The following is a 144,179-nucleotide window of genomic DNA, read 5'->3' on the forward strand; positions in this document are numbered from 1 at the left end:
TAGCCATTGTTTTAGTTGGCTCTGAATTACATGCCTTTTATAGCAATGATACATATAATTTCACGACATACAATGTCACGTACGTGCTGTTTAGAAATTAACCAACTTTTCAATCTGCGATTTAACCGTGCAATAGCTAATTAGATTCAAAAATTCGGAACTTGAAATGTTTTGTGTTTAAGTGAGATTGGAGTAGACAACGACGGAGCACACGCTTTGTTTATTTTGCCTTAATAACGCCGCTAGAGAGAGAGAGAGGGGGGGGGTAACGTCCACTCGACACAAACTAGGTCATTTCGGGACTAAATTATAGTTCAATTTTATTTCAGTAATTCGCTTGTGCGTAGGGATCTTTAGCAGTGGGAGGAAGCCGGAGGACCCGGAGAAAACCCACGAGGTTGGACAGGCGACCCTACTCATTGTCACGTACAACAGGGGAATCGAAACTAATAACGCCTATAACATCCACACTCCGACCATAGGCACCGGTGATTTGTCTGGTAAAAGTATAAGTACAGTCGGCGCAGAATCGTAGGACGGTAAACCCCATTTCATTTCATTTCATTTCTAGTAAAAATCTTCATTTAACCGGCCCTACATCATAAAAATCACCGACAGGAACGAAAAACAGCCCTTTTATTATGAATATTTTATTGTGTATTTTTAATTTTAGAAGAAAAATATCTAGATTATGTTGAATAGTTTGAAATTTATTACATCCTAATCATATGTCAGATATCCTTAACTTAATATCCAACCTGGAATTCCCAAACTTTTAATGAAGAAATGAAATATAAAATAAGTTATGCTAAATCTCTTTTCTTCTGATGTTAATTCAATTAATTAGTCGTAAGCAGTTTAAGAACCTTATAATATATTTGAAATAATAATTCGTGCATTTTATTCCTAATTTTCCCCTTCATCCGAATTTGGTGAAACTTCTCATATTGTTGAAGTATTATCTATGTCATTAACTAATTATTTGCATAGTTACTTGTAACAGTCTTGTATGATAACAGACATGCGCAAAAAGTAGGAAAGTATATATTAGTTGAGAGTTGTTGCATCTATTTTTAAAACAAGATATTATCGGTCGTCAGTGTCTACAAGTAATGGCTGACACGTTGGTGTTAATCTCTTTCCATATTTATAAACCACAAGAAAGACTGGGAAGAGATGGCTGTCTTGTACCTTCCCGTCAGGTGTTAAAGTGACGTTTCTGCTCTCAACAGCTAAATGACAACATCTTTGCGTGTGTTTGACAAGCGTATGACGGCCGCTGGACATTTCTTCAATGAGAACCAGAAATTCAATCTTCTTGTAGTTTTGACTTTAACTATTAGTCAAACGCTTATCACACCTTTCATACGCCATGCAGGTAACCCGATACCAAAAATATTTAATTTTTGCCACAGTGGGTAATTTCGGACGGTGAGTTCACGCAGTTTGTAGCAAGGTTTGTCATGAGAAACTTGTAGAAGGTGAACCATCCCTTGACATACCTTGTAATTACCTACATGGCTATAAACCATTTTACCTACAATACATATACTGAAACAAGAATAGCACAAATCACCTGTGACTTATTCATTTATCAGTAAATAATTCAAAAGAAATTAATTAGGTTTGAGCCTCTTATTCTGGAAAACCCAAATCTTCTAGATCTTAATATTCTACATATTTATTGAAGTCTTATAATTTTGAAATAGAAATATATTTGGGATTTTTAACAATATTTTATTTCGAGTAAGACATAAATATATACAATGCTGATATAATGGATTAGAAAACAAGTCGGGGTTTATATAAATTCATCTCCATGTAAATTATGCATTTCAATACAATTGCTGATATGCACAACTATATTGATTTCAGTGTTAAATTGGAGTTATCGATATATCTAGATGAATAGGATTGATATGAAAGTACAACAACTGTGTTATCGTTTAAACCTCTCAGATATATTCTATATATTGATGCCAATAGTTCAAGAATGATTACGCGTAGCTTGCCTCGTGCCCGATACCCCTACTTGAATCGACAATTCTTAAGTTACAAGTATCTTCTATATTTATTGTACTCGAGTAAGTAATTGGATTTTAGTCGATTAACTTTTATTTTAATCAAACAATCAAATTCCCTATTAGGACTGAGATACAAAAAAAAACTCCCAAAAAACAAACTTTTTAGAAATGTAAATCAGTCATTTGTATACTATTTTATCAATGATTGATTGGGTTCAAAATATTTTCCTTGATCAGAAGGTTGCTTCATTTAATCTTCACTACACATCTCTATTGTATGAAAACTAAGGGAACAATAATTATAGTGCTCTTTCTAAAGAGCGTGATTTGGGTATTTTTCTTGTCCAAGTAAAACGGTTTATTGAATTTTGCTTGTGTTATTTTCTGAGCTTTGTAATTTATTTAAAGTGTAAAATTTCACGGTAAATATTGATATTATATGTAATATAATCCCTACCTGTTTTGGGGATAAATTGTTTCAAATAACCCCCCTTGTCAAACATCATTTGACATATTCAGATAGCATCTTTAAGATTGGTGATTGCCCGTGCCATTACCAACACGAGCTCAACTGCTGTGGCTTTAGAGGTGAAGTTGTAACAGAATTCGGTTCAGATTTGATCTGAAAGAGTTAGGTCTACTCTCATACAGTAATATACTTCTTTTACTTACCATTTTATTACGTCATTTTATTTCTTTGGGATTGGCCCAATATACTATTACCGTAGGTCTGTGTGTAATTTTTATCTTTTTAATTTGAAAATCTTATTAACACGATAATCGGACTTGAGACACCTTAAAACAACAATATTCATGGTTGGGTGCACAGCATTTTGAGATGCTGTTACATTTGCTAAATAATAGAACAGTTCACCAGAAATACAAGATAAATCATAATTATTGTTGATAAATATAAATATATTTGTACTCTTCATGACACAGCCACGTGTGATATATATACATGGACATATCAACTATTCACACTTTATCATATACTTGTACATTCTTTTTAACTTATCATGACACAATTTATGCTTACTGCATCAAGGAACTGGGGTGGTGTCTTGTGGCCCTGGGCTCGCTGGTCGTTCAGTAGCATTATAGATCTATAGTGTTATAGGTAATTCTAATCTGCAGGCATCTTAACTTGTGAATGCAAAGATCAATATATTATTGGTTAATTGATGTCATGATGTATAGTAATATTCGATCTTAGTTTTATTTTATTGATGTATTTTTCTATTAGGGACCAAGTCCTTTAGTTTCACATTTTATTTTTAGAAATTTAATGTGCAGAAATTAAATTATGCCGAACAATTGAGAGAGTGTATTTAATGCTCCTCACAAAAATTGACGATATATATTTCAGCATCAAGTTTCGTTGAATATCGAATTAAGAGACAATACACAGCCATCAAACACTCGATACTCTTGCACAACGCATTGCATCACATTAATAATTACGTCATTGTATAAGATTGTATCACACAATCACCCTATAAACAATGCCAGATGTCACTTTTACCGCTAGATTATTTATTATTTCGGTGGAGATCATTAATTTTTGCTTTTAATTTTTTATAATATTAATCTTTCTAGAAATTTTAAGATTATTAATCTTGGGAGAGCATTATCGGTTTTGAATGAATTGAAAGGCCTTGAAAGTGCTTTATCAATTATTGATTTTAAACGTTTAATTTCTAAAACGAAAGTAACATTTAAAACTGGGTTATTTATCATGCGTAAGTCTATGAAATATATCGTTAAATTTTACTCTCAAAGAATCCAACATATCAACTATGTGTAATCTCTTTAAAAACTGAAATAATTAATTATTTATTATAAATAGAAATAAAATATAACTCCGTAAATCGCCATAGTATACAGATTACATATTTATATTCAGGACTGTAAATTTAAATTATAACCAGGTGGCCCATAAGGAATTGCTGTGATATGGGTAATTTTGTTTGAGCAGATATATTGACGGCTGTTGTTCTCCATAAGTCCAAGGAAATTCAAGACTGAAATTCAAGACTGAAATTATGACTACCCAACAGAAATTAAAAAAAAAAAACGCGACTGTAGAATTCCATTTGGTATTTTGTTGTTTCATGCATGTAGCTACGATTTTTATTTTTTGTTACAAGTTTATGACGTCAATGCCATAGGCCTATTATAGTCCATTTACCAATATATGAATAATAATGGCATTGAATTTGTGATCAGCGTTCTGTGAATTTTCATAATGATAACGTGTTTCAAATGTAGTCGTTACAATAATATCATACACTTAACAATAATATCTGCTCAACCAAGTTCGACTATTCTAGCACGTGAGTTGATCAGTTTTAATCTTTAGAGCCAAATTGTAACATTTGCCACTAGCGAACGCGTGCAGTGTAATTGTTTATTGATAAATATCATTACGATTAAAATCTGTCAATTTTAACTTGACATTTTAGTTTATTTTCTGTTTCGTCTTCCAAAGCTATATCATTGACGACAGATATTAGTTACGTAAATTGTAATTTGTCTGGATAATCTAGAATGATTTGCTGGTGGATTGCGGATTATCTGCCCTTCAGGAGATGGCTCGATTAGGGCGATAAGGGAAATGAAGTAATTAGTTGGGAGAACAATGTGAAACATGGCGACGTAATACCACCATTAACTCGGGAGGCAGAGAGAGTTGTCTTGATGAAGATTTGAGCAAAAAGATGAACCAGATAGGACCAACTATAGCCATGATCTGCCATCTGTCAAATTTGCCTGCTCTTTTATCGATTCGTCTACTTTGGTCATGCCAAGACATGTCATACTAATCCTTATATTATACCATTCCTAGTCCCTGTACCTCGTCTTAAATCGTTTTTATTATTCGATGTCTTACCGTGTCTGATTTCTTCATCTCCAACACTATGATACCATGTCAGGTTCGTGGATTGCTTATAACCTATTGATGTCGTCTTTACATCTGGTACTGGACATAGCTAAACACTGTTTTATACTCACTCATTAATATTCATAATTATATATGCTTAATGTTCTACTGGGACAATAAAACTAGCCTCTATATAGACAAAAGAAACGTGAAATATTTCCAAAGTCGTCTGTGATTTAATTGTTGTCTCTAAGAATCCCATTCCTCTCATTTTTCATCACTTTGTTTTCGTGCAACCACGCATTTTGCAGTTTATTGGAAACGGCGAAATATGAGTGTAAAGGGGTTCTGGTATTTTAAATTATTAGATTATTGAAATGGCAATTGCTTGGTAAAATCGATCTGACAAGTCAATGGAATGTATTAGGGTGTTTTATTTTGTTGTTTTATTTCTAACAGTGGATTTTCCTATATGTCTAGCATTTTATTTACCAATGTGTAAACTTTAATAATGCATCCGTAGCAAAGTTAATTCTCAAAATCGATCAGAATAGTCCCCGCAGTTGTTGAAACATTCAGTTAAGACAATGTCGGTGTCTCCTCTTGTTATGTGAAAACCCCAGAGGTATTGAGGATCAATAAAAAGAACCGTTTGATAATTACCCCTAACAATTTAATGATGAAGACTAACAAGAGAAGCCCAGGGCTTCATTATCCTACGGACACTGACCTTCTGTCTTTAACTTGTCCCAATATAGACACATAGTTGGGTGTACCTAATTTTCCCCCTAGGACTCTTGATTATACCTATAACGTTATCATACCGCTACCATTTGATTGGATTCCAAAACGTTTGTGGAGGTGGTAAACTTGGGTTATAGATTTACACATTTTTCTTTTTTTTAATCTATATTATTATGTCCACGCAGGTCTATTGAGTAATTAACAGAACACAGTTTTTATGGGATACAATCACTAGTTTATTCTAAAAGCACGACGTTTCGACAAGTATCCTCTTATCGTTATCAAGCACAAATTACTATTGAGTAATACTGTATTGTATGTTATGTATGTGTAGCAATTTATATGGAACAATGCCAATGCTATGGTCACTTTTCTGTAACTGTAAAAAGAAAAAACAAACTCGTACAAAATCACAATTTTAAAAAGTATAGATTAATAGCATTGGTTTTTTGTTTTACAAATTGTTGATATTGATGAATGAATTACTTGTTAAGCCCAAGGGAAGAGATAATCGGGGGAATATAGATGGATGAGCTATTACGCCATCTGTGTATATTAGTAGTGTTTGGTGTAGCTTTATTAAGTGTACATTATTACAGTTTACTAACAAGGTCATTAACAGATTAGTTGATGATTTCAATCCAAACCGTGCTAATAATTAACCTCTGATCGACTTTATCGCCATCTTTACACCCCAGAAGTGTATATGTAGTAAATTCAGTGATTAAGTGTGACGCGCGCCCGTAATTTCCTCGGGCGTTTCGAAGCATCTAGTTAAAATTACATAACAACTAGTACTGAAACAATGGTAATTAATGTTTTGAAGCGCAAAAATGGAAAAAAGACAAAAAGAAATGGGGTTTAACGTCCATTCGAAACAAACAAGTTCATTTCGGAAAAAATATATCGTCTATTTCAATAATTCGTTTTCTCATAGGTGTCTTTAGCAATAGGTAGAATTTTACGACCATGAGAAAACCCAAGATGCTTGACAAGCGTCCCTACTCCTTGCCAGTACAAGCGTGAGATCGAAACAACGCAACTTGAGTCAGTGACATACCTTGTGGTCTAAAGCGTATACGTTAGACCATTCGGCCACCGATGTAAAGAAAAACAAAAATTGTTAGCTTTTATTCAGTTCCATTTTAGGTTTTCTGCTCCTATAAAAGATACTGCGTTTATCTGTATACAAGTCTTATGTTAAAAGAAGCCGTCCATTATTGAACACGATTACACGTGAATTGTTGTATGTAATTGACTCTGTATCATTTCCTCCAGTCTGCTCCAGACTAAACACCTTTTGCTTACACATCATGGGCAATTCCCATGGAACTTTAACAAATCCAAACGCGTTAAATTCATTCGGATCGACATTTTCACGGGAAATGAAAGCGTCAGAAATTACGGAGTAACGTTTCCACCTTGATCGACTAAATCACATGGAATTAAAGTTAGCTGGGTTAGAAAGTTGACAATGTTCATGGTAGAACGGGGATATTGTCGTAACTAACCTAGCCATGTTGACAGAATAATTAAAAGTCGGATATTAGCCGCCCGGTGTTGGTTGAATTTACCCGAAGTCGACGATAATAAAGATAGAACAGTATTTCCCCTATGATGATTGAATGTCTAATTAAGCGAATTGCCCAGTGCGTTTGTTTTCTTCTATTATGAAGAAATTAGAAGGCTGGGTGCCAGTTTAATTATTGTCCAGTTCATCAGAGTCTTTCACTGATCTCTTTACTCCACCGACACCAATCTGTTCCTCTATTTTATTATAATACAGAAAACAAGTTTATTATATAAATTAGTATTCTATCACATTTATGTTTCAATATAGACTGCAATTTGAACGTATAGGCTGATGTTTTGCAATCGCGTAACATTTTTGCTTTTATGTGTTAAAAAAATATGGTGCTTCGTTTCATTGATTTATCATGGACTGGCTATTTATAATATAGACTGGTGTTTAATCATACATGCTGTTGTATTAACATACCTGCTATTTTTTTTATCATGTATGCTGTTTTCTTATCATACATGCTTTTTTCTATTCATACATACCAGATGGTATCATAAATGCTGATTTAGTTATACATGCTGGTGTTTTATAATGCATGCTTGAGTGTTATCATACATGCTTGAGTGTTATCATACATGCTTGAGTGTTATCATACATGCTGGTGTTTTATCACACATGTTTGTGTGTTATCACACATGTTTGTGTGTTATCATATATGTTGACATTTTATCAAACATGCTGCTTTATTTATCATGCATACAGGTGTTTTATCATACATGCTGATTAGTTATCATACATGCTAGTATGTTATCATGCATGCTGGTGTTTTATAATACATACTGGTGTTTTATCATACATGCTGGTGAGTTATCACACATGCTGGTGTGTCATTATATACATCCCGGTGTGTCATCATATACATCCCGGTGTTTTATCATACAGGCTGATGAGTAATCATACATGCTGGTGTTTTATCATAAATACTGGTGTTGTATCATAAATACTGGTGTTGTATCATAAATACTGGTATTTTATAATATATACTAGTGTGTTATCATGCATACTGGTGTTTTATCATAGATGCTAGTGTTTTATCAAACATGCTTATGTGTTATCATAGATACTAGTGTTTTATAATATTTACTGGTGTGTTTATAATCCTTGAGTGGCATTTAGCGATTGAACACATTAAAAACACAACACAGTTTATATGGAAATACAATCACTGGTTTATAAGTATAGCACGACGTTTCGACAAGTATTCTCTTATCGTTATCAAGCACAAATGATGACGTTTCGACAAGTATTCTCTTATCGTTATCAAGCACAAATGATGACGTTTCGACAAGTATTCTCTTATCGTTATCAAGCACAAATAACTGGTGTGTTATCATACATGCTAGTGTTTTATCAAACATCCTGGTGGTTTAAAATACATTTTGGTGTTTTATCATACACGCGGATGTTTTATCAAATAGGCTTGTATTCTATCAAGTAAACTGGCGTTTTATCAGATAGACTGATATTGTATTTAAAACACATATTTTATCAGTTTGACTCGTGTTTTATCACATAGACTGGAGTCTTATTTTTATGACATAGATGCTTGCTTTATGGGTGTTTTATCATGGATTGACAAAATACAGACTACAAAATTATAGACTGGTGTTTTATTAGAATGCAAACGTATGTAATCAAGCCTTGAATAAACTTACACAATTAACTGTTGTTTTGTGCGATTTACTGTAATGTTTTATCTTCTTCAATAGTATATGTTAGAATTCTAACAGCGATTTTAGAACCTGTGTACTGGTGACATTTTTATATATTGATATCTTGTCAATATTTTATTCGATCGAAAATATAACTTTACTACTACACTAATGGGAGCCTACTGAATGCTATCATTGATAAATTTGTATTAAGCATTTCCTTTTTATTGTTTAGTCTATTGTCATATACATTCTGAGATCTGTGAAAATGCACGCCTTACGCTTAAAATACTCTTCGACATTGCGTGATCCAGACATCTATTTGTGTTATTTTAAATAGATTTTTCTGGGGGTATTATGGCTGGTTTTGTGTCGTCCCCATGACAAAAAATAAGCCCTTGCAAATATGTGGTTTACATATATCTGGTGATTCTACTTTAGAAAGGGTCGCCAGTGCGGTACTTGGATTCAAGCGCTCTTGGGTCGATGATGGTGGCCGCCAAAACTATCACATACTTTACTACCCCTTTAATTGTTGCCTCCATTTAATGACACGGTGGTCGGGTTTTAATTCGACTATAAATGAAAAACTGTTTATATCACAGGCGATGATTTTGACTATTGATTATGAGAAAGATCATTGTGTATTATAGTGATATCAGCTAACATAAGATATCAGAGGTTATTTATCTCTTCCTCGTTTATGCATAACAGATTTTATTTTCTGGTGATAAAAAAATTAAAAACTGGACAAAGCTGAAACTCGGCCCTCTTTGGAACATTTAAAGTAATTGTTTTTTATTTGGGATACCAAATGAAATGAAATGGGGTTTAACCGGGGTAATATGAAGACGGACATACACCAGGCAGTGTGCTGTGAGGGCAGCGTTTCGGTCTACTCTTATTTCAAATTCAAAACGTTAAAGGTTATTTTAAATGACACCAACGTGTACACCTGACTTTGGAGTTTTCGTTCCATCCGAACGACTTTACACTGTTCTTTGACAGGCCCTTCGTCATACAAAACTAACAGAGAGAGAGAGAGAGAGAGAGAGAGGGGTAACATCTATTCGACATAAACTAGGTCATTTCGGGACTAACATATGGTTCGATTGTATTTCAATAATTCGCTTGCGCCTAGGGGTAGTGGAAGGAAACCGGAGAACCTGGGGAACACCCATTAGGTTGGACATGCAACCACACGTACAATCGGGGAATCGAAACCACGCCAGTTGACTCAATGACAGACCTTATGATACAGCACGCCATTCGGTCATCCCCCCACCCCCGCTCCTTTTGGAGGTAACCACTATTCGCTGACTCTTGTGAAATGAAAATTGATTCATATTCAGACCCACAAAATATAAAACTTTATTTCGCTCTGATTTATTACATTACATTTATAAATTTACTGCTGTGCTACGTTGCATTATATATGATATATTTTACTTATTCACCCCCTAAACTTTTTATAAAAAGATGAAATATGATGTCTTAAATACATGGTTTTTAACATTTTATTCTTTTAATATTCATGTTTCTTTTTTGGGGAATTGCTTTATTAACTTGCATTACGTATAAAATTAGTTCATTTAATATACATTTTCTGCTAAAAATTCTAAGAAATCTTCAAAAAAGCGACCATTATGAATTTGTAGAATAGCCTGAAATCAATCATGGTTTATTTTAATTAAATTTGCAATAAGAAGAGCATTTAAACGGTATTTAATGGCGAATTAATTGTTTTATAATTAGTGAAGTTTAGATAGAATGATAAACTTGGTGCTATAATGAGCGATGACTTGCCTGATTTAATTTGATGGGTTTGAATATCAATAAGTGAGATATGATTTATCTCGTCTCGGAGGACCATTTTCACTATCGATAACACATCTTTATGGCGGAATCCACACGAAAGGGCATGTGATGACCCGTTTAGAAGTGTTCTGAGGAAGGGGTTGTGCAGGGGGAACGTTTGCGACCCTTTTTAATCATTATATGATCTGCTGGTTTACAGGTTGCAGTCATGTGTCTTATTCAACACCCAGTTCATATTTAATGTGTTTCTTGTAATATTAACAAGAGTTATGATGGTGGTTTAGTGCGAAACCATATCAGTCAAAAGATAACGCTATACAATGTATCTTGATGGTATTTCGCTATACACAGAGAGACGGGCGGTTCTTTTGTTATCTGGTTGCTTGTTATAAAAACTTTGGGTACACATGTAGGAGCTTACCCCAAACCCAATGCAACCTTTAACAATCATCAAGATATTATAATTCATATTCCATAGTTTTCTTGGAAAGTCTATTAAACTTCTATTGAAATCTGAAAGCCTTTTTATTTTTCAAATTGATACTGAATCATCCGATCAGCATTTTCTTTAGTCATGATTATTTTTCACAAAAAATTATGCAATTATTATTTTCAATAGCTAATACCTTATCGCACAAAAGATAGCTTGTTTACCCTTTTCCCAATTGTTTTAATATTTTGTTTTGACTCTTCTATTTAGCACAATAAAATATACATGTGTCTTATCCTATGATAATAATTTTTTGTTATAAAATATTCAATAATGAAATACGCAAGCCTCACATATTAACTCCACTTTGTCCAATCGCCATTGTGTATAATATTTCAATAGGCCAGGTGTCAAACTTGTGTCAAATAATGACAAGTATCATATTCTAGCTGACCTAACATCAGGAATCATACCGTACGAAATATACATCACCTGCTACCCGTGTCAAATGGCAACATCTGTATACACTGATATATAGTTTATTACGAATTAATAAATAAAAAAAATGGAATTAAATATATGAAATTAATAACCATTTTGTTACTTTCATTTTGTTTCTTTCGTTTTATTCCATTATGCGTTAAAACGTGTGATTTATATATCATTACACAGTGTTGATGTTAGAAATGTGTATAAATGACACGGTATTAAATCCGCAATACACATTCAATACCCCAGACAATTGGTAAACAATAGCAACTTAATTTATAATCTTATTAATTATTAATATTAATTTACACTTTATATATGTACACCACGGGTAATAATATATCCACATGTTTTTGTAACTTTACAAGAACATCACTGTGTCCTTAAGACGTTCGTAGATAGTCAGCTCTAAAATATAAAATGCTTTGCACAGAATTTCGAAAATAATGACTAGGCACTTTGGTGTTTTGAAGTTACAGATATGGCTACAACGTGCCAGTTTCTGAAACAAATCATATATAACAATTACAACCACAGTCAGACAGTTTATTTCATTTTCCGAATAGAGGATTTAGATTATAGAACTACGGTGTATTAACCTTGTTTATTTAAAACCTGGTGTGATTGGTCAGATATTACACACTTTCTGGTTGTATATCCAACAAGTTAGACGCCAATGAACCCTTGGCAGTTTGAATTCGATGAAGCTTAGTGTTTCGCCCATACGCTGCATGGCTTAGGCCAGTCTGCGCTTGCCGGTAAGTGCATAACAATAGGACATTAAACCCCATTTGATGTCATTTCCATCTGCAAACAAAGCGAGTACAATCATTATATATACAACTATAGTTTCCATAAAAAATGTCTTGACAAGAAGTAGAAATATTATTTTTATTTCATTGGCAAGTTTAAGAAGAATGACTTATCGTTGCAAAATGGGGAAGAAGGATATAAAGTGGGCTAGATAATAATAATAATCAAACAGGAAATTAATCAAATACAGACAAATGGGTGGTGGCGGATATACAAGGTTCCGTTCACAATCTGGATCTGGAACGTTCCACCGATTCTGTTAACCGTTAAAGCAAAAATGAAATGAAATGAGGGTTAACGTCCTACTTTTCTGCACCGACTGGGATAATAAAGACGGGCTTGCGCCATACAGTGTGATGTGAGGGAAAATTTGCCCGGACAGCGCCGCTACGGTCTACTCTTATATAGAATTCAATCTGTCAATGGATCATTTACGTGTACGCCAATATGTATACACAGGACTTCAGTTTCTCGCCCCATCCGAACGACTAGGCAACTGTCCTTGTCAGGCCCTGGCTATTAAAACCGCTGATCGTCATTTGCGTAATTCACGCTAAAATGCATTCAATGTGATTATTTGATATTACATTAAGAACACAAAATGTAGATAACCTACCGTCCTAATTTCGATCAGATTACAAAGAGGCCTATCTAAAGATTTAAATAAAGATCACATGTGGTGCTGGCTTGTTTTGACCACATCCAGTTTATATTGTCTGCTGAGGATGTCGAATGTTGACAAAATTTCAAGTAACATATTTTTTTTTATAAATATTCTTCATCATTATTACTCCATCAAAATCACAAAAAGTCGCAGAGGTTACAATTACTTCACATGTTTATTTTTCAATAAAATCTACAATAAAATCACCAGTACATGTTATCATATAATTTAGGATTGATTTAATATCTGCTGTAGTAAAGTTGTTAGAATTTCCTTTGTGACAAGTATGTTTAATGTTATGTAATGTGCAGTATGTAAGTACAGCTTTAAGAGGCAACATCCGTGCGTGTTGGAATATATATATAGAGACTCCTATCACCTCATCATTTCAACACTTGTAGAAAACAATAGTCTCTACTCCACTGTGTTCATAATCCCTATCAGATGACTGTAAAACACAAGAAACTTGCATGAACTATGGGGTTTTATGCCCTTATTGAAACGCTCGTCAAATCTGGTCAATATATTTGACCAGCTTTGACCATGGACCTTATAATCTATTATAATAGTGTGAATATAACTATATATGCCTAAAATCGAAAAGAAGCTCATTCCAACCACATGATTATCTTGGTCATACTGTCGCCATTCTTTCCTGTAACCATGTAAACAATATTCGATTATTAACCAACCTTAAACATTACTGACCTACTGGCTCTCGTCTATTCATAATTTCTTGTAACCGGACCCTGTTTTACCGTCTTTTGGTAACTTTACAAAACATGGCTATATTTTACTTACTTTTATAAGCTCACAGCTTCGCCTCGCCATGGTTGAGTATTTGTGTTGTGGATAATGTCATATTGTTCGCACATATTTTGTTTTCTAGTGTGATATTTATACACAATGCCAGTTTGTCATATTTTCACTTTGATGTAGCCAATACCGAATTTCATGAAATTTGATTTTTAATGTTCCTTTCTCACTGTCCACTGAATAAAGAGGGTTAAGATAAAGTCGGCAATAAGGGGCCAGTGTCTGGAAATCTAATACAGAAAGAAAGACAAGGAATCTAGCAGATTTTTACATTTGTTATCCAAGTAGACTTTTATTTATTTTAAGGTATGGTGGTACTGGGGTGCGTCGACAGAAAAGAACTTAAAAATTATGCATCTTTCAAAAGATTTGATAAATAAGAGTTACTGTCCCATCAACAGGTTATATATGAGAGAAGTAGGCAAATTTTATAGATGCACTGCATATGCGCCCATAATACACTTGATGTATAGGCCCTATGCGTTCAAAATGAGGTAACAGGAGTTACTGTCCCATCAACAGGTTATATATGAGAGAAGTAGGCAAATTTTATAGATGCACTGCATATGCGCCCATAATACACTTGATGTATAGGCCCTATGCGTTCAAAATGAGGTAACAAAACATTTTTCATTTTGCAAAGATTGTTCTACCTTTATACTGTCCTATCAACGGGTGTATATATACCAGAAAATGGCAAATTTAACTTTATAGATGCACTGTATCTGTATTTTGCAAAGGTTGTCCTATCTTGATACTGTTCTATCGACAGGTGTATATATACCAGAAAAGGGCAAATTTAACTTTATAGATGCACTGTATATGCACTCAAAATACACACATTCTATATGCGTTCAAGATGACGTAACAAAACATTTTCATTTTGCAAAGATTAATTTCCCATTAGGTATGAGTTAAAGTTACGCTGACTTTTACTATTTAAACGCCTTTTATCTGTTATTTCCTCGAACTGGATTTACCACGAAGCAATATTTCTATTCTCCACAAGTAACAAGATAAAGTAGTTCGCATGTTTACAGGTTGAACTATTCATATAAACAGTAATATAAAACTGTATAAATATACATATTTAACACAAAGGTCGACATTATTGCATAAAATAACATCGATCTCACAAACTAATACTCGACCATTGTAAAACTCATTCATAAATAGAATACAAATAAAGCAAAATATACATACACATACATAAATAGAAAAAATTGTCGATTTTCATTCATATATAAAATAATATATACTATACATTATTTTCTTGTATATATGAATACTATAATCAGTATATAGTAAAAGATAACTTTACAACTGTGTATGCCTGGATATGATTTTCGCTTATAGTCTAGAGCATCCAGCATATCGGCAAAAGGACGCAGTTTTCACACATTGTAAACAAACACAGTGTTACCCCACCCTGGCGACCTGTTTTCCTAACTCAATTTCTACACATAATAAGGCCACTTTCTCACCCGCTGACAACCTTTAATACACAAACTTGTGGTCTTTTCAAATATCTCATAGGATAAAAAGAGTAACGTTCCTTGCATTGTACGTCAGTGATGTGTTAATAAATAAATATATAAAATGAAAATCGTTGAATCTCAGTGTAATGCTATTTGACAATTTAAAGGACTGTTATTGTTTTAAAATAATTTTGTAGTATTTCTGCCGTTTGAGTCAAAACCCCAACAAACATACGATCAATATCCTGCCGTAGATAATTAATCATGTCCGGAAGTCACCGCCCCCATAACAAAAGATCACGCCTCGATGACTCTGTAAACAACGCCCCTAGTCACTCAGGCTTATCTACAACGCGAGAAAGAATATCTATAAAAATTTGCCTTATGTAGCTTTATAGAGCTTTGTCTATTTGAAGACGTACTAGAGTAAACAAAGGCATGTTTGCTACAGAATAAATTAATTCAGCCACATTGCAGAATCATTCCATCAGCTAAAGTTCTTCCAAGGCAAAAAAACCCTGGTTAAAATCAACCAATGGGATTAAAGTCAACATTAACATCGTAATTTAATCTGCCATAATGATTTGTCAATCAAGACCGCGGCCGACCAATGAACGTGCAGCTGTCATTCCGTGTCGATGATAATACTTGTCGTTGTGTACACGGCTTCACTATACATGAATAACACAGGCGGAATCGGATAGGATTTTATAAGTGATCAGTGAAAGCAGCTGTGGTTTTTTAAGACCATGGCCGCCTCTAGTGCTAGTTTATACCTATCTACCAGTGTTCCATCATCTTTAACTATGAACCAAGGTGGACTCATGAATCATGGAATGCAAGTTCACGGAACGCAAGGACAATATTCTCCTCGAGACGTACAGGAGTTGAAATATATACCACAACAACACCAGAATGGACACCATTTGAGTCACCACAACCCGTGGGTAGGGCTGTCACATGAAGCCCAACATTGGGGTGCAAGTATGGGCCAAGGAATGCATGGACAGGACATGAAACCGCATGGTAACGTATTGGACGGCACGGGAGGTACGTTACATCATCGGCCTATTCAGCAAATACATCCAAGTCACTCATGGCATAACGCCGTATCGTCACCTCACTTACCTATATCTAATGGTAATCACCAGCTTCAACAATATGGCTATATGAATATGAATGGAATGATGTCACCCCATGGCATGCATCCCTTGGATCAACCTGAACCAGATTTGGAACCGCAGCCACAGTCCGACGAAGACACCCCAACATCCGACGATTTAGAAGCCTTCGCTAAACAGTTCAAACAGAGGAGAATAAAATTGGGTTTCACCCAAGCAGATGTGGGCCTGGCCCTAGGGACATTATACGGTAACGTTTTTAGTCAAACTACTATCTGTCGTTTTGAAGCCCTACAATTAAGTTTTAAAAATATGTGTAAGTTGAAGCCGTTGTTACAAAAGTGGTTAGAAGAAGCTGACAGTACGACCGGGTCGCCTACTAGTATAGATAAAATAGCAGCGCAGGGTAGAAAACGTAAGAAGAGGACAAGTATTGAAGTGACAGTGAAAGGGGCTTTAGAAACTCACTTTTTACAACAGCCGAAACCGGCCGCACCGGAAATTACACATCTCGCCGATTCACTGCAGTTAGAGAAAGAAGTTGTGCGGGTATGGTTTTGTAATCGTCGTCAAAAAGAAAAGCGAATGACCCCTCCAATGCAAGTGGGGCCGAATGGAGAGATGATTTTAATGAATGAAGACGGCTGCCCCGACTCGGTTAATAGTAACAGTAAGAGTCCCCTGCTTCATTCTGCTAGCAGTCCCGGCGATTCCAATTCAAACAGCTCACCAAATCACTGTATGGCCAATTCTATTTCTCATAGCATGGCAAATTCAGTGTCCATTCCTCAGGGGTATTTTTCTCAAGCCTATAACCTCCACCACCATCATCATCAGTCTCAACACTCACCACCCCCACAGACTCATTCCATGAATCTATCTCCGCATCATCACTGATGGTGGTAAGGTACCTCTTTTTAATTTAAAAAACTGTTTAAAGGGGACCGTAAAGAATGAAGTAAACTAAACATTTTTATGTCAAGTATTACCGTGAACTGTGTATTTTGTGCTCGGGACACCAATATAATAATGTGCATGGAGCTGTGTTAATATATAAATATATATATAAATATACAGAAACTTCTATATACAGCTAATTATTAAAGACATTTAAACCCCCGTGGGAGTTTTATGCTGGTCAAGAAGGGCATTCCCTGCGTAACAAACAGTTAAGAAAAATTGTAAACAATTTTTACCGCCAAAGACAAAACGAAAGATCCAACAACAGTAAGTTTAATATTGATTTCACTTTTTGTTGTTGAACATTTTTATTATTTAATTACAAACAATGGTACTCTTTGGCAGTATAAATTTAGAGATTGTGAATGTGAGCGAAACGAAACTGTTTATTATTATTATTTAACACCAATCAGTGCTTTTTTTTTTGGAAACTATTTGAAGTGACATCTAATATTATTGTAATAGGGTTTAATACCCGTGTGTTAATATTATTGTGAAATTGAAGAGGTTTGAGTTATGAGAGTGTATTTCGTGTGGATAACTTTGGTAGGTATTCGTGCTTTTAATCTTGCCGAACAATTTATTTAAAATCACACCAAAAACAGTATAGTATACCCGATAGACGTTATTATTATTCAACCGCGATCAGTCAAATGTGATTTTATTATATATGTGGTTGATTTTGGACAATAACCTCTAATATTTAACTATATTCTGTTACTGTATGTACATACATGTATATGACCACACAGAGTTTGTCGGTTGTATCTAAAAATAGAATCCGATTAAAGCAACAAGACGAATATTGCTAAAAGAAAGAATTTGCATTTTTTGTGGGTGTAATATAGTAAAAAGACTATATTAATTATTATTAATTATTATTATTGTTCTTTATGTGATTAATGTTAAAACAATGAGCGATTAAATCGCTTCCTTCGGTCTTTTATTGTAATTTATGTAAAATGGTAGCATAATTTAATTCTTGTAAATTGTTCGATTTTTTCCATTATTTTTTCTCGATTTCTTTATTCGTTGTTTCACATTCCAGATTTTGGATAATATACAATTCTGCATAATTATTTATTTACCTTCAAATTTTATTTTCTAAATGCAGCTTAAATGTTTTACTTTCATTTTTATATCTAAAAATACTCATTAGAAGAAAAATCATTCCTTACTGGCATAATATAAAGATGTATAATCATAAATAATAATTATGGATTTACACGCGCTTTAATTACTGTCTTTGATATAATTTAATGAACAAAACGTTATAAAAAGAAAGATTCATAATTTTTATTGATCATATTTACATGAAATCATTTTAAAGAAAAGTCTTTTTACTGTTATAAAAAATAAATTGTTCATAAATACTATATACACTTGGTATTTTGTACTGTATTGGTGCGGTATTTTATTTATCCCCGTCTTGCGGTAGTGATAAAAGCTATTCAGTCTTTCATTTAATATAATAAAAACCAATAGAGTAATGTGCACTTAATTAACAAATAATTCAATAATCGCCTAGTTTGGTATTTTAATTAAAATCTAGTTTACGCTCAGGTGATATATAATTTGATATATTTATTTGTTAGCTTTCAGTTCTTTGGGTATGATTTTACAGAACAATAATATTATGTTTGTATTTGTTTCTAAAAGAGTTATGAATTATAAAAAAAATTCTGTGAAAAAATTAATCAATTGGTTTGTTATATTTATCAACAAAGGTCATTAATTACAAAAATAAACACCTCAACAATTAATTGTAATCGATAATTTTTAATTTCGGCCAAAACTGATGGAAAATTCTCTGTTGTCTTCTTAGCATACTGGTTCTTACATACTGTGTCCCATTTTTAATTAAAATTTTAATATGATTTGTAATTTTGTTCCAATTTAAAAATAAAGAAGAAAAAAGACCGGTTTCTTGATAAACATGTAGAATTATCCAAATTACATATAGTGCAGTTTATTACAAAAATACATATATTATATTTCATGGTACATACTGAATAGCTTATATCATTACTTATATCTACTGTTTTAAAAGAGATTATAATTTATCGGTGATATTAAGAAAACGCAGCTTTGCCTACGCATATCCCCTTTCCTTAAAGGAGTGTTTCAATATTAGACATATTTTAAACTTCTCATATAAAATCAGTGAGTGAATTTGTATTATTTTAATACATACATTGTTTTAGAATCCACCGAGGCTTCTATTTATAGCTTGTTACAATTGTTATTATTCTTAATAACACGAAATTTATCATTTTACTGACCTAATGAGAAGCACTAGATATTGTTCTAAACGAAGTTTGCCTTTAATCCGCCCTTGTCAAGTATGATGTATCCTAATTATCCACGGGTTGTTCCTGAATAACAAACTACTTTCGTCAGAAAAAATCTAAAACATGTTTTGATATAATTATCAAATTGTGTAAAAGTGATATCCCCATTCACCCAACGCCCCAGTCATCTCCCCATCAAATCTTATAAAGCCATTTAAACCGCGGTTTCACACCTGTGTAACAAAATGGAAAGCAAAAGACCTTTCAAAAAATCTGTTACATTTGTTTTGATATAATTATCAAATGGTCTACCTGCATAAGCTGTTGCTGAAGGGATGAAAAATGATTTGGTGTATAGAGCGGCAGATTGTTCAAAAATCAAAGGGGGATTTGATATACACGTATATAATGCTGTGGTAATAGGGCGACTATAACATCCATAGCATTATATATTTCATTGATTCTATAACAGATGCCGTCAACTATTACCTTTAAAAAGACTACTAGACGACAGTATACATAGGAATTTAAAGAGACTTTTTCATGAAGAAAGTATCGAAGGTCTGCAGAGGGGCATTGAAAGCAATAATAGCTACAGATACAGATGTTATTGAACTGACTTAGGTATATTCAGTATTTTCTCTCCACAAAATTCCTGTTTGAGAGATCTAATATATTCCTAGCTTACAACAAGTTTCTTAACATTCTCACCGTTTTCCTGTGTATTTCAAATAAATTTAACAAATTTTAAAAAAAATGATTCAAGAGGTGTATCTTAACACCGACATGACAAGTTAAATATTTAAGTGCGGTATGCATGACCGAGGTAGTCTTCCTATGTTCGTCATAGAAACAGCGTTATGGTTTTCATATCAAGCATATTAATATATGCATATATTTCGCCATTAAAAATATAAATAATATTAATAAACTGAAGAAAATTTTAAAACATTATTTCAGCAGAAAAGACAAAAAATCTATAGACTTTGACATTTCATATATACAGCAATATGCTTGGCCTGTTTTAGTTTTTTATACCTATATATAGCCTACATGTATATGTTATTATAAATATACTACAGTATTCATTCAATTTAAGTTTAGTGTCGATTACGAAACAGTATACAAAAGCATTTACTTATATAAAATGTAAACTTATAGCTTAGTATCAACTATACGGGGGTTGGGTGGGATTGTTTATATGTTTATACATCAACAAGCATGCCAGATATATATATACTATATATATAGTATATGTTTAAAACAAAACAAGATAAAAATCATCAACATGACAAATTTATAAGAGAATAATAGCCTTTGGAAAACACACATCATTTTTTGAAGTGTCGCCGTTGCTGCGATTGACAAGCAAATAAAACTATTTACCCTCAGGTGAAATAAAAACTCGACTGATTCGACCGAACTCAACCTTGACGGCTCTCATTTTTTTCACACTTTTCTCATTAGAATTATATGGTATTGATTCTGTTTCTACTCTGTGTGTTCTATATCTTCTTACAGTTAATATATGCAAATATATACATATACATGTACATTAATTTACTGAGATCGAATCCACAACAACGGAATTCCAACCCAATCAAAGAAATATATTTTTAAACCCTAGAACGAATTATTCACCTGATATATATATATTATTCATATACTAGGTATATATTTACTATATATTTCAATGACCTTTCATTTTCTAAACACACTCAACATACATTCTTATTTACTACCTTTATCGGTTTATTCAAATTTTTATTATTTTTAGAATAACATAGCCAGAATGTAGCACAGTATCAAATATGTTGATAACATTACTATTCAAATTCTAATTGAATTTTTGTTATTCTGAAAATAAATAAACATCGTTTTGTGTTATCTCAATAACGTTATATTAGTTATGCCAACTTAAGGTATTATTATTAAACGTCATTTTACATGTAATTGTACAACATCATGGATGTGGCCGAGTATTACCTATATAGACTAATAGATATATATCATACATAGACCACATCGTATAATGTTACAAATAGCACATTTTATAGGGAAATATGATACCATTATTTTATATCTTTCCGCAACGTTAACTTTGATGTTATACCTTTTTATATAAAGTTATATTATAAATAGGTTAGTCTCCATAGGCCTTTATGCACATGTAGACTTATTCAAAAACCCTTGGTGTAAACCTTTAAATTGATGCCCTGTAAGTGAACGTTTAGCGAATGATCTGTCGTAACCCTTTCCATGCGTCTTATATGAGTTGTAAACGATACGTGAGATAATAATGTTTGTTAGTTTTTAGTTAATCAGTATCATACCTTAGAGAAATACTATAATCATTCAACCATGTGGGTTATGATTGAACCTCTATATGTCTAACCAAGCGTGAAGACACATCACGGGGCATATGGCTACCACACGACCCTTCCTGATTCCGCCAATTTCTTGATCTAATTGATTGATCGGAACCAGTGGAAGTCTATCCAACGCTACTTTGATACCAGAAGACTATAAATGACAGCGCCTTTATTCATTTTACCGACCTCGTAAAAACCGTGGATGTGGATATTTGAAACAATGCCTTCACCATCTCTCTTTTTCCGCCATTATTCATTCTTGTTAACTTCATTCAGACGATTTGAGGTGACCATTTTTCATCCACTTCGCGACATGTCAAGTTCCAATGTGGTCTTAAGTAGCGGCTTCAATTTATCCCGACCTCATGCGTCAGGGCAGTTGAGAAAGACGTCTAATCTTCATTGTGTCGTTTACCACACTACTGAGATAAATGGATGAACTTTTGTTAATACACAGTTTAGGTATTGGTCATATTATGAAAAACATTTTACCAAAGCAGCTGCAATACTTAGACCTCATTTCGTTTGTTTTTCCCGAAAGGCCAAACAAGGTGCAAATACTGATCCCGGAATGAAATCTTACCAAGACTATGTTGAAAAGATACACATTGAAATTTCAGAATAAGTTTTCAGAAAACGGGTAGATTCGTTATCCAAACAGTGTTAATCACCGTGTCAGTCACTTATCCAAATAATAGTTTCTTGGAATAGTTTCTATTTGGCGTCATTATAAACACTGGCCTCTTTTTGAATAAAGGTATTTTTTTCATATTGATATTTTATGTAGATTTATTGCAATCAATTTTAAATAAACTACAGCTTATAATTGCCCCAACCCCCTAGCTCACAACTTTATTTTCTAAGGAACATCAAAGGTTTTGTGATTGGTCTGATTGTAGACAGGGTTACACAGTGCAGCGATAATCTTCGCCGCGGTGGACAAGAATGAAAGACAAATGATACCATTAAATGATTAACTGGATGCTATAATATGGCACCCCCATAGTGTAATAATTTCTCTCGTCTATACGATTCTGTTTAGTTTGAGCCCACTATATTGCACATTGGGTAATGGTGAAAATTAAGGCATTCAGTTTCAATTAGATGTATAATTTTTCCATTATTAGTTAGCGAGTCTCTCGAGAGTCCACCAATTCTACTCATTACTTGAAATGACTGGAATAAAAAAAGAGCAAATGCGTCGCCATTTAATGTGGTTTCCTCTAATTCACTTACAGGAATTAACAAATATTGTTTTGGGGAAATATTTATTAATAATAGCACCCTCAAATATAAAAGCGTTCATAAACTACTATTTACTATACCTTAATAGATCAAACCAAACCGGTATGGATATGAAATGTTTATTTAAAGATGTATTAGATAAAGAGTTGTTAAAAACTAATGAATACATCTTAATCTGCATATCATTATACAAAAAAAACCATGTATAGATCGCTATACACAATTAATTTTACACATAAATCTTATATATTTCCTTTCTCATCTAAGTACATACACATGAAAATAAAATTTTCTTTTTTCTTATTAATAAAAGTAGTTAAAACCCTGTGATTTGAATGTATGATTGATCTAATAATCATCATAACCCGTATAAAATACAGTGAAATTCTGCCCGTATCGTTTCTAAGGGGAGAAAACAACTTGCTATGGAACATTATACAATTTTATGATCACACGTGTAAAGAACAGTAAATCAATTCATGATACTGGCACAAAACATACGAACATGGATAATATTCAAAAATATTCGAGTAACTCATAATTCAGAATATCTGTTTATAATGGCTAGATAGTTTTGAAATAAAGTTATGTTCAACCACTTTTTATCTAAGCAAGAATCTATGTTTGAATTGAACAAAACAAACCACAAGACAAATATTATATTTTATCCCATTTAGGAACTCAAATAATAAAACCAAAAATGATGTATAATGAAACAAGAAGAATGGCTGATAACCAATCAATATCAGTAGTTGGAAAGCGACCGTAGATTAAGGAGACACGCCCTATAATCATTTAAAATCAAATCAAACTTTGATGATGTTCAATTGTTTTCGTGCTGGGCTGAATGTTGAAATTCGACATGCGTGTCGATATGTATTTAAGAGTAATATGAAGAGCATACAAGCGGAACACACGAATGGACGCCATTACAAACGTTCCACAAAAAACTGCTTATCTTGTACAATGGTTAATTATTGATCTAGATTTAGATGTGATTACCTGTGATATAATTTGATTAAACTTGTTTATTATTGGCTATATGCACCACAATAAAACCTTCTAATAGGATATTACATGTCACGTGATCAAAGATAACTCTATTATTGACCAATGACGTCATTGATTAATGTTTAATTTAGGAATAATTTGCTAAATTAAAGCAAATCGTGATTACAAAGTACGTGTAATAGGATAGAAGAACTAGTTCAACGAGTACAAAACATATATTCACAGATTCCTTATTATCAGCAGCAAGAGAGGGCAGTTGATCAGAAGACAAAAGATCAGAACAGCACCTACAGCCAGAGATATGTTAATAATGATAGTTTGTACGACAATCCAACAGATCACGAAACTTCCATAACAATACTTATCACATAAACAGCAACAAAACTTATGAAAAATAAAGAAATGACAACTTTATATCAAAGCAAAACACAATCTGATTAAAATACAGATCTATATTTCGCTCGTTTTTTTTATACTTTCGATGGCCTACACTATATGAAGATCTGACAAGTTATAGCGATAGGTCACGTCAGGGGTCAAAAGACCGACTTATGACCCGATGACGTCAGACATTTGATTAACCAATCAACATTGATGTTACTAGTGGATTACCCACAGTTCCGAGAAAAACACGCCTAAAGCTCGCCGTAACAGACCGTTTCATTGGCTTATCCCTGACACCATTCAAAACACGAGTTAAATAACAACTCGTTCAGATCCAAGTGTAGTAAAGACAAGTAAAACGAAATTTTGAACTATAAAAACGAAACGAAATAGGATCCGTGTTTTAACTAGATTGAGCAAAACAGGTAGAACTAAGTTTATAATTTGTTATGGCAAAACCACCAGAATCCTATAACAATGCTTATCACGAAAACAGTACCAACGACCAACAGCAGCACCACTTAATACAAACAATAACAAACTTATATCAAAACAAAACAGGAAATAATAACATTAACTGCTGCAGTCTTCACCAATATATCACTCATTATGACAAAAACATCACAACATGCAATAAATCCTTTAATTACCCGCAACTCTGTATAATTACATAAGGATTGAATAGCCTATATATTATATAGATATAATTAGTTGAATTAATTCTACTCGACTTTGGTGATTTGCAATTAGCATTATTTTCTTGGTTGGTTTCAAACAGTTAATTGTTTTAATCATAGAACAAGTTGGATATTAATAGATCATTATAATTTGCACTAATAACCTTTGATCCTAACTTTTGTAAATCAAGCCAGATCAATTTGACCTTTGCACATTTTAGTAATATTAATACTGAAATTTTGTTAAATGTTGCAAAGAATGATTCATTGAAATGAAAAGCGTAATTTAAAGCCCATTCAAGCAACCATGTCAACTTAGTATAACCAAATATATAATTTAAATATATTTGTCGATGTGATTTTGTAAATCGAACGTTTAGAGATATCCAAATGTTTCAAAGAAAAATTCGCTGAAATGAAAAAGGTAACTTGAAGTCAAATGATGCAAGGATGACAATTTAGCATTGCCAAATTTATGATTGAAATATATTTGTCGATCAGATTTTGCAAATCGAGATATCCAGAACGAAGCTGACCTTCAACACTGACTGACCTCTGAAGGAGGGTTACTATAATGATACAGTGTGTGTTGTATGATAATGGATAACAATTCATTAGAACAGACCCGGGTGAAAATTCCGGTCCCCTGACGAATAGCAATAATAATACCATTTGGTTAGATTATAGAGTAGGACAGCTTGTTTTATGAAGGAGTGTATAGATGAAAGCATCGTCAGAGCGATGATGACCTTTCTAAAATTTCTGAAGTAAGAGACAAATAGACTGATGAGGGTGATAACTAAATGTGAAATAATGTAACACAAATTTGCATTGATGAATAAGGCTTTTCATCCATGCATATGAAAATTCACGCATACAACAATATGCTACATTTATATTTCATAAACAACAAACCAGAAAACTATTAAAAATGAAGAATTTAAAATTCATGTTTATATCCTATATTTTATAAAATGAAAACTTTTCAAATCTTGTTAGAATCTTTTCATGTAATATTGATGTTGTCACACATGTCAGATTCTATTACAAGCACCCACGAGCCCTCAAGAACGTTTGTTTAATATCATTATATTCTATTAAAGACATCAAACATGGCTTCGTTTAATCCTAACTAAGAAGAAAGACAAAATTTGAACAAGCGTTTAATATGAAGTATTGTGACACATGTCGTGAAAATGCGATTTTTCCTTCGGGCTGCTTCAGGGCCAGGGTTGAATAAAAACCTTTCGCTGGAGACCAACTCTCAATTACAAGCTTGGGGACTTAACAAACATGTATCAACGAGCAATTGTGTGTCGGCACACTTAGTTCTCGGTTATATTATGTTCAGGCTAGATATAGAAGAGTGAAACTAAGTAAATATTATATCGAGTATCGAGCCTGGCGAATGGTACTATAAAATTCTCAACGAATAGTTTGGTTGGTTGTCTATACTTGACATGGTATTGAAACATCGCCTCATAAAATACAAGTAACGAGAAGACACCGGTGAAAATTATTTGTTTTCATCAGGTCGTCAGAATGAAGGAAAATCAAATAGACAGAATGAAATGAAGAGAGCAAGCGATGAAGTAGTCGTTGAAGTAGGCCTAATTAACAGACCCTCGTATTAGACGCACGCATTTATTTACATATCCCTACTCGTAGAATTATCAACTGGTCTCTCTTATGGAATCTTTTGTGCGAAAAATGATATTAAAACATGCCCGAAAAAATTAGCAACTGACAACCAATCACGAGTCAAATATTTCTATTTGTTAATGTGTTTTATGGGCTCTCTTTATATCATGAAACAACCATTTAACCCTTCAAGTTCCACAGTATAAGACACAGTACTGGAGTACAGATGATGTTTGATGACACACATTAACATCTGATATCAAATATAGAAACTAACTTCTAGTTGGAACATAATAAACCTAGTAATTATATACATGTGCAGATTCAAATTCTGATATTTATCATCGTCATTCTTCTGTACTAAATTCTTGATGGAATAGGAATATATTTGTCTCTTCTCTACATAGTTTTAATAGTACTCTGAAAACATTCCCTGAAAATCCCAAACTTCGACTAAGAATATGTCCAGGCCTAGTTTTCTTTGACACCATAAACAAGAAATAAACCTCAGTAGCATCTGAAGATGCAGACGCAGCAAAGCCTTTAGCAACTTCCGGTCAAGCATTCAGCTAAAAACTGTTGGGGTGTTGACGAATATATTTCTGCTGATTTTAGAAAGGTCAGATGAATATATTTATCGAAAGTTCCTACCATAAACTGTGTTAAATATAGGATAATTTATCAATTGAAACAATTGTATTTTATTTACATTCAATATTTATACAGTAATCGTATCAAATATGATGATTATAGTACATGATTATACTCTACTTATTTGTCTTGTCCACTTATTGTCATTATTTAAGAATTCTTTATAGGGTTTTTGGTAGTCACGATGCCGATAACCTTGAATAACCACGAACATTACTAATAATGAAGAACTTGAATTTGTGGAAATATCACACTGAAAAGCCATTAAAGGGTCATCTAAAGGAGGTAAGTGATGTTTACATCATAATTATTCATTTCACAACGATCTGATTTTTTTTTTAAATTGCTATCTCCGCATTTAATCTAAAAATTTCCCATCGCCACGTTTTGGTATAAATGAAGTGTTTAGTGGTCAGCATTTTTACATCTGTTAGTACCTTATTGTGAATTACTCCAACTAAAGCTTTACACGTTGATTGACCCCCATTGTCCTCTGGTTGTTCCTTTCAGACAAGCGTCTTACTGTAATTCTTGATATTAAACACGTTTCAGGTAGTATTTATGTCTTCAAAATTGAATAATATGTTGAAAGGAAATCAGGAAAATGGATCGTTTATTGTGCAGGCAAATTTATAAATATATGATCGTACCGATAAACATAGATATTGCCAATTTCGTATAGCTGAGTCTGCCGATCATCCTTTCCAGTATGAATAAACTTTTTATGTAGTTCAAGTACTGACGCGGCATTAAATAGCCTTTTATTTCATGATCTATCCTACTTAGTACACATTAGGCTTTATTTCAATTCACATCTACTTAATAGTCATTCATCTCTTTCTCTCTATATATACGTATATACCACCTCCATAACCCTACCATCCAATTATCGACTTAGTTTAAATGTTAATGTCAATAGTTTAATGTTTATTGCACTTATTTTATTTTATCTATAAAAGTTTACGATGAAATATAATGATAATAAACTCAAATTATAGCAAGATAAAATCTTATCCGATTTATATAAACAGATTTTTACTCACATTTGGTAGTTTGTACGTGTAGTTTCGGCCTTAAGAAAAAGGGAATTGGAATGTTGAAAATGTTAATTCCATATGTTTATGTTTAATATTTTTCTTTGTTGAATAAATTTCATTTCCCCTTATTGAACTTTATGCATTGTATTAAATGCATATTATCTATTCTATATATATATATATATATATATATATATATATATATATATATATATATGTATCCGGGACTAGGTATGCCCTAATAATGCATTGTATATAGATCAGACTACTTACTCAGTTCATTATGCATGCAGACCTATATAAATTGAAATGAATGTATGAATATGTAATTACCCATGATGTATTAGAAATTTACACCTTCATTCACAAATTTTATGCTAATTAGAAAAGTCTTTGTGAACGCACTTTAATATGTATATATGTACAACGTATTTGTGTGTATATTTTACTATTTCTTGTTAAAGTTCATTGATTCTGTATACATATATATATATTATATTTATTGTATATTTCATTGTATATTTGACGTATTGACAGTCAGAATATGTCGATCACACATGTAGCTCGATCGAGTCGTAGACACGTAATAGTCGATTTTAGGTTATGATGTATGAAAGGATAATAATCATATATCATTTGTTTTATGGATTGTTTTGTGTGTGGAATTGATATTTACTGGCTAGAGAAAGTAATATTGACCGACAGACTGAGCACCTTTTATGAGAAAAATTACACAATCATATTAATACGTTATTACATTCTTCACATTAACTGGTTAAAATATGTTTTATTTTTTAAGGGTGGATCTGTTACTTTTATACAATATCAATTATTCTCACGAATGTGTCTAAAAATATAGTAAATAAATTGCTAGACGTATTGATGCAGAGCAACAGTTTTTTTTTTTAAATAAAAAATACACAGTCCAGCAATTAAAGGCAATTTTTATGCGTAAAATCTGATAAGCAATGAAACGCTTTTAGCTCCGGAATTGATTTGCTGATAAATACAATTTTTACGTATGCGTATACGTATTCGGATTATATATAAAGTTATAGCACGTATCTCGATAAAAGCAATTCATTCACAAATTAAAACTAAATTTGAATCCCGTTACTTGTCGACTATTCTTAGATCCAATTTCAACTTGTCCATTTAATGTCGAGTTTAGGTGCGGCCGTTTTTGTGTGAAAAGATATAAATTAACAATGTAAGAGTTTGAGCCGGGCCTTGTTTACTTGCGCTCAATTCACTATGTAAAGGTTGAGTTAGTTGACATCTAAGAATCTTGGGTACAACCTGAATACTTGGACTGCATTGATCGAGATGGGAATAAAATATTAATACAATTGCATGTCAAATCCTGACGGCCCAGCTTCATTTCAATTGCTAATAATGTCTCTAGATTGCCCAGCAAACTTTGCATAACTACTCTGTATTCGTGTGTATTACGAGATCACTTGATAACGAAAGCTTCTACTGTTAGGGTTACTTTTCCTCGTCTGTATTGCTTTCTTACATATATTTACAAGAATACAGTAGAACTACATTGAATATAACAATACCAGTGACTTTCTTAAGGAAAAAAGCTAAAAATGGTGGCAACTGTGACAAGAGTGGTGATTTTCGATCTTTATATAGATTGAATCTGTCACAGAAGCAATAGAAGATTTGAAGACAAAAGAAGATTTGAGAAAATGGTTTTAAGCCGGACCTGGCACAAAGCTTATGACAGGAACTTTCAGGTAAGCTTGGCCATTCTTTTAAAATGTTTTTCCCACAAATGTCGAAAATGTGGAGTTTCCTCTTTCTTTTTACATCAATGACACGAAGCCGGAAATACAGTATTTTCATATTTTCTGCTTGTCAACTAAATGAAATAATTGTAAAACGCATAGTGTTTTTGTTCAATGATACCACTGAAGAATAAAGCTATATCGATTGGTATTTTGATAAACAGTCTTTTGTTCCCCTCTTTTAGGTCCCCAGACGAATTAATACGCATGTGCGAGAATATTAGCAGACGGACATTTTAGACCGTCGTTAAAGCCCCACACTGGAGACGAAAAAGGAGATAGAAATTTTGTTTATTTTATTAGTTGCAATTCATCTATTTTCCTCAAGGCTCTTTAATTATTGTTTGACATTTTTTTACCAACGCTTCTATTTTCAGAGTTTATGTAATATAAATTTACCTTCGTTGTGCCTCATATGCTTTACACATAATAAGTTATATAAGTAGATTTAAAATGCTTTATGATTAGACAGAACTATTTGATCTTTAAACATTTATGGTGATTTATATACCTGTAAATGTATATCCGTCAGTTTAAAATTAATTCTATTACATAATTTTCTACGCGACAGCTTTTATTTCATATAAACTTTTTATTTTTTAAAAAAATTCCCAACCGTAGTGGCGCTTTCAGTAACCTACAGGTACAATATATTGTTACGGTTTTGCATTTAATAATAAGCAGTGTACCTACTTATCTAATGTTTCACCGTAGAAGACCTTGCCAAGATTTTCTCGCATGTTTGTCTAGGTTTTTTTTACTATATATGAAAAGAGAAATTATGAAAATGTATCCGTTCACATATAGTATATATTTAAACACTTAACCCCGATGTAGATAATGTTCAATGGTTGAGTCAACTATTTGTGTAATGTGACGAAGGCTTAGTTTAAAACAAGCAGCTGTAGTTTTTTTTTAAAGCGATACTATCAAGGGGGCTACGTTGCTTAGGGCCAGTACGGTTTCTTGCTCTAGTTCGGGACAATGGATTCTTACGACTTCTTTTCGGGCTATTTCGCTGCTTGAACAAGAATAGGCGCTTGATCCTCGAAAACAAACTTGTTTCTTGAAGGCATAGAAAGAGTGAGTTTAGGCCTGTATGTAACATCACAATAGATCTCACAAAGTGTGACGGATAGACGAGGTGGGTTATGTGCCTCCCATAAAATGAACATCTTGCAATAAAACACCACCTAATCTCTACTTTTGATCAGGGAGGCATTTACTACGTTGATTTTTTTTATTTATCTAAGAAGAAATTTTTTAGTACATTTACAGGCTAAAATGTATCAATTTTATTTTTATTATATTCATGTTGATCATTATAATTGAAACTAAAAGGTGTTGCTGTGTCGTTAACTAGCTTGCTAAAAATTCAATCAACACTCTTGACATTGAAGAAAATCTGGAAGACGACAGAATTTAGCCAAGTTAGTTGATAAAATTGAAACCTGCTTGAAGGTGTAACTTAATAAGTTTGTGTAATATAATAGTCGGCGGTGTTACTGATCACAGGCAAATGTGTGACAGAGGTTAGTGTGTGATAATTACACACTAGTAAATTACCGCCTTTACCCTGCTGTGGATTTTTTCAGCATGTACGGCAACAACTGCCATGTAGTTCTTTGTAGCCATCGTGTAATACCGACTCCTCTATAAATCTGCAACAAATTGCGGCATTCAGTAACCCCTAATTTAGTTTTACTCTAAAAGACCGGTATACACGCTCAACCACATGTCTGTGTTTGGATGGAGATGCTGTAAATTGTTGTAGCAACTAATATGTAGGCACATGTCTTCCATGTAATTATCTTCCCTCCTATTTTTTTTTATTATATCTGCCAAGACAATTTGACATAAAGTTCCAACATAAATACCATCTTTGGGGTGCGAACTGTCGTATTCAAGTAGAGACAGAATACGATATTCATTCGCATTATATATGACATCCAACAATAGTCCAGGCTGATAGTGCTAGGTTTTTTTTTTAACATGGTGGGTGTTTTAAAGATAGATGTAATCCAATGTTGATCTATTTTAATTTATCAAGGATGCATGTCTTCTATTAACCTACAACAAGTTGTAACATATTTTATTGTAAATACTATATAAGTAATATTAGATTGATGTATGTGGTATATATTATCAATGACACTGAACAAGATAGAACTAGTGTATTGAAATGAAACCCTTTTCCCTTGACATGTTTAGATCTGTTGTTAACTATGTCCAAGGGCAAATATAAAACCTAACGGCCATAGATTAGGGAAGATTTAGTAATGACGTGTTTTTATTAGCTTTAAAGGGATATTAGAAAAGCGATCGAGTCTCGCTTTAATTGGGGAGTCGACCTATGATTATAGATATAACATATCGTTACAATTCCAAGATTTTGCTTTGACGTAACTAAAGCATGTTCTGCCCCCCCGTAATTTAAGATATGTATTATAATAACCTGAAGAGGTACTATGATATTACATGTACAGTTAAGATGATTTGAGATTTGAAATCTAATAAGTAATCACACACCGTTGTTTCATAAAGGAAGTTTGTCCTTCAGATTGCGAATTCAGTGGTTCGTTGGTACTCTTAATCTCTTCTTTCATGCTGGCAGTTTGGTCTTGTATTGATGGGTGTTTAACAGGTTTGTTAAATAGTTTTTGCTAGCAGTTTGATCTTGTATTTATGAGTGTTTACCAGGAGTGTTAAATAGTTTTTTCTGGGGTTGTTTCTCAGTATTGTTAGTTGTCTATCACTGATTCTGTTATGGCCCAAAGAGTATACATATACCTTATTGCACTCTTGCAAAATTGACGACACATGATGCGTAAAGTATATTTTATATGTAAGTCCAACTGTTCAGCTCGTATTCAAGGTAATATGTTACTACATGAACTTTCAAGAGAGTGCTTTTCAATTCTGTATGACCCCTGACTACATGATACCATCTCGACTATTGACAATTACTAACCAAATACCAGACTATATACATATATATTGCAGGTGTTGAATGGAGTGTGAAGTATGTAAAATGTCAAAGCACTGTCTTTCAGCAGCGGTCCAGAATTTATCTGCTTTTAAAAGCATTTGTCTTTAAAATATGGTAGAACAGTGCTTTAAGTTAATCATAGTGTCAATCGAATCAATAAAATCTATCCAAAGCCATTACAGAATACATATTTATCCAATTTTCATAATAATACAATTTAATAGAAAAACAAATAAATATTTTTTATGCCCGAGAATTTCTACATACAATGATAACTACGTCAGTGGAACAACTTTATGCTATGTTTTAAAGAATCTAAACCAAGGAGTTTTCCCATTGCATTAGAATCACCACATTGTTTTGGATAAAACTACAAATGGAAGACACTCTATGAGGAATTGCCGCTAAATCTAGATCATGAAAGATATAAATTTACACCAGTCCAATTGTCCTCACGGTATTGATAAATGATATCACTCCGATTAAGACCAAGAGGAAGACAGTTCCCTGGGAAAAAAATGAATGGAAAGTAACACTTTTTATCTGAAAGAGGAAAATTTGATCTGAACAAAGACCTTTGCATTTACTATTTATATAATTTTACCCTTAAGTATAGTATATGATAGTAGATTGGACCAGGCATATATATCATGTTAACATGATTCGAAGATTATATTTGTAGCTTAATCACGGCTTGAACACGCTCCTCCGAATCTTTATAAATAGATGTACGAGTCTGGAACTGGAATGAAACTGATGAGATCCAGTTTAAAACAAGGAGGAAATTGATCTATCAGATACACATCCTCGATAGTTATCCACTAATCCTTAATCAATATAGATGCCGTAATAATAGTACCCACTTAAATTATATAACACACAATAAGCAGCATAATACCCTCTTAAATATATTGTCTTAGCTATGGACATGCACAAACGTAATTGATCTGGAAATAATAACCCCGAACCTACTTGAAATTTATTTACCTAATTTACTATATTTACTAAACAGATCGCGTTTCGTGTCTTCTTCATGAAATCTGAGGAAGAAGGTCGACTTTATCTTGAAGATATTATTTTCGTTTATAATGAGGTTAACTCATCATGATATGGTAACATATTATCCCTTGTAATAATATGCATACTATTAAAAACCGATATACACCCTTGTGGACATTAAAGAGTCCGTAGCAGTTATAATTCGATTAACATTAGGCTGAAATGTCTGTGTCCGGGCAAAACTGAGCCATAGACCCGAATCCGTAGTTATAAAAGCATTTTGAAAGAAAAAGAGATGTCACTTATAATTTGAAACGAAACGGAATGCCCCCCCCCCCCGCCCCACCACACACAAACAAATAAAAAATAAATACCCGCCCCCAAGAAAAAAACAAAAACGATTTATTGTCTTGTTTGAATTCTGCGGACTGTATTTCTGACACAAAATTTTAAAGTCTCTATGACCACAATGCGTGACAGTGACAGTTTCAATGTCAGCCAGTATTACAACCGCTTGCATTCGAATCCCCGGTTGTACATGACAAGGAGTAGGGTCGCCTGTCCAACCTCCCCCTGCTAGAGACCCCTACGCGCAAGCGAATTATAGAAATAAAATTGAACCATGTGTTAGTCCCGAAATGACCTAGTTTGTGTCGAGTAGTGGAGGTTAAACCCCATCTCCCTCTCTCTCTCTCAATCGCTTGCAATATATATGTGTATGGTTTAACGTCCACTTTCATAATAATTGATACCACATAACATTAATAAAATCAGCACTAGTATTTCTTTCTTGACTATGGACGACCAGATTTGGGTTGCAATCGGAGTGCTTGGTGTAAATCCGAAATTTCGGGGAAGGAATGATAACTGACTTTAAGGCACAGAAAAAAGATGCGTTAATTCATTACCATTTCATATTTTGTTTTTATAATAAACTATAAAGTTTACCAAATATACATATATGTAGTGTCTTCAACACGAATATCATCGTGTATTTTTTTTATATAAGTTTATATTTTCAACTCTCCTACGTATTTTACCTGCAAGGAAAATGTGGCATTGCAAAAAGTACTACTCTGGTTTTTTTCTCGGAAAGTTAATAAAATACATTTATTATATTACCTGATAATTTAATTAAAAGGGATGTATCAGCATCATCTATTTTAAGACTTTATATGTATTTTTGAAATATTGGAAAGTTTACTAGATCATGACCCGTAATTAAATGTATAATGAATAAATGTTATGAATAGGAATGTGCCTATAAATAACTTTTATACACTATCTGACTCGATTCCCAAGATTCATTCAAAAATAGCAAATTAATTGATTAATTGAACATACCTGAAATTAACTGATGATTCGTTTCCGATGTTCTAATTATTTTTATCAGTATAGATGATGTTAAAATAAAAACTAACTTATGTTTAAAAGAACATCAGACCAATAAATCAATGATTGTTGATGGCTCTATGACTAACCGGCTCTATTTCAACTGTCAAAAGCTAGCATTTATTGTTTCGTATAAACCATTTTGTGTGAATCTTGGGTTGTTACGGAGATCAATGCTTCTACAAGATTATACTATATCTTTCTACTCAAGTATTCCTGTTACACATTAATTCACATAGGCCATTTACAAATCAAATTTACCCTCGCTTTCCCGTCTTCCAAGATGTGACTAACAGAAATGGTCCATTATATTTGCAAATCGCTTGGGATTGAGAATTCCGAGAAGGCCATTATTGTATCTGTGTGGAGTAATTTGGATATTATATTAGTTATTTTCTTTCTGTAAACAGTCGACCGACATGAGACAATTTCAATGGTGATCACGTTCCCCCTATTTGTTATACATGCATGCAAATACATTCCCTGTCGCATGATTATAATTCAGATGCAAGGGGTATAAGTGATGTTTCAAATGCCGTCTTCTTCAGAGTATTAGTTTATTTTGTAAGGTTAACATCAAGCTGCTTTGTATCCAGTCTTTATTATTTCCAACCAAAAATTAACCTATTGTGTGTATGGATACCTTTTATTATCATTGCGGGGTCAAGTAAGTTTTCTTTTTCTTTGTTTTTAGAACATAAGTCAAATCTCGCATACATTACAAGGTGATTTAAATAATGTTAACGAATAACCAAGGCACTATGGGGAATGGGTAACACTAAGTTATTATGGATACCTTTTATTATCATTACGAGGTCAGGCAATCCGTAAGTTTTCTTTTTCTTTGTTTTGAGAACAAATCTCACATACATTTCAGGGCGATTTAAATAATGTTCACTTTATAATTAAAACACCATGGAGATTCGGTAACTCTTCGTAGATTATAAGGAAAAAACTTTAAAGGGAATTCCTTTAATTTCATGAGTTACCCACCTTTTATCTTCTAACACGACCCGGATGTGAAAAATCATACATACGTAAATTTTAAACGGACATGTCAGTAATTTTGATGCTTTTTAAAGGTTTTTTTTAGGTTCGTGTTATCATTATTTTAGTTTGGAATGTCTATAGTTGACATTTATTTACGTAAACATATTTTTATTGTTGCTTTCGCCCCCACAAATGCCGATTCTAAGTTTCACATATTTTTGAAAACAGGATATTTATATGTTAGACAAAATACCTGGTAATCGGGAATGGTGTTTTCAATTTATGTTAGTTTCATTGGGTGCCATATAACACTAATAACGCACTGATTAGTTTCTAAAACCCAGAATGTTTCATTGTTACAGCGTAGCTAAGCACTCATTGAGATAGAATGTGTTTACAACCGATGGCGTCCCAAAATATATAAACGAATGAAGTTAACCTTTAAATCACAATCGTAAAACGCTAGAACACTTGATGTCAACTTCTGCTTCTACCCTTTTTGTTATTTGCAGCAAGAAAATGGTCACGCTCATTTGAAATAAATAATACTCTTTCTTCTATATTGCAATAAAGCGACCATAACAGTTGACATACGTGTAATTTGTATTGTATTTACGTCATAAAGATACCCGGTAGGCGTGGTCGACAAATGATGATGTTATACGCGGGAATTTTAACACTGTAATCGTATATTTTATACACACCACAATAAACCATGAGCTGATGTGGATATGTTTATAGGCGTTCTTTCCTGTTATCGATTTATATTTGTTGAAATTACTCATTTATTGGTATGCGGTGGCTGTTTTACCATCGCACAATTGTTCACGGATCTTGTCATTTTATCCACCAAGATCTCAACAACTTTAGTCATGGAGGAAACTCAGACAAGCCTTCAGCTATTTTGCTTTTTAGTTGTCATAAGGTCATTTTGATTATTTTAAATGATAGCTGTAAAAGTCATCACCTGTTTATTTATCAAAGGAGCATCTTTGTAGACAATTTTCTAGTGTAGGCAATTTGTATTTATCTTGTTGACATTGACAACTTAAGAGCAATTTGTTGATATGAAAATTGCCTGAAAATAACAAATATTAGCATGTTAAAGGTGTATAATTATGTGTTTAATAGGAAGTGATCTACAGGTATATCAGTGGTATTGATCAGACATGTCGAAATGTTGACATTTAAAAGTTGTCAATTTCTCCGGTACTAGTAGGGGCAAAAAATGATCACCCATTAATTCATATCATTACCATTTGAAAACAAGTCAATTTGCAAATCAACCACAAGTCATTGGGTGTATCGTGTTCATCTGACACTACGTTACCTGGCTTAACCTTTGACCCGAAACTGTCAGGTGCGCGTTGAAGTGTGATGATGGAAAAATAACCACAGGGCTGGTCAGATCTCTTATCACCGGTCCACCTATAGCTTGTCCAGAGTTCCTTGTCCTTATTTCACCGATTATACTTAATCTAGGCATAAAATCAGTCGTCAGTAGATCTGTATACACTCGATTATGTAGGTGTTAAGGGGCGTGGTTGGGAGTATACAGGTGTCAGGTATATATATAAAGATGAGGATGAGAGATGAAGGGTTTCGTTTATTACCGGCTTATTGTAAATTCTACAGTGTAAATAATATGATGATTTAACCATCAGGTTATGCAATGTTGACAGATATAGAATCAAGCATCCGCTGTTTAATTGAGTAGGAATTGTGCCGTACTCGAATATTTACTTACCTGTTCATTTGGCCATAAGACACGTCACACCGCGAGCCTTTAAATTAATAAGAAACAGCTAATCTTTCACATGACATACACATATCCGTCATCAAATATTACAATAACACACTCATTTCCTTCAAAACGGAAGCACCAAAAGAAATTAGATATAGAATTGAAGTTGGACAGGGTCATAATTAATATAATGCACGTCACAGCTATTAAAAGTGCGCTTCGTCAGTACTTATTGGACGGACAATTTTTATATATATTGCATTAGGGATTGGTCATAGTGCGCGTGTCATTTGTATGGTTTACTTTCTGTGGGAAGAACAATAGATAGCTGAACGTAAAGGCAGGAATTTTAAGCCCAAAATGAAAGTCCTATTATAGCGATAGATATTTTACAAAAACACATTACCGACCATCATAAAAGACAGCCCATGAAGACAGCCATCATAGTGGTGCTTGGCGTTTTGCTACCATCAACTTGTCAAAAAGAGAATATGACGAAATACGTTGTCAAGCCATTAACTGACATTTTAGACGAATCAAACGAGAATAACCCCTATACATCACCCTCTGGAACATTAATTCTTTTTCCTGTCCTGCTCACTCGCTAGTCTAAAAGCTGAGTGGCGAGACAACGGCAAGGGGTATTCTTTTACGAGATTGAACACCTTTAAAAATGCTTACTGTAATCGTTTTATGTCTGTCTACTTTGGCTGAGGTGTTTGTGTTGTATGATTGCCCACCACTGAGATAGATACAAACATCGACGCCTTGATTTTGACAGGTAAATCTCTGATCTTGACCTATGATATGACAATATAAAAAAGTGAACAGTGATTAACTGTTTTAGAGAGTTATAGAGTACAAGTTCGTCCACTGAGTTACCTTCTCTGTGGGCATTTAAAACATAATTGTTTTCACGGATGATTCGAGAATAGACAATAACGATGCGGTATAATATGGAATACCTGAAATTGTAACTTGACGACCACTCCTTTGTTTTTCAGAAAATGTTTGAGAATAAAAAGCTGAGTTAGCTACTATTTTATGGCGGCAGGAGGTTGTGAATTGGGATGAGGATTCCAACGGTCGTGTAATTTTTATACAGCTAATATTTGAATGATTGTACTTCCTGTATGGTCGTCACCCCGTTGATCTGTCAGTAGTCCTTCATTTCATCGTTTTGAATATTGGCTTTATGAACATGCGAGATTCATTTGTCTAGTCGTGTGAAACACCCAACACATGCACGAATTAATGGTCAGGTAGTGATGCACAGGGGATCTTTGAATATAATTTTAGTTGTTTAAATCAAATCGCGAAAGCCTTTATTCCCGGACGACTAATCTACAGGTGGGCGCATGTTTGGTTGGCTGATATCTTTTAATTTGCATAATGTTAGTAAGCTGGAATGGATAATACATATGAGAAGTGGTTACAGTAAGCGTACCCTGCCTCATGCAAGACATTCGCCACCTCTTGTTTCTAAATGGAGCGGAAGTTTGAACATGGACCCTAGAAGCAGACGTTTCAGAGTTATGTCTTGAAATGTATACGCAACATCTTCCAGTGTTAAAAGAACTATGAATAAATATAGTGAACGTCCTCTTTATATTCAGTACAAGCGAACCACTCTGAGCTAACATAATTCACATTTTCCAATCCTCTGTATATAAATATGAATAAAAGACAAAATGATACAATTCAACAAAGTACACTTAATGATTATCTGAAATTGTTCCCACTTTTACCGTCAGACTGTTTGAATAATGGCTATTCATCAAATACGATATATGATTCAGTTAGAAGGTAAACGTATTGAATCAACAGTTTGTGTAATACCCTATAATTATGACGTGTGTGATAAATGGTGCACAATTATTATCCTTTTCAACATACAGCTGCAATGCATCGAAATAGAAAATGTCTTATTAAATAATTGCACATTTAGATTTGTATAATGTCGATTGAACCACTCCCAAAATATTAACCCAGATAGTCGATACAGGAGGTCTCTTTGTCCACACCACTCGAAACCCTTTTACCGTTTATAAAAGTTAGCAAAATCCCCGCTATTATAGCTCTAATTTACAAATCACGCCTTATAAATTGTGTGTAAAGCATATGGATACTTGGGGTAAAGAACATATCATTTCATACCCATGAATTATGAAGGACCGATCGCTTGAATAAACTACTCCGTCATTCTGTACGACAACAAGAAGAGTAACTGGAGACGTTAAAACTCTATTATTGTAGGTGATATATAAACTCATTGAGTGGAACCTCGATACCTCCTATATATCCAAGCTTTTTTATATTTATCTATGTATTTTTGTTCTACGCCCCTTTGTGTATCATTGTCACTGAAAGGCGGAGATCACAATAATCAAATGGGGTATAACGTTAAAATGCGATAGAGCTTTGGTGTGCTCTCTGGTATCAACGCGTGTCCTTATGTGTATTTTAGGTGATTAATGGAGGGTTTAGAATTCGTCATGATACCGTGTAAGATAGCTAAAGATCGCTGGTCATCAAATATTGACATGGCTTGAAGATATGATAAATCCCATGTCTATAGCATTATGTTATCGTTTAATGGTATTCCGATCAACATTATAATTTAAACTCAAATTCCTCATCAGAGTCACTAGAACGTTTTATTATACATTAAGCTACGTCAAGTTAATTAAAATGAAATTATAAATGGAAAATCAAAACTGGAATGTTTCCTTTGCAAATACGAGTACATAAAAAAATACATGAAAGGTGATATCCATAAGAAGTATTACAATTATCATAATCCACCTATCACAGTGAATAGTGTCAATATGTTTCTAAATTTGGAATCTTAAAAAACAACCATCAAACATAAAGATGAATAACCAATATGCTATTTTCGGGCAAACAGCCCCACCCCACCCCACCACCACCCCGACTGAGATTGGTACCATACGCCTATGCAAGTGAATATAATTTAGTATCTAGTGTGCTCACGGAAAATCTGGAAGCTGCAATATTTGTAGTTCGTATATATTTTATTGCACAATATTTTGTAGTGATATTGACACATAAAGTCATAAATCGAACAAGTTCTACAACATGCACTGAATAACCATATCGTCGTCAGCTAAATGTTGAGAAATATGATATATTATCAAGGGTCTTTCCCCTTTGAAATGTGTCAAAAGTATACTTATACTTTTTGGAATTTCTGAATACGTGGCTCCAGGGACAAAATAAAAACGTAATGTCACTGATATAACTTTGCAATTTTATATCCATGAAATTTTATAGCTTATAATAGTCCTTGTAATAAAAATGTAATACTTTTCGGCTTTTCGACTTTGCCTGTGTTATAAGTATCATGTAGGTCTGATTCTAATTCAATCAACAGGATTCAGCGAAGCGACAGGTACAAGGTGCCCTCTTACCTTTCTTTATTATTCGCGACTAACGTTCCTTGGACAAGTAAACTCCAAGTAAATAAAACAGAGAACAGTTAACGCCCTTGTGGCATCCCTGGATCATGAGTAGCTTAGCTTAACTTGTATACAAGCATTTGATAAAATGACTGATTCATTTTGATTATTAAACATAAGGCTGCAATGGTATAAAGTAAAATGTTATGGGTTTAATGGACTACGATATCGTTCATGATCATTTACGATTTCTTCCGCTTGACATGTTGTAGTCATGCATATATTTCTTGGGTACAATGTAGCTCCAGCTCTGTGGCCTAACTTTACATTATTGATATAAGAATTACGTGCCATATTGGAAAGTTAATCCTACACAATCGATGGCCATAATTTTTTCGAACGGCTCTTTGTACTTATTTGAAAGGTGTATTTTTTTAAAAGTTATTGGCTGATTGTTTAATCTTTGTTTGGGTCTATTAGAAATGATTGTATGCTAATAGAAGATTTAGGACAACAAAGAAGAAAAAATACTGGAAGACTTCAGATAACACCTCCCCATCTCTGACACCTGACAGAAGTTCATCTGAGGGATTATGATTATCTTCAGCAGATGGTTCTGACAAACAGACTAAAAATCCACTCACTTACTACACAATATTCAAGCACTATTTATTTGGTTTAAAGGAGACTTTCAATTTTTACTTTTTCTAATTCAAAAATGATATTCAAGAACATTAAAGTGTTTAACAATTTTATTTTACAATATTTAATTTTAGCATAGCCAAGTATACGGTTAACAAGCAAAGCGTAAGTAAGACGAATAATATTAGCACAGGGAGCAGTGTATCACCAATTACTGTTTTGGATGAAAGTTGATTACGAACACGATACTGAATAACATTAGCATAGGACGCTATGTATCACCAATTACTGTTTTGGATGAAAGCTGATTACGAACACGATACTGAATAACATTAGCACAGGAAGCTATGTATCGTTAATTACTGTTTTCGATGAAAGCTGATTACGAAAACTGAATATTAGCACACTATCATTAATTACTGTTTTGGGACACGAAGAAAACTGAATAATATCAGCACAGGAAGCTATGTATCACTAATTACTATTTTGGATGAAAGTTGATGAGGACACAAAGAAGACTATTTTTATTTTAAAAAAAAATCGAAAGAAGCGAAGGATGAACGTAGTTATCATATATCCTTGTCTAGGTTTTACGATGTATCATTTTACCAGGTATTGTATAAAGATTCACTGTCAAGTAGTTGATGAATAGAGACTGAATAGTGTGGTCAAACGTTTAACTTTATTGAAATGTTAACGCGTAGTAGGCTAATAACAAAGACGCGTTACGTCTGGGTTTCTATTACACCAATGGAGTAGATATGACGACCGATCATCTAGATTCTCCAAATGACACCAAACCGCTTATTGAAGACTAAAAGTGGCCTGTAAATGATAGGTTTGAATAGTGAGGAAACAACGACCGTGCTCGGACACGCGACGGCGCCCTGGTATTTAACTTGGGTCTTGCTAATAGCAGAGAGAAGAATAGGGTAATTGGGAGAGGAAAAGCCCTAAGATTGAGACGTTTTAACGTACTTTATTTTGTAATAATGAATTTGTTTCACAGCCACAAGGTATCCCTTATCCCACTTATTGTTCCTATGATATTCAATAGCTAGTTTATTATCCCCTCGTCTAGTAACATCGCCCAGCTACACCTTTTCAATGACAGCTTGTTTTATACTATTCCAGGGAGAAATGTTTCATAGAAATCAAAATATGTTTGATAATTACAAAGGTCTGCCTACTGCATTGTCCCGTAATTAGTTTGTTATTTAAACGAATTTCAGCAAGTATTCAGCTAAACGAACTCCACAAATATCTCTCAAACTGAAATATATAAATATTCTTGAAAGGTTAACCTCATCCCGAACCATGACCGTACATCAATTTGAATTTCTGTTCGGGAACATCTACTACAATACTGCCTTTAATAAACTATTTTTTTTTAAAAAAAGTACTTGATTACACTTCTCAAACAGTTTAGTTCCAAATATTTGAGTTTTGATATTTTAACAAAACTTCGCACACAATAATTGAGTGAGTTATTTATTCATCAGGGCGGGGGAGGGGGGGGGGGGTCGAGTGGTTAGCACGTGCGTGCTATATCATAAGGTCTGTCATTCAGTCAACTGGCGTGTTGTCGATTCCCGGTTGTACGTGACGAGTAGAGTAGGTCGCCTGTCCAACCTCGTGGGTTTTCTCCGGGTCCTCTGGTTTCCTCCCACTGCTAAGGACCCCTACGCGCAAGCGAATTATCGAATTAAAATTGAACCATATGTTAGTCACGAAATGACCTAGTTTGTGTCGAATGGACGTTAAACCCCATTCTCTCTATATATCAAGACCCTGAAGAACTAAATATTAAATTGTTTTGACCTAAGTAACATCATCTATCAGGCAAATCCGGTTAGAATTGAATCCCTGCCCCTGTCCTAGGAAGCCAGAATTTTGTATCTTGATTATCAGATTTACTCACACATGTATATAATTATAAATCAACGAATATTATGATATCAGTCATTGAATGGTATAGTTTACTAGTGATCGATGGATATTACTTGATGGACATTACTAGGCTTTCTTTTATATTTCCTGGTATATTATCCACCTCAGCCACTTAGCGATCACTTACCAAGATGGCGCCACCCCCGTTAAATGGGTGAAGTTTGTTCATCTGCTTAACAGCAATCTAATAGCATATCATACTTGAAGATCAGTCTGTGTTGACAGTTTGAATTATATACGAAAACCAAAAGACTTGGCCTTAAATGGTGTTCAGACTTAAAGGTCAAGGCTTGAGACATATTCTACATCAAACAAATAACTACATAACGAATATCACGAAACATTATTAATATATATCTACTGCCTTTTGAGGTACAAAAGACAAGAACATACGGGGAAAACTGGGAAACAATTCCAAAAACGGCAGTATTATGGGTTTCAGAAAGCCATAATTGAAACACGGGGTAATGTGAGGCCGAAAGCTGTAGATATTCAGCATTCTGCGACCTTCCGTTCTCGGGTTACATCCCCTTTCAAAAAACCTTGTCAACGCCATACAGGCTACGGTTTTAAATGATGTTTTTTTTTGTTTCAAATTTGGTGCGATGTATTTTGGACCTGGCAAGACGAAATCTATGAATATTCCACCTTCCGCAACCTCCCCTTCTGGCGTTATCCACCCCGCCCTACGCCATTTTCAGAAACTTTGCGAACGCCACAGAGGCTAGTTATTTTTTTTTTCAAATTTGTTGTGAAGTATTGTGGCGATGGGAATTTGAAGTCTATCGATTTTCAGCTTACCACGACCTTCCGTTACAGGGTTATGTGCTCTTAGCCCAAAACCTTGTTACGCGACAGAGGCTGCAGTTTTCTTTCTTCAAATCTAGTGTGAAGCAGTGGGGTCATAAGTAGACGAACCCTGTTGATTTTCAGCATTATTCGACCCCCTGTTTCTCAGTTATGCCCCCTTTTCTCAAAACATTGTTGAACAATTGTTACGTACTTTTTTTTATCAAGATATGTCTGAGCAGCTTAATCTTTAATAAGCATGTATGCCATGCATACTATTTTCAATATCAGGGGATGGAAGTGTAATAAATAAACAAGTGAACATGTTAAAATTTAAATTGATTGTTACCGTTTCCGAGAGTAATTTAATCACGACCAACTGACAAGTCTATAATGATGCTCAATATGAAAAATCGACATTCTGAACTCCATAATATAATATTTCAAACAAAATATATAGTATCAATATTATCAGAGAACAAATCATTAAAGACACATTATGGGAGATAAGATAAAGAGATGGCAGTTCTCGCTATAATAGTTAAAAACTAGATAGTGTAAAGGTAATTTGCTGAAAATTTCAATCAAATTGATCCACTATGAGCCGAGAACGAAGCGGGTGAAATTTTCGCATAGTCTCGGTCATCATTACTAAAGTCATTAATATAAACAGCATAGTCTCGATTATCCACGGTTTTGATTTAATTATCAATGGCCGTTAAGCGGCATATAGGAATCTAATCCAGCCAACGTCGAGGGCTAGCCTTGACATCGAGAGTTTATTATGGTCTGGATAAGTTAATTAATGTCTAATTGATAATTTAGATAACATTTCAGGCCTAAAGAAAGACTTGTAATAAGCAGATTTTGCTCTTGCATAATGCATGTTTAAGAGTGTGTTGTTTTAAAAAAAACAACAACAACAAAACAAAACCAAGGCAAGCTGTTACAATACCATACAAAATTATCTTTTCATTGTATATGTTTAAATCAACGATAATGAATCAATATTTAGCACTCTGATAATAAATGAATACAATTAAAAGCCGTGACATTTATCTTATCAATTTTGTCTTTGTCTATAAACCCATTCATCTCACTATATTCAATTAGCATATTATTTGCATACAAGAATAGTGATATTATTATAATATGCAAATGATGTATAATATTAAACTAAAACTGCGACATGAATTTGTATTTTATAAAAAGAAAACAAAATAAGACAACCTCCCGGCCCAAAACAAATTGTTCAGCTACAACCAATAGTTAGAAATTTTGTCAGGACAGCATTTTTACTCGAAAACAATTGGAAAATGTTAAAATCTCCAAGAATGTGCATATTTAACGATATGTAATAGATACGCATACACTAATCATAGAAACATCCGTGAACCCAATTGACATTGTTACCGGTTTTGTGTTTAATTGCTTTCCTGCTGCCGGATCATTTATGCCAGCTGATAGCATCCCAAACCCTAACCCTTGAATTTATTTGGTCCACAGCCCCGAAACAGGCATTTGACAGAAATTTCATTTACAGCAACCAGATACAATTTCGTCTGGGTAAAATGATGACCAAACCTTTATATAATTATCGCTAAGAAAACGCCAGAAAGGGTAAATGATGTACAATGGTGACCACCAGATGTTACAGACCAGGTGCTACCTCCTTTCCATCCTCTTTTGCTAACTATATAAACTTAATCGCGACACACTCTTGCCTCTATAAAACGTTATCGTTTCCGATGGATGACAAAAAGCTGAAAAGAAAAAAAAAGTTTTTAAAAATGTCTTTCTATATAGGCGCGTAGTGTGTATTGTGTTGGACTGTCTGTTAACAGACTATAAACAGACATGAGCTTCTACCTTCAACTGTTTTGTCTCGGCTTTATATCTGATATAGAGATGCATCACTGCGTGAATAAAAGTGGTTATTATTCGATTAGTTACCTGCGAAAAGTTGCCTATTTAATACATGCTTTAGTTTGACTACCTTTAACTGCTCGAGTATTATATTGCAGTTGTGCTTGACTAACTATCAATTAATGTTCTTTGGAGTCTTCTCTTTTTAACGCGTTTTAACAAAATGGCAAGCCGCTACGGTGATCACAGGGAATAGCCCAGTGCTGTATTTAAAGTCATTATGTTTAGTTTTAGTATATGTTATATGAAGTATAAGTTACTTTATTAATGACACAAAGGGGTGCTTCGCTTGAAGGCTGTTAGGATTAAATAACGATAACTCCATATTGTTACGCTTAATAGACACATTATCCAGTCCTATTGAAATATCTGTTCAACATTTGAAGTTTGATAGTTATAACAACATGTAATTGAGTCAGGTGAATGGATATGTTTAAGTTGTTTATTGGTTACTGCCATCTCTTGATATACTACTTGTATTATAAAACATACTATATTATTGACTTACTAGTATTTATTATATACGACTTACTATAAACAACCAACTAACTGTGATCTATATCAATGATTTTAGACATGGGTGGTTATCACGTTGCGGTATAAATCATCTTATCTTTGGGATAAAAGTTCCTCCAGCATATGCCAAGCTGTTGTTTTCTGAGTTATTTAAGATGAATAATCGGGGATAGTATAAGCGACATAGTGGGCTTACTCCTAGAATGTCTGAGATATCCAATTTTAAATAATTTATGTATCTAGCAATGTGCTTGAATTTTCGTTTTATGATACAAGAATCAATTTCTGATAATCTCAATGAAATGTGTTTTATTACTATAATAACACTTTAACAATAAAGTTACAATTCGTATTTGATTTATATTAACAACGATGATTTGATACCAGTATTCACAGCTTAATATACGGTAAATAAATGTGTCGTTCTAACATTTTCTTCCTGTATTATTATGGATGTGTCGTCAATTCATTTCCCACAGAATGGTGAAAAGGCATTTACGTTTATCTTTATGAATTCTAACTTCTTTTCCCGGAGTCGAATAATGCTATGTATAGCATGAAAACAATGGGATGCAACAGAAAACAAAGATCATTCTTGGGATATAAAGAATATCAGTAAGACCTAAGATAAGTGCATAAAGGTGACAACTTCCTTTGCATAGTGGTCAGAGGATGTGCAACTTTATGACACGCGAACAAAGCTTAACAATAACACATTGAGATATCTACATATCTATTGAACAGAATTTATGTGGTGACCTTTGAACCTACAACTATTAACAATTGACACCTCTGGGATAAATATGAGAAAATATGCAAACTATACGGCTGTTTTGTTTTTATTGATTCATAAACAAAACTCTAAAAGAAAAACATGAAGGAGTTGATCATACATTTACCTGATGGCATGGGTGCATTCGGATTAAAGGTACTCCAAATCATGGTATTGCCATTGATGCTTCAGTTGGCGTTATAGACTGGCTTAAGCCGTATTATATACTATAGACCAATTTGTCGGTACATACATCTTAATATTAATAATAATACTAACAATATCAAAAAACAAACCACACATATGAGGCATGTTGTGAACAAAAAGAACTTATATATTGAAGGCAGGTAGCTTTAGAATTGTACCAGATGTCTAGTGAGAAGCAATAGAAAGCAGATTAGTCTGCTCGTCCACTGAATAGAAAAATCCATGGATATGGTACACACCGCATTGTCATCACCACCAAATAAACACAATTACTCGAGCTACGATTCACTAGATATGGCAAACATTAAAACTCATTGACAAACGGCTTTTATAGGTGTGCTTGCCGCTTGTATTGTGCTTCTTTCAAACACGTGGTTGATCCGTAGTCTGTGTCTCTTAAGGTCAGGCGCTGCCACAAAACACTCTCTTTTTCTCAGCGGCCCTGTCTAGGCAGATGTGCCCGCTAAGACGATTTCCCCAGCTTTACAATGTGACTTTCTTCGCACCTCAATATTGTTGGCCATATAAAGCTCTCACATCCCTTATTCTATAACACAATGCCTCATTGTAGGCCCGAAAGGATGTGAAATTGAGCCCATTCTATCTGTCAATAATAAATTGGACAGAAATAACGAATATATAACATTGCTAGATTCCATTGAACATTGCACAAGCTGAATATGAACACGGCCATCTCTATTCCAAGGTGTGAGGTCTTTATAATCTTAGTCAATATATCCAATTTAAGAAATTTAACCCCTTCTTAGCGAAAACCCAAAGACATCATTTCTAATAGTCACTGCTATCAGTACTCAATCCCATTTTGTAAATGACTCAATATGATTTGGGTTCGCTTTTATATTGCATTTTATACCGCTTATAAACTACTTTGCAAGTCATGTAGATTGGGAGAATTATCATTTGTAAACCAAAGCCTTTTATCAAATAATAATTCACAAATAATAATAATTCAACTCATTGCATAAAACATGGGATTTAATAATACTCATTTATGATGGAAATTTGCTAATTTTTTCTCTGTGTATGGTCTATCAATACGGGTTGAACACCATATTGAAAGAGGAGTGTTATGCTACGAGTAAATTAGCAAAGCAAATGATTTATTTATACCGTGGAGTACACGGTGTAATGTAATACAGTTAATTTAATATCGTTGTAGTGTAAATTATCGTCTTAGCGATGTATATATTAAAGCCGATTATTAAACAATCTACGGTTTCTTTTTTCCCGGGTTTATACTCTATATTGTATTTTATTTATTAATATTTTATATACATCTGTACGTCATTGTGTAAAGTTTGTATGTCTACTATTTTAATAAAATGAAATACATGGGTTTTTTATGGCCATCGATTTGTATTTATTAAAATTAGATAGATACAATACAACGGTGATCAAAATCTATATACATGTACTTTTAAAGTTAAGTGTCGATTTTATTGGTATGGCAAAACATATTAATTATAATTATTACAATAGGGGTTGAGAGGGATTTTATTACAATAGGGGTTAAACCGTGTAACCCTTATGGTAATATCAACCCCTAAAGTAATAAATGTGTCTAAGAGTAGTGAAGCTATCTGGAGGATTATTTTATCTAATATACACACGGAAAAGATGATAAAAAATCCTCCAAACTCGTTAACGGCATTTAATTATGTTTCCGGTGCTTGTGTTTCATAATATTCTATGCAGTACTCTTATCTTCATACGGAAATGGTGATTAAATATTCTATGCAGTATAGCCGCATACCAGTACTCCTGTATCATACGGAAATGGTGATCAAAATCTATAGATTTTTAAAATCACATGTAGATGTCGATTTTATTTTATGGCAAAAAACATTTACTACATTAGTGCTTAAGAGAAATTTTATTACAATAGGGGATATACCGTGTAACCCCTATTGTAATATCAACCCTACTGTAATAATTGTGTTAAAATGATATGAGAAGGGTTATTTAATCTGATATGCAAACGGAAAAGATGTTCAAAATCATCAAAAGATAGATTTTTACAGAGAACATACTTCACGTTTATTTAAATATCATTGATTAAAATAGGAGCTGACATTTCATTTTAATCAGTCTCCAAACGGCTTTTAAACGTGTTTTTGTTGGTGGTGTTTCTTAATATGCTATACAGTATAACGGCATGCCAGTACTCTTATATTCCTACGAAAATGGTGATCAAAATCTATAGACTTTTAAAGTTAGGTGTCGACTTTAATGGTATGGCAAAACGCATTTAATACAATTATTACAATAGGGGTTGAGAGAAATTTAATTTCAATAGGGATTATACCGACTAGGTACAGACCACTTTCTTGCAATACTTTGGTCGCTGTTGACAAAAAAATGGTCCTATACTAAGCACCGACAAGAGCGTTTCTTTTGACATATAGCACCCAAATTATTGAAAAATGCGAACAACAAGAAAATATATTATAGATATGCACATTCTACAAATCATATCCAAAATTTAAATGATTTCCTAAAAATTAATAATTGAAATTTTGACAAAAACGGCCCGGCCCTACTAATCACCGACAAGAACGTATTGCAAGAAGTGAAGACAAAGAGAGAGAGAGAGAGAGAGAGAAATGGGGTTTAACGTCCACTCGACACAAACTAGGTCATTTCGGGACTAACATATGGTTTAATTTTATTTACATAATTCGCTTGCGCGTAGGGGTCTTTAGCAGTGGGAGGAAACCGGAGGACCCGGAGAAAACCCACGAGGTTGGACAGGCGACCCTACTCCTTGCCACGTACAACTGGGGATTCGAAACCACGCCAGTCGACTCAATGACAGACTTTATGATACAGCCATCCAACCCCCCGAAGACAAAGATAGACGTGGTATCAATATGCATATTCTACACATCATATCTTTTAATTTAAAGGATTTCATTAAAAAAAATTGAAAATTTAAAAAATTGAAAAAAAAAGGAGAAATCTTGACAAAAACGGTAGTACTAATCACCGATAAGAGCGTGTTTTTTTTCTCAATTTCACTTATCCATTATTTATTGATTTTTTTTTATGAAATAAGTAAAACTTTTGGATGTGATGTGTAGAATAAGAGCGTGGGTTTTTTTTTCTCAATTTCACTTATCCATTATTTATTGTTTTTTTTTATGAAATAAGTAAAACTTTTGGATGTGATGTGTAGAATAAGAGCGTGGGTTTTTTTTTCTCAATTTCACTTATCCATTATTTATTTTTTTTATGAAATAAGTAAAACTTTTGGATGTGATGCGTAGAATATGCATTGGATATCTTTCCTTTTCGTCACAGTTTTCAGTACTTTAGGGTGATACTGACAAAAAGCTCTTTCCGATGATTAATAGGACCCCTTTAATTTTGTTCTGATTTGGTTCTTTCTTTAACGGACTATTAGTTTGTTTTAGAATTTCATAAACTGGATCTACTAATTGGTAGAAAGCAATCCCATGACAACCGCATGCAGCAGTTTCGAATCAGACTGCTTCTATATAAACAAAATATTAAAATAACAAAAATTTCTTTGTAACTTACCAACTCAATGAGGAGTGGTGTTATAGAAAGAGTGTCCTGCCACTTGTATGACTTGCTTGGATTTCAGAAAGAAGGCAACACCCAGCAATCTACTGTGGACAAACACTGATGCAATTATTGTCAAAGAACAACATTATACTTGATGTAAAATATAGTACCAATAAGTACTAACAACTAAAAGTCACTATAATGTTGTACTAAATAACTAAAGGGACATTAAACGACTAAGGTGAATCCGTGCATAATCAAAAGCCATCATACGTCCTGTAAAGGTATAAATCTTGTAGTGCGGTGCCATGCAGACGTGGCAATGTCAAATTTCTGCGCACGATTTTGGGCAGAAACTAATTATTCATTTAAAGGGCTGACAGCTCTATACTTTGGAACATTAAAATAAACGAAAATTGGTCTAAAAGCACATATTAATGTAATATAAATGTATATAAAGTGATTTATATTCATTTTTTAAAAAAATATTATTGCAATTTCTTATCAATTATGTTCGGTGAAATCCGCGAACAGTCCAAATATTTAGTTAGAGGTTTAGCTCCTTTAAACTTGCATTTTACATGGAAAGTCCTGTCAACGTTTGACATGTATATGTCTAAACTATGAACATTTATCGTAATCGCAACGTTGCCAATGCGAACAAAACAATACTGACACAGCGTTTGGGAAGTGGTAATCTAGTGAATAACATTATAAATGAATTAATTCCGATGATTTAGAACTCATTTCGGGTTTGTAAAATATAATGCTTGGGATTCTGGACATATTTATGTATATTTTATTGAATTTTATTTTTTCTGATAAATCATACATTAAACCAAACATTGAATTGTACCCATATATAGTTGAAACTCGACACAACCGCCTGTACAGCTGTTGTATATAGCACATTAGTTATACAAGATGTAGAATATGATATAATATATCTTAACTCATTAATTCCACCATTAATGGTTTTGTATTAACCTGAACTCTTATCTTTAGTTATGGATGTCAGAACGCGACGAATCAGTCGTGACCAATTGTATTCATCGCAGTTATGAACAAGAATTGTCAACTTAATATTTTTCCATATTTTCCGTATACAATGCAGTTAGATCAACTGTTTGGTAAGGTTTGGAGTCGCTAACTTTGATGATTAAACGGGTGGTTGCATTGACCAGATCGGCAATCTCACTGCCAGTGATGAGGCATTAGTTATTTTCAGTTCCACTGTCGACGCAGTGTCAAAAATAAAATTATTAAATCAGTCTACATCCTTTTAATCTTTCGAAAATTATTGTTATTAATAAAGTGATTGCCTCATCATTAATCGAAATAACGGACAATTCTGTACTGTATGTTTGGCCTGAATCAAAAAAGTTTTAGTTCCTTCAAGCTTATTTTTTATGATAAATATTTGGGGAAAAGCAGAAAGCATATTACTTGTACAGCCATCAGTATCCAATCTTATAAAATATATTCGTATGCTAGTCTAAAATGACTCCGTGGTCCACAACATTCACGCAATTATTTTATTTTTGAAAATTAATATGTAGAACACGTGCCAAAATTTGTGTCTATTTTTCGCTAAGACTAGTGCAAGAGAAGTAGGAACAAAAGATTTATCAAGAATAATAACGGATAAAAACAACAAAAAATTTAACTTAAAGGAACCAAAAAGCGAGAACAATAGAGAGATTAATAGAACGATATTTACGACAAACTTCGTAGTTGTTAATTATTATAACAATTGTATCAAAACTTGATATTGATAATTGTTGTTTTATCGGGTATTTAGTTGGAGCTGATAGGTGGCTTATCTTTAAAACTAGAAGAATAGGAATAACACGCCCGGGTGCTCGAAACAACAATCGCATTATTAACGCTTTTCAAAATGTCACAGAAGTTAGCAATATTATCCTTTATTGCTTTGCTGTTTCAGAGGTTGTTCGGTAAGCTTTCAAATCACGTTTATTTGTATTTTCATAACATATATAATTAATTTAAATTTACGTTAATGTGTTTAATGAGCCAATTTATAATATATTTTTCGATTAATGCAAATTTTGAAAAGTTACACAAATTAATGCAAATATATTAATGTTTATTAAACAAGATTAAGAGTTACAATGAAGTCCTGCACTATTCTTCGAAATATTTCGCTTAAATATGAACATAGATTTTCATTCTTATTTGACAAAATATGAGATAAAGAAAATTGTGTCTGCAATAAAAATAAAGAAGGCCTATTTATTAAATTACAACTCCATTGTTCTAAATTCTTCTATTGACAGCTGACTATTTCCAAACAGTCTGCAGGATATTTCCATCTCAGTTTATCTATCGACGTCTCAGTGTAAATCTCTCTATTTTCAACCCAGTTTATAGTCTCACGTTCTCGTCATCTCCCAGTAGCTTCTACCAAGTTCAACAACAGTCACTGGGTCTTGATGGGAAAACTGAATCGCTGAAGGAAATTTAATTTCCATGCAATTCCCGCGCTGGTCGGATCGTGACTGGAATACGACCTGTCTGTTGGCGATAGAAGCTTTTTCACAAGCAATGATTTTGTCCTTGGTTAGTCATAGTACGGCGTCCGATAATTTTCTATATTATATATCGTAGGCGAAAAGGATTAAAAATATTTCTGGTAGATTATTTATTCTTAAATGAATAAGATAGTAAGGATAAATGATGTATTACTGAAGACAATTTGGACTTTGTTCATTTTTAATAAATGAAAATTCTTTGTTCAGTACTTAAATGGAAACAAGTTTCTGTTGTTTTTAGGCCTGTGTTAATTTGGGTATTTTCCGTAGTAAATGTATATATTGCCGTTCTTACTATATTAGTTTAAAAATAGATAAATATAATTAAATATAATGAAAATTCCCGTCAAATACCTTTATTCTGATCAAAATTACGAATGATTACTTTTATCAGGTTTCAGACAGCGAATGCAAACGAATTTGTAATACTTTTAGTCCAAATAAGACATTTAATATTTATATATAGCAAGGTGTGTATAACCTTATTGTCAGGGCTTTTATCATTATCCCCGTGAGTGACCATATAAACGTTTATGTTAACGCAGATATGACCCACTTTGTCTAATCCACTCAATATCTAAGCCATCCTATAAACTAGATATTTATGTCAAAATAATAGTCAGAAACACCATAAGTCTTTAGCAAATTTGACTTTCTTTAAAAATTGAATAGGTCTTCTTTAAAACGAATAATGCAGTAATTTTTAATTATGTTTTACTGTAAAAAGGGAAAATAAATCTCTTAAAAGGGGAAATTGTTGCTAATTACAACAAATTAGAGAAAAATATTTTATAACATAACAATATTATAACAAACAAATTTCTAGTGTAACTTAATTTACTGTTTAATTAAACGGATTTAATGACAATTACCAAGGCCATCACGTGATCTGTGTTTTGATGACACCTTATCTCCAATCTGAGAACAAATTTGAAATCTAGTGACGTTCTATTTAATTAGGGAAGATTTTCTAAACGTCACTAATGGACACATAGTGTTTGTTCATTTTATTTCCCATCCTTTAGATATGATTTTCTCGTGTTTATTACCCCGTACAGAGTGGAGTGCACTTCACTGGTGAGAGATTATTTTCTTCAAATACCCACATCTGTACAAACTAAATTCTATTGAACAAGCCAACTCTAGTAATATAGTTCGGAAGCGTTTTTATTCGTTTTCAGTGTTAGATCCATTTCAAATAATCGGACTTGGATTTTCAAGGATGGAGCGACAGGGAATCAATTTCTACGTTTGATTACCCACACAACAGGCCTAATTGGTAAAATATCCGCTCATCCCAACTCTTCAGATTTAGAAATAAATTTTGCGTGCCTAATGAGGAGTTTTCTGTGATGAAGATACAGAAAGTATCCTGCTCTATTTGTCAACCATTTAACTGTCACATTTTATTGTAAAAAAAGGATTTTCAAGAGTGCGAAAATATACATGGATCGCACAATACGCACTTCTAACCATTTGTGACGAATGGTTAAAACAGCGCGCATGCGTATCGTATATTTGCAGGCTAATTGGTAGGTTAAATGGGAATGATCTGTAAGAAAAGAGAGTAAATTATGGCGAGTAAACTTTGCCGCAACTTAGTTAGCTTGTTTTATATTCTACTCAGCTTCGGGCATTAGGATTGAACGTTGACGAGTACTTTATCAGAAAGCCCGGTACTAATCGCATATTTATATTATTCATGAGCTTCGACTCTCTCATTGTCTGGCTGGAAAATTAAGAGAGGAGATGCTCTGTAAAAACTAGTTAATCTAAGGCTGCTGAATTTTAACCACCATTGCCCCGTAATCTGATATGCTCGCTGCCTTGTGAATAAATTCACGTTTCCTTTCCTTTATTCATTTCCCTTAGGTTGTTGGTGAATGTTGGACATGATCTAACTTTTCTCTTGGATTTTATATCTCTATATGACATTTTATTCTCTGTATATGGAATAATGTAGAATTTACGGTTAATGGCGGTGGGCACAGGTAGGAATAACTTTTTAATTCTTTTGTCATGTCGAGCTGACATTAACGGTCAAATAAGGAATCCAGAAAATCCCTGGTGAAGTTTTGGGTACATTTGTATATGGTATGCCATTTTCTAAAACGTGGAGTAGATAACAGATCTTTGAACTGATTGGTACCAAAGTGGATCTAATCGGTGCCACATAAATTCTACCTTTAAGATAAAATATTTATATTCAAAGGAAACTTGTCTGTTGTTTTACTGTAAATAATGAATTACTGTTTGGGTTTTCTATGATAAGCTCCTAGTTTTGGTGATACCCAGTTGACAAACAATATGTAATCTGCTGGATTGGTAGATCTAATGTGGGCGGCTAACGTGCTCTAGGTTAATTGGGTGATGGAGGTTATGACTTGCCGGAAATAGAACAGATTAACAAATATATTCCAAAAGATTAAGAATAAACGACAAAATACCAACACGTAGAGTGATATATATTTTGCCCACGCGTAATTTTCGATTAACAAAGTATAAGTAAATATCGACTTCATCAACGATTGAGTTCAGACTTATGATTGGGTACCATCAGAACACCATCAACAACGGATTGCCCAATTTTCAATAATTCTATTTCTTGGTACTTTGAGATTTATTTTGGATCGTTAATTTTAATTGCTTGGTAATAGACCAATTTCCAGTTGTTTATGCGCCAAAAAGGCGACGTTCGATGTACTTAAGAGATGGAAGCTTTATTGCCTGCGACAAACTATATGGCTAAAACAGACATTTGATAAACCCTATTTAAGAGTTAATTTTACAAATTAGATCGCTCTAATTTAGTTTTTACAAAGTTCATGTAATGTCTAATTTAAGAGTTCATTAGTCAAGTTTTGGTAATTAGTCCAATCCTATGCATTTTTTAAAAATGTCATCTCTTGTCAACACCGGTTAGTTAAATATAAAAGTAAGAACTACTTTCACGATCTAGTGATTTGTAAACATTATGTGTTGTAGATTGTTACTAATTTTTCATGCATTTAAAAAAGTACGCCGTCAAATAAAACTGGTTATCACCAAATATTACACGTTTTTCTATATTTTACTGTCTTTATTATATTTTTTCTTACTGGTTTGGTTGTTTGAAATCTATCAGAAAATTAAAAACGTGTAAAAGGACACTTTTTAGCTTCTTTAACGTTCCATATAATCATTATTCTTTCTGTATATTTTCGACCACCCACATCCATATTGGCATTCATAGACCTTCGAATTAACCGCAAATTATCGTGTCAAAACGGTGTATCATCATCGATAAGACAACTATGTCGATAGTTTCAGAACAAAGTCTTCCTTGTTCTCAGATTTGCTTGAAGGGGTGTTAATCTTGATGATAATGTTGCGATATTTCCTCGTAACTTATCAGTTAGAAATATCAAGTCTACCGTAAAATCATTTAATTCAACCGTTTATACATTTCTGCTGATATAATATTTCTATATTGGCTATGACAACATGGTTTAGTCTCATTAAGAATTTGGATACGGTGGCTAAGTAGGTAAGACACTGGCTTGCTAGTCTAGAGGTCGCGTCTTCGATCTCTGCATTGGCCGAAAAGTTCATCGGGATTTTCCGGCATGATTTCCCATTGTCAGTGGTGCAGAACGGATGGCCTGACAAGGACAGCGGTCTAGTCGTTCGGATGGGACGAAAAACCGAGGACCCGTGTATACATTGGCGGGTACGTAAAAGATCACTTGGTAGTTGGAATTCAATATAAGAGTAGGTCATAGTGCCCTCACAGCACACTGTATGGCGTATGCCCGTCTTTATGAGCCCAGTAGGAGCAGAACAGTAGAACGTTAAACCCCATTTCATTTCCTTCATTAAGAATGTTGAGGGTCGAATATCTGATCCCTGTAGAACCATCACTATGTATACAGATTAGCATAAAACCAGAAGAATATTAGAGTAACACCATGTACATATCACTATGTTATTGCAACCATATTAAATTTGTTTTGTCATGGTAATAATCTTTGTGGTATAAACCAACATGGCTGACCCTTCGTGTGTAATTGTTGATCCAAATACGAAACCAATGAAGACCACTGATTAATATTTCCACCATTTTAACATCTGGCAACAACTCAGGCATGGCGTGCTTCGTTTTATTACCAATTTTCTAAGTTATGACGGATTGTTCAAATGTTTAACCTCTGAACCCTGCGCTAACCCGGAACTAAATGTCTATAATAGCTCCAATTTTATCAATCATGATTTGTGTAGTACTTTTGGTGACTGGTCTATTAAAGGTTTTTGTTGTATGTTAATGGCTAGTAAAGTGTGGTAATTGCCAGTAAATCGTTGTTAAGCTTTGAAGTTGCACCATATAAAAAGTTGAAAGCTGGACTTTGTATCTTGCTATCCCGAATTGTTGAAGTTATTTATTTGTTTTATTCAATCGGAAGTGTAAAGGTTTGGGTATGTTGGTGACGAATGGTGGACATTAAATAGTTAAATAGTTGTTTAAATGTGACATTCTATACAGTATAAAAGAAGTATAAAAACTGTAATAAAACAAAGTGTCACAATTATTGATTACATTTTATCACTGACTGTTCAAACTGACAAATTTAATTATTGTTTGTTATCTACGATTATTTACTATCAAAAATGAACACTAGAAAAATATAGCAATATGATGATCCTTTAAAAGTGGCTTAAAGATTGCAAGTAGACATGAGTACAGATAGGGTGAGAGAATTAGGTACTTTTTTCTATTAAAACTATAATGTCAACTCAGAACTTATTTTTACATTCGTATGCACAAAAAGTTCCTATTTACGTTCAGCTGACCTTGAAAATTAGTTTAACTTGAGTGTGGTGGAGGCTGTGGCCGTCATATGTTGAAGCATTCGTTAAAATTATATATTAATTGATAAGTAAATCAAAATAATTGTCACAGACCAGACCCCAACCACACATGATTTTGTCAGAAGATGTACCCCCCCCCCCCCTTAAAATGAATAGATCTCTTTGATTTGGGTAAACAATAAATGTGTCGATTTAGTAAAGTTTGGTGTGTTGAATTGCTTTGAAAAGTGGGTATTTGTGTTTACATTTGAAATTTTGAGATACCATGTTGAGATATCACTTCTTTGGTGCTCCACTGTCGACATTTTAGGTCAAAAAGGTAACAAAAATTAGTAAACAACCTGACTTTCGCTAACTATTCCAACCATATGTACTTCGTCCCGTCAATAATTGAAATAACACGCTAGAACAACCAAATTCCAGACTTCATGTTGACCTAAATCAAAGAGGTCTAGCCCCTTTAACGAATATATCTTTTACGATTTATTCCTTTTATTAAAGAGACACATCAACTCCCGTGTGATTTTCTTTAGTACAAATACCCCCCAATTGTTGACCTGTCTTTATCCTTTCAATTCATATTATTGAAGCACAGTAGAAATTATGACACACGCGGATAAGAAAGGCGCACTGCATATGACGAACTTGTTTTGTAGACAAAATAATGTCAACATTGACTGAATTATCCAGACTATTTAGGTATGATGATTGACATGTCAACCAGGTATTCAGATAAACAGCAACGAACACTGGAAGAATTTTTATGGTATTATCTGTACAATGTTGGTTGTATCTTGAAATTATGTTATTACCATACTGTTTAATGGCCACCGTTATCATATAATATAGACATCTTTGCTATATTAATATTGCATAGCCAAAATATCAATCAATGATGCTTTTCTGTTGTGTTGGTGGTATACTGATCTCTATCCCAGACCATGTGCAATTCCTATTACTGAGTTCATACAGGCTACTCTCAACTCTCGTCGAAAGGAAATGGGATTTAAAAACCCAACAAAACAAATTTGTTGATGATGGGGATTGGGCGTGGGCGTGGCGTACACTCAACACAAACTATGCTTTTGAGACTAACATAAGGTATATCTTGAACGCAAAAATTCTGTCGCGTGCAATTGGTGAAAACAGGTTATGTAAGGGAAAAACAACTTAGACAGGCAACCCTACATGTAAGCGTGGGATCAAAACTACAAGTCATGCATCGATGACAGACCTTTAAAACATCGCTCTTGAATGACTGTGCCTTTAAACCCAATTGTGTATTATAACAGAAAGTCGTGTATTTACTGTTTTAAGTAACCAGCAATTATCATTCGGCGTAAGAATGATGTCAGTCATCACCAACAGCTTCAAAATTTGCTGTGTTATATACGGTAAAATAAAATTTTAAAGTTTTCATTTAACAGTAACTTTAAATGAATTGCATTATCCGGCACCTCCCCTTAGAAAGGCAGTGGTACGACCGCACGTAAAACAGCATTATGTCAAATCACCTTGATACAGGTGTAAGGTCAAAAGACTGACTTCTCGAGAACTTTTGTAAAATATTTATCCTGGTGAAAAGTGTTTACAAAACAGTTGTATAACTTCCGTTTTTCTATAGTATTTGTTATTTTTGTCATATTTTATTGGACTATTTTTCTGGGGAGTCTTGCTTACCAAACTGACATATTATTGACCTATGAATATTTGGATATTTTTATCGTTCTAATGCCAATAGTTTCCTTATTCGTCTTACAATAAGCGTTTAATACTTTTATTGTTGTCACGTGTCCACCTGTAGTAAAGCTCCATACACCGCCTGCACAATCTACGAGACTAACGAGTGGTTATTAAATTTCATTTAGCTTTCACTTCTTTCATCAAACTCACTTCGATCTCATCCAAAGGAAATGCTATTTTTTTCCCACTATGAATGGCTATAGAAACAGTTGCTTGTGATTTATATGGTCTTATTTTGTTCGTCAAAACACCGAGCTGTGTTTCAATGAAAATGTAACTGTAAATAATCAAAAAGCCATCAATTATAGCCCCTATTAACACTACTACCATATAGATCTATACCACTCATAGAATATCGTTTATATATTGTATTAACAATGCCACAGATTTATCAAATCTTACAGTTATTTGTACGAAACAATGACTAGCTTTACGACCACGGTTGAATGAAATATCGAAATGTTATCGATCAGGGCATTGACTGCGCTCGAGTCAAATAAACGGAACTTCTTTATGATATTATATATAGTTTCTTTGTCTGAGAGGCACTTGACAGTAACCATGAGAAAATATGACTCTTGTCCCCAGATTGCACGTATACGACAAACATATTTAGTAATGTATTCGTTTAACAGATCATCTGTTGGCCATATTTAAATGTCTGAACTGTACTTATAATAGTGCCATGCGTGCTTATTCGATTTTATAATTGTTTTGACAATCGTAATTGGTATTAAAGTCACTTTCTATGGAATACCTTTCTTGACATAAATATATTAACGATAATTTTATTCAAACGTTTCCCCCGTCAGGACTTTTAATATAACGTTAATGCATTTTAACTTAACAGTGATGTAACAGAAGTATAATATTTTGTCAACACAGTAATCGTACATTTTGTTACTAACATATTGGTTTCTGTTTCCCTTGCGGGGAGGCGGTATTCTACCCACGAATCCAATGGCCTAACTGCTCGACCACCCAGAGAGGGTGGAATGGTATTTAGTTCAACATATGACTAACTAAAGATTTATTGGAAAATACAAATGCGTTATTACGATCCGTTTTAGTGCTTAAAGTCAGCCAAAACACCGTGTGGGGAATACGTATAGTACAAACGAGGGTCACTTTTTAATCATGTCTATAGCAATTTCAGGCCAGATTAACAAAAACACAAATACATATCATTAAAAGTTCGAGAATACAGATGGCGCCTTCAAGATTATGATTACCTTTCTTCTTCCTAAAATCTCGATTATGGCACACTCACTAAACTCCCCAAATATTAGGATAGCGGCGTGATTTCCTATGCAGTGGCGATGCTCAAATGGGAGCTTTACTATCCATAAACTTTTTTTTTAAAAGATTGAAGAGAGTTAAATTACCTAGGAAACCCAATATAATCATAAACGACCAAGCGAATTATTTCAGCAAAAATGGTGAAATTTCCAGCAGTAAAGGAATTAAAAATAATAACTTTTGAATGTGCAAGATAATGTTCTGTGTGTATGGAGGCATTATTTTCACTAAATAAGTCAATTTAAAAATTGACTGTGTGACTTAAATTGCAAATGCATTACAGAGTTGAAGGTATTTCTAAAATACACATTTGAATGCTTTTATTGAGACACTAACTGAGATCAAGCACGACCTACAAGTATGCCTCATTCTCAATGCTTTTAATTTCATAACCTTTTATTTAATAAAAATTTCTGTCAATCACGATTTCAAACACTTGAAAACTCTCTCCGTTTCACATTCAAGTTATCAGAGCAGTATAAATTGAGATAAAAAAAAAACTGCAAGTGGCGTCCTTGTCGTTTTATTTTTGTTCAATACAAATCTTTAGATATTAATCTAAGTCGATTCACCAATCAATCATTTGATAATCTTTTCACAAAGACGCCTGTCATAGTTGCCCATCTCAATACCCGTCTCGATCACATTAAAGCTCGCCTTCGCTGTTCAAAGACCGATCCGTGTTTTAGTCACCAACCAGCAGATTTGGTGCTTGTCAATCGAGTCGAGTTTGATCCGATATTTGGTCAGTGTATCACGTTAACACCAAGACAATCACATTGATATTTTGATCCAGTATCAAAACTTGAGCCGCCGTTTATAGATAAAGTCGGAACTCTTTATTTTTGAAAAAGGAGATAGAAAAGTTGACGAGAAATCGCGAGAACGGGCTAAATATGGCAGCTTTGGGTATTATTTGGTATGCTCTATTCTATTGTAGACTTGGCTTTGATCAAGATTTCTATCATTTTGAACAGAAGCAAAATGAAATGAATATGTATTCATTCCGACACACATAAGTATGTTTTAATCTGAGAGACACAGCTATAAAGTTGTTTACTTTTCTTTGTTTTAACTACAAAATAATTGAATTAATTTCGTAAAACATAATTACTTTGGATCTTTATTACAAAATGTTTATTTTTACATTTTCAAGACAAAAGTTAGATACTTTCAGGGTAAATCTGTTTTAATATTTCAAACTACACAATTAGTTCTGTAAGTCGTAACATTTAATCACCGCAGTTACCAATATTTCAACCAAGTATAACCGCTGCAAAAGAAAGACAAAAGTTAGATACTTTCAAGACAAAAGTTAGATACTTTCAGGGCAAATCTGTTTTAATATTTCAAACTACACAATTAGTTCTGTAAGTCGTAACATTTAATCACCGCAGTTACCAATATTTCAACCAAGTATAACCGCTGCATTATTTTTCACAAGAAACAAAGCTAAAGTCATATTTAGCAATCTTAAGTCGCCCTCTGTGAAATACACCCACTGTCATCTATACAGACTGAAATATCACATTTTAACTTTAGTACCTCACTGGTTTCAAGTTTCTAATTATTGACCCAATCAAATAATAATGAAAAAAGATAATATGTAAGATAGAAAACCATAGATACTTAAGATGTCATCGGAGAATAAAGTACTGGGATAGCATGCAAATATAATTATGTGGACGTTGTTTTTTTTTTAAGAAATTAAACCTGGGCAGGTTGGACAATGTTCAGGGCAACTTACTACAATTGATGAAGAGCACGAGTAGTAATTGGTATATTAAATAATCCTAATATATTATCATATAAGTTATTCTAATATATAATGTTTGGTAATTGGTTGTAGATGGTGAACACGTGTTGTTGACATTTCACGTACAGTTGCCACCTCACACTTTCTATCGAGCTGTATTCTTGGATTGATAAGGAAGTTCTCGCAATCCTTCGCAATACCTCGTACCGTGCTGCAGTCGCTCACTACGTATTTATATTGGATGATTGAGACGATTTTCTTACCTGTGTTAAATAGACCCTAAGTAAACTTAATCTCACCTTTATCTATGTTCACTAATCCTGTAATCCCTTCCTCAAGGGTAGAACATACTATACACTTTTTGCTACACGATACCAAAACGACGGACAGGGTGTCAGAAGAAAATAAAACAAATTACCAGCAAATAAAATCAGTCTAAAGAAAGGCAATCGGTATCAGATTAGACATACATTTCACAATCTACATTCTTCAAGTCAAAATAGAAAATAGAACCGCGTATTTTGGTCCATTTTCTGTAGATCTAATACATGTACATGCGTGGGTTTTTAAAAGATATTATATTTATGAATGGTACTTAATTTGAATATGACTGTCTAGAACTATCAAAACATGTATGTCAATAATCCATCCACATTAAAATAGGTTTCAGCCCATTTGACTATGTTAAAGTGTTGTTTTCAAAATAGTGAATTGAAATATTGAATTGTTGTCAAATCATTTGTAAGCTGTAGTTTAAAATATTATAAACCTCACAGATTGTATACGCTGTGACACCACTGTCATCAATATAATAAAATCAAAGTTTAAAATATCATTAAAAAAATGAGAGCGATTTGTAGTCGGTTGAGTATATGTATTATTAGAGAGTCTGGCGTCAGTGTAAATTTATAGTAAAGCTAGACATAAGGGATAAATGAGTTATTAGTGACAGATCAGTTAGTTTTGTGACAGAATCTATGATTTATTATACATTATTAACGGTAAACAGCACATGGTACACAATAAATCACAATATTTACCTTTCACTATATTATTGATATTACTTGTCTAAGAAAGTTGGACAGATCGTTGGAGTAATCTGTTTGAACGCTAGTATCCATTTGAATCTATGCTTACGGGAAAGGAATGGGGTTAAACATATTGCTAACACGTTTCGTCCAATTTTCGGGTCGTCTAACGTGCTCATCAACGTTAACACGGCAGGGCCTAGTGTTTTGTTTGTCCCACCCGGTCGACTAAGCACACTTTTCGCCACTCGCCTGAGTCGTCGGTTTGAATAATGCTGAACTTTCGGGCAAAAATGTCGAGTCGTGTAAGTAACATTGTCATTTTGTGTGCTATGAGTGAAATAATGATGCAAAGACAGTCACGTCTTATGCAGGCATCAGGCATAGTATTGGACAATAAAGGTCAATCAGATACAACTTCCGGTTTATCTCAGTAATTTACCTTTGTTTGTTCATATCCCACGCTCGCAAGAAAAAAACGAATTTATATTGTTTCAGAATCGATTTTTAAAACCCGTCGAATGCCCTTTCTTTTTATAGTACTAGAAAAACGAGACGTGATATTTGGCGTTCTAAACAGTAAGCATACCCTGTGAGATACAGTCAAGCTCTAGTTTACGTTGTTAATAAGCGAGTGGTTAGTTCGTTGTGGTGACGTTAAGGGTTCCAAACCCTACGTCAAAAAATGCAATTATAGCTTTAAAACTTACATAAATAGCAGATTGGCAAACTGCATGTAATGCATGGTTCTTATGATGATCAGTTTAAAACGTACAATCAAATATAAATATATATCTATGATCACAGATCGTCTTAAAGTGAAATTGATAGGTCTCGGTCGATACATACACAATATAAGATTGATCCATAAAATTGTGGCGTGTTTTGTTTCTCGTTATCTCTAGCAGGATTGTCATCTATATTTACAACACGGTAGTTGGTTATGTAAATCATAATTTCTGGTACAACTTTTCAAACCTAAATCGTAAAGCATACTATGTATAAACTTGAATCACTGACCAATACATGGTGCTACTTGACCATAGGCTAACTCGTTTACGTTCTGGTCCCTGTTTCTCGAAATCTTAACTAAAGATAAAATCCAAATTGTAGTAGATACTTCAATATTGATTGGCTAAGCACTAAATTCAATCTAATATTATCCAATCAAATTACTGAAATTTGGATTTTATCTTAGTTAAAATTTCGTTAAACAGGTCCCAGAATTATAAGGCGTGTTTTAGTTTGTTGTTTAAATATACGAAATATTGCATAATCAAGCTCGATCTGTTACACGTGTTTACCGTCCAATGCCATAAAAATTATTTCATTTGAGTTTAGAATTGTTTTTAAAAGGTCTGTAAAACTAAACGCTATATATATATGAACAACATATTAGCCGTTTGTATGTTCAGCATTAGAAACGTGTCCTTTACCGTTAAATAATTTATCTTAATCGAAGAACTAGATACTTAGGTCGACCTACTGAGCGGCTACCATAGTAGCCAATGCGTAACCTGTTGCGGAATTTAAAAAAAAACCCAAAGAAACATCAAGACATTTGTCACAATAAAGGTAAATTTAATTACCCAAAGAGCAGACCAGTACATAATCACCAGGAGCAAAAATGGCACAGGGAGGTGTTTTGTCATTAACGAAATAAAATGAAATGAAATGGGGTTTAACGTCCTACTGTTCTGCTCCTATACTGGGCTAATGAAGACGGGCATACGCCATACAGTGTGCTATGAGGGAAATTGTGCCCGGGAAGCGGCACTATGACCTACTCTTATATCGAATTCCAACTGCTAAGGGATCTTTTACGTGCACGCCAATGTATACACATGACTTCGGTTTTTTCGTTTCATCCGAACGACTAGACAGCTTTCGATTTCAGGCCCCCCCGTCCTGCACCACTGACAGGGGGAAAATACGTCGGAAAATTCCAATGAACTTTCTCGACCAATGCAGGGATCGAACACGCGACCTGCAGGCTAGCGAGCCAGCGTCTTGCCACCGTGGCTCATTTTGTCATTAACACAGAGCCCAACTGGACTGTGGCATTATGTCATGCATTGAGGATATAGAAATAAGAGCGATGGGGGCAAACAATTACATATGTAATGCAACCCCATCTGAATCCCCGTAGCCCCCCCTCCCCACGACAGACATTATTTAAAAAAAAACAAACCAAAACCCCCCAAAAAAAACAATTGCTACATCTGGCCCTAGATGACAATTGGGATGACTTTCTTTGTAAATATCCACAAAAACAAATTACAAAGAAAGATAATTTCAAATACGAAAATATGTCTATATTTTCATTAAAAGTGTTATTTCAAACATTCTATATAATTGTGTGAAATATAAAATGTCTGAAAATAATAAGCTGATAACAAGTGGTGTTATTCAGTGTCTATAGTAATCGTTTTTCTATTCAATATTCCATGTTTTACAAGACAAAAATCCCGACCAGTTAAAAGAAACCACCGTCTTTATTTATACAGTAATTTGAAATGTTATGATAGCAAACATATCGATAGCTTCAAACCGTCAAATAAGATCATATGAAATTTTCCTTTAAAATTTCTCTATTCAAACTGATTGTGTCAAACATGGCAAAGCTGCACCAAATACTAAAAAGCGATTAAAATATTTATCAAACACACATAAAAAGATTTTTTTATGGCCGAGTGAAAAATTGCATATTAATGATGAGAGGTCAGCCCCCATTTTTCTGTATTATCCGTTTTTCATGAAGCGAAAGTTACGTTCTGATTTCTTTCCCAGTCCGATGAAAAACGGTTAACACTGGCAGCTTCAATGTCAGCTTGCCTCATCCAAACTAACTACTCTTGTTATGGGATCAAAAGCTCCATGGGCAATAGAAATCCGATAATGCAATTTATTGGTAAATTGGTGTCTGCAATTGGCAAAATTATTAATTAGTAGAAGTTTGAATTTGGAGAGCGTGTACTAATCTAATTGCAGTTTCGTTTCTGATCACAGCAGGACTTATAAATTGACTAGTCCGAAACAAACGGCCATTTTTATCCGTTCTTCTTCTGGCAGGCTTTAGCAAACGAATGATGCACGACTGAACGAAGGCGAGCAGTTTTATACCCGACCTCAGGTCTGGAGTAATAACTTTAAAAGGGTTTCTTTTAAGAAAACAAACTGGAGAATGTATTCGGGGAGTCAGGTGGTTACTAAAAGGCATTTAATGGTGACAAAAAGTATGAAAACTAGTATAAATCTAGTGGTAATGCGTGGAACTCATTTTCTTTTTCGTGAAATAGCAGCGATCGGCCAACGGATGATTGATCCCCCGGGAAACAACGACCCATTCCGACTAATGATGGTAATAGAATCCTGCAAGTATTCACCATGGTACAGAGACATGTTCCTTTAACTTTTATTATCCCCTGAACAACGAAACGCCAATCGGGAGGAAAATTAATACGAGCACAATATAGTGAAACAATTACCAAATATATAGAGAGTTGCTGGTCCACGTGGAATTCTCGGCCAGAAAGAATAAATTAGCGCCAATGATCGCGTGCGTGACCACGAGACGTTCTAGACATAACCTGAGGTAATATTGTTATAAGACTACCCAATGTCATTACTGGACAGAATAGACTCATACAATTGGACATCTACTACTTTCTATTGTTATGGAAGATATAATTTCAAGTTGAACTATCTCTAAGACTTTGACACTTTTCTTCCATTTGAAAAGGTCCTCGAACTGTTACTATGGCCACACAAGGCGCGTTATTGCACGTGCGGGGTAAAGGACACGGAGAATTGATTTTCGTTGTATTCAAGCCGTTAGAATTGAACGGGGTTTGAGGGGTGATTATCTAGCTGTGAATTGGCTAACACTAACATTGTTTAGCGAGCTTCACGGTTATCATTGAACAAAACTAAAGCTTATTGAAATCCAAGTACAGCACAATGACTGTAATGCCCGTTGCCCCATTTTGCTACATATTGCCCGAGCTTTATGGCTTAACGTTCTTTGAGCCGAACACGGTTTGCCGGAAATAAATAGCCATTGACGCTCGCACGTTGTTCGGCAAGCACCCTGGATAATTATTTCCCTTGTGAAAGGAGTTAGAAAGTCGAAACAGTTGTTGAAAAAGATCCCGTCAAATTCGTCGAGCAATAGAAAAGATGATAACAATGGACCACCGCTTGAGAAGAAACGAGTGTGTTTGTTTGGGTCGTGTTGAGAAACCAATACCGAGACAGTGTGTATGGAGCTATACATGCCGAGTATTGCCGTATTGCCTTTAGTAGTATGATTAGTTTGTTATTTGTTGATTATATCAGACACAGCAACATATTTGGGCAAAACTTGAAACGCACAAGTTATATATAGGTGACACTTGTCGACTTCTGCCTAGAAAAACACTTGTTACTATCGGTGACAAAATCACTGACATAACTGAAAACATATTAGGGATGCGACTGGGCAACTCTTCTCCGACAAAAGTCTTAGTTAGCGAAATTTATTTTCTGGTTGGACAATTTCACTAGCCCAATGGTCTATTGTTTGTTTAATCTTACAAATAAATATATGATAAACCGGTCAAAATAGTCCTTGAATTTGCCATTCGCTGTTATTGCTGTTGAATCTTTAACATTAATGTGGTATTAACATTTTCCCAACCCAAAATATTTAAAATGGCATTATCATTTTCCCCAACCCAAAATATTTACCAAGTTAAAACATTTGACATAGTATGATCATTTTACCAACCTAAAACATTTGACACAATTTTGTAAACCCACAACACTGAAAGCTTTTCAATCGATCGGTTTCTGGTATATTTCATTAATATTTGGTGTCTTTATTGTTCTCATCTATACAATATGTATAGGTGAAACTTTCTGAAAGGAGTAACGTAATATGTAGTTAAAATCACTGACACCCAGCCACACCGATGAAACCCCAAGTCGTTTATAAAGGAAAGTAATCATTGCTGTGCGAAATTCTTAGTACTATGAATAATAATATAGAAGTGTTTATTTAGCTAATATTTAAAGTATATATACATCACCTAATGGTTTTACTTATGTACTTATGAACGAATTAATATTCTTCAAATAGAATTTTATTCAATAGACACCAGTGTTGTTTAGTGCTGTGTGGCAATTTAAGTCAACTTGAAAATAAGTTCATATTAAATTCTTATTAAATCTAGAATACGAAATATTTTACAATGGTTAAATGGCATGATTTTAAATACTGCGAAACAATCAAATTTTCTTATCGTATTTTTATTACTCAAACTAGCTGAAGAAGTTGGACAGCTGGTGCAAATTTAATTGATTTGTTTATGAAAACAAACAATATAGGAAATCAGCTTAAAAGTTGATTGTTTACAATTGTAGCAAATTCATTAATCGTAAGTTTGAAATAAACAATAATTGACGTCATATCCAAAACGAGTGATATTGAACTGCACATGTTTAAAAGTATGTGTAATAAAATGACTTTTAAATTGAGGAAAACTAAACGTTTGAAATGCAAGGTGGGGAAGGCCACACGTGCTTCTTTTGTTTTCTCGCAGTAGGATCGAAATAAAGGCGTGGTCCTGTCGTCAATTGAAAGAAACTGACACAAACGTACAAATATCAATAGACGCGCTGTGAATTATGACCATATAATCGATTCTCCATTATCGATTCATTCCGCCGTTATAAATAGCTGAAAAGAACCATATTTTTTCCCTTTTCCAGAGATTGCTATAACCATAAAACTATATTATATCAAGCTCAATATTGCAATTTAATATATTCCCAAAATGATATAAATTTCACATGCAATATACTCCATTGATTTTTACTTACTAGAGTATATTTCAAGCATAAAGGAAGTTATTATAAAAACAAATAAATAGATATATAAATCTTTTAGTACATATATCTTTGGTTTATATTTATTATGAATATATATATATATATATATATATATATATATATATATATATATATATATATATATATATAGCTGTAGTGATTTGTTGTTCTAATGTACAGTATCATATATCATAGTATAAAATATAAAAATAACACCGATTTGCTTCTACATGTTTCAATATATTTTCATCAGGAAGCCATTGATACTAATAACGTTGCTAATACTAATATATATATATATATATATGACGATAGGACTAACAAAGACTTCGCTTATTAATTGCAATGCGTTTACCTTTAAATACCTTTAGTATATGAAATAACAATAAATAGGTCGTATATATAAGTATACATTTACTTACAATAATATACAAACGTAAAAGCTGCATAATTTTAAAACGATTCATTGTGTTTAACATTACGCCACCCGCTTGTGTGACCCCAACTTGTTAGCCATTATACAAAAATGTAAATTAATAGAGGATTATATACATTAACAAGTCTAATATTTTACATATTAGCATATGTTATTCACCTTTAAAGAACATACAAGTGTTTTAAACAATAATAGAAACAAATGCAATAAATGTATAGTTTACAAAATGTAAGTATACATGTAAACCTATTAACTGTCTTTTAGTATCTATATGTTTTATTTACCTGGGATAATTTGAAGGATTTATGGTCACATATTTTGATTTGGATATGTTTTATGGATTTGGACTAAGATTTTTGTGGAATTTGAGATAAGAATTCTAAAAAGTTAGTATATGGACTTTGATTAATGTGTTTATGGGGGTAAATGTAAATATTAATTTACCAGATTTATCAAATGCATTTATTATATATAAATTATATATTTAGATATAATGGTAACAATTTTAATACATTATGATCAATTTTTGGTTATTTATTCTCTTTTTGTTTTGTATAATATATTGTTATAAATATTCATACGTTGACCTATACCCAATATGTATACCGAATGGTAGTTCTAAGGGACTATGTACTATATGCTGACATGTATTGTTATTCAACTTCCAATATTCAATTAATTAAAACTATTTGGTTATTCATTAAATATTTGTATATTATTTTTTACAAAATTTATTAATAAGTATTAAATAATTAATCATGGCTTGTAAGAAATCATTTAATTATTATATCCTATCAACCATGGCTGATTGCATGTTGACTATGCTGGGGTCTAGACATAGTGAAATTATTCTGTTTTTGAATATATTTGTAAGATTTTATTTTATTTAAAACATATTTATTTGAGGTTTTCAAGATTATTTTATTATTATTAATGTTTTATTTCTCCGTCAAAATCTATTTATAAAATATTCCTGCTTTCAAGAGAAGTCTGTCTTATTTCAAATCGCCATAATATAATTTGAAATAATATTAAATATATAATTATAATGATAAATGTTGTCCCCGATACAACCTACAAGGCAGAATTCACCGAAATTATATTTTCTGCGGCATATGGAAATCATCTAATGCGGGACAGTTCTGACGTTTAGCATTATTATCATCTCGTTGTCAACTAACGGAATTTCACGTTTGAATTAGCGTGAACGAGATGCCTATTAATTTCAATAACACGATGTCGTCTTGTTGGGAGCATTCAGTAATTTGATGTACTGTTCGACTAGACAACACGATTTCTATTGAATGATTGAATCAGGTTAAATGATTACTCCTAATAGTATATTAAACCGTATTCTTTCTGCCAACAAACTGTTGATTTTGATTAATTAATTTTAGAGAGGAAACTAATGAATAAATAAAAGAAACCGGAGATTTGATGTAACTCCCATTACATTTTATGATCTACGCCTAATTTGAAATTATCTATAATTTTATGCATAACCATTTTAATGTCATCTCACAATAAAAGAAAAAAGGCTTATCGCAATGTGATAAAGTTGATCTTTTTATGGTCGAATAAATTTCCATTTTCACCCGAAAATAGATAACAGTGGCATCCATCATAGATCTGGTACTCATCTTAATTAATCGCAATCTACAAATGCAAGCCTCGTCTTATTCCATGTATAATTTATTCCCGATAAAATTTTGATAACGCTTGAGAATTTAAATAATAATAGACATGCGATATCCACTAACAATATTATATTATCTCAATTAAAGTTCTTTAATATACGGATGATATCTTTTAATTTAATTAATTACACTAAATTACAAATTAAGATCAAAAGTAAACAGATCATTAATTTTTTTATTTTTTATTTAAAAAAAACAACCTTTTATACTAAACACGTGTAGCAAATAATAATAATAATAATAATAATAAATTTGAATAATAGCAATTCCAAATGATTAGTAGTTTCTATCAAAAGATAAATAAAACCATAAATTACGTTTAAGCTTGACCGATATAAACAACTCAATAAATATATTTCAACGAAGAAAAAAATCTTTAAGAAGCGAAGTTCCTCATTTTAATTAAAAAGTAGAGTTCGTTAGTCAGCGACAGAAAATTACTCGAGTCCCCAGCGAGTAAATTTGGCCTTGATTGTGTGTGTCAATTCATGTAAAGCAATTATAAACTCCTTGGAGAACTGGAATTGAAAAATTTCCTTTGTTTGATATTTCCATCAGAAGTGCACGTGTATGCTTTCTTTTCCCACACAGTGATATTGGCCAATTTTCTTACGCGACGTGGACAATAATTGTCTTCGATATTTTAACTTTTATCAGACCGTTTATATATGATAACTTTTATATTGTCTGCATATTTTGTTTTGATTGATAGTTTGTAGGGTGAATGTTTTATATCCACATGTTTCTTAGTAACGAATTTTGTTTTTGAGAAAGGTTGTCTTAGGGCAGTTACCTTTGGCAACTGACTGACAATGGAAGATGGCTGTTGGTGTCATTTTATATCCATCTGAAGACAAATAAAGATCACATCTAGCCTTCTGAGGTTTTGGTACATAATTAGACGGCAATGACATTATTATGTAGATAAATATAAAGCAAGAGAACACATGCGCCGAAACAATATAAAAGTAATTTATTGTAAACGTTGTAGGCAAATTCCATTTGTAACGAACTAAGATACGTTTGGATAATTGTTGACCTAAGCTACTCTATGAAAAAAATCCGGACTGTCGGAAGTGGATACACGTTTCAATATTAAAAAAAACTCGTGTGACTAATGAGAATACTTTTCGCCACATTAGACTCTAATGTACGACTTCTTACCGACAATGGCTTTCAGAAATATATAGCTTTCTTGTAATAACGAACGGTTCACAGCAATTCTACTTAAGACAAATTTTTATGAATTAATTTGGTATTAAACAACAATTAAATATTGACTTTATATTTCCTGATTCTGAAAATTTCACTACTCATATTATGCGTGTATATTAGAAATGTTGAGCTCTGGGAGAACTCTAATCAACGTTACTACATGTGCCGATAGAATAAATATTCTAAGACAGATTATTATTAGAAGACTGTGGCATTGTACATAAAATAATTTTTTTGCTAGACCTAGCTGTGGTATTGTTGTGTTTTTACATTGTTTGACTTAAGACTAGAATTTAATAATATTCTCTAAATCTGAACAATAGACGATGTATTCATACCTCTCCTCTATTGTTCCTTTGTTCTCAGATTGAGATGGGGTATATTATGCAAATAATACGTGTATGTTATACTCGCATACATATGAACAAAAATACACTGTGATATACATGAACAAATCTTGAACAAAAGAATATTCCTTAACAAGTAGAAGGACCAATCTTTATTCGTTTCCTCATTAGAAAAGTATATGCGAGAATGTCATTTGTAAGATGACCATAATCCCTTATCAGAATCTTAGTAACTTCACTACACAAAAAATCATATGTATTAAAATCTATTCGATGAAATTCTATAGATTTATTGTCTCAACTCTATTTTACCTCCACCCCCACCCTTAGAATAAAAAACAGAAATTTTATGGTCACTAACTCATTATTCAAATAGATATTTAAAAGATATTTGAATTAATTAAAGATACATTATGTAAGATTTAGAAAAAGAACTAGCCATTCTTGCTATAATAGTTCGTAAGTAGATGGTGTAAAATGAATAATTTGAAAATTTCATTCAAATTACTCTATTGCAAGCGAAGATATTAGCCTTTGAAGGTTTGACAGACGTGTGCAATAATTTCAACCACCGTACTGGTTGATCGAAGCTAAGTCTCGGTCCTCCATATTTGATTAAATCAAAGTATCGCTGAACCATTCTAATCTATTTAATATCGGAGAAATCTGATGCCATCGAGAGTTGATTAAGGCCTGGATCAGCTAATTAGAAAACATTTCAGGCCTAAAGAAATACCTGCAATAGGCAGATTTAGCTCTTGCATAATGCATGTTTAATTGGCCGAGTTCATTTCCTTTTTAAGGCATAACGGTATTAATTTTCTACAAGTCCCATAATCAACAAGAGGTAAGAACAGCAACTCAATATGATTCATGGTTATAATATAAAAAACCCCGAACTATTAAAAAAGTGATCCTGGTGTTATTGATAACTTGCCATTTTTGCTGCTTTATAGTTCACATGATTCATATGTAATTATTATTAGAATCTTTATTTGTACAGCTAACTCCTAAGTGGAACAAGCATATGTTTCTTTATGTAGATTTATTTAAATGCCGATAGCCTCGCCACCAAGCAGCCATAAATAATAAAATATGGGCTAATGATACAATTACAGTGAATATATTACATTTGTCAAGCTATAGAGATCAAACATCCAAACCTTTTCTCTTCAATGTTGAACTATTTCAGCGCTTAAATTGTATTACATAATGCATATTTCGCCATTTTTGACTTGTTCTATTTATGAAGTTATTAAATTTGTAAATTTCAATTGATCAATTGATCAATTGCATACATGCTTTCATTCTATCAAGAACGGTGATTTCTGGTGATATGAACACCTGGAGAACAATTTTTTGTGTTCATTTTTAAATTCTAAGCTCTAAGTATCTCTACCCTTATATACCATGTTCCGTCTTCATTAGTCCAGGTTAGGAGCAGAACAGTAAGACGTTAAACCCCATTTCATTTCATTTATATACCATGTCTCTTGATTTTCACATACTATCTGTTAATACATCATCCCCAGATTTGCCCAAAACAATTGCTATGTACATACGCTATGCCTTCAAAAATAAAGAAAACAAGTAACCTGTTTGTGGATATATTATTGTGTTTAATTTTTCTGTATTAAAGCATTCGTTTGCTGTCATAAATGGGTGTTTCTATACAATATATACAATTAGCTTATTCTTATGTTTGTATTTACACTATTGCGATAGTGACATACAATTGATGCCCTTTAGGTCATTGGGATTTTATAAAACAAGCTTATCGTATCGTTTAATTTAGTTAAACGTTGTTACGAGTGTCGTGTACGAGACAGGGATGTTTACTTTCTCCTGATGTCACTTCTAAGTTTTTATTTTCATTTTGTGTGAAGCGTGTATTGTTACAGGCTCAGTACTGTACAGCGCGGTAGACGCTTACGGTTGGCCTCCAGATTCATTCTCATGATTTGAAATTGCAATATTATATGTAGTTTGTCTTCTCCGCGGGTTTGTCTTATCGGTTTTGTTTTGCGTGTAGTGCACTTACCATTAGGTTGTATATGTGACCAACAACATTTGTATTATCTGTGTTCTACATTCTGATCATGATGTCGATAACCATCTGAAATTACAATGTCCTTGCATTTGGTAGAATACACTTGAGCGCCTCGAACTGTGCAAATATAACGAACCCCGGTGCACTTAAAAACAGATTGAAGCCGGCTATATAACATTGATTGTTTAACATCAACGCTTACATGAATAACTATCCAGGCGACTAATATAAACAATTGTAAGACTGAAAATGGCATCTTTGTATTCTTATAACTGTGTATTAAATATATAATATTATAGACTATGTCCTTTGTTTTTCTCCATCTCTTTAGGCAACCTGTTACCTGTAATTGTGCAGTCGTGGGTAAATAATTAATACGATAAACACGTTGAGCACCTCATAACTTCTAGATACAATCAGCAACTATAACGATTAACAGAACGGCTAGTAACAATGAAGTTAATGGTCGAACTCATTTTATTTTGCTATGGTCATTAATTTTCAATTTTAATTGACCTTTGGTATACAGAAGTCGGCCAGTTTCGTGCATGTGATATAATCTGGACGTTTGACATGATTATTATTTTTATCGATTCGTTTAAAAGTGACATTCTCCTTGTCACTGGCCATATTGAAGACAATAGGGTGAATGGAATAAATTCAATTAAAAATATTAAAATTAATTTTAGGGGCAATATTCGGCAATGGGTATTTAGTTATGTACTCTGTAAGTAAGGCATAGTGGACTTAGCACTTTTCAAACACCTGATGTTTGTTCAACATTCTCCATAGTGGTTGGGACAGACTGGACATATTTGTATATGACAGTAATATTAATAGTTTATTAAAGTGAACACCATATACATTTCAGATATAAATTCTTATTTGTTTCTTGGTGCATTTATTAATAAAACTTTATAGAATCTAAACCGGGATGCTTTGTTTTATTCCACTCGCTTGTTTTTTGAAACTGATGGAGTTTTTCAAAGTGTCGTTGGTAACAGCTTGATGTGTAATTAGATTCGCTCTAATGAAGTTTTATACAGTTGATGACTGAAGAACTTAACTACCTGTGCAGACTGTTCGATACACCCATTCAATTTAATCTTATCATTTTATTTATGATTTTCCATAAAATCTATGTTGATAACCAAAAATGACATCTTTTGTATCGACTCTGTATAGCTTGATAAATATTTATTATTAAAACTAACCAAAACAAATCGATAATATTATCTATAATTCACAGTGACACATTATTTCAGATTCGGTTATTTTAAAAATAATGATTTTAATAACTTTTTATGTTTATTAAATAGTGGAAAGTAATACTCGTGCTATTTAAATTTAGCATCAAAATATATATATATAGAGAGAGAAATGGGGTTTAACGTCCACTCGACACAAACTAGGTCATTTCGGGACTAACACATGGTTCAATTTTATTTCAATAATTCGCTTGCGCGTATGGGTCTTTAACAGAAGGAGGAAACCGGAGGACCCTCAGAAAACCCACGGGGTTGGACAGGCGACCCCACTCACGTACAACCGGGGAATCGAAACCCCGTCAGTTGACTCAATGACAGACCGTATGATACAGCGCAGCGCGTACGTGCTAACCATTCGGCCATCCACCCCCCCCCCCCCCCCGCATGAAAATATACTTTAAGTGTGGTAGGTTAGTGACATTCACAAGGAAATGTGTATAGGATAGATCACATATGGTGTTGTAGTTATATAAAGTGTGAGCTTATAGTGTTTTGTGTACGACACCCACCGCTACTTATTTTTGCTAGTTGCAGGGGGGATGGGTGTGGTGGGGATAGAACTGCAACAAACAGTCACAAGTAGTCCTGAATGCTTTTGCTTCCTATTTGAGAATATAATTATGTCATTACAGAACATTGATCCTGTATTTATGATTATAATGTTAGATCACGTATCAAAATATAATCCATCCACCAATTCTGCCCACACATTACCAGAAACCATTTGCGTTTGCTAACTGATAACAGGGTTACGCAATTACGTAAGCCAAGTCTTACTCCTATTAGTGTATATAATGCAGATGTGGTATGCAAATGACCATTGGTTTTCCTTACTACATGTGCATGTGTAGGCCAATAATACACGAATAGGCAATGTTAACGTACAACATGACAACACGTGGGAGTCGACGCATAACATATTAGCGCCTATTTAGAACATTGAATAAAATGAATCTAACCTAAGATATTATTTATATTGAGGTGGAACTTTATCATGCTTTTATCCAGTAAGCTAATGAGACAATCCCTTTGTTTCATAAATCCTGAAGGCCGTAGAGGTGTATGCGATCATTAAGAGTCGTCTAACACGTGAACGTAGCGCCCTCTAGCGGAGTATAAACTAGACGAGATGTATATTATACGACTAGTATTAATCTTAGTTAATATTTTCACATCGTGTGATTTATGCCAACTCACAACTGCCACAGACTACTTTTTTTAATTGACCATAATTCAGCCAAGATCAAAGCAAATTGTGACATGGGGTAATCTCCAGGCTCGGCCTGCGAAAAAAATGACAAATTTAGACAAATACCATAGTGTACATTATTATATATTATAGACAAAAACCTTGTATAAAACAACACGCGTATCTGTTACACCTGGAATTATTAGTTAATCTTCACGTGATCCCGGTCTGACTTGTCCACACCACTGCCACAAAAGTGAAGCAAGTGCACTAGAGAAGGGAGAGCGGTCAACCATTAAATTTCACAAAGTGTCTCTAGATATTCCTTGATACAACATAAATTAGACTTTCATTTATCAGAATGTGATGAAATTACGTATATTTTGGAACACAAAACTTTGTACATTATGTTTGTCAATTTCTGTTTTTGAAATTTGTAAAATTTACATATTTCATGTCCCTTGGAACGAAATTCATAATGCAGATGGGTGGGGTGGGGGTGTCAGCGGAGCGACACAAAGTGATGTTTTCGGGGCTTGGCGCTGGGGCATTTTTTTTTAAAATTAAGAGACACATATTTTTGCGAATTATTGGGGAGTTAGGTGGGTGGGGTGGGGCTGTTCCGACGAGCCTTTTTTTAAAAAAAACTGCATTCGGCCTTTTATTGAATGGTTGCAGACTTGTGATATCGTCTTTCTATTCAATTCACTCTGTATAGTATTGCTGTATCACTGACCTGGCGTATTTTGTTTTTCTCAGTTCATGTGACCCTTTATGTTAATCAGCAGCTTTGTCTAAATAATAGATACATCTTGGTTATAGATGTTTGATAGATAAACATAGCTTTTGCTACATTTTATGGTCAAGTGATGCATGTTCTGTCAAGTTCAGATATAGGTAACGTTGTCTTCCAGTAACCTAATCGTTGGTTCTCTTCCTTGGTTGACGTCAAGTCAAAATGGTAATGCATCATACAACGGTAAAAGTCGTTTGTTTACTTTGTAACTTGCACAACAACAAATTACACAGAAAGATAAACAATTAACCATAATAATTATTGTCACATAATATGTCGCCGAGAGAGCGGGATTAATAATTTGCTTTGTCATACGATTGAAATTATATAAAAACATGGTGGCAGTACAAACCATGTCAGAAGCGTTTTCATTCTTGCAGCTTGGGGCCGTTTTGTCGGCCATGATGCTACATCATATTTCCTATCATAGCAGTATGAAACTTTCTCGGAAAGGTATTTTTTTTATCAGCGAAGATGATTAAGATTGTGGTTTTTACGGGATAAAGTGTTGTGTATGTAGAATGAGACAGGTAAGATTTACTATGTTACAAACATCAAACAGATTGGGTATATAGCGACAAGATAAACCATCAGTGACTAATCTCCAGGTTTCCCTTCTCGTTAAATCTGTGAGAAAGATGGAGTGTAAACCGTGTAATAATCTCTCTATATCGTCTACCTGTCATTCTATAACAATAAACAAAACATCTAAAACAGACCCGTGATATTTTATTAGTTTATTTGTATGATTATAAACACCGGTGTCCAGTAAAACATTTAATACTGCTGGGAATATGTGCCCCTTTTTTATTTATCTGTTGTCAATTTTATTTAAAACTTCCTTAAATCAAAAGTATACATTATACATATGTAAAACACATTGTATGCATTTCTGTGCCATAACGAATATCATCAAACAATATACCTGTGATTATCCAGGAAAATGGAAGCTTGTTTTATCTATCTGCATCTATCTCTTTTGCCGTGATATGAAAGAATTATTCAAACTGTAAACGGTCGAAATACAACAGATCATATTGAACTAATTGTGACGCCGATTGCTTAGTATGAAGTCAATAAAAGTTCCGAGCAAGTTTACTTTGAAAACTCTTGAAATTGTCATACCATAATGTATGTTCAACAAAGCGTTCCAATGCAAATTATCCATAATACTATAGCCTACAATTTGGAAAACATACCTAACCTCCGAAGAATGGAAACTCATGCTCAGTATGTATCCATAATCTGGCATTCTAGTCCTGACACCATAACGTGTAATGTATTTTCCCGCCAATTCTGTCACAGAAGCAGATTGTTGTAGCAGTAATAAAGGATTCTAGTAATGGTTTTGAAGAAAGCTAGTGGAAATTCCTACTTAATATCATTTGTTACCCGCAGACAAGTAGATGACTCAATGAATCGGTTCTAATTGATTTATCTAAGTTCACAGTGTCACATCATAATCCTGGGACAATATCAGAAACTGTTTCACAAGTAAAACATACCGTATAGAGAAAACGGCTAACATTTTCTTTTATTTTATTTTAGCGAATCTTGCTTAAGAATTAACGTTTGTGTTGAAAGTTTGTTTATTTATATACAGATTTGAATAATTGATATCTATTGTTAGAGTATATCATTAGGGTAAATAGGATTTTTTTCTCCCTCGGGTTTATGCTCAAATATTGTATTTTTAATTAACACGATTTTTAGTATCTTTATATTGCATCTATTGTTACAGAATATATTATTATGTCATTGTAACGAGGAATTATAAATACATATTATTAGTGTAAGTCTATTTTAAATTTCCATTGGATATATTTTGAGAAGATATAACTCAATATGGGCATAGGCCTTATTGTAAAAAATAGCTATAAATCTTATCTTAATGAGGAAGAATTGACTGACATATGAAGAATTCGTGAGCTTGAATCGAATATTACTTAATGCTTCATCACGATCGTGTGTCTAGAGTTTTATTTTACACGGTGATTTATAGAGTTCCAGGTACAACTAGTAATCACTAATTAATTCATCTAGAGAATGTGCTTGACCACGACAATGTAATTCAAACACAGATACAATAACCTACAACAAATATCGATAGCATACCTCTTATAATAAATGGATTAGTCGATTGTTCTTCTGAAGGACATTATTCATAGTTTCGGCACATTTATGTGTTTACCGTATGCTGAGATCCATGACTTATTGCTGTCCATGGCGTTTAAATAATCCCCACAAGAAGATCATTGCCGTTACTGGTTAGAAACATATTATTTTTGAGAATGCTACCTTCAAATGATTTTAAAGAAAATGACAAAAAAGGGATCAAAATAAAATTTATGCATTATATCAATGTTGTGTTTTTACAAAATAATTTGAAATGTTTTATTTGGATCAGTATAGCTCTACACACGGCGAATTGTCAACTATAACATTCAGATGACAGTTAAAGCAGCGCCGACCTTTTCTTGTAGCTCTCTGGAAATTGTTAAATAAAGTTGATGAGTTGCCGACAAGCTGGTTAGCAGAACTGATTGAGTTACGACTCCCCATCCTTCAGGAAACTCACTTCCGACTTTCAAATCGATCTTGTGCACGTGACTGATCGAGAATCTCGCGATGTTTGTTGGGCAACATGGCTGACGTTTGAGTGACATCCCAAGCTGTTAACAATCCATCAGTTAATCGGCAAATCAATACAGTTTAACTGCTTGGCACCAACTTCATGATGGCCTCTTCACTCTACCAGAATAGTAAGCTTGGATTCAGACCAATTGGCACTCGACCGGTCTCCATGTCTTTCCAATATTAGCCCAGTTTCCTTTGCAATAAACCCTCGACGTCCTGATAACAAGTTTGTTGCTGTTTCGTTAAGCCATTAGACTCAATCGACTCTTTAAAGTTTTCAACAAAACGGTTTTTTTGTTAAATGTTTGAAACCATGTACGGATATCCGAAACCTTAGCGTAAGAGTTTGGGTGAGGTCTAAAACTGAAACCAGAACAGCCGTGTTGCCAATCCGGGCAATATAAAAAAACGCTTACCCTCCATATGTATAAATCACATTGCACAGTGGTTCTTGCATCATCACCAAGACACGTCCATTTTCAGATGATGTTTGCTTTTTGGTACAGATTAGTTGCTAATTATCACTGTCAATGCACACGATGAGTATCAGTATCTTTGTTTCAAATTATTGAAATGGTTTGGTATTTAGGTTGTGAACGAACGACATTTTAAATGTCGCTCGTGTTACCATTGATAAATTATAAATGATATTCAATTAATAAAAAGTGTTCGGTGATTATCTTAACGCGATGTGTTCGACACACAAATTGTCAAAAGCAATTAGATTCAATAGTTTAACTTAGCAACGCACCAGTGAATTAAGCGCCATTTAACCTAGTTAGCCAATTTTCTACACGCGCCATTTAACAGAAACGTCTTCGTAAATATCTCGAATTTAAATGAACATAAATTAGAAACTGTAATAAATTATTTGTCTTGTCAAATTAAAGTGATTGGTTTATTGGTTATTGTTTGTGATTTGGTAGTTATTAGGTTTAGAATTGAGTAATAGTCAGGTCTATCTCTTCAAAGTGGCTTCTGCTTCACGCAATCTTAGTAAATTATTTAATACCAATTGAAATTGAATAGTTCAGTAAAACGTTCCATTCGATTGATTTCTAAAACTGATTTAAAGGGTGTGGTGTGGTTGAATGGTCTGAGAATGGCCATATAATGACCATTTACTTTATTTGATCTTCCCTATTTTCGGCTAAAGTACAAGAGAAATGTGGGAAAATACAGTTTTTGTGAATCAGCGTGCTCGAAGTCTCTTTGGTCTCAATTATAAATAGTTGCTTTTTTGAAAGTTTATCCTAATTAAATTTTATCTTTAACAAAAGTGCTATATTAGGAATCGGTAACAACAGTGATTGTTTTTGGTTCGTAGTTGATATTTTGTAAGGTTTTTCAATCATAAAGATTGAGAAAATTAACGTTGGATGTCATATCTTCAAATAGATTTAGTCGGTGGTATAGCTCTTATTACAACACTCTAAAGTCTACTTCGGTAAAGTTTAAATAACCACTTTCTACTTTCTCTCGGTCATATTTTAGTATCGAAAGTTTGACTTGTAAAATAAACGTATAGTTTTAAACATAGATTATAGTAGAAAAAGTACAAGTACTTTTATATATTATGCGATCAAATTCTGCACTATTTTATAAAGTACATGCATCATGGAGGGAATATACATTTATTGACCGCTTTAAGAAGTTTAAAGAATGTTCAATATGACGTAGATGTCGAACTATTTGTAGAATATCAGATGTTCCTGATTTCTTCAAAATATTCTGATTGGTGATCGATTAGAGAAAAAATGCCTTTCAACATAACCCATGGCCATTGAAGACGGATTGTTTTCAGATGTTCAGATGTTGATTCTTCTCGCTTGAGTGACAAAAAGTCAACCTTCACTGATGAACACGTTGACGTGGATTGTTTTTTGTGTAGCCTGGGGGTTGTATAGTGAGAGATGTCCACCCTCCGCCGTGTACCAAATTACATACACCTGATGTCCCTAGATATACAGTTAACTGACGATAACATCATGATAATGTCAAAATATAAAAAGAATGTTTGACTAATACATCATTTGATAAGCTTGTCAATGTTTTGCTGAGACCAGATTAATAATAACACCCCGTGTCCGTCTAAAAAGCTACATTCATAGTAAAGTATGCATGATTTTAACCTCTCTCTATTGTGGCATTTCTTTTCCTTAGATTGTTCTGTCGTCGATTTATTATAGTATTGATTTCGTGTTTGATGTATGTGTCGATATGCCAATAAATATAGTATTTCTCCTAATATAAGAGTCTCACTATTGTTGCCCTACTTATTTTAAAGCGATAAATAATTAAAGCCCCTGATCGTCATTTGGATTTTTCAGACAATATCCATTTCTTCACTGCTTAATCTGAAATATACTCAAAATTGATTTTACTAAAAACAAGCAAATTAAAAATAACAACAGCAGAAAACATCCCAGCTTGAATTCAACAGGATTTAAAATAGGATGATTATAGTTGGTGTTGGATTATTTGACCACATCTCGTTTATATCGTCTGTAGAGGATACAGAAAGTTGACAAATTTTTAATGGATCATATTTTTGAAAATACTGAACAGAATTTAACCTTTTTTTAAGACTAATTTACCTTTTAGAGATTAAACTTTCAAAATATTGTAGTTTGCAAGAGATTAATAATCCCCTAAATGACTACTATTTCGCCCTTCTCTAATCCTATTATCTATCATGTTTCTATAATGTTGACATACCGTTTATTATACTGATTCAAATCGTATACCGTTTTGGTGGCGTTATGTCGGTATTACAGTACACACAAATGCCAACCAATTGATAAATAGTTGTGCATACCAACATGAAGTGTTTGGGTATTTGAATTATAGCTGATAATTCGTCAGAATTGTATCGCCAAAATTATATTTATATCGCATGGGGGTAGCACTACACATAAACTAAAAAATGTTGTAAGAAAAAGAAAACTTTCAATCCAAGCGAATATATCTGCATAGGTCATTTCGATATTAACATGGTATATTTATCATTTCAGTAATACTCTTGCAAGTGTGGGATCGAACTAATAAATGACCTTAAGATCTACAGCACACGCTGTAGATCACTCGGCCAGACATCTACAGCACACGCTGTAGATCACTCGGCCAGACCCACCCTCCTCTCCATCCATCGGTAACAGTGGAGTCCCTTTATAACTATATTCTACCCGTTCGTAGAGGGGTGTCTATAGCTTTAAGGTAAATGTGCATGCTAAGTTTTTACAGGTTTTTAACGTGGACAAGGCAATACTCCCTGTAGTTGATGATCCCACCTTATTGTTGCATGTAGAGAAGACGCTTTATATGGCCCTATATCACCATAGGCATTCCCGACTATCAACACTAGTCTCTTATATCCAGTTGAAGAAACCATAAAAATGTCCATCCATTTTTTCACACAGTGATCACATTTTTGTGTTGACATTATTACTTAACAAGATGGAGAAAAGGTTAACCCACGCCTTCAAGAACATGTAGATTTACAGGTTCTAAGACAGGTTTTTAAAGAAATTAATAAAAATGAATATTTAAAGCAGATACAATATCAAGGCCATTTTCTTAATGAATTGTATGCAAATTTGAGCAATATCAGGAGTGACAAAATGTGTTCGTGGTTCTTTTTCTTTTTTTGAAAAAACAGTCTGAGGTTGCAACACCGTGAATTGGAAATTTAGGTCATTTAATAAGACTGAAATAAGAGTTAGTGGCAAAGTGACTTTTAAATGAAAAAAAGGTAATCTTTCATAAATATAGCTAACAAATTATGAAATACAAAACTTTTTTTTGACTAGGTATGACTGATTTTCTTTAGCGCCATTTTTGCAGCGTTGAACTGGTTAACCGACGTTTTAAACGGCAATTTACCTGCTGGGTGGGTTATCTTTCCTTTCCTTTGCGTAGACGACACCCCATGGAGCAACATGAAGATACGCCATGGTGGTAATGGACTCTCATCACTCAATAAACATTTTTTCATGCTTTATCGACCAAGAAACTAAAGTTATGGTGCGAGACAATTCGACTTTTAAAATGAACGCAGAGGCCCCTAAAAACTCATGCGACTTGAAGCTTCATATTTCATCGTATTATATTGTTAGGATGCTTTCGCCACATGCATCTTTTCCCTTTAATAACTTCAATGGGTTTAATTACTGGTGTAGCTTACTGGAATATAGCATGACTTCTACACCACAATATAAATACCTGGATGCCTCTTGTGTATTCATAATCTTCAACAATCGCTAAAATATATCTACCATGAAAAAGACTACTTTAAAGTGTCAAAAACGAACAACAACGTAGCAAGAAGTGTCTAATATTTGATAAGATCGGCTAACTTCAAAGCAGTTCAGAAAGAAAATGGTAGAATTGTTCAACACCTTGACGCCATTAACACGGCCTGTGAAAAGAGTAGGTTGCTATCATAATATTGCAAACAATAACGAGCGACATTTACAAGATGGTATACATACAGGCTAAACGCTAATAACCCAAATCCCGGCCTTTTTTTATTCCGGGCTGGCAACACTACTCATGTGGCTGTAAAACCCAGTTGGAATGAAATTGCGACCCGACGCCGTTGCACAATCCTGGCGTAAAGTTAGGTTCAATAGTAAAATATTTGACATGCGTGTACATTAGTGTAAACATGACACAAGTTGTTATATTGGCTTGAAAACGATTAATTTTATTTTGCAATTTTACTGCTTTCCTGAATCTGTTGATACACACTCACAACACAAGTTGTGAGAGCAGGAATTCCATCTGGACACCGCCGCCATTCTATGGACACGCGCCTGACTTTTCTTCACCAATCAGGATAATGAAGACGGATATACGTCATGCTGTGACAATGGGGAGTTTTGCCCTGACAAGCGCGTTGCGATCTATTCATTTTTCGTCATCTTTAACGTGTTACCAAAGGTATACTTGGAATTTCAGGTTTTTAGTCGCATCCCAACGACTAGTCGTTTTTCCTTGGTTGGCCAACGTCTGGACCACTGACAATCGAAAACCGAGCAAACAATCACGAAGACGAAGATCTTTTCCAGCCATCACGGAAATCATACCTGGTTAATAAAGTGAGCAAGATATTTTTTATTTGGACATGAGGAGATGTCTATTAAAATTTTGATGTACCGTACCAGTCGTATCGTGGTAAATTCCTGTCTATTTCATATTGTTGGGAGTTTTTCTTTTGCCATTTTTAATGTCTGTAAATTAGTCATTTGTATGACAGACGTTATGAAAAATCCTATTTTAGAAATTTTGATGGTTTTGCTTAACCTTTAATGTACTTGGTTGCATAATGGAACATAAATCTACGACTACGCCGCCGCCTCATTATCATGGACAACAAGAGTATGAATCGAAGTATTTGACGACGACGACGAAAATGCATTTTGAGGTGTCACATGACGAAACACGTGCCAGTTTGCATTTTGTGTGACCGGCAATCGTCGCTTTAAAAAGTTAATTCAAACCCATTCTAGACCAAAAAGTCAACAAACATACCCATGTAAAGGGTGAGAGAGAGAGAGAGAGAGGGAGAGAGAGGGGTTACCAAGATGGTGAAATTTAATGGTGGTCTGCCTCACAACCAGAGAACAGAGTACCGGTCCCTTCTGTTCTATTACACAAAAGTCCCAAATACATTTGTCTATAATGCAGAATGGAGGAGTGTAATGTGCAAAATAACTAATACATGACTCTCTTACTGTATTTTGTATTTTTGAAAAGTGTATTCTGTATTTTAACACTGCGACATTGGTATTGTGGAGCAATGGAAATTGCAAATTCTAAAACTAAAATAAGTATTTTGAACTGCTGACATGCATTTTGAACCGTAAACATTGAAATAATAATGGCAACGCTATTCTTCCATAGTATGTCACTTGAGTCAAAATGTTCACTAGTAATGATTCAACCCATCAAGGAAATAAAGGGACATTTGCCTATAAATGATTAGTTTCATTTGTAGTGACGAAGAAGTGCTCGACACCTAACCAAAATCAGTTACAAAATATGTTTTTATCATTTGACATGTTATACGTAATGATTTTTGACACGCAACTCAAAAACTTCCTTGTGAAGAAATGATACACGAATAACAATCTAAATATCATGCAAAATAAACAATAGTATCAGATATTTGACATAGTTTGACTTTAATAGACTTGAAGGGAAACCGCCGAGCAAATCTTGGACGATTATTATAAATGATAACAAATATAGTTTGATCGGAAAGCAAACATGTCACTACAAAAATACAAATTTCAGAAAGATCGCATCATAATTGAAGCCTCTAAGTCTAAGTTTCTTATACGATTTCGTAACAAGGTGAACAACTCAATATCGGGTTCTGCCCGTCAATAGGATAAACAGCTCAAAAATTTCAGAAGGATCGGATCATAGCATAATTAAAGCCGTTCTAACAAGATTTCAAAATAAAGGGGAATAACTCTGAAAATTATAATCGAAAATCGTTGAAAATTCGCAGCTTTATTTTTTTTTTTCCCATTTGAAATAGAATAAAGCATTGGCTAGCTAGCAAGCTTTAGGTCCACTGATCATTTAGTCAAAACAATTATAAATTATATTATACCCACACTGGTGAATTCAGATGTACAAAATATTCTTCTGATTACAAAGTATCGGCTTTATTTCGTTTTTGATGGAAGGAGCAACAGACATGGGTTTGATTATTGTGAATGTCTGGGGTCGTTGGTAGGGTGGAGGCGCTAAATACCAGATTATCCCCACTTACTCTACCTGTTGATATTCATCTCATATTTTTATAAAATTATGTGGTCCACAGTTTACGTCGCAAAATATAAGGGATGGAGCCATTGTAGTTATTATATCTATAGAAACGGTGTGAAATTATAGCTGAATGGGATATTAATTAGTCTTAAGATCTAATGACTGATATCATACATATTTATGATGTAAATATTTTGTGCACCACGTCACTGCGAGCGCTAGAATGCGTAATATAGTTTGACTTTTGGCTCGTGCTATCACAAACCAATTGGATAATGAGCGCATGAATATTTAATGTATTGCTGAGATCTTTGATATTATGGCTGATTGGTAATGTCAATGACATAAATTAGAGTTAACAACCCTTGGTATATTGTAGGTGGTCGAAAACGTAACCACCATTACAGAGAGAGAGGGGGGGGGGGGGGGGTCACGCCCACTAGACACAAAGTAGGTCATTTCGGGACTAACATGGTTCAATTTTTTATTTTAATAATTCGCTTGCGTACGGGTTTTTATCAATGGGCGGAAATAGGAGGACCTGTGGGGAATCGAAATTTCGCCACTTGACTCAATGACAGACCTTCTGATCCAAAACGCACGCGTTAAGCATTCGCCCCTCCCCCTCAACATTTGAGCACGATTCGTTTCTTATAAGTTGTTAACAGAGGAGCACCAACCAACGACTAAAAGATACATTATGGTTTATTTGGAGTTTTTTTTTATGACAACGATTTCTAATCTTAATCATTTTTTAAATTAGAAGATGAATTATTGTGTTAGGATAATTCATTAACCAGCTGTTATTTACAGTATTGTTTGAACTAGGTCATTTGAGGTTCTTTTTAAATGTGTCCTAGCAAAGAATAATATCCTCGTATATTAGAATTTAAGGGCATTTCTTTATTGCTACCAATACTGTATTATCACGATAAAATAACTTTACTTTAAACCTGTAATTAAAATATGTCCTAACAAAAGATAACTCCCCACAAAACCCGATGCAATTAAACTATTTGAGTTTTTGCTAACGCCGAAAATAAAATTGTGTGAAAAAGGCATTCTAACAATAACTGCTAACTTGTTCAGACACTCGGCAATCTGCGCGTTACTTTCAAATATAAGTTGTAAATTGTTCTGGGCCTCAGAGAGTATTTCCAGCCACAGGCTTAGTTGAGTGCCCTTGTCTTCAGGGATTAACCTAATGAGGTCAATTTTTTTTAACCCTGAAGATGTCTTACTTTAAGACCGATATTGATTTTTCTTGCAATGCGTTTTAAACACTGCACTTCCTTTGTAAACTCATATTCCTAAAAGCATGTCCTCTTAAATTGTTTTGCTAATATCAACAATGCCCCTTGGAAAAACAGTTATGCTACTTTTAATGGTGTGTCTTAATATAATGTTTGCACTGGACCCATTACGAAGTTCAGATAGGAAGGTGACGTGACTCCACCCCTTATATTATGTAAATCATTCTGTTTTATAATAAATAAATAACCGTATATTTGACATTTAACAGCCTATTAAAAGTTTCCTCGGTGTTCTTTCCTCTCGTTTCTTAATTTAACAACAGCTGATCACAAAATGATTCACAGCCCTTTTAAACAGTGTTAATTGTAATCATATAGTAATGGGTCGCTAATTGATGAGTATACACCTCCACTGTGTATTCTATCAGTTTGGCCGCTTGCACCCCTGAGCGCATGATTAATATAAAAGATTTGATTGACATTTAGAGCTTAAGGCCCAACGGATCATTACAATTTGATAACACCAACGCACCCTGGATGTGATCGGTATCATAATGTGACCAGATCGGCAATGAAGATGTTGTCATTTCTATATAATGTCATGAAACAAGGGGTATATGTTTTTGTCTGGTACACAAGTGACTTGCCTTGAGCTAAATCCGAGACTGACACATGATTATCTCCCATTGTTTTTTAAATGCTGAGGTCACTTGGTGAAATAATGCCAAAGATTAGTAATCCTTCTAGGTGGTTGCTTTCTTTTAGTCCAATATATGGACTGAAATTGAAACATAAATCCACTGAGCAAGAATAAAAGGGCAATATTGAAAGTCGTCTAAAATTAGCTAATTCTGAACCTTCTTCAATTTAAACGGATATTCAAACTTGACAAAAGATTTAAAACATGCCAGCTTTACTTAGTTGATACTTATGAAAGACTGTTTGCTTATAAATCGAATAATTCGTACGGAATATTGTTTTATTAACCACGATTCTTACTGGAACAATATTTTAAATTGAATAAATCCCAGTGTTGACGTAAATTTTCACAACATCTCCAACTGACAATCCATTGACATTTCGTGGAAACCTTGGATTATAAAGAGTGACACAATATATGTGAAAGACTGATTTCTTACCGAGACAATACTTCTTATAAAAAAAGAAATGAAATGAAATGAAATGAGGTTTAACGTCCTACTGTTCTGCTCCGACTGAGCGAATGAAGACGGGCATACGCCATACAGTGTGCTATGAGGGAAATTTGGCCCGGGCAGCGGCACTACGGCCTACTCGTATATCGAATTCAACTGTCAAGGGATCTTTTACGTGCACGCCAATGTGTACACGGGACCTCGGCTTTTCGTCCCATCCGAACGACTAGACAGCTGTCCTTGTCATCCCTCCGTCCTGTATCACTGACAAAGGGGAACCACGCCGGAAAATCTGGATGAACTTTCTCGGCCAATGCAGGGATCGAAAGAGAATATCACATTCGACAATTCATATATCATAATAATAGTTCATTGGTTAAAGCAGACTACATACCAATTTATCTCAGTAGAACAATAAAGAAACTTAAATAGGTGGAAATAATGGGTTTACATTTAAAAGTGTTAGAAATTTTAATAGCACGAATAATTTCCGGTAATTTGTTCCACAGTCGTGGTGCACAACCCGTGAAAGATCTGTCAACGAACGTTTTCGGTGTCCTGGTTACTGGATAAATATGTTTAATTTCTTTATTATCTCGTAGAGAAAGAATGGGTGCACGGACACACGCAAGATTAGTCAGGTATGCCGGTGCATTGTTTTAAATGTGATACACAGAATTTTGAAGCTAACTCGGGCATCGATTGGGAGTCAATGAAGACTGTACAAAGCCGGAGTGATAATGTACACGCCTCTTGGCTCTGGTCACGATTCAAAATAAGTTTGACTTACCCATTTATCAAAATCAAAGCAATATTCTACACAAAGAAAGAGTATGATCAGAATGGAGTATACCATTTTTATGCCCGGTAGTATAGTTTTGTCCGGTACTGGTCATCTAAGCGTATCACGAATGGGCCTTGGTTTTTCGTCCCTTCTGAAGACTATACAGCACTTTCCTTGTTCGCCCCCACCCCTCCACCCACCCGTTTCACCAAGGCATTTTGCACAATCGCCCTCTGATATGAAATTTAAAACATTAATATGTCTCTGATATGTTGCAATTACGCATTGTAATTTGAACACCCGATGTTTTATCAACCGGTCAAGATCTACAAAGCATTAATTCTGCTTATATAGATTGCTTCGCAAATATGTTTTGAAATTAATACAGTTTTTTAAATTGATAAATTGTTTGGTGGTATCTTCCCGTATAGCAGATTGTTTGATTAGTGGCTACAGCCTACACACAATATCTGCTAGTTATATAGATACTTTCTTTAATTATAGGGCAAAAATTAAGAGACAGATGACTTTCCAGAACGACTTCTTACACGAAACAATCATCAACCAGAATTAGTAATAGTCCTGCATTTTCTATGATTTACTCGTTTTAAACTAAAGGTTAGAAGCAGGAAAGTGGTGTAGATTTCACACTAATTATAGACCACCTAAAACCCTAGTCGTGTTTCACGACATCGGTTATGACAACCACTTTACGGCAACACATTAATGATAATTACGCCTCAACGTGCGCGTGTGGTTGCCACAATACGGGCAGCAATGTTATTTTCTAGATTTATAGCCTCAAATATAATTTCATCATTTTATTAATTTCTCTCTGCGATGAAGCCGCAGTGACACTCGGTGTTTGACGCTGTGCACGTGCGGAAAATTATAGCCAATAAGCGATGCTATGACAGCTAAAAATAGGAAGCGAAATTACTCTTGACAGCAACTTCATTGATATCAGTAGAGGGTCATTCGGGGTTAAATGATGCCCAAGACAAAAAATGAAAATCTTTCTTAATCAGAAATGCAAAATTAATGCGATAAGGAAATGACCGTTTCCTTTGGTTTTCGTTTAACGAGGAAATGAGATAGAAAATTGGTTTTATTCTGGTTGTGCGTCGTCAAGATTATTGGATTAATGTTTGATGGCGAAAACAAAATTCTTTACAAACTGACTATTTTCTTACTGAAAAACGACCAATTTGCATCCTGTAATCCTTTATACTTCAATGAACACGCAAGAGATCACGCTGATGATATTTGTTTTGTTGTATTTGATCTTTTCCAGAGTGGAACATTTTAGACTTATGTTTAATCTTTTTGTAAAATTTTATCTACATCTGATATATCATTTTAATCACTGGATGTGTCAAGTATAAGGATTGGTGCACAATTAAATTTAATCTCGTATGTGATGTAAGATGCAAAAAAACGAATATGCTAAATAATAACCTGAATTCAGGTACATGTATATGAAATAGATATTTTACAAACTGGGAGATGAAATGTATATATCAATTGGAAAGCTATAAGACGTTATTCGTCTGTTTCATTCCTTTTATTTTCACCCACTCCCTCGTACTAATCAAGGGAGAAATACAATTAATTTGGCTGAAACACGGTATGAAATGCGATATTAAAGTGCTTTTGAAATAGCTGTCACAAATAGCACTGGGAAATATCCGATAAAAATTAGAAATAAATCTAAAGCTGTACTGGCTGATCGATTCGCCACGTTATCTTTATAATAAGTCATATATCAGCTGGCAAAGACCTCGATTGCTAATTAGTTGGTATGGCCCCCTATGACCTGATAAATTAGGCAACGATAAAAGATCGCTAAGCGACAAATCTCTAAGGACTGAAAGCGACTGTTAGAAAATGGGCGCAGATGAAACCAATATTTCATTCGTTATAAGGCCAAATTCCTCGCTGCCCTAACCAGTCGCCCTCTCTTATCAGTTTACTGCCGTTATCGACGTCTTTGAAATATTTTTACGGGACATAAGTGGCCTGCAACTCTTCTTTAATAGAGACTAGTTTTATCATTGGTTTTATCCAGACGTTCATCTCTAATTGAGCAGTTAGGCAGGGAACAAATAATATAATCTGTCACAGCTCTTTTACATCTAGATTGGGTTCAAAGATTTATTCCCCGTGGAAATGTTACATTTTCTAACATTATTTCATCTGACTTGATGGGGCTCTACACCGGAAAATATCATCCATCTTGTCTACTATTGTGATGTCAGCTATAGTGGGCTGTCCACTAATCTTCTTGTCAAGTAAAATGTGCCATATGTGTTAGGTAATTGAGCACCGTATAAAAAATCATATCGTCTTTTTCGTGAAATGTCAATTATGACGGCATGCATTTTATCACAAATTAAAGGCGCTTCATCATTTCAGTCTTCGCTCTTAACGCGTCTGCACCAAAGTATTGGCAATAGCATTGATCTAGAATAAACGTACATTCTGCCACTTATAACTAATAAATAATATGTTCTATTACTTAGTGGAAGACATCCAAATAATGGACTGGTGTGTAGCAGAATTATGATTACTGTGAATATCTAAGACGCAGAACTATACCCGCTTGACATATAGAAACCAATGGAACATTTAAATGGCAATAACGTTTAGAATTGATCTATTTTGGCCAATATGTTTTCTAATACCTCGTAGAAGTTCATTGGATTGTTTATGATCTTAAATTTTCAATATTTAACTTACATATTGACAGTATACTCGAAAATCAAATGGTATGTTATAATGGTTGTAGAGGTTGTTGAAAAACGTATTTTTCCATTTTCAGATTGAACACATCGGTGCGAATAGAATCAGAAAAAAAGGAAAAACTACCGGAATAATCTTTCATGTAATAGTATTAAAGGTAGGTAATAAAGGCGCATTTTAAATGCTATGTGATTGAAATAGAGAGGCGAGTTTTTTTTTTAGCTAAAGACAGATCCTGCTCAGTGCTCAATCAACCATTTAATCGAATTCCTTCCTTCTCAGAAGTAGACATTATTGACCTTCATGTTCATGTTCCCCCGTGAGATGCGATACCCTCAAAATGGAGATTTAGTCCTGCTTTTCGGGTATTTGATTAATCCAGGTTTTGTAATGTGGACCTGATTGAACTGTCAAACAAGCCTTTGTTCTTAGTTTTAACCCGTCTTCTGGTCATCAGACATGCTGTCACTGCCTGCTAATCACTAGCTCAATAAATCGAGACCATGGAACTCTCGCCTACTGAACAACAATTACATCAAATTCGTCCTCACGTCCATTCTTAACGAAGACATGTCGACGAATTCAACCAGCTAATTTCTAGATAACTTCGTTTTATTTTCTATTGACGCCACAAGATGGCGTTGTCAGTAAATTGTGCCTTTAATTCGGTAACGCTGAGGTTTATGATAAACATGAATGCCAATCTTTGTTCGTAGCGTGTTCTTTGATTGTTCTAGTGCCAAATGATTGTTAGCTTTAAAAATTGCCCCAGCCAGAAAGTCCCGTTTCTTTCTTTCATAGTGATAATTAAATAAACAGGTTGAAGGGCAGGCGAAGACAATTTAAATCCCATTTCGTCTTTATCCAATATTAACTAACAACTAAATACGGAAATAAGTTAGCTTAAGATGTATTCTAACATTATACTCGAAGGTTGTTTTTTTTTTGTTATGCTTTCTGTAATCTAATTTATTCTGTAACTTACTTACCAACATATAAAAAAACAATAATGGATATGCCTGAACTAAATAGTTGGTTGTCCTATAATGGTTCGATTTGAGGAGCTTTGATTTACGTCATAATTAAAGTGTTGGATGGGACTTATCTGATGTTTTATTCCATTAGTAATGAGAATAGTGACAAAGTCTATAAAAAGGGAGTAAATTTGTTTGCTAATTTTCATTTACTCTTAACCGTCGACAGCGGAACACAAAATTAGTTATTTTGTCAAGTGGTGTGGTTTCGCTCTCAAGCTTGTTCATGAAAAGAAGTAGGGTCATATGCCCAACATCTACAGACCCCTACGCACAATCAAATTATTGAAAGATGGGATAAGAACGGGAAGTTTAAAGATGCTACCTCACTTTGACCATCGCTGTCTTTCTGATCAAATCACTCATATTCTGTTTACATGAAATCCGACCATGTGCAAAATTTTCTATTTTCAGTTTTTGAGATGCAGTTAATGCTGCGCGGAATTGTCTTTTCTTTTATAATATGCAAATTATCTTATGTAAAATCTAATTTGGTAAAAACATCTCAAGACGTATGCTCGAATAATACAAAATGTTTCAAAGAAGGTGACATTTATCGTTTTTTTTACATGGTGCAAATAGTCTAATACTAAATAAATGATATATAACACAGCAAAATAAATCATTCAATCCCCTTTAAACCTATTTATTTATCTTTATATAAGGTGCGTATATTTAAAGACATTTTCAGATAACAAAGACAATATATTTATATATTTTTTTAAAAATCATACAAAAATATCACGACACACTGCATAAATGCATTTCGTTATATAATTATGACACGTGGAAGTCTTTTTGACCAATGAAATTCCAGGTATTCGATTCAAATGACATGCGTAAAACCTTAGGGTCATAATTGTTTTACCAGACACATACAATAACTAACCAATCAAAAAATCCCCTTTCGAGACATTTAACTCCAATAAATCAGTTTACGATACATGTAATTTAAATATTTGCTCCCCACCTCCTCGATTATATTCAGCAAAGTATATCATGAAACTAGTGCGTATGTGTGTACATGTAATATAAAACCGTTTAAGAAATTTTTGTGGAGGTCAGGTCTGAAATAGTTTTTTTTAATTTTAGGTTTCACAACTAAGCGATATGGTCAGGGCATCTATGATGTTGTGTTGATCATTTATATGTTGAAATTTTTGTTTAATTTGATCGACGATTGTTTTGGGCGGGTGGGGGGCTATAATGTTGTTAAGACGGCCCCTGGATATGACGGATAAGATATTTTGAAGATTCTGACAGCTGCAAGTTCACGTAGACTCCTAATCAATTCATGTCCCAATTTTTATTTGTCTGGGTTTATAAAAAAAATAAGTATGCATAAATTCTTGCATCCCAACTACAGGGACTCGGGGATATAATATTTTTTTGGTGACTTACCATTCATTATAAGGTAATTGGATGCAACGAACTGCTGTCCAAAATCGGTGATCGTAAATTGAGCGCTTGTAAATTACCATAGTCTGCAAGCCGAACCTCTTATATAAGGCACATACATCCCAAAATGGTTCAATTCCGTTCAGTTTTTACTGATGAACTGAACATTTTGCAGCATGATTCGGAAACTTATATAGACGATATAACCAAAACGATTCAATCCAAGCAAGGAAATTACCGTTGATATGATGTTTTATTTAATTAAATGTTAAATAATCAATCTGAGTACATTTTAACGTGAATTAAGCCATGACAAATAACATTTAGTCCGCAAAATGCTTCGTAGATACATTAAATTTCCAAATCTCCAACTATTCATCAAACTCTTACGAAATAACAGATATTGTAATCAAAAAAGAACAATATATCCAACTTCTCTGTTTTCATAACTTTTGAGGCTGAGGACGATATGCTTTGAAACTGCTAGACCTTTTATCTGGTTTTGCAGAGTCGTTTCATGTCATTGTCATCTTTTGTCTACTGACATACCCATTCGTAGGCGCCTTGTATAGTTTTTATTTTGAGGTAATAATTTGCCAGACAAATAAAGAGTTTTCCTGAAAGTAATAGCCCAATCTAGAAAGGCATGGTATGCTCAAGAATGTTTCTAATGTATAATGATGCAATAATCATATAGTGAATTTCATAATTAAGTATTGCACAGAATATGAAAAAAATAGCATCATTTAATTCCTAATCAAAATGGGTTTCATGATGTCATTAGAAAATATATAAAGTTTCCTATAGCGAACTCATCAAGAAACCTTCTTATATATACGCCTTAAAACAAATAGAAAAACAGTAGCTTATGACAGCAATCAAGTGACTGAAGTGAACAATCCAGAAACCGGCAGCCTAAATGGGAAGTCGTATCAGGTTCTTAAAATCAATGTTAAAAATTGATCAGATCTGCTTTTTAGCCTAAATTGTGATATTAGAAAAATTGTTTTCCATGAACTTGAATAATTAATGTAGGAAGAAAAGTCTGACCTAATGTCAAGCTAAATACTTAATGATCTTACAAGCAAGGATAGAAAGTATGTTATGATCTACATCATTAGATTTATTCCCTTAAAGTGTGGGTAATATACAACATAAATATAATCCATAATATCAATACTACTCTATAAAAAAAAGAGAGAAAATAGTCGGCATTAAAGATATGGGCAATACCATAACGTCTTTAAACCGACAGTCGGTAACAAAAGGTAGTTACTAAAGAGAACCATAAATCATATTAACAACCGATTGATAAACAATACAAGGCAGAAATATTGGCGTTAATAGCTGCCCATAGTCTTGTCTATATTGTCACTGTGTAATGTATGATTGAATATTTGTTTTTCACAGCAATTCGCTGGAACAAAGACACTATAAATACCGATCAGATGGCTGGAACGAATAAAGATGATAAACCAAGCGGGAATTGTGATGAAAATAAAGACCATCTTCCTTATGTCTCAAGTTTTATACGAAGAAATGGATTTTTAACTGTAAATGTATTAGTTTGAAGGAACAATGTCATGTATCTTAGTGCGTACAAAACACTGTTTGCATTATCTCTTAAAAACATAACGGCTATCGTTTGATGTTCAGTTTAAATATAGGCACAGCTGTTATGTTTATCTCAAATAGTATGTTTCTTTAAAAAAAATTCAAGATTTCGCCGTTTCTCAAGTTATACTCGCTAACAATTTATTCGCTGGAAATTTGCCGCCATAAATTGGACGTCATTCACTGTATTCATAATGAGTCTTTAAAACAGCTCACAACTTCATGTCGTTCTTTCTACGTGGCTGGTTGATTGGGCATCGTTTTAAGTCACTCCATCATTGATGAAGTGTTTTAAGTGTCTACTGATTAAACTAATGCTACAACACTGACAGGAGTAAAACACCATTAATGGATGAAGTTAGACCAGCTAGCTAGACACGTAGATGCCTTTTCTGGCAAAAAGTTTACCAATAGTCTGTTTCTACAAATAATGGAACCAAGTTAAGTGTCGACTGGGGCAACCACAAACCCTTAAAGAACGGCAGGCAAATTCAATATGGTGGCACCAGGGAGCGATAAATCATTGGCCTTTACCACTTGTGACATATCACGTGATCACGTATCCCATCATTAAATCTCGCGAGACTACTTATTAAGCCTCGTTTTAGAGTGCTGATACAATTTCCTGCTACTCGTCATTTCATGGACTTTTACTCCATATGTCAGGTCGGGATCGCTTCGTTTTAAATAAATAACTCTTCTTGGATAATTTGCCGTGTCATTCGGGCTATCGGAACAGATTTATGCCATCATAGTGTGCAAAGTTACACATTAGTCATGCTAAATTTCTTCATGTGTATTCTTGTACGGCCGTGTTATATTGGTTAAAGCTTTCTCTCCTCGAAGCAATTAGCTGAGATAAGGTTTCGGTAGATCAATAGTAATTGTCTTGTCAAGAGTAAGGGATGCTTATTTCTGATAGATGTCGTTCAGGCCAGTCGCTGATATTTGATATGTTGTCACAAAAAGGGTATTTCTATTCTCAAAAGCACCTTCAGTGAGTTTAATGCGCTATTTCCTTTATCTCGAAGTAAAGAAATTCTTATATGCAGTTAGAAGAATGGCTAAACTTGAATGGACCAGATCTTCAATGAATATTATGAAAGATAAAAAAAAAGATACTTGTTTTTGTTAAGTTGGCTATGTAATGTTATATAACAAATCATCAGAACACATTATTATTAATTTTCTAGGCAGCGTGATATTAGTAGAAACCGATTTTTACTTCAGCTGTCTTTATCCTAAAGATAGAATTAATTGTGACCTACATAATGTTTTCAGTTACGTGTGATTGAATATTATCTTTGATGGCATAGCCCCACCCTTCCCTTTTACTGTCAGAGCTATCCAGACTGGGGCGGGCTATTCAGATGCAAGCGACTGTTGAGCATAATCCAGACATGACTTTACATTCCCTTACAAAATGGCCAGCTATAATGGAAACCATATAAACTTTAAATGTGTTTTGTGATAATGAGCATTTGAGAGATTACAGGCCTTACAATATGAATATATAAATTCTTCTAGGCGTATAACATCTTAGCTGTTGTAAAGGCGGGGGAGAGGGACCGCCTCAGATAGTAAAATTTCTGAAACTCATATGTGTTGAGATATTTATGCGTTTTAAGTTGTTTGAAACATAATATTTCTCTGCAATTTCCTTAGGTAAAGCCTACATAATATTAAAACCAGGAATGCACACCTGTGATAACTGCTCGTCTTTAGGGATATATAGCCATCTATTTAACATAGGAGTAGCTAGACTTTTCACCCAAAAAACCTGTACAATCTAATAATGTGTGGGCTATTGGGTCATGATGTCTGTCATTGAAATGGGTGTTGTGGTTTTGATCCCAGGCGTGTACGTGGTAAGATCAAGGATTATTAGTTTCCCCCTGTTCTCCGCTTTCATTCCACTGTAAAAGAACCTTGTGTGTAAGCGAAGTACGGAATATGCATTTACCATGTGTCAATTCCTTAATGATGCTACCCCCTACTCCCATCTCACTCACAAGGACTACACAAGAGGAGCTTATATTTTAGTGGTACAACTGTATAAGGGGACAAGGTCTTATAGGCTAGGTCTGTTCCCCAATCCCTTTTTTTGTTGAATAAAATATTGATTTTAAAAGAAACTAAGGGACCATTTGGTTGGTGAAAATATACTAGAATGAAACTTTGTTCATAAAGTACGACTGTTGATAAATTGGAGTTAGTATGAATATTATTCAATATCACAGAGTGTGGTCGTTTCTACCAAGGAGTTATGTTTTCTTTTATAACACTTCAATACTACTACGAAAATTAACCATTTTAACAATCTTTTAAGTTTGGACACAAAAAATATTGACCATGTCTCCGCCTGAGTGTTGACTTGTAATTAATCTATGACGATAATGGAGGACAGAGAAGGGTCTATTTCTTCAAGCTACAAACGTTGTTTAGTTTTGGTCGCTTCGATTCCGACGCCAATTCAGTGTAGAGTTTATTCTCTCAACAGCCTCTTTACACAATCAAATCTCAATATTATTCCAATTGCACTTTATAAAGACATGATGGCGGTATGACTAGGCCAGTTACACGCTAAGTTTATTGGAATAATGTATCTCATAGAGCGAATCAAAGAGCCGCTAGTCTTGTAATTTCACAATCATCGATCAGTTTAGAAATCAGAAAGCCGAACTAGTGATTTTCAAATTAATTGTCAGGAACAAGATCGTTGAACAAGATCCATAAAAACGCCGAATTTCTCTCATCTAAGGAAACAAGACACCATTTTTATACTAGGGTACGATTTGGAAAACTGTTTAGAAAAATCAAAAGAAACAAATTTCAACTCTTAATTCAATTTGTGAATCTTGTCTTCTAAGGTCTATAGATTACATTTAGTTCTATCGCTTCCCTTTGCTTTGTAAAGTTACGACAAAATAATCGCTTTGTTATTATGACTTGTTAAATTGCCACGGTTTTCTCTTGTGTCTTATTTGGAGAAGGATTAGCTAAGTGCATGTTAATAACGATAAAACCCTCCTTTCCTCCAAACGATCAGATAACCACTTTCATTAAAACAGCTAAAACTGAATGTCTTCTGTCAGTTTCTGCACCATTCATGAACTTTTGACCATAGAGTCGCCAAACAGAAGCAGGCACCATCTTTCCTGAGGCCCCCAAATTGCTGGAAGTTTTAGCAGCTCACGCGAAGAAGTCATCTTTAACTCGGCAAGTGTAAACCAACAATGACAAGAACTGATTCCACCGTCAAGACAAACGGTAAGGGAAGCAACGCGACCGCTGCCGAAATTACTCAAGCTTGGCACGGGAGACTGGGCAGTCAGACCAACTATTGTCTTGGTCACGCAACCAGACATTCCATCAAGTATAACGTTTACTGTTTCCGCGACACTTGCCAAACAGAATATCATTGTAGACCTAAATCCATAAAATATAATGCTATAGGAGAGACGAAATGGCCACTAGTTATTATTAACGTACTTTTACTGTCGAGAAAAACTGAAGCAGGCCTATTCGTCATGACTTCATTATTAACCCACAAAACTTGACGAATGATCCCGTTTAAAATGGCCGGACGATACTGTCACTATTTTGCACTTTATCTTCGTAGAAATTTGACAAATGAGGTAACGAGTCTGGCGCATCAATATGTTTCCTTTATTCTTGTCAAAAGAATTCTAAATGACAGAGATTCCATGGCGCCACCAAATCAATGCCAGTGATCAGAGAGAGGAGTTTTTTCTCCGTCCCTCGTGTCGACCAAACCGGCTGCGATCTCGACGCTTTATTAAATGTTAGGCCAGATGACTCGAGGGTCGTTAACTTTCTCTCTTTAGAAACAATTGCCTTATTAGAATTTATTTCATGGCGTCCCTGCTTCTCCCAAATACATAAGGTTGTGTGGAAACCACACCATGGAAAATATGGCTTAATTCCTCCAGAGGACCCGGCTTTCGTCAAGTGTTTATTTAATTCCGGAATTTTCAAACTGGTGAATCGGTCTTCTGAGACGGATGTTGCCGTCTCTAATCGGTCGACAGCCACGATGAAAACAGCTTAAAATGTATTTCTTACAGTTTTATTATCTGTGGAGTTAAGATGTTTATCGAGTTATTGAACGTAGCACTGGAAGTTGTATCCTTACATTTACCAACAGTCTCAAATAATAATATGGCAACATCTTTTACAACGGTTTGAAAGCATTAGCATATAATTAAGTTTAATTGAGATGAATAAATTAAAAAGACAATATGATACTTTACATCATTTGCTCAGTATTGTTAATAGCACAATTATACAAATATGTTACGTTGGCTGTTGTTCGGTTCTTGACTACTGGCACGTGTCGGATGTGAAGACGTAAACAGACTATTTTATAGAAAATAGAAACATTATAATTAAACTGACTGCGTTCGATTGTTGTCTATAACAGGTGTTCTGATTGGTCAATGCCGATCAATGATAAATAAAAGAGCAAGTTTGGAAACATGGCAGCAGATTGGATAATAACAACGTACAGTGTACAAGTTGTAAGGTCTGAATCAATTTTGTATATAGTCTTCAGCAGCCCGGTCTTTCGTCGTATGTAAGTGGTTGTTAGATCTTCTTGGCAACGCTTCAGTCTGGATAATCTAATATGTTTGTCAAAAGTTGATTAAAGGCTGGATGTATTGAAAATCATTAGTGAAGAAACGACCCTGACAAACCTGTCAACTTAATGTAGGTTCAGGGCGACGACGCTTTGATCACTGATTGATTTGTCAATTATTATTAATCGATCTTCAGGTAGACGTTCGTTCAGTTGATCGCAAGGTGTACGAACTGCGTATTATCCTTTGTCACTAGCTGCACACGTGTTTAGGTATTTGTAAAAACACGCTTACTAGTCATTCAAATATCTTTAATGACACTTTCTTTTATTTTGACAAATTTTAAATGATATACTGTAGCAATGGCTTTTTAATTAATAGTTTATTAATTATACGTTCTAAGCTTTAAAAACATTGTTTTTTAATACTGGCATTAAATAATTCATCTCTGTGTTCATTCACATATATCCTGTTTCTCGCTGTTTTTCGTATCTGGTGAAAAATGCCTATAACTAGGACTTTCAAACTGGAAAAATTAAACCAAAGCATCGCCGACCTAAATGAGGTGTTCGGATTTGTAACCTAGTACGTTTGTTATGTTCATAACTGCAAACACTATATTTCAAGACGTCATTCTTCTCTGTATATTTTGATCTACGGCGTGAATGATTATGACAAGAAGACGCCTTGATGTACCGACTTTTGAAATGAAAAAAAAAAACGCATAACAAAACATTTAGCTATACCGTTTTTGTGACATAAATTAAGTTGTATATATAGAAAGAAATGAATGTTTTTTAAATGTCCCAGTATCGAAAATGGTATAATTTATTCGTTAGCTCGACATTTTTTCCAATTGAAAATTTTATAAAAGATTTTAAAGATCTTGGCTGATATTCGATTTAAGAAGCAATGGTAAAGAGCATTGTTTATTAACCATTGCCGTGTAAACTTGATTTACATTTTGGGAGAGTATTAAAACACACATTTAAAACTTGTCAAAACTGTCGATTTGTTTTTTATTTTAAAGTTCTATTGAACCTATTATGATTTCGTAAAGGTATGGTTCATTCCATTCCAATTTCAGTTGCTGTAGCAGAAAAAATACTCTTTTTTTCTCACTGAAAAATCGTACGAATAGGTTTCAATTGTTTTCGGCATTGCTGCGCATGGCGACGATCTGGTTTTCTCCCCTTTTTTAAATATTCGCATCTATCCCTGATATCGCCATGCGTAATCGCCGTGTAATTGTGGTTAATAAGCTGGTAATGCTTGTAACCATTGCTTCAGGAATGTACTAAAGAGAAGGAATATATTATATTCTTTAAGGTGCTAAATCTGACTACTGCAAGCTGATAATCGATTCTAGACCATCTGATGGCTAAGATATTGAGTGGATTAGACAATGCTCGGCATATCTTCGCAGATCTTTAAAACTGATGTCTCTAACGAAACTGCTCATTGAAGAACTGAAAATTAAGACTTGGTTTATTATAGTGGCAATGACACTTGAAACTCAAGACTTTATCCATAACGTCGTCCATAATAAAGTAATTTAACTGAAATTTTCAGTAATTCCATTTTAAAATTATCCATATTTGAATGAATTATTATAGCAAGGACGGTAAGCTTTTTCTGATTTTTACATGATACATATTATTCGCTTTAAATGTTGTGCACCAAATTCATCATAATATACCCAACAAAAAAACAACAGCAATAAATATACGGTTTGTGACACGCTTTTTAAAAGCCTTTATTATTGTTTTGAACTGGGTGGCAGCGTCGGTTTGATTTTAAAATATCAGTTGCTTTCTTAATATCGAAATGAACAAAAACTGATCCTTCTGAACATTAAATAGTAACAAAAGAAATGAAATGAAATTTAATGTCTTACTGTTCTGGTCGGACTGGGCTAATGAAGATGGGCATACGCCATACAGTGTGCTATGAGGGACATTTTGCCCGGGCAGCGGCACTATGTCATACTCTTACATTGAATTCCAACTACCAAGGGATCTTTTACGTGCATGCCAATGTATACACGGTACCTCGGGTTTTCGTACCATTCGAACGACTAGACAACTGTCCTTGTCAGGCCCTCCGCCCTGAACACTGACAAGAGGAAACCACGTCGGAAAATTCTGATGAACTTTCTTGGCCAATGCAAGGATCGAACACCCGACCTCCAGGCAAGCGAGACAGCGTCTCACCCACTTAGCCACCGTGGATCCCAGTAACAAAAGAAGCCGAAACAGGCATAGGCTTATTAAACATACATTATGCAAGAGCTAAACCTGCCTATTGCAGGTCTTTCTTTAAGCCTGAAATGTTATATAAACTATTAATTAGACATTTATTAACAAAACAAGGCCACAACCAACTCTCGATAGCATCGCATACTCGAGATTTTAACTAGATTAGAACGGTTCGGCATTTAAAAATTTGATTTAAAATTGGGAATGCGAGCCTAAGTCTCGAATATACCAGGGCCCTGGTTACCACAAGGCACACATCTTGTCAAAACTACCAACAGTAATAACTTGGCTCAGAATGAAGTAATGAAATTTTGAATATTTTCATTTTACATTATCTATTTTTGAGGTATTACAACAAGAATGGTCAACTCTTTATCAAAATCTTTAACGTTTTTATAAAGGTGCATTGTTTTGTTTTTTATAATTTACAATTTATTTTGAGACATAAAAAACCCTCATTTTAAAGAAATTGTTTTTCTACTTACTGGTAAAAAGCCGAAAATCTTTATTAAAATTTAGTTTCATTTGCACAAAAGAAATTTTGGAAAATGAATACGAGATACAAAAAATGTAGGGAATACGTACACCCATCGGCATTGAATTCATTAATGCAAGGGAGATAACTCATTCTTGACTAATTCTTGAATGTCATTTTGAAGTAAAACTAATGTAAAAGGAGAAAAGTTATCAGACATAGATCTTCAACCCCAACCTTTATTTCTCTTTAGAAAAGATGATGGTGGAATTTTACTTGTCAAACTCCAATGCCATCTGCTTGTTCCCCCATACGGCAATTTGGGGTGCTTTATGCGGGATTAAGTTGGTCCCAGGAGATCAGGTCGTTACCAGTTACTGTGTACTTCTGATCGGAAAATTATCCATTTCTAGTCCTTATCAATAACAGAGGCTAAAGCTTTTTACTGGAAGCTGAACTTGCCATCTCCGCATATCCTCGCAGACGTCAAAATGACAAATTGATTGAAAGGCAGACGATAGACAAGGGTAGAGGCGCGCGCTTCAAAATCCTCGGGGATTTGCTCGACAAGATATCTATTGCCTGCTCCTGTAAGAAATTGGTCGGTCAAGAAATTAATATCTTCAGCAGTGACCGGGTCTCTGGTAAACGTCACAAGCATAATAGGCGATTTGCCGAGATATTGTCATTGCAAATTTTAGTAGCTGCTTGTTAGTGTACCGTGGGACTGAGTAATGCTGTTTATATTGGTTCTCATAACATGTAAAATTCTCTCTGGTATAAAATTATAGTCCCCTCAAGACCCTCCCTCATGTCCAATAGATAGTCGTTCGCCTAATATGTATTCAGAGGAGCGCGCGCGGGTGTGCTTACACGTGCAAGCGCATATTGCGTGAGAGAAAAGTAAATTAAAAGATTCTTTTTCCATAACCTCTTCGTTTCCCCCATCTGGCGCTTCACGTGTGGAAAGTTCACGTGAATCAGAAATACAATCATCACTTTCTCCTAATTCATCATTTTCCATTATAAAATTCGTTTCAGTTCTGTTGCCTTTCAAAAAATGATATAGTACCAATTGATGATTGTAAAACATGTTTGATTAACGACACTTGTAAATTAATAATGATAAAGAGAAAAATACTGCTGAAATATTACCACATAGAAACATGGCGAATTATAATAAATGGTATTCACAGTTAATACGAGTAGAACTTTTCAGATAGGTAAGAATTATTATATGTTTTAACCATCGCATGAGCATCTCCGCAATAATAAAAATATGTGTTTGTTCAAGATAGTCTTATACTGTTATTTATCCGATGATATTAATGCTTTATAATGTATTAAATGGTTTAATTTTGGGTTTAAAAAAAAAAAAAAAAAAAAAAAAAAACTGTATATCTTAATATGTCAGTTATGAGTTTCCATTTTATACAAATATTTTCTAATTTGAGATAGCTATTTCGTGTGTCCCTTGAGAAGATCCAATATACACTTTGCTACGCGTATCGTAAATATAATGTTTAAAGTGGCAATAAATCTGTGTAAGGCGGAATAATGTGATGGCTTCAATCACGACACTTTTCTATAGCTTGAAAATGTTTGTTAATTTGGGGATTCTAACAGCTTAAGTTACGGTCCTTGTGATATCTACGAATAATGGTTATTTTGATTGCTAACTAATATAAGAATTAGTGCTTTAAAATTTTGTATGTGAGAAATGTTGAGGTATGTAAGAACTAATAAATTTGTAGATGCCCATCTCAGAGTATGTTTGGTCCCATGCAACGGTTGGGCGTGTTTTTTTTTTAAAAAATAAATAGTAATAATAGTGCTACTTTAAAAAAAAGTATATGGCAATGATAATGCCTCTCATTTATTATACTTCATACTATTTGCTGTCCTTTAAAAATCCAAAACCCAAATAAAAAAACAGCTGAATGTAATTTTCGAAACATCATCCAAAATTGTTTTTTCAAAATATGTTTAATCAGTTGTTAAATTTTTCTAACATGAACTGCGAATTTATATCAAATAAATAGGTTTTATTGTCTTCAAACAAGGTTAATCAAATACTGAATTTAATTTGATTGATAAATTTGGTCGTGCAACGTGGTGTCAATTATTTTACAGAAATAAGACCGTCGAATGAACATTTGCAAGAGCGAGGATGCCAGTATCGCAAATTCGAACTATTTTGATTATATTCCCCTTTAGCAATCCAGGGTTAATTTGTGTATAATATAAAATCCAAATTATTTTACTTTTATTACAGGCAGTTATTCTTCTATACTCTTATTTTACCGTAGCATTTTCATTCACTTTATTTCTAATTCAGTTATTGATGAAAGTTGTGTTCATTTTCAGGTAATTAGACTTTATTTTTATTATTACTGGTTTTCTGCCTGAGTAGAGACCTAACACACAAAATCACCACTGGGACGATACACCTGATTCATGAATATTCATGAATCATTTAATTAGCATACTCTATTCTCACGAGTTGTAGGTTTTATTGTGAGTTAAAACTAAGAGGCGTGTATGCTGGTTTAAAAACGACAATTTGAATATGTTTTAATTTCTTTTATATTTTTGAACAAGACCAACCATTGATTATTGAATATTATACACAATGCAATAAATACTTTGGCAATGTTAATTTCTTTAAAAGCAATTATGACGATTTCGCATTAGGGGTTGAGGTTTTTATTGACACAATTATTATAACAGAAATGTGTAAAGTATGCATAAGTTTGTAAGTTACATATCAATTAATCTATACGTCTCATTAAAATGATATTTAATTCATTTCTCAATATCGTCTTTTAGGAATACCTCATCTGAAGTATAAGAAATAAAAATCCTAATGATCATAATTCTTCGAAAGAAAATGCCTGAATTGGTCGAAGCGTTTAGAGGTTATCTTCTTACAAATACATGTACATACAACTCTAAGTCCATCCAGTGGTGGGTGTCGTGTATAAGGCATAGTATTGGCTGGTTACAATTTGTCTTTCATCAACAGGGATAGTACACTCGTAATCAGACAAATTACTGTCAAATAAAGTTTTAAATACCAAATTTACCAGGTGCGAGTTGCAAACATCTTTGTAAACTTCTATTTGCGAGATAGGTATAGAGAAATAAGAGGCGTTTGTTTTGTGTAGATATTGTGGGGAGTATTTAGTTTAGTAGGCGATACAAACTGTAACACTAGGTATTCGTCACTCAGTAATAACCACCTCTCGTTAATATTTAAACCGGTGTTGAATCAGTTGTTAACACTTGGTTCAAACTACCATCCGAAAGCTTTGAAGCTCTTTCTGTCGGTTTAACAGGTAAATAAAAAATGCTGGAATTTGCGGTGTTAATGAGAGCAAAGGGGTTGAGCGTCCTGTAATTTTGTTTGTTTTCTTTTCTGTATACGTGAAAGATCACATTTACTGCACTGGTCGACAGTATTTCATATACAATGAAATCGCCAAATATTAAAACAAATGAGGTACCTCCTGCACGATTATATGTTTTATTGGTCCTTGTTTAATAGCGGATGCATTCTGAAAATCCGGTTAACGGCATGTTGTTCAACAAACGTATTTCAGTGTTATAAATATGTTGTGCTATACTGTTAGATTATAAACGATATTTAATTCAAATTGAAACATTGGTCGGTTCTACAGACAGCAGTTTGGTTTTGGCGGTTCCGACCCATTCGCATGACTTTACCTACATGTGTCTTTTAAAATGTCACACTTTCCCAAAAGTAAAGAATCCCCCATTTTAATAACATTTGCATATCCGAGTAGTTTTATAACCCATTTCCAAACATCTATGATTTGAGCCACCTGTTGTGTTACATATTACCATCCAAGAATCTGTAATCAAAGTATGAACAATTTCTAGGTGTTGTAATTTTAAAATTCATAGGTTAAACATGCATTATGCAAGAGCAAAATCTGCTAATTACAAGTCTTTCTTTAGGCCTGAAATGTTATCTAAATTATCAATTAGACATTAATTAACTTATCCAGACCATAATAAACTCTCGATGTCAAGGCTAGCCTTCGATGTAGGCTGGATTAGATTCCTATATGCCGCTAACGGCCAAAGATAATTAAATCAGAAAAAGTGGATAATCGAGACTGTGTTGTTTATATTAATGATTTTAGTAATGATGACCGAGACTATGCAAAAATTTCATCCGCTTCTTTCTCGGCCCATAGTGGATCAATTACCTTTACACTATCTAGTTTTTAACTATTATAGCGAGAACTGCCATCTCTTTATATTATCTCCCATAATGTATCTTTAATGTTTGGGAGGCAATATAGAAATAAAAACGAAGCGAAGAATGAACCAGAAGAACTGCCCCGAGTCAAACTATTGCAAATAGGGTTATGATCGAAGGGTTATTTATTCATTCCACATCGAATGGCATGTTCTATAGTAACACATGGGTATTTAAGTACAATTGTAAAATACATACTTCATGCTTACTTTTCCCAAAGGAAATAAAAACTGTTTCAACAACACACTTAAAGTTTTCTATAAGTTCACCAAGGGGGTGTAATTGTACCTTTTCGATTCATTTTATTTACAAATGACACAAACATCAATAGAGCAGAATAGCTCATCACATTATTTACTTGTGAAAGCAAATTTAATATACCCACGTAGTTTTTATTAAATAAATTGTTCAATTTCTACCATTGCTTTACACGTACATGTTAAATTACGTATTGTGTTATGGTAACCTCTTTATGTAATTAAGAAAATGTTGTTCAATACTCAAACTCAGTACAGTCTCGACTGTAATAATTTTATCGCCTTTAATGTCGTAATCATGCAGTAAGACGAATGGCTTGTCAGCCTGGTTTCATCTAACCACTTATGTCTTTCTTACCCACTTGTGTAATTTTGAAAACGAATTTAATATTTATTTTATTGTGTCACACTGTGCTTACAATTTAATTAACCGCATTGGCTTATCGTTTCTTTTAATACTTCGGCTTATGGCGTGTAAAACTAAGGTATATTGGTTCAGATGCGCCCGGTGTTGCTGTTTATCTTGGTAATCAGTTTGTCTCGGCTCCTTGCACAAGATTCTTCCCTTCGAATTCATAATCTAAAATACTCGTAGATTTATTCTAGTGTTAAGCTTTTGTGAGAGGAAAATTCGTTTAAGATGTCGCTGTATAGTTTAAGAAATATACACATTGTGGTAGATATTGCAAATACATATTTTGCGAAGAACACAAGATAGAGCTATACATGTATATAGTAATACAGCGGATGAACGGGTGACTGTGCCGAACAAGAAGCTTTAATAAAACTTCTTGGTGCAGACCTACATTGAGTGGTGACAATATATGACCTCAACAACCTTTGTGGACAATCAATATTGTGCATATTATTGTATTGATATAGACGCAATATTTAAATGACCTTTATATATTCTCTAATCACCCAATTTTCTGCTGAAAATCGTTGAAGTAAATTTGCATTACACCATAAGGGGTCACCTTTTCCCCTAGTTATCTGAAGGGAAAACTGCAGCATATAATTATGGGCATGATATATATTATATATAGTGTTGATATGGATTTAATATGTCCCCCAAACGTTCCATTGTCCAAATATTTTAATTATTAGTGCGGACGGTGCTAAACAAATAGAAATTATAACCAAAAGACATCGGTCTATATATCACCCAATACAGTACATTTATAATTTGGCCAAGTGAGTAAGACGTTGGCTCGCTAACCTGTTGGTCCCGTTGTTGGCCGAGAAAGTTCATCGTGCTTTTCCGGTGTGGTACCCCTTGTCTGTGGTGCAGAACGGGTGGCCTGGTAAGGGACAACGTATAGACATAGTCTTTCGGATGGTACGAAAATCCGAGGTCCCGTGAACACATTGGCGTACACGTAAAAGAGCCCTTGACGGTTGAAATTCGAAATAAGCGTAGGTCGTCCAAGCAAAATATCCCTCATAACATACTGCATGGCGCATGGCCGTCTTCATTAGCCCAGTCGGTGCAGAACAGTAGGACGTTAAACTCCATTTCATCATTACATTTATAATTTGTGTTTGTTCACTTCATTGATACGACGACTACAACGCTATATGGACCTTTCTTCTTTTTTTATTGTACACAGATATATTTATCTTAAGTTGCAGTTACACATTGTAATAAAAACATCCAGAACAATAACTCCTAATTTTATTATGGCAAAAACATACCAGTAAATATCAGAAGCAAGCAGGTATAACATACATTGTTAGCCATTTTAGCACGGACATCTCAGATGAGCAGGACACCCGTTACTAGAATCTTTATATAATACCTTGCCTTTTTCTCTTGTGATCCACGGTGGCTAAGTGAGTACGATGCTGGCTCACTAGCCAGGGGGTCGCTGGTTCGATCCCACGGCTAACCGAGAAATTCTACGGATATTCCCTCGTGATTTCCCCTTGTCAGTGGTGCAGCACGGAGGGAAACAAAACAATTCCTGTATACATATCGGTGTGGGCGTAAAATAAACCTTTTCAGTTGAAATTGGATGAAGAGTTGTTGGAATCGCCGCTGTCCAGGCAAAATTTACCTCTTAACATACTGCATGGGATATGCACGTCTTCATTAGCCCTGTTGATGTAGACAACCCCGTGTCATTAGATTTATTTTCTCTTTCCAGGTTTAGTTCCTGTCTATGCACAAGGTAAAAGGTCAGAGCGTTTTCAATAAAATTGTCATTTATTATTTTTAGAAATAAATCTTTTGAAAAACGTAATCACAATTGTATTTGTTTTCATGCTAATGCGAAAATGGTAAGGTGCGGGGGTCATGTTACCCCGATACAAAGGTACTTATATGTTGACAATGTTGAGACTTATCATGTGGCGTGGGCTACGGAGCCTAAGTGGGTAAGACGTTGGCTTGCTAGCCTGGAGGTCGGGTGTTCGATCCCTGCATTGGCCGAGAAAGTTCATCCAGATTTTCCTGCGTGGTTCCCCCTTGTCAGTGATGCAGGACGGAGGGTCTGACAAGGATAGCTATGTAGTCGTTCGGATGGAACGAAAAACCGAAGTCCTGTGTACACATTGGCGTGCAGATAAAAAAATCTCTTGGCAGTTGGAAGTCGATGTAAGAGTAGGCCGTAGTGCCGCTGTCCGGGCAAAATTTCCCTCATAGCACACTGTATGGCGTATGCCCGTTTTCATTAGCCCAGTTCGGAGCAGAACAGTAGGACGTTAAACCCCATTTCATTTTATTTCATATCATGTCTCTATTTTGTATTTACTATGGGTAGATAAGGAATTTTACTCAGCTTGATAGAACAGCAGCATTTCTCTTCTTTGATTTCCAAATTTCAGTGAGGGTAGGGGTTGGTATGTCCATATTAACCCCAGATACGCCTTAAGAATGAAAGGGGTATTAGGTGTTTCTGAGCCAGAGCCAGAGCCAAACTCTATCTGTAAGCCCAATCAATTCACATACACCCAGCCCGTGCGTAACAATTCACGAATATTTATATTTATTCGTTCAGTGAAAAGGCCAATGAGAATATTTAAATTGTTTTTCACCGACTGTCCGAGATAGCTAACTTATAACTCTAACTTGATATATTAAAATATATTCCCACGAATTGCATACTATTTCCACCATTCGATTTCTAAGTTGCAGTGGCCACTCTTTCCAAAATTGCTAATACTTACACACATGAGGAGTTCACATGGCAAACAAACCTTTGTACTTTCAAAGATATTGTTGTGGAGTGGAACTGGGCTTATGACTTCAGAACCAAAATCAGGTAATTAAATGGCTTCTGTTGAAAAATTTATCAGAAGAAAACATTCCAATAAAGATCAGAATTTACAAAGAAAACCCATAAAATAAAATAAAATCGAAAACGTGGTACTTTCTTACGTTAAACAAAAGCTTACTGAGATTGAATTGTTAATTCTATATAAAAGATTGGGACAGACAAACTACGATTGAAGAAAGACGATTTTCAATTTTTGACATAAAAGGAGCATAAACAGACTTTTGTTCTTTCAAGAAATTAAATTTTCCGGTTGCTGAAGAAACTGGAGACCAAAGTAAAGGAAGACTGGAGAAACCGCAATCAAAGAGCACTAATTTGAAACAAAGTGTATGCTCAGTCACGACATTGAAACCTAATCTCTTTAGGTGTTGAAATTGAAAAACATGATATTCCAGCCAAACTCCCTACACGGAGACTCCAAATATCGTTTTCGAGATTTCAATACATTTTTTCGATATTATTTGTCAATGGGGGACATTAAGACAAAAGATCTGGAAGACCATTATCACTTGAAAGTGTTAAGATTGGATTTATCTATTTACACGTACTATACGGGCGTCTGTGACTCGCTCCACCGATCTATTTTTTAACAAATCAGCATAGCCTTTTTAATCAAACCAATTGGCGAGTCAATAGAGCGACACACGCTATAATTTCCCGACTCCGCGATTCTAGCTCAGATGCTTTATTAAAGCTGGCATGATTCGTGCCTGTGCATCTTTTTCTGCTGTTATAAAAATTCTATAGACCGAGGGAAATTACTTCCTCTTTTGATTAGGAGCTACTCTCGAACACCAAGTGAAAAGTTTCATTTACCTAATCAAACGTAGAAACATTAATCAAGGCCAAATTGGATTCATATTGGTGGTTTCTTTCAATAAAACCATTGAAATAGTACTAATATAATAAAATAGCCTATATGAATTATTACCCTACTTGTAGCATCCATACTTGTCACTCTACATCTTGAATGCTTTGAGGTCTGATGAATAATACGAAGCCATAAAAAAAATATGTCTTTATCGTTGGTTTCATTTTATTAAACTTCCAGTTAGCCTACCATTTTAATTCAAATCTCAAAACTCATTGATGGTTAAACACTGCCAATCAGTACAGAAGAACGAATGGAAGTTTAGTCACGTCACTTTGTTATTTCTTTCGTAATCTAAAAATAGAAATCGACTTTTTGTCATTCTGTAAAAAATACGACGTAAATCATGTTTTAATGGCTCTTGTACAAGTCCTTAGAGAAAAAAAGAAATTTCTTTGATTAGAGTTATCTCCCCTTAGAGGATCCTAATTAAACACGTGCTCAGTTAAATGTTTTATGTTTTCAATCAGTCCGCCTCATGCTTGCTCATGTCTTTAAATATTGTTTTTTACCGTATGACAATACAAGTCTGGCACTTATCAAATTAAAAGATGTTTTCCGGTGACTTTGATTTCGATAGCGGTAATTGAATAACCGGAATTAATGTTTAAATAACCGAAAATCGGGTCAAGGTGTCAGTAGTCTATTAATAGCTAATAACTTATCAGTTGACAATAGGCGCGGAAAAAGTTTCGTTTCGGTAGACCCAGATTAATCATATCTCAGTTAAATTTGCTTTAGGGAATCGATAACTTTTTTATTTGGTTCTTTCAAGTTTTAAAGTTGGCAACACAACAATTAGAAAAGGCATGTTCTGGTTCCACAGTGAGCTGGCTTTAAAAAGAAACCGAAGGACTATAATTTAAATTTAACAACATTATATGCAATCGTAACCAAAGGAAAACTTATAGAATTAACAAATGTGAGATATTTTAGAAAGACTAAAGCATTCATGAAACATGTACCATAATTGTGTGACGTTTTGGACCTGGTGGCATAAAGTTTCATTACGGTAGACTCGGATTAATCATTTCTAAGTTCGATTTACTCTAGGGAACAGACAACATTCTTGTACTTGGTTCTGTTTAATTTTATTCATTGACAACACAAAAAATAGCAAAGTATGGTGTGGTTCCACAGAGAGAACCACGATGTCTACGGAAATTATGCAATAGAAAGGATATTAGTACATCCAGATCCCAGATTCAAACAAATCAATAGTCTTCCATTTTAAATTTAACTTTATTTGCACACCCACACAGAAATAAAACCTTACAGAATTAACAAAGGACAGATCTGTTCAATGGGGTTCCGTTAAACTTTTTAGAACTACATTTACTAGGGCATGCCCTTGTTAGTTTATAAAAGAGGTATTCCAGTTTATAAAACAGGTATTCCATTTTAAATTTAACATCATTATTTCCAAAGGAAAGATATTTCAAATTAGAATCACGTTAACCCTTTTAAAAATACTAGAGCATACCCTTGCTCATTTATGAAATACGTCTTACATTTTAATCTGACAGCATTATTTGCATATCTAAAGAAAAGAAAATTTGTAGATATTAAAGAAGAGATATTTCAAATATTTAGACATCACTCGCGCAGGTAAACTAAGAAAAAATTGTAACGATTTTTGGTAAGCAAATTTGAACAGTTGACAATACAGCCCGAGATCATCGTTTGCTGTGAGGTGCGTATCAGACAGCGTCACCAGATGATATGATAACGAATTGTGACGTCTTATAAATGTTTGTGATTTCAAAGCGCAATTTATCCTCACTGATTTTCAATTTAACCATCGTTTAAGTGTTAACGCCAGAGATAGATAATTATGGCCTTTATCAGTGACTGGTTAATAATTTTTATTAGCTGATTTCGATCTCTACACGACGAGACCCAGTGATTTGAAAAATCTGATATGGCTCTAGTCACACGCACTTGACTCCATTGAAGTAAAAATAATCATTCCGTTAATCATACTATTAACCAGCCTCATTTTCACAGAACACGTGATTGGCACCATCCATCACTTTAGGACAGAAGAGTTGATTGTCAAGGGAGATAACAATTTGATTCGTCAATATGAATGACAAGTACTGTGCTCCCGCGAAGAAAGCATTGTAATCGGTTTAAAGAGATTTCTTGTTTTTGGACATGTGCTATAACAGAAATCAGACTCAAACCATCGGCTGTTCACCAATCAAAAACATAACGTACCTCGTCAGCAACTACTAAGGGGCACAGTGGCGACATCACATCTTCCTTCGTTTTGAAATTACTTCGGCAGGATATCTACTAGGGTTTTATTATTATGATTGTTGTAGGCGGGGAATCATTAATACAAATCAGGTAAACTGATTTATGGACAGTCAGGATAGAGGGCACGTTGATAGCCTGCTGTTGATAAAATTATAGATATCGAAAAGAGGTCATACTATTCTATAATCAGATATTATGACTATTTGTTTTGGTCTGTACATAACGAGGTCCTTTCATTTTTACGTTCACCTGTACGTGTACTTACTTACCCCGGATTCGACAAAGACATAATTAGTATCTGTGTGGTCTAGAATACCCGTGAGTCATGCACGACGGGTCAATCTTGGTTTTACGAACATAAATTCTATGCTAGGGACCATCATCTGGCCGAACAAGAAGTTATTGAGCCATGTTCGGAGAAATAACCTAGAACTTAGTATGTTCTATATAATGGTTAAATGGGTTATATTTGCAAAACATTTAGCACGTTGTGATGATTAACGATAAGTAGTTCATTATGTTTTTAGTGCTCTATTTGGATTTTTTAAAAAGTCTATAAAGGTAACCAAACAAATAAATAAAAAGGGTTTGGCAAGAATGTCCTAGTAGGGTTTTATTGTTTATTGATTAAAGCATGGCGATTTATATATTCAATATCAGTTAAAAAGCGGTTGACCACAAGATGACCACCTTATTTCTTTACTTTTACAATATCATAATATATTTAAATGACCACCGTATAAACATTCACACTACAGGTAGGACGGTAATAGGTTCACTTACCAGCGGTGTTCTACCGTTACGCCTGTCTTTATTTCACACCTAGGAAGATTAGAAGTTGTATGATATACTTTTATCCCCAGGATATAGTTCTCTACCGTTTAAAATGGGATTAATAGCATAATATAGTCCATTAAACACCCTTTATATCATTCTCATGGTTGTACCTGTAAAACAATAGGCCACACATTCGATGCTGTGGGTGGGATCTGTACTCTACTAGGATAAGAACTAATTTTGAATATTAATACATACATGTCCAAACTCTACATACGGAAGGGAAGGGGGGGGGGCGTGTGATTTAGGTTATAATCAATTAATTTAGGGTATAATCAATTAATCGTTGACGCTATTTTAAGTGTGAGTGGCGACATTCCACCCCATCAGAGCGCCTAGGGAGTGATGGCAGCAACACTGTGCCTCTTAGGTACAATCAGACGTAAATATATAGATCATTTTTGTTTTTGTTTCTGAGCAGACTATCATTAATAGAAGGGGTCCAGTACTAAATACTAGTATTATGTGGATATTAGCAAGCTGATGCCTGTATTAAACGTCTTTGATTGTTTTGAGATCAAGTAAAGATAAAGCTATAAGGTAAACAGAAGTTATCTATTGATCTCCAGACATTGTCATATTAATGACACGCTTATACTTGACATAATATATCCCGGGATAACCTTTATCGAATCACTCCTTATCATAGGCGACTAGATAAATAGTTATAACTTTCTTTAAATCGCAAAGGAATAGGGTGTTAGTAATTTGGTCGCCTCTGCAGGCTGGTAGCAAAATTCTAAATTAAAGTACGGGCAGTTTATGGAGCAGGAACTGAGCTTGATGTTATAGTAATCATCTTGGAATTGGGACATCATACCAAAAATAGAAATCCGTCAATTGCTGTACAAGGAACAATGATGTCATGTTTCATGGCGATCGTACTTCAGTTGACGGGGCCTTAGGCTCTTTTTGAGGAGCATCGCCCTAAGAAAAGGAACAACAACAAGATGAGTAGAGCTTGGGGCCAATTTCCTGATAATAAATGTTTAGAGAGTAAAGAGTCAGGATATATTTTCTTAGTATCTGTTTCGCCCCGGATTTGCTTGTCATCTGGAAGCCTTTTGGATGTAGATTATGTTCATGGATATGGTCGGAAGTGGCACCCGAATATACCACGGTCTGGATCATTATCTATTCAATGTGACAGCACCCATGTCTTCAGTTACATCTTTATCAGCTTATCATTCAAAATACTGTTTAAACTTTCTCTTATTCACAGTTTTGATTATTGCTCCAGACCTGTTATACCTTCGTTTGCAGTGCAAACTTTGCACCAACAAGACCTTAGGACCAGAGTTTTCATACTGTCCTTGACGATTGACCCCCTTGAAAAAGAATTAGAATAAAAATCGACAGTCCTCTGTGCTGCATGCAGGTTGGTGGTTTCTTGACTATCTCAAGTTAGACAGGTAGAATTGTGAAAATTAAAGGGTAGGGTTAGGCAGGTTTCTATAATAAAAGTGTGGAAATTAAAGGGCAAGGTTAAACAAGAAATCATCTAGGTTTAAGTCTACCGACAAAATATTCAAATGAAAATATAAACCCAATTCAGAATAATAATGTCCTGGTTTCGGTTACTGGCCCCATGGTATCACCGTGGTCTTCATTCTGCTATTGCGCGCTTAAACTCTCCTCATACTAAAGGTTTATTTCTCCTTACACTGCTTTTCCGCAACATATTGCGATACATTTTTGGAATCGTAATCTTGGGAGGAGTGGCGGGGGGGGGGGGGGGCAAATACTACACCCTCCACCATCCTTGTTCGACTGTTTACATCATATAACAAAACGAATGTGTTGTTCAGAAATTTAATAGATGGAAAAACATTGAATTAAATAAATAATAGCATTAATAGTCACGGTTTAATGTCATGTGGGTATCTTCTAGAACCTATTGGGATGACCCTAATTCTTTACATCAAGTTTATCGCCTTCTCGGGGTTTCTAGAAGGTTCACAAAATTTGTACATATTTCACATTTGGCATAACAAGCAGAGGTATAACTCGAGAATGGAAAGTCCAAGACCTTTTGATTCCAAGACTGTGGCGTCTAGAGAGTCCACAAACATGGTATATGTCATGCCCCAATTTAAAAAAAAAAAAAAATTGTGGACGCGATAAAGGCTATATTTTGTTAACCGATTCTTTTCAGATTTGTTTTGAAGCATTGGGGTCACGAGAAGACGATCGCTATCGATAATCAGCGTTCCGGGACCTATCGTTCCAGAGTTATGCCCGCCACAAGGGATAACCTCCTAAATGCGATAGTTTGTTAACGGTTTTCTTTCTAATTTGGTGTATAGGATTAGCGTCATTAGAGGACTAACCCTGTCGATATTTGACATTCCACAACCTTCCATTTCGGAGTAACCCCTCTTTACCGATTATCTGCTGGATTTGACAGGTGTTTATAACATTTATAAAACTTAAGAATGTGCTCTATACATAAGATATGCTATTGATAATACAAACATTATAATACGAGTTCAGTCGCTGTATTCTATAGACATACGGTATATGTTTGCTTGAAAGGAGTGGACCAGTTCCGGCGGAGTAGGGGGGCTAGGCCCAATAATTTGGCCGCAAGTACTCTTTTATCCAGGTTATTGCACGCAAGCAACTATTCAGTTAGATACAGTTAGATTTAGAAGTAGAACGTTGGCTTTCAGAAGAAAAAGAAGAAAAAACCCTGCTATGCACTGTACTGATCCCTGGGTTAAGAGCCCTCCAGTTGCTAGGGTCACGATTAGTTAACTGAGCAGTCGATCTTAAATATTCCATTCCATCTGACTTCCGTTGTATCTATGACATATTGAATAATTAAAACACGACGGGATAGATTTTTTCTCACATGTTATAGCAGGGGCTATAGCTCAAGAATGGAAGGTCTGATGCGTACCAAATGGAAACTCATCCAAGAACTTTTTATCCTTAACACATTCTTTACTTTTCATCTCATGAATCGGACAAAAACTGTCGCCTCTGAAAGGTTCACAAACTTCATATTTCATATTTTACGTGAAAGGCAGGCGCATAACTCCAGAAGGGATGCGCATCGAACTTGAAGACATTCATACTGATATATTTGGACGGTTTTTACAATCAAAATTGTGACCTCTAGAGGGCCCACAAGCTAAAAATGTGATTTTTCGTACAATCAGGGACCATAATCCACGGTCCGATAATGCGCCAATATCGACAGAAATCGAGATCTTTGGGTTATAAACATAGATTGTAAGTTTAATCAAATTCGGATAAAAATTGTGACCTCTAGAGTGTCCACAACCTTGGTATTATTATGCATATGTTTGTCCAGTACAGCAACACAGGAAAGCACCATCGACTGCAGTGCTTTTATGGTAAAGGATTTAAAAAAGAATTAGAACTCCACTTCATTGCTGAGTAATTTTACCAGCCCAAAATCGCTTAGAAAGCGCCTCTGACGATCAAGACCCACGGGAGCTTCCGGGGCCTACGCGGCCCCTGGCCCCTCGCCTAAAGTCCTAGGATGGTAGCCCCCCTCCCCCCGCAATCAAGAATTACATCCGCCGGCCCTGCTGGATCTATGACCGAGCCTTTAGTATTACACCATTTACGCACAAGTATGAGTATGTATGTTCTTGTTTCTGTTCCTGTTTTATGTTCTTATACCTGATGTAAATAGAATTTATATTTACAATACTCTGGTCTACACTGATAGCGTTACAATAAGCATTCTTTACAAATTATGTTTTTTTAGAAGCTAACCACACCTCCCTTTACTTTGGACGGACCTGTGTATTTAAAGAGTGGGTAATTCTCAATCGTTATCCCTTTCAGAACTAAGTTCACTGAAATTAGGACAATTTCTTTATCGATAAGATTGTATTCAATGCAATGCAAACCTTCCTTCTAATATAACTATGAGCCCTGTAATTGGGAAACATGTTCACAAAATTTTCTTATGCATGTTTACAAATCTAAGGAGCTTTTATGTTCACCGGGAACTAAAAGTCGGTTATTTTTTATCGTTTAGGACAGGATGAGCACTAATACATCACTTTAGTTTGATTGGTTCTGGTTTAAGACATGTAACAAAATAGGCATTTTAAATTATCCCTAGTGATAAATCATCCGATTCCTCGCAATACTAACAAAAGACGACTCGAGATTTGAAAGAATAGCGGAAATTGGTTAGGATCTTACGCATGCGCTTTTTACCCCTTGTCTAACAATCCAGCTAATATTAGGAACATGGCGTTGTTGTGTAGCTGGAATTGAGCAGCTTCTGGTTCCGTATCACTGAACATGATTAATTAATGCATGTATCACAACAGTAATTATATCATTAATTTTATTTGTATTGTTCGATCCCAACATCTGTCACCTACAAGTTATCTGTTGGTCAACGCTTCTGTGATCTTTACTAATTAATACATCATGACATCAGTCTGCAATCATTTTTATGGACTTCACGTCGATATACAAGTGTTTTTTTATAGTAAAGTTAGTTTAACATTTGCATAACGGGTTTTATCGCGGATCTTATCCAATATTTGATCAGAAACGGGTGTTACAGCATATCGTATCGAAATACTGGATCAGAAACGCAGAAAACAATTCCAGCTCTCATGAATTTGGGAAACTCATAGACTTGAGAGAGAGAGAGAGAGGGGGGATGGGGTTTAACGTCCACTCGACACAAACTAGGTCATTTCGGGACTAACATATGGTTCATTTTTTATTCCATAATTCGCTTGCAAACCGGGGAATCGAAACCACGCGCCAATTGACTCAATGACAGACTTTATGATACAGCGCGCACTTGCTAAACATTCAACCATCCACCCCCTTCATAGACTTGAATGCAATAGCTTAATTATCTATATATTATGTAAAGATCAACCTTTTCCAGTTGGGATTAAATGATCATCGAATCGTTTTTAATATCAAAATGTAATTCCTAAACGTTGCAAGAGCATACAAGAATACAAGAATTGTTAAGATACGAAGCTGAAAATCTCCATGAATCCGTTGCCCCAATTAAGTGTAAAGCTTTATTTAAGATGGAAAAACATTAAATGGTAGTTCCATGAATTAATTGATTTGAACCTTGACTATCGTCACAAAACATAACTATTGCAGGCCTAAATGAATATAGGGATGAAGTACATATTGCTGAAAGTTTTGAAATCAGACAACCGTCTTCTTAATATTCAAAATTATCAAAAATAGAACGACATTAAACAAAAATGTCGATCAACGACAACACTTGCTCGTGTTATGTGATAATTGAGCCATTTATATGTTTTTTGTTTTTTTTATAGATTAGACAGCTTTATTCTTCACCGAATATGGCAGACGTTTATAGTCTTGGAACAAGTACTAAAACAGACCCATTAGCTATGGTGACGCAGCCAATTGTCCTTTTGTAAAAGACAACTAAGACGTTTCCGATGAATTGTTCCTGTCATTGTTAACGATTTCAAAGACTCGAAGGAAATGCTAGACGACAGAAATACGGAACTAATACCCTGTCTGAGAAGGCGTAAAGCAAGACGAGGAAGAGATGATAGGGAACTAGTTAGAGTTGTCGAACTTGATTAGTTTCTTGTTCACATGATTGTACCATTTGATTGGATGTTTGCAGGTTGATTAAACAAGGTGAATAACTATTCCTTCTCCATGACTGAAGACGTCGAAAGCATATTGCCGTCTGCTTTAAGTGGCAGTCATAGTTAGATAAGTGTTTGCCTTTAAATCACTATCAAAAAGATTGTCTGGCCTGATAGCCGTCTATTGTGGTATATCAGAAGAAACTTGGACACTTAGAAGGCAAAAAGTTTGGAGCCAGTGTCATTTCCAAATATAACGGGTGGTCGGGATGGGTTGCTTGACTAACAGTTTCATACTTCTTTCATTAATAGCTAGGGTATGAATTTGCTCTCGAATAGCGGTTTATTACTTATAATCATGTTTTTATTACAAAATCGGCAAAATGACTATTTCAAAAATATGCAAAATAGGGACCTTTATATTGTAACAGTGACCTTCTATGAGATTAAATCAGTATGTCTTTATTTCGAAACACGGCATTTTAATAGTCTGTAAATACCAAAAATACTTTATGTGTGATCGTTAGGGGGTGTTATTGTCGTTTTAAATGGTACCAGATTGAATGATTCCAACTCAAAAATTAAATCAATTAAACGGTATTGATGGAATAGGACCTGGTGTTTGGCAATTTACAGTCTTCAAGATGGTGATTCTTTATGATTTTATCATTTTCGGCCTAAGCAAATAAAATTATTTCTGAAAACATAATCAGAATTTATGACTAGCAGAATTATGGAAATGGCCATGGTATAAAAGAAAAGTTCGTTTTTTGGGTGTAATATGACTATAATGTCTGTTTTGATAACTGCCATCTCTGATTTTTATTGTGAAGACGTGGATTTTTACAATAATTGAAGGATACTGCCTTTTCTCTCATTTATATCGTCCTTAATCCTAATAGAGCTCTAGTCTAATAGGAAGCGGCTTTTGATGTTTCTTCGGGCAATTAATGGCGATTCGAGCAACAAAACCACGTAGTAAAACTCATAAAGACAATCTACACGAAATCTTGACGCAAACAATATTTTCCATTTCTGTCGAAACAAGAGAAGAACGGGTAGTTTGTAAAATGAATTGTAGTTGAGGGTCACGACCATGTCGTACGTTGCTGGTATGATTGGTCTAAAATTCCTGCGATAACCAACCGACTGACAGCTACTATTACCGCTGGACTAAATCTCATAATCACTCTCAGATTACCGCATTACGTTGTAATTGACCAATCATGACCAGAAGGCTTGCGATATTTGATTGGTGTCATAATTCTTTAAGTACCTCCGTTGATGGAACGTAATTCTTCTATAAAGGGGATTTACGACGAAAGACAGGGATTTTATGGTCTATAAATACACTTTTTTGATAAATAGAATCTGACTAGTGTGTATACATCTAATATCGTTAAAAGGAAAGATAGATTACAAATACCAGCTTTAGCCTATCTTTTTAATGTTACAAGAGGTCTTAATTATTAAACTGAAACACAAATGTAGGGTTGTCAAAATACCAGGCATGATTTTGATTAAATAATATGTGCATTTGAGTCTTAACTCACCTTATGATCCTGTATATTACCCTTTAACCGTTATCGAATTTAACCAAAAGGTATTTTCACGTCGTATAAAATTAAGGGGAAATTAAATGAAATGAAATGGGGATTTATGGAAACAACGATCCCGTTCAAGTAAAAAAAAAGATAAAAAAAAGGGCTGTGCGTTTCTTTTTTTTGAAGTGTATATTTATCATTGACTTTCAAGACTCTCGGGCTCGTGAGCTGGCAAGAGTGGGGAAGTATTGCAGTTAAAATATACAGATTATATATATATATATATATATATATATATATATATATATATATATATATCATACGAACATTGACAGACAGAACAGGGCAATATTCCAAACTTCTATCCATAGGCCCTTGAAAACAAATTGCGACCCGATGTAACACTCATAGGTCTGGCGTGTACGTATTGTACTAGTATTTTCAGTTTGTATACAGCTACGAACCAGAGACGGCACATCTTACATTTTAATGTCACCCTTTTTTGTATAATATTTATTATAGCTGTGATAATAAATAATTTACTAGGGGACCTCGAATAAACTGACAGACTAACAGTAGGAGATTGGACGTCTATCGGTCATTCTGCTATACATAAAGTCATAAACCCGTCCTATTAGACAAGGGTTCGTGGTACATTTGAGAAACTATGCCACCCTGTACATACTGAGAGTTTTATAAAATATATAAAATTGGAGCAATAATCAAGACAGTCTATTTTGCCGAATTTTGTTTACTTAGCCAATCGCCTTGTCATAATTTTTTTATTAAAGAAACAAAATAAGGTGTTTTGATTGAATTACGACTATGTCAGGAAATTGTAGTATAGTATTATTTCAGATCATTTATTGGACATTACGAAAAATAGCAGCAATTTCTAATAAAATCTACGAAGGAAGCGCCGATTAGTGCGATAGTGTTTAACATTAGTAAGATTTAAGTGCCTTTGATTCTTATTAGCATTTTAAGATTTGCGATCTCTTAGTAGTGGGCGTTTCGTTCTTGGGATTTTAATGTCGTGGGTATATTTAAATGGTACAGAAGCAGATATGCAAATTTTAACTAGAAAGAATAAAAGCTGTGGCCAAACCTGGTTCTGATTGGTATCTGTAAAACATGGACTCACACAGGACTATCGAATCTTCGCACATCTTTAAGTGATGGGGATTTCTTTCAATTATTGCAGCCGTTCGAAATGCATGCGAAAATGAACATTCATGAGAAAGTTTTTCCATTTGCAAACGGTATGAAGGTATTAGGACATGAGTCTGAAACAGTAACACATCAGACAATACCGTTGTAGGTTGTTGCCAGATATTACAGCAGGTTATTTTGGATGTCATCTGCTCTGGGCGCTGTGTACTTTCCATGCCACAACAACACTCTTGTACACATGGCAACTTTGTGTGTTTATCCTTAATTCCGGCGAAGAAACGTTTATTGTTAGCAATTTATCGCTGGATTATCAGTTGTTATTTCTAGTAGTAAAAGTATGCACATTCATTTTTAATTTCGGTAGTTTACTGATTTGAGCCCCGTTTCCAATCGACTATTAAACACGAAATTCGGTTACCAGTAGATGTAAATCTCTTGACAAAATATATATAATGTAGAAATATATCACTGACGACACGCGATTAGGTCAACGTGAGTACTCTCTGCTGTATTTAATACTTCGATTAATTTAAACATACATTTAGCAAGAGCTAAATCAGCCCATTGCAGACCTTTCTTTAGGCTTGAAATGTTATCTAAATTATTAATTAGACATTAATGAACTTATCTAGACCATAATCAACTCTCGATGTTAACGCTAGCCTGTGATATTTACTGGATTACGATCAGATTTGCTGCTCAACTTTCATTCCTGATTTAATCATGAAATGGATAATCGAGACTATGTTTTTTTTTATCGTACCGACTTTAGTAATGATGATCGAGGCTAGGCCGAAAATTCAATTGCTAAAATCTCGGTTCAGAGTGGATCAATTTGTGACAGAAATTTTCAGCAAATTCCCTGTACGTTATCAAGTTTTTAACTATTATAGTGAGAACTGCCAGCTCTTTATCTAATCTCCTATAATGTATCTTTAAGTGGATTTTTGTTCTCTATACTATTCTGATGTTATTACTGGATATTATGATTACACTTTGCTCTTTTTTTTACATTTTTACTTCTGAATACAAAAACACAAGTAGCGATAAAGAGGGAAAATGAAATTTGACGAACACAACTTCAGAGAATAGTGTATGAATTGAAGGATTTCATTTAAATTTACCCAAAAAATCGATGTCAGAAAAAGAAGAAATTGATGATGTTTCTTTAGCTTTTAAGAAGCATGATGTTTTGATCTGAAAGATGACGTACATTTGCCGAACTCCATATTCCAGTGTCATTACAATATGTCCAAGCTGGTGAAACGGAAATGACAGCAAATCCTATAACAAATACGAATACACTACCTCATTTACATATTCCTGCTATTTTGATAGAAGCTAGCTGAGCTCGTGATGTGAGTCTTATCCCTGTAACATTAAGGTGACGTGTATTTACTATATAAGGTCGGACAGGTGTGCCCCGTTCCTAAGCTCCAATATTACATTTGTAATTCAAATTCAGGAATAGCTGGCTTAGAAGGAAATTAAGCTCATCTTTTCATATCCGCTATCAACGGAGATATTTATTCTTAAAAACCAAGCAAGTGAACATAATGTATCCGATGAAGAATAAAAGAAATCCAGAAAAATAATGGAAAGCAAAATGTGTTGGTTGTCTTTTACAGATTTACAAGTAATTTATACGGACTCACTGTTTTCATGGAGTAATAAAGTCACATATTTCATTGATTTTTGTGGAAATCAATCGCCCCCGTTAGAGTTTGGACGACGATGAAGTTTCCATCTAGTTACGATATGCGGATAACTATCATCTGTTCTTTATCGGTTCTTAAAAAGTGAGACGAAGAAGAGCTTTATAAAATCAGTTTTGATAAATGACATAGTCAAATAAATAACCTAGAAAATATGTCTTTCGTTCTATTTTTTGATATAAATCCACCGAGCATTATTACTAATAAATGAAGAGATCCACGGTCAGTCATATTTTATGTGATTGATTTAGTACACTTTGTATCTAAACATAGATATAGGCCGCTGTCAGATTATAAGTGTACCAAATCAGTCATTTAAATGATCTGCAGTTCCCTTAAATTCAAGGTTAATGCACACCGGATCAGATAATTTTTAGCAGCCACAAGCATGACATCTATGTAAAAATGCAAAGAATTGATTAGGAATAAACCAGTGATAGTTGAGAGATCATAATGTCCCGGGTTCGAATCACATCTTGTTCCATCTTGTCAGGGGTTGCGTATTCCCAGTGCTGTCTCACGAAGTCCACACTCTTACACATTGGTTTACAGGTAACAGAACCCCCGAAACGCTACTAAGGGGGTTAAATATTCCTGTCTGGCTATAATAAATATATTTAAACGTATATTAGTCCAAAATGGATTTGGGGATGTGATCGAGTGGTCCAACGTGTGAGCTCTAGATCACGAGTGAAGCTACATGGTTTCGACGGTTATACAGCTAAGAAACAAATATTCGCAAATTAATCACGGGAATGGAGGGGGGGGGGACGTATCTTCGGTCAACCGCTCCCTTGGGTTCCGACATCCCTACGTTAACTTAAAGGAGCTAAATCGCTAACATTTGGGACCTAAAAATTGACAAAAGTGGGTCGCAACGCATACAATACTGTAGTATGAATGTATATAAACTGATTTACATTCAATGGTTTCCGTTTTTACTCCAATTTCAAATCAGTTATGTTCGGCGAAATAAGCCAGCAGTCTCAAGCGAGTGCAAATTTCTAGCGTCTGGCTATTCCTATCTACATACGCCGTTTGATTTGGTGCAATGTGTGTAGCCTCGTCCCTCGAGTCTCTCGGTACAACTGGGGCTGACGCGCAATAGGGTACACGATTCGTGTACCAATGGTAAAATGTTTATTTTGTCTTAAATATTGGATATCAAAAGCCCATCTTTTTCCGGTAAGATCACAACATGAATGTTGATTTAATTTGACAAATAAATCGTGTTTTCAATGTTGAAGATTTTGGATGACGTTGAGTTAGAGACCTAGCTACTTTAAATCGACAACGGTTTGTCCCCAGTTCTTGGGAGGGTATCCATAAGAATTTATAAAAAGTATCCAGGATATAATGGGTACATTGATGACATTAGCTTGAGGGTGAGGATGCAGTCGGTACACGTGATTCCTGTACAAAACTCCACCAAAGACACAGGACGACTAACCACCACATACGCCCTTTGTTCATGGCCAGTTTATCTCGACCATATATTTAGCATGTTCGTAGAAAGGTTGGTGCATTCCATCTCTTTCAATAATAATTTACAGATGAAACATTGCACATCGCAGTGAGACCCAAACACACAAATCCAGCGATTCTTATATTGGATGTCCGTAAAGTAACACAGCACTACGTCGCAGCTAAAAAAAAAGATCTCCATTAAGTTACGGGTGTAAAGCCCCTTGTAGTACAAAGAAGAAAATGACTTATGATCTACTCGATTTGAAGGACAGGAGCAATCCAAAAACAACTTACGGAGAGTTAATATTTGAAAAATAAAATTAATATTAAATATAATGTTGGACCATAGATTCTTCGAAATAAATCTAATTTGTACTTCTGCAGAAAAACATCTATGATCAGGGAATCTGACTGTTTAAAATCATACACTTCCACCAGTATCTTTAAAAACAAATTGTAAGAAGTTCACAAAGAAACATGCTGTGCCGTATTGACTTAAATGTTAATAACTTTTAAAGGTTTGTTTCAGACAGCAGTACATGTACTTGTGGTCATGATTTTGTATATCGTAATTATTTTACATGACCCTCGCTTCTCCTGTATTGACTTTTAAAGGTACATCTCACGCAGTGGTACATCTACTTGCGGTCATGATTCTTAAGATGTAAATCTTTAATTTTTAATTTGCCCGTTACTTTCAGATGCACGCAAAAATCCTATTTTTAATACAAAAATTATTTAAATGATATTTCAACACGTTCATAAGTTTTAAGATTATAATGAATGTGAAACTGTGAATGCAAATTGCCATGGGGCCTATTTCATTTTATTGGGTTACTTTGTTGTAGTCCATTTTTGTATTTTTGTAACATAGCAGACTTATAATATGACTGTTCATTTTCGGTGAATAAAATGATGTTTTTAAAATATGAAAAGTAAGGGTGATAACCAGGCTAGAACGACAAAACATTGTCTGTATGGTCATTCTCCTTTATTTGGTATAATTTTAAAACAAAACTAGTTGAGAATAAATTTGTGGTCAGGTGTGTATTGTCGTGCTTAAGATCACGTTCTAATCCACCCATGTATCTTAATGCAGAAAGGACTAAACTTAACTGTGGTCTGATCCCGATTGTATTTCGGATAATCTCCCTTAACAAAACTCTTTACAAACGGTGGTTCAAATAAACCGTAGACCAAAACACGTGAAAGAATATAAGATAGTAGGCTAAATAAAAATAAATAACTGTTTAATTTTAATTTTAAGATGTCTTCCTGGAAAAAAGTTAGTAAATCAAAAAGCAAACAACATAGAGAGAGGAGTCAGGTTAGTTAGAAAGTATTTTGATTTTAGTTACTTTGTAAACTTTGTTACCCGGGGCCCAGGATGATTGTGGAAGAATCGTAGTTTGTGTTGAGAGACATGAGCCTATATTAGGCTACTGTAGAAACTAGAATTAAAGAAAGTAGCTTAGGCACAATATTGCTATTTGCTACTACCGAGTCCCTTCTCCCTTTTCTCCGTTCCTAGTAGCAATGTTTCCCAATCCCTTTCAACCTTGCTTGATGTCAATGATAGGCCTAAATGAAATGAAATGAAAGGATTTAACATCCTTATCCTACTGTTCTGACGTCTGCACCGATTGGGCTAATGAAGATGGGCATACACAATACAGCGTGCTACGAGGGAAATTTTGCCCTAATTCCAACTGCCAAGGGTCCTTTAAGGTGAGTGCCAATGTGTACATGGGACCTCTGTTTTTTGTCCTATCCAAATGACTAGACAGCTGTCCTTGTCAGTTCTACCTTGCATTGCTTGATCAAACTTGAAATCTGATTTGCAGTGCTGATTTATCGAAAGCATTTGCACAATAATCTTCCTATGTTTAAAGGAGCTAATATTTGGAACCTAGAAATTGACACAAATGGGTTGCAACGCATATAATAATGTAATATGAATCATGAATCTAAATAAACTGATTTACATTCAATCTTTTCTGTTTTCACTGTAATTTCTAATCATTTATGTTAGGCGAAATACGCCAGAAGTCTCAATTGAATGGCAATCTCTAGTGACTGGTTATTCCAGTCTACACCGATAGTATTTATTGCACATGCTCTCCAGATAACAATATGACGTCACCGTTTGACTTGACTTGTGGAATATGCCTAGCCTCGTTTTTCAAGTCCCTTATTACAAATGACGCTGAAATGCATTATGGTACACGATTCTTGTACCAATGGTAAAATGTTTATTTTGTCTTAAATATTGGATATCAGAAGCCCATATTTTCCCGGTAAGAACAAAACATCAATGTTGATTTAAATTGATAAATAATTTGTGTTTTCAATGTTGAAGATTTTGGATGATATTGAGTTAGAGACTTAGCTACTTTAAGTTAAAGGAGGCAAGGCTTTAACTCAATTATGATATCATCCACAATCTTCGACATTGCAAACAAGACTTAGTGGTCAGTTTAAATCATAGCTTATGTTGTTATCTTACTGTGAAAAGATGGGCTTCTGATATCCAGTATTTAAGACAAAATGAAAATTTTAAAATTTAAATTGGCAACCAGAATGCTTTCTAGTTCGTGCACTATTTGTGATTTAGCGACTTGATGAACGAGGCTAAACATATGTACCCCACAAGAGAATACTGCCAGTGTAGACTGGAATAACCAGATACCGAAGACTGCCATTTAATTTGGACTCTTTGCGTATTTTGTCGAACATAACTGATTAGAAATTACAATAAAAACAGAAACGATTGAATGTAAATCAGTTTATATACATACAAATTACATTATGGTATGTGTTGCCACCCTTTTGTGTCAATTTCTAGGTGCCAAATAATAGGGATTTAGCTCCTTTAAGTAATAGTTTGTAAAGGTAAAACTTATTAGAGACACTGTTTATTGTCTGAACTCTGCTTTATTATCAGATATTTTTCATCATTTTACATTTTAGCTTGAATCAAGGAGATGGCTTGGTCCCTTAGAAAAGAAGAAAGATTACAAAAAGAGAGCTAAGTATGTTCATTATAACTTAAAAATGCATGTACATTTGTATATTCAATTAGTAAACTTAAACCAACAAAAATTGAACACCTGTAACCCAAATTTAAATTTAGATGTTTGTTATTAATTATTGATATGATTTTCTTCCAGGGAACAGCACAGAAAAGATGCCACAATTAAATATTTAAGAAAAAAAGCAGAGAACAGAAATCCAGATGAATTTTATTTTAATATGGTTAAAACAAAAAAAGTGGTTAGTTATTCATGTATGGACATTCTTCTTCCTTGTCAAATCCAGGAAAGAAGCAAATCATGTTATGACGTTCCCCCTGTCGGTCTGAACATCTGTTCGCATTTGTTTGTGGGCACTCTAGAGGATACAATTTTTATCTTGATTTAAACGAAACAAAAAATATATGTTTTTATCCCAAAGATCTCAGTTCCTTATGATATTGGCATGTATCCAACTATAACTTCATGGATTATGGCCCCTGTTTGTACCTAAAATTGCTTTTTTGTGGACCCTCTAGAGGTCACAATTTTTATTTGATTTTAAAAACCATACAGATATGTCACCGTTACACCGTTGATTTCAAATTTCGTGACTGAAACTGTCCCGAGAAGGGCCACAATTTTTTTCCAATTTAGATGAAACTTCAAACATATGTGAAGGTTCAAAAAATCTTGGAGGAGTTCAACTTTAGCACGCATGGGACTTTCTATTCTGGAGTTATGTCCCTTGCCTTTTACGTAAAATGTTAAATATGTACAGAGTTTGTGGACCCTCAAAAGGTGACAAGTTTTGTCAGATTCAGATGAATCTAAAAATATGTGTTACGGATCAATAGTTTTTGAATGAGTTTGAATTTGGTACACATCAAAACTTCATTTCTAGATTTATAGCCCCTGCTTTTTACACAAAATGTTGAATATACATGAAGTTGTCTACAATTTTGGTCTCGTTCCGATGTAACTTAAACAAATATGTTAAGAATCAAAAGATCTTGAATGAGTTTGTTTTAGTGCACATCAAAACTCAATGATGGGACAATGAGAGGATGAGTCCAATTAATTTTCGCTGTTCACCGTTCATCTCTTGCAACATTTCGGCATATCTTGCGTGGCAACCACTTGTTTGTTATTTCGTAAGATTTTGTTTGCAGGTTTTTTTTTTTTATATATATATCTTTATTTATATGACATACTAGCAGGATACCCGGCTTCGCTCATGGGTCATAACTCCGAAACTGGAAGTGGTAGACTAACGCCACCTGGCCTATGTTACTTCCTACCCCTATACCCCAAATTTCAGACTCGGGGCAGACCTAGTGTAGTCGCCAACCCCGAACAGACCGGCATCGCTCGGGGGTCATAATTTCGAAACCGGAAGTGGTAGACTAACGCCACCTGGCCTATGTTACTCCCCGGTCCGAGCTACCCCTATACCCCAAATTTCCGACTCGCGGCAGACCTAGTGTAGCCGCCAACCCAGAACAGACAGACTTCGCTCGGGGGTCATAACTCCGAAACCGGAAGTGGTAGACTAACACCACCTGGCCTATGTAACTCCCCGGTTCGAGCTACCCCTATACCCCAAATTTCAGACTCGGGGCAGACCTAGTGTAGCCGCCAACCCCGAACAGACTGGCTTCGCTCGAGGGTCATAACTCCGAAACCGGGAGTTGTAGACTAACGCTACCTGGCCTATGTTACTCCCCGGTCCGAGCAACCCCTATACCCCAAATTTCAGACTCGGGGCAGACCTAGTGTAGCCGCCAACCCCGAACAGACCGGCTTCGCTCGCGGGGTCATAACTCCGAAACCGGAAGTTGTAGACTAACGCCACCTGGCCTATGTTACTCCCCGGTCCGAGCTACCCTTATACCCCAAATTTCAGACTCGGGGCAGACCTAGTGTAGCCGCCAACCCCGAACAGACAGACAGACAGACAGTCACAAATATATATATAGATAGATTTCATCTTGGCTATAATGAATATTTTTTAATTATCTAGGAAGGAGAACATCAGGCACGAGAAACAGATGAACCAGAATTTACAGATGACCAAATTAAAATAATGGAATCACAAGACATTAGATATGTGAATTTAATGAGAACAGCTGAAATGAAGGTGATTTATGGGACAGTCAGCAGTCTTATTTTAAATCTTACACTTTCAAAAACAAAAGATGACAAATCATCTTCAGAATCTCTGTAATATGTCAAAATGAACAAAGATTTTTAAAAAAAACTAAATTTGATATGGGCATATATTGCAGATAGAAATGTCAGTTTTACAAAAAATATTGACATTTAATGAAAAGAGAAAAACATAAAAATATATTGATAAAAACCCTTTTTATACGCCCACATTCAAATGTGGACGTATATTGCCGTCGCCTCCGTCGGTCGGTCTGTCCGTCCATCATCAACAATTTCTTGTGAACGATTATACGCCCACATTAAAATGTGGACGTATATTGCCGACGCTCGGTCCGTCCGTCCGTCCATTGTCCACAATTTCTTGTGAATGGTCTAACGCCAAAAGTTATCATCCAATTGTTTTAAAATTGATATATGTTGTTTAAATTAGTGAGATGAAGAAGCCTATTTCATTTCAATAATTTCCGTTTATTACGTCTAGAGTTATGGCCCTTGTTTCACTTTGTTGAACCTTGTGAACGCTCTAATGTCAAAAGTTAACATCCGATCTTTGTGACATTTATATGCATTATTTAAATTAGTGAAAGAAGAGGCCTATTGAATTTCAGCAATTTCCGTTTACAACATCTAGAGTTATAGTCCTTGTTACACTTTATTGAACCTTCTGAACGCTCTAACGCCAAAAGTTATTATCCGATCTTTGTAAAATTTATATGCATGATTTAAATTAGTGAAACGAGGAAGCCTATTGAATTTCAGCAATTCCCGTTTACTACATCTAGAGTTATGGCTCTTGTTTCACTTTATTGAACCTTGTGAACACTGTTAACACCAAAAGTTATAACCCAATCTTTGTGAAATTTATATGCATGATTTAAATTAGTGAAACGAGGAAGCCTATTAAATTTCAGCAATTTCCGTCTATAACTTCTAGAGTTATGGCCCTTGTTTCACTTTGTTGCGCCATGGGAACGCTCTAACGCTCTGCCGATCTGTATAAAATTTACATGTGTCATTTAAATTAGTCAAGAGAAGAATCCTATTGAATTTCCGCAATTTCCGTTTATTACTTCTATAGTTATGGCCCTTGTTTCACTTTGTAAATGTTCTAACCTGTAAAGTTAACTGCCGATCTGTATGAAATTTATATGTGCCATTTGAGTTAGTAATAAGAACAATCCTATTGAAATTCAGCAATTTCCGTTCATTACGTCTAGAATTATTGCTCTTTTCACTTTATTGAACCTTGTGAACGCTCCAACACCGAAAGTTATCATTGGATCTTTGTGAAATTTATATGCATTATTTAAATTAGTGAAACCACGAAGCCTATTGAATTTCAGCAATTTACAATAATTACTTCTAGAGTTATGGCCCTTGTTTCATTTTGTTAAACCTTGTTAATGCTCGATTGATGAAAGTTATCATCCGATATGTATGAAATTTATATGCATCATTTAAATTTGTGAAACAGAGGTCTTATGAATTTCAGCAATTTCCGTCAATAATTTCTAGAGTTATGGTGATTTGCGAACCTTGTGAACGTTTGAATGACAAAGGTGATCATGTGATCTGTATGAAATTTATATGCATTATTTAAATTAGTAAAACGAAAAACCCTGTCAAATTTCAACAAATACTTCCAGAGTTGAGACCCTTGTTTCAGTTTGTAGAACCTTGTAAACCCTCAAACGACAAAATTTATAATCTGATCTGTATGGAACTGTCTTGTAAAGGCCCCCAATTACCTACAAAGGAATAAATATGCGACAACCCTTGTCAACCCCTCGGACGATTCTGCTGCTGTGGGTGTATGTTTCGTTGCCTGGCAACCTATCTTTTATAATTTTATAACAGAAAATAGAAAAACTGAAGTCCTCTCTGCATGTGATAGAAAGTCAAGTGAAACCTAAAAATAAACACATTATATTTGTTGATAGTAAAAAAGAAGGTAAGTGAACCATTTAATATATATATCGTGTACAGACTGGTGTGCGCTATGCAATAAAGAATTCATATTAATATACCATAGTTTATATTAATATTTATGCCTTGGTTTTCAGAGTATAGGTTGATACTTTTTCCACAGAAGTAAGACAATAATCTTGTACTCTGCACCGACTTACATATGAATGATGGTTAAAAGAATGTTGTCCCGAATTCCCATAAACTGTCACTGTTTGATGTGACATCGTCTGCTATATAATAGCATTGGTTGTATGTCAAAGCACATTTGTCAGGCTTTTGTCTATACTGCTTACATGTACACTATTGCAATCCAAATATTTGTTGTCAATTTTTTTTATTTTTTATTTTAATTAAAGAAAACGTAATCACTATTCAAAATAAGTTCATAACGACTACGCTGTAAAATGACATAAAAATATATCTTTAAAGGGCATTTAGTGAAAGCGATATATAATAACAGACAGCTTTATGGAAAACATTCACTAGGTTTATTAAGTGTAACGTTTCATTGAGGACACTCTCACAGTTATACAATCAAACATGTTACAGAAGGTTATAGGTAACAATAAGCAATTAACAAATTAAAAAAACGGAAGCCAGTGATATGGTGTTAAACATCAGTCAGACCTTATACCTAAGAAAACTATAATTAATAGGATACCCTTATAAAAGAAGGAAAATCTATAATTCATATTAAAACAACAATTAATTGATGTAAGCCCTTAATGTCCTGTCACTGATAAAGGCTTAAACATACATTATACAAGAGCTAAATCTGCCTATTTCAGATCTTTCTTTAGGTCTGACATTTTATCTAAATTTTTAATTAGACATTAATTAACTTATCCAGACCATAATCAACTCTCGATGTCATCGCTAGCCTGCGATGTTTATTGGATTAGGTTCTTATTTGCTGTTCGACTTCCATTCAAGATTTAATTACAAAATGCATAATTGAGACTATGTTTTTTATCGTACCGACTTTAGTAAGGCCGAAAATTCAATCGTATAAAATCTTGGTTCAGATTGGATCAATTTGACTGAAATTTTCATCAAATTTCCTTTACATTATCCAGTTTTTGACTATTAGAGTGAGAACTGCTAGCTCTTTATCTAATCTCCCATAATGTATCTATAATGTATATTTAATAATAACAGTAAGTTTCTAAAATCTGCACTGAGAATAAACTAGTTAACAGTTCCTAAAATCAACTAGGTATACTCCAATATCCTGGTTGAATTCTGGCTGGTTTCTTCTGATGTGAATTGCCTCAAGAATTTTCCTGTTTTTTTATATGCCCACATTGATATGTGGTTGGATATTGTCGTCGCCCCGTCCTTCCATCGGTCAGTCCAGCGTCCACAATGGCTTGTGGACACTCTAGAGGCTAAAGTTAATATTCGATTGACTTTAAATTTATACAGTGTTTAAGGTCATGCCGAGTTATGGCCCATGATAACTTTGAAAAATCTTGTGGATGCTTTAGAGACCATAGTTATCATCTGATTGATTCTATATTTATAGACCTATATATAAATGTTTTGATTGGCTTTAGATTGATACACAGATTTTACGGTCATAACTTGAACAGCTAAATCCATGATATTAAATGGGCCAAACAAATTCTAATGATTTTCTGATAATTACTTAATTGAGTTGTTACTCTTAATCAGATTTTAGTGTATTATAAATGTTTCATTACTGACAAAAGTAAACATATGCGACAACACTTGTTGACTGCCCGGACGATTTAGTTGCTGTGGGTGGTAAAATATGGTATGTTCAAATGATAAAGTCTACCAACTACAAGTATTGAACAATTATTAAAATTATTATACACTATGATTATAATATACATCTTGCAAACATTTCAAATAACCTGATTTTCATTGCAGCCAAAAATTTTGATGCAGCAAAGCATTTTAATACCCACCCTTCTTTGATGGATCGAGTTTACAATAGACCTACATTTGATATGCTAGCGAAACAAGATCTATCTAAAACAATGGATGATAAAACTTTATCGGTAGGTGAAAGTTAATATTCTTTAATCTATAATATAATCTTTAGTTCATATTTTAAATATATATATAGACTATTGAACTAAAATAATATTGCAGAAGAAGACTTGAAAATATTTTTTCACTTCAAAATTCCTTGATAACCATATGAGACTATTTATCTGGTCTAAAGATCTATGATCAATATTATATTAAATAATAGCTTGTCTGTCAGTATTTGTTGAAAGATTAGTGTTATTTTTATGTCTCAGTTTGTCTTTTGTCTGTGGCACATTTTAGTTCTTAATTTATTGGTAGATATCGGAAGATATTTCACTCTGATACTGATGAAACAAATAATTATTGAGTTTTGTTGTTTTAAATCAGGGAAGATAAAACTACACCAGCCCAAAAAACCTGAGATTATTTTGTCTCTAATGGAGATAAAAAAAAGATCTCTAGATCGCTATATCTTACATGACTTTATCTCATTTGATTTGAATGCCAGTATTTATAATTTGTGTAAACTTTAATTATTAAAGCTATGATGTATAATTTATTGTGGAATCCCACAGACAAGTTTTGTTTTAACAAGTTTATTGTAAACACTATTCTAAGGCTTTTAAGACTTTTATAAAAGTAAAAATGTATATGAAAAATTAAATAATTGGGTGATCTCTCGGAAACTTGCAGTCAAAAAATTATTTAGTAGAGTTCTTCTTTCTCGCCACCACATACACAATCCCTGTCAATAACAATGTGATAAAAACTGTAGTAAGTAGAGCATTCACAAGAAATTTTGGTCGAACACAAGTGACAATAATGTACATCCAGATTAAAATCTACTGTAATGTTAAAACCTCATTTTCTTACCAATGACTTTATTTTGATCAATTTAGTTGGGTCATTATTTATTGATTTTAAATGAGGTACCTCAGATGTTGTTGTCAGGACATGTTAACAAGCTTATAATTAGTTTTACATGTCTGTCATTAAGTAATCAGTAGAATTCTCTAGTTAGACAACTTATCAACTTAATTAGTTTGGTGGTAGCTCTATGGATTAATATTGATTTATACTATGGCCTTAAACTTGTAATGGATGGCCTGGGGGTAAATTTTGAAACTAAGATCTAAATTACACAAAATGTTTAATTGTTGTGTTGACGAGGGGCCTGACATGTACTCATCGGATCAGAAAGTCTGTCATTGATGCAAGTGTCATGGTTTCGATCCCCCAAAAATAGTAGGATCGCTTGCCTAACCTTACAGGTTTTCCCTGGATTGTCCAGTTTTCTCCAACTGCTCATTACTTCTGTGCATATGCATTTATAAAAAAACAAATGGAATGACCTTTTGTTGAGTGGATTTTAAACCCCAGTTTTCTTTCTTGCTTAAGATAAATTACTTTTAGTCAGATAACAAAAATCCATTAGCAGAGATGCATTTGAGTCTTTGAAGAAATTTTAGTTATCGCCTATTTCATGGTTGCTGAGTTTTATCTTATGACACATTTCGCTGGTTGTACAAAAAAAAATTAAGACGTTAGAATTTAACAAGCCAAATATTTGCATTTTATCAGATTTAATTTTAATTATTCAACAATAAAAATACAATAAAATGTGGCAGTATCATAGATAAAGGCAATATTACAGTTGACACAAAATGTTTATAAATCAATAGCGTAAACATAGCCATTGGAGTGAGGCATATTATAATATTGTTAGAATTCATTGAAATAATGTGTGACATTATGACATTCACTGTGAAAGTCTTTCAACCATGGTGAGTATTTCATGGCACAGTCAGTTGGGAGGCCGGAAAAACATTTTGCCATATTAAATTTATCCATGAATATTACCTGAAGTTCATATTTTTAACCCCAGAAAACTAAATCATCCCAGTAAAGATATTTCTGAATTATATTACATTTCAGAGTTGATTGACAAAATATTTTTGTATTTAATTTTCACTTGTTTTTTTAAGAAAATGTCAGCAAAAAAGGAACAACAATATAAAGAATTGTCGAAAAGAATTGAAAGAGAAAAGGAACTGAACATCATTTCACAAAAGATGGAAACTAGTCGTCATTTATTGGTAAGATTATTTATATCCTCTATCCAGTATATACAGCAGCTATTTAAACTTACCTTCTTCTGTTGAAGAGGCTTAATTTGTCAAATTTTGAAAGATACTATTATTATACAGATGATAATTCTTAGAGACAGGATGTGTCTTCAGTTGTGAAGATACATAATAGACATGCATTTACTAGTATTGTAAGCCTTTCCACATGTATAACTAGCGGTCTTTGTGGTTGAAGAAGATATTCAGAATAATATGCTCTTTCATTTTGTATTATACTGTAATCCGGGTTTTATTTACTCTTGTGTATTTAGTATTAATTTCTTTAACATTCATTTAATATCAAAACTGTGTTTGATAATTCGTATAAATCATTTAAAATCTCCCCCAAATCATCTAATTTGTAGTTGTGTTCAGTTTAAAGCTGACAATTTAATTTTGGTGATTTTAAATTATTTTTACGAATTTTCAAACAAAGTGTTGATATTGAATGAATGCTAAATACACAATATTAAATAATACCTGGGTTACAGTGATATGATGTTTATTTTATATTTTGAAGGATAAGACAGCTAAAAGAAAAAAAGTTACAGATGGTTCCAAAGATCAAGCACCCCAGTATAGATGGTGTTTTCATCGGAAAAAATAGTCTATTTGTATATACATTGTAAATAGTATAAATAAACAGTAATAAATATGTCAAGGAGTAAATGTTTTTTGAACATCTTGGACATAAGTTAGTAGTGATAACTGAAAGATATGGCATAATTCAAGCTCATGGACAGGGAAGGTTTGGGTGAGGTACTAAATTCCTGTAAACATTTGAACCATGCATTGGCTTGAAGTTCCACTGTCCAGGTTATAGTCGTCTTCAATAGAAGGCTTGATCTCGCTTTAACTAGTACATCTTATTAAGGCCTTCAAGTAATACCCTGCATATTTTGGCAATAATTTCGATTGGGTACAAGCCCAGCTTGTGAGCCTATCAGATTTCTCGATCGTCGCGAATACCAAGTCTCGTGCTTTCAAGCTAAAATATCTACCTGTGATAATCGAGTTGCAAAGTTCAATGTTCATTCAAGGTTTCCGTGGAGGTTGCGATGTCACAACCTCTGAGTGGACGCTACTGCTCACGTGTCTGTAGATAACATAGCTATAAGTTCGGGAATTTTGAAGTAAACAAGCAACGTCTAGATGTAAAACTCGCAGTCGTTGCTTCAGGAACATGGGTTATAGTGCTATCCTGGTCGTTTGTACTTTATAATACATGTATACTATACTTCCTGCCTGCCCAATCGTCTGACAGTTCAAAATAATTGTTCCCAAATTCATGTTTCTGACAGTCTAAAATAATTGTTCCCAAATTCATGTTTCTGACAGTCTAAAATAAGCATATTTAATAAGGAGGACTCACGATAATATCTGAATATTTGGGTATTGTTTCTAGATCACGGCAATCCAAAATTAGCGGTGAGTCTAAAGAGACTCAACCTTTTCCTTACCAATTTGGAGTACTAACAATCTAATTAAAATACAGACCTACATTTCGTTTCGTATTTTATACTTTTGATGTCATCCTCTAGATGAGTGAAGACAAGTAAAACGAAATATTGAACTATAAATAACGACATATGACCCGTGTTTAAATCTGATCGAAATAGTGAAGAAAGAAGTAAGGTTTACTATTCATGAAATAAATAATTGAGTTCTACATAATATATGGATAAAAAAAGAAAGATATCGGAATTAGTACAAATGGAAAATAGTATGCAGAGCCGTAAAGCGTGGCAAAGGGTGACAGTTCTGTCAGATTAGTTTGTATTACCAAGTCTGATTTAAAGAAGGCATGTGTAATGTCAATTTGATGGGTTTTAACAGTTTGTTTGATTTTGTTAGATTTAAAATGTTTTAATACGACGCTGTACTGATTGTTATACTGTGTTTTAGGATTTAAGGTACTCGCGGTGGCTTAGCGAGTAAGGCATTGACTCGCAAACCACGGTGGCTCGGGTTCGCTCCTTGTGTTGGCCCAGAACATGGTTCCCCCTTTTCAGTGGTGCAGGGCGGAGGGTCTGGCAAGAAACAGCGTTTGGGCGTAAAACCGAGGTCACATGTTCACGTTGATGTGCACTTAAAATAATCCATGACAGTTGGAATTGGATGAAGATGTTGTGTCCATCTGCATTATCCCGGTTTGTGCAGAAGAACAGGACGTTAAACCAGTGTTACCTTTTTTATACGCCCACATTTTCATGTTGGCGTATATTGTCGTCCCCCCTGTCCGTCCGTCCACAATTTGTTTGTGGACACTCTACAGGTCACAATTCTTATCGAATTTTGACGAAACTTGAAATATAGGTTTATCTCC

General features: G+C 34.2%; 2 protein-coding genes and 1 long non-coding RNA gene across 3 annotated transcripts; all 3 read left to right on the top strand.

The window, feature by feature from the left end:
• Positions 1 to 16,059: 16,059 nt before the first annotated feature.
• Positions 16,060 to 19,638, top strand: LOC126811005 (silk gland factor 3). The gene has a single exon (XM_050536466.2). The coding sequence runs from the start codon at positions 16,144 to 16,146 to the stop codon at positions 17,410 to 17,412; it is 1,269 nt and encodes a 422-aa protein (XP_050392423.1). The 5' UTR covers positions 16,060 to 16,143; the 3' UTR covers positions 17,413 to 19,638.
• Positions 19,639 to 30,047: 10,409 nt separating this feature from the next.
• On the top strand, positions 30,048 to 114,074 carry LOC126810322 (uncharacterized). Its single transcript, XR_007675174.1, has 3 exons — positions 30,048 to 30,529; positions 95,986 to 96,063; positions 113,979 to 114,074. It is a non-coding gene; the product is annotated as an uncharacterized LOC126810322 (long non-coding RNA).
• A 17,658-nt stretch (positions 114,075 to 131,732) lies between these two features.
• Positions 131,733 to 142,509, top strand: LOC126810321 (probable U3 small nucleolar RNA-associated protein 11). The gene is made up of 8 exons (XM_050535321.2): positions 131,733 to 131,902; positions 133,546 to 133,607; positions 133,746 to 133,848; positions 135,610 to 135,726; positions 137,616 to 137,709; positions 139,623 to 139,753; positions 141,713 to 141,823; positions 142,374 to 142,509. Exons 1-8 carry the CDS (start codon positions 131,843 to 131,845, stop codon positions 142,458 to 142,460), a joined length of 765 nt encoding a protein of 254 aa, XP_050391278.1. The 5' UTR covers positions 131,733 to 131,842; the 3' UTR covers positions 142,461 to 142,509.
• Positions 142,510 to 144,179: the final 1,670 nt, after the last annotated feature.

The sequence above is a fragment of the Patella vulgata genome, chromosome 2, assembly GCF_932274485.2.
Source record: "Patella vulgata chromosome 2, xgPatVulg1.2, whole genome shotgun sequence".
Taxonomy (NCBI): Eukaryota; Metazoa; Mollusca; class Gastropoda; family Patellidae; genus Patella; species Patella vulgata.

Coding starts and splice junctions, on each gene's coding strand:
- LOC126811005 (XM_050536466.2), top strand. CDS start 16,144: ATGGCCGCCTCTAGTGCTAGTTTATACCTATCTACCAGTGTTCCATCA.
- LOC126810321 (XM_050535321.2), top strand. CDS start 131,843: ATGTCTTCCTGGAAAAAAGTTAGTAAATCAAAAAGCAAACAACATAGA. Junction 133,608..133,745: donor GATTACAAAAAGAGAGCTAA/GTATGTTCATTA, acceptor ATTTTCTTCCAG/GGAACAGCACAGAAAAGATG. Junction 137,710..139,622: donor TGTTGATAGTAAAAAAGAAG/GTAAGTGAACCA, acceptor TTTTCATTGCAG/CCAAAAATTTTGATGCAGCA.